Below are 144,179 nucleotides of genomic sequence, written 5' to 3'. Positions count from 1 at the left end.
AAATGAAGAAAAGTAACAAGGTTAAAAACCTACACAAATACACATACTTTTAATTCCCACATGTTAAATTACATAAAGTACAACAGCTCACACTGAAATCAAGAACTAGCATCTTTTTGAAGCATTGTCAATATCATTATTTTCCTTAAGAATTAACTATTTTCTTCATGAACATTTCAATCAGTTCTTTTTTTTTTTACTAACAAATATCTTGGATTAGACTTGCCAAATGCAGAGAAAAAAAAAAAAAAAAAACAACACCAAAAAGAGATGCTAATTTAAAATCTGGATACATAGAAAAATGATAAGGATGTTTGTTCACCTCTAAAAATCACGTTCTTGTTTTCTGATTCTAATCTGACTGGAAATTCTGAGAAGTACTGTGAGGAAAACCACAATTCTAAGGCAGCCTACATACGTACCTGGATGTGCACATGAATATATATTAATTCCTATGACTGTCTCAGAATTTAGTTTCACGTTTCTGTAACTTAAAACCACAAAAGATCACATGTGTAAAACATACTAAACAAAACTATTTTCTTACCTGCTACATATGAGTTCCCAATTTACTGTTGACTCTTGGCATGTATGTTACTGAAATTCCCATACAAATATTCCAGTCATACAGTTTTTAAAAGCCATGAATAATGAAGATGAATTCATCAGTCACAACCCAATGAGTATGCTGTTCTGACTATAAGCAGACACTGAATTGTTTTAAGAGAACTCTCTGGGAAAACTAACTTATTTTGCATTCATCCTACTGTGAAAAAAAAAAGAAAACATAGTATCTTAGCTACTACTGTGATAAACACTGGCATCTGTAGAGGAACTAACATTGCCACTGACAAATAACTGAAACTAATGATGATATTAGAATGTGAGTGCAAAAAAAAAAGGTTGCTCAGCAGTGGCTACAAGAGAACTCAGTTGTGTTTTGTGCTCCTTGGCACTGATTTGCCACATAAGTGTAAATAACTCAGTTTACACAGGAGGAACTAATTTGACAAAATGATCATCCTTGTTTACAGTCCAGTATTATTGTCTGGCATTATAACCTGAACTAATTGCACTTAGAGTGCTTTTCAGGTACAAGAGCTGCTCCCAAAGTAATGCCTCTTAATTTATTATGTTACCCTGTGATGTCAAAGGTTGATGTTGGTGTTATGGCAGTAGAGGCTGATCCTTCCCACCAAGACACATTTTGTTACTGTGAAACAGGTGGCATCAGAAGGGCAGTCTGGCAAAATGATGTTTGACATGGAAGAGCATAAGAAGTAAAGATTTGTCATTGAGTTCCTACATGAGGAAAAAATGGCACCTCCTGATATTCATCAACATTTGCTGAATGTTCATGGAGACCAAACAGCAGATGTGAGCACAGTGAGATGGTGGGTAGTGTGTTTCAGCAGTGGCAATAGCAAGACTGCACCTTACGATGCAGATATTTACAAGCAAGGCATGGAGGCTCTTGTTCATTGCTGATGAAAAATGCAGAGATGTGTTGAAAAATAATGTTTTGTAGCTGAGAATGTGCTCTTTGAAAGAGTGTTATTGTATTCTTTCTATCTGCTATAGTTTCCATGAAAATAAATAGGAGGCATTACTTTTGGAGCAACCTACAATGACTCCTCCAACCAATGAAGGTGGTATTAACACACAGGTTGCTACCAGGATTCTTTTTCTAGCTTGCTCAACTGCATTGATTTTGCACATAAAGAATAAAATAAAAAGGCTTGAAAAGGGCAAACGCAAAAAAAAAAAACAGACATCACTTTCGTAACATTCAACCCAATAAAAATCTTAACCCAGTGGAGTTAATCTATAGCACATCAAAGGACTTTGATTTGCTTATACTGCAGACTTTGTCTTTATGGAAGTGTTGGTGTGTAATTTATGTTAATCTACCTGCCATGTACCTCTCTTCAATTCATTAAAACATATTGGGATTATGCAATAATCATTCACTGTTGATACATTTAAATGTTACATTAAGGTATTAGCCATGAAATTTTCTTGAGTTACGAGGTAACTTTGCACAGTACAGAGGATACTAGAGACAAGTGAGGTGCTGCTCAAAAAATTTAATATTCTTCTTTATATTTGTACAGTTATGATTGCCTAGTGACAAAAATGTCTACATTCTAAAAATACCTAGACACAAACATAGTAATTTTTTTTGCATGTTAAAAAATCAGTGCATATTCTTAAATTTCTTTTTCTATAACTCTCCACATAATTAATTTTCAAAGTAATTTTATCTATTTTGACCGCTGTGTAACTGAAAATGTGTTTCCTTCGTGCAAGGGGAAATATATCCTTGTATCCACATTAATTAAAAAACAAAAAAACAAAAACTAGAAAAAGAAAAAAGAAAAAAGAAAAAAGAAAAAGGGGTTTTTTTCCACCTATAATCAATAAATACTTGCAGTTATTTTTCATGCCAAACACAAGAAAGTCATGTTTTCAAAGTGTACATGAGATTTTTCAAAAACTCTCAATGTTAGCACAATTCATTATTATTGATAATTAATTATGATTAATTATTAATTATTTTAAGTCATATCACTAAAAAAAAAATAAGAGCTCACGAATCAAATCACACACACACACAAATATTAATAATGCCTTTAAAAATAACTAGATTTAAAATTATAAATATGTGGAGTATTTTGTTATCATTAAGAAATTTCTTTCTAAGTGATTTCCCCAGAAGTCCATATTTCTACAAACTATGAAGGTGAGCTATAATGAAAACTCACAGTGTTGTTTCCCATCCCCAAAATGTATAGATTTGCCAAACTTGCCTTCTTTTACACAGGTCAATTAAGAGCAAACCTTCTTTAAAAGTCCATCTTGACGAAACATTCTAAAAAAAAGATGTTTTGAAAACAGACAAAGAAAGGCATCTTCCATTCTCCGCTGTACAGAATAAAAGGTCTAGAAGAGTCTGAGAATGGAAATTCATTAATAATCATCGAACTGTGCAGGACACCATCCTTGGGAAATCTTTTGATTAATATTTTCTGTAAATTTCAGATAATTTATGTAAGTTCTTCATTAACGCAGGAGGGGGTGGCTAATATCACTTATTTTTAGTAAATGCATTAACATTTTAAAATAACATTTCCAACAGGTTAATATGGGTTAGGAAAAATAAATAAATAAATAAATAAATAAATAAATAAATAAAGGCACTATAGGATGGCTGAAAAACTTGCAAGGCAGTTGAAGCACAAATACAGCCTTCTCATAAACTCCTGTGTTTTGCAAACTTAAATGGAAATTTGGATCAGAAGAGTCTGTGAAAATATCTGCGGAAATGAAGTTCATGGTAAGCTTTCTTAACGCATACAGTCCAGTTCAAAATTTCCCAGGTTTGAATGGGAATTCTGCCATCTCGTGGTAATACTTTTTTATGCAATACTGTCCTACAGGAAGTTAATATAAAACAATATAAATACCTACTGTGTTTACAAGAACATTAAAAAAAATAAATTTATGCTTTAGTAACTGTACAACAACTTGATAAATATGAAGTGTAATCTAACAAATCTGATTCTTTTCATCTCAATTTAGTTTTGCAATGAATTTTACTGGTAAATTAAAGGGAACTTCATTCTTCTTACCATTTTATTCTACACATTCGGAGAAGACAGAAAGGCTTTCTTTATTTAATGCCTACTAATTGAAAGGATCTCACTGCATTTTTCCCCATCCTCAGTTTTATGTGTATTTGGACACCATACATTGCTATTTGGACATCATAACTTGCAAGCATGCAATACAAAAACAGCTAAAGCCTTCTTCTCCATGACTGTTTTGAGATATAATAAGAGATGATGACTATAGCCTTTAAGTTAAAATTGTAGGGAGAATTCGGAATTAACATTCACTGCTATGGTGTAGTATGGTCAGTTTCAGTAGAGCTCCAAGACTTTTTATGCTCATAAATATGATCTTCATGAACACAAACAACTGATGACTCTGTTGCTGCTCACAAGTTTTTCATCCTATGCAGCTGCTTTTCTAAAACTCTATAATCTGCTCCTGCTCACCCCAATGGTAGCTACACTTTCCTGTCACACCAAGAATTTCTCACTCCAGCAGGTTTCCTCTTCTGTCTCTCTTGACCACCTTTTTCTCAGAAATTTACTGCTACCCTTTTCACAGCCCTTGTATTTCTTTTTGCTCTTTATGCCTCCTTTTTACATATCCTCTTTTTACATTTCCTCCAGATTCCTAAATCGGACTGAATGAAAAACTACAAGTAAGAGGCAAAATAAAGCCAGAATTGGGTGACTGAGTCAAACAGGAAAGAGACAGAATGGCAAATGAAAAAAAAAACCCACATACGTGGGTGATTGTTCACATGAGGAGAAAATTAAAGCAAGTAAGTGGGTGGACGAGGAATGAACAATCATAGCTAAGCCAAGGAGAGAAGCTAAGTACAATTGATCACTTTGAAGAAAAATGACAAAGAGACAAACCTACTCAGGAAGGTTTTAATGGAAAACTTGGGAAGAGAGAGAATTCAGAGTAATAGGAATAAAAGCCTTTACAACATGAAAGACGCAAGACCCAATAAAACTAATAGGAAAGAGCTTCAACTAGGAAATAATACCATAATACAAACAATGTAAGTAGGAGGTTAAAAGGAATCCTGAAGATGGACAGCATGTTTTCTCCTTTCATTAACATAATTTAATTTCCATAGAAAAAAGCAAGAAGTGAAAAGATGGTTCAGATGAGAAGATAAGAAGATGGTTCAGGAAGGTTATAAAACAAATCCCTTCATTCCTCATCTCAACCAAGCTTCTTAACCCCCTCCACAAAAACATTACTACTTACTCCCATATAAGCTCTCACCACAGACCAAATCTATTCTTGCTATTCTTGTATTCCTGTTATTCATCTGAAAATCTGATTGCTCCATGTTCAGCACTGTCCTTTTAAATCTTGAAGTCCCACTTATTTCAGCCCTTCTCATTGTGTTCCTTCTTCCTCAGATATCAAGCAATATAATTCATTTTCTGTTAGTTAAAAGCTTTTCTTGAATCTTTATATTCTCACTGTTTTCCCATTGCCTTTAATACAGTATTTAAAGAAAGTTTGTTTTATACTTTAAGCTCACATGAGACAAAACTGAAAAATTCAAAATTAGATAGACTTCATTTTTATATTTTTGATCTGTGAATAAAAGCAGAAAACAATAAAATTTAACACTTTTTTTTTTTCCTAACTAAATATAAATAATTTTAAAAGATTGTGTCTATGCCCATGTTCATTTATACATACAGAAAATATGCTTTGGTTATGAATGCTTAACTCTGAAAACAGCATCATGATAACAAAGCAGCATAGGATTCAATACAGCCTGCACAATCCTGCCCGCAACCCCTGGGTAATTATCAAGTATCTATTCTGCCATCATCAGTCATGCTAGCTGCAAATAAGCAAATTCAGTTCTTCTGCACATGGTGTAATTAGTATTTGTCTAGGACAAGGACAACATCCAGACTCTTTTATTAAAAAAAAAAAAAAAAAAAAAAGTCCTGTTTAGGAAAGGCAAGAAATTTAGCCAAATGATTATTTCAACTGGATGTTGAGGCAAATATTGAAGTTTTGATTGCAGAACACTATAGCCTTCTAGAGATTGCAATGGATTTCTCATCAATTCAATCTGTGGATAGCCAAAACATTTAACATAAAAGCCTATATCTGCAGTGAATGAAGTGGCAGAAATTTTTATCTGTAACCTTAACTCAAAATAAAGAATAATGTGGGAAAAGTAAAATTTCACTTGCTTATGTGTTAGCAAAAACTGATTGATAATCAAACAGAACCAGAAAAGACTAGCTCTGTGGGAAATCAATTTACTAAAACTAATATTTATAAAAGAGTTTCCAGAAGTATTATTAAAAATTCCAAACAACCTAACCTCAGGGTTAGCTAGAACATATACACAGAACTGTTCAGAGCCTAAATATTCTTACCATGTCAGAAAAGTAAAAACTAGCATTAATGTACCAAAAGCAAGCTAAATTACGAATGTATGAACAACTGGGATAAAAGTTACTTTCCAAATGTGTCTTATGAGGTCATGTTGTTGAATAATCAACTCTGAAAATCTACTTATCTGCTAAATGTATTCACTTTCATGCTTTAGATGCCACAGAATGGTGAAGAACAGATTTCACAATAATATTATAGGTACAACAGCCAAACCATTTCAGAAAACTTGGAACATGTTTTGAAAGAAAACAGAGTGCAAATGGAGTCTATGAGATGAAACACAGAATCTATATTTTGTCTTGCATTATACTGAATTAAAAATATAATTTGGAACAGAAATGACTAAGAGAATCAGGAAAAAGAATGTTCTCTTTTCTATGTTAATTTTTTTTTTTTTTTTTTTTTTTTTTTGTCCCTTTTCTCCATTATGAAAAGTTCATGAGCACTTAATACAATTTGAATCATCTTTGTGGGTAAGAGTACAGCTATTTATGCAACAGTATCTAATGATAGGACACATTAAGGAATCAGATCTAATTTAGACTGTATAATCCTGTTCCGTGTTGTCTGCTTGGTATAAAAAAAAACTGAAGTTAAGCTCGAGGTCAATTTACATAGTTCAGTGAAGGGAGAAGTGGTGTTAAAATTAAGTGTCATTTGTTCCTGGTTTTGCTACTGAGTAATTCATTGGGCTTTAACAAATTTATATGTATGTGTATGTATGTGATATATGTATGTAGATGTATGTTTGTGTATACAATGTGTGAATACAAAGTGTGCAAAACATGAAACCTTCCCTTACAGTGCTGAATGTACTTTTCAAACTTTTTCAAAACTAATCCCACAATATAAAATATTTCAAGGTGTATAGTACAGTACAAAACAGGCTACCATTTTTTCTTCTTCACGTACTACCTTAGGAAGTACATTACTACTTAAAAATCAGTATAAAATTTTTGTGTTATACTGAAAGGGGCTCAAAAGAATTAAATTATCCAATTCCTGAATATTGCATGAGTGCACAATACTCTTAAGCAGTAGCTAAAGATTTTACCAGATATGAACTGAAAGCAATGCAAGTATATTTCCTTAGATGCCCCTCACCAATCACAGAATCACAGGGGCTGGAAAGGACCTCAAGAGATCATCAAGTCCAATCCACCTTAAAGCAGGTACCCTACAATAAGTCACACAGGTAAACATATCCAGATAGGTCTTGAATATCTCCCTAGAAGGAGAATCCACAACTTCTCTGGGCAATCTGTTCCAGTGCTCTGTCACCCTTACTGTAAAGAAGTTCTTCCACATGTTACTATAGAACTTACTATATTCAAGTTTTAAGCAATTACTCCTTGTCTTATTGCTATGCATCATTGGTAAGAGCCTAGCCTCCTTCATTTGCCTCCCACCTCCCTTTAGATATTTATAAACATTAATCAGATCCCCTCTCAGTTTTCTCTTCCCCATACAAAAAATGCTCTGGGCCCTTTAGTTTGTGGCTCTCCACTGGACTGTTTCTAGGAGACTCCTGTCTTTTTTGAACTGGAGAGCCCAGAACTGGACATAATATTCTAAATGTGGTCTCACTAGGGAAGAGTACAAGAGTAGGATCACTTCCCTCAATCTGCTAGCCATTCTCTGTTTAATGCACCCGTGGATATCACTGGCTTTCTTGGCCACAAAGCCACACTGCTGGCTTGTGGCCAACCTGTTGTCGACTACAATCTGCAGGTCCTTCTCTGCAGAGCTCATCCCCAGCAGATGAGCCCCTAAATTGTACTGATGCATGTGGTCATTCCTCCCCAGGAATATGCAATCAAGAACATTTTTGTTTCCTCACACCAGGGTTATAGATTTGAACAGTTTTAAGTTCAGGTCATTTGTGGCTGCTCTTATCTACACACAGTCTGAAAATCTGGTTTCATAGTTTGCATTTTAAGAAATATCAGATATATATATAAATGTTTTTACATAGGACACCCAGAAATCTTTGAAATCTTTGAAATAAGAGTTCAAAGCACAGAAATCTGTTGCTTATATTTTCAATAAGCAAATATTGACACTGATTTTTTTTTTTTTTTTTTTGTCTTTTCTTTTTTATACCTGTTTATATTCTTGTGACCTTCCCTAGAGCCTATCAATAAAGAACAACAGTGACTCGGCCCTGGCAAGAGAAAAAGCAGACTTTGAGAGAAAACTTGAGATCAATAGCTTGCTATTTTGCAAAGAAAGCCTGGAATATTAGTCCCAGAAGGCCAATATACGTCTTCACAAGGAACTCCTAAGTTTTATTTTCCTTATATTTAAAACATTTATGTATACATATGGTACTGACAGCTTTAAAAGCTACATGTATAATGTCTATCTCTGTGGATTATAAGCATGTTAGTGGTGTTCTTCAGTTATACAGAAGAGTTCACATCCCTAGATATCAAAATTCCCACAGCATCAAAACACAAAGTGTAGTATCCATTAAACAAATGACACGTTGAGGAGCAAAGGAAATAATTTTGCCAATATTGTTAATGAGAATAAAACAAAATCTAGCCAGAATGAACATACGTAAATTCCAAGTGAAAGGTGTACGTTCTACACATCACACAGCACTTCCACAAGAAGAACAAGGAAAAGCATTCTGTACAGAAAACCCCATGCTAATAAGCCATTAAGTCACTGAGGCAACAGAATCCCTCTGACACTGTGAGAGGGCAAGTACTTCCCTAAGATTTGGACTTATGCAAAGGTTTCAGCCATGAACTTTTCAAAGTGCAGTAACTGAAGAAGAAAAATCACCTAACAATTTTGCATCAGTGTCATAGCTGATTTTGCCTCTATATATCTTAGCATTAGTGCAAAGCTGTGGTCAATGATTTCCTCAGTTAAAGTGATAAATCAGAGACTATTTATCTTTCATAGAGCTGTATATAATAACTAGAAAATAAACAATTTATCTCATCAAAGATTTTTATTAACAGGTGTTTTATAACATTCTTAGCATCTCAAAAATTCAAATTGCTGATAACTATGGCAATGCCTGTGTTTTAGCTACTGTCTAAAATTGAATGACTGTAAGGCTAAATGGGTTGGAAGGATCAGTAATAAGCTAAGAAAAAGTTTCTGATCTCCAGAAAATACATGCTCAATTCTTATCCAGATTTATACTTACTTGAAACTTGCTATTACCATATGAAGGGAAAGCAGCTAGAATGAACTCAGTGATCAACCAGAAATCTAAAAATGACTATATTATGCCATTTAGGCATAATAAAGACTTCATCCAGGGACCCTCTCTTCCAGCACTGGTATATTAGACACTGTATCTGTTGCACTGATACACGTGGTGTGCTATTTATGAGTTGTAATACACAAAGAATAACTAGAATTCTAATATGCATCTTTCTGGCTTTTTTAATTTAAGTATGTTAATAATGAATGGAAGTAGTTCTTTAAAATTTCTGTTATTACAGTCATTGTGATGATGCAATTCTGTAAGCCTTTTTAGAATGTACAGATGGGTCACTTAAGTCTTTTTAAGACTTTAAGTCTTCTGAAAAGAGAAAGCAATAAGCAAAGAAAAGAAGATATAACAGAATGTGTGGTTTCTTGCCATTATGGACAATCTGTAGATTTCTTGTACCATTAATACACATGAGAAACCCAGTCATTATGAGCTGAGTCTAAACTAAATGACTGCAGTAATAACCTTATAACACACACAGATCAAACAGAAAGCACATGCTAAAGTTCAATTCATAGCCAGTACTACCAAGCAAAAAAGCAAGGGCTATGCTTTGTTTTCATGCATGAAGTGTTAGAAGCAGGGCTAGAAAGAGAAGTATCTCAGACATTCTGTATAACCTTGTCAAAATCTAAGGAAAGACACTGAAAATACAAGTTTCTTTCACTCATTTTCATGCCAGATGTACTTTTAATTCTTTGTAGTATAATCCTTGTCCTTATATTTCTAGATATTGAAAAAGTTGAGTAGAGCCTTGTCCATTTCATTCAGTTATGGATCCAGCCTTTTGTCATGAGTTCTACTTGCATTATTTATTATAATTAATTGTTACACTTCATTAACTATTGAGAAATCTGATCCAAGGACATGCATAATCCTTGAAATTCATATATCTTGATATTGCAAGGATCATAAACCTTAAATTAGGAAAGGATGGACTGATGCACACAAATTGCTCTCACGTACTTTAGGAAAAGCATTAATTGTCTATAGCAGAGTAATAGTGTATTTCTGATACACTTTTTACCTGCCACTGATGTCCTTGCTCTTAGCATAGATTGAATAGAACTGTTTATTCTCATAGTTGCTGTAATTACAAATCAGCCCATGCAAGAAATCATTTTAGCATATTTATTACTTGAAAATTGGAGAACTTGCTCAAGAAAGATAGGTGCAGCAGTGAGTCTAATTAAGTTCCTGCTCTTAGGAAATTCCTTACTAAATAGTTTTCCCTTACTAGGGTCATTTAAGAAGTATAACATGATCATTTTTGCTTTACTGTCCTATTGCTCCTTATAAAGCCTTCTTAATTTCAGCATAAAATACGGAAATGCAGTATTCTTAAATTTTCATTTTTTCCATGTAGTATTTGCAGAATTAGCCAAGCAATGCTGCTTACAGCACACAATAAACGTAACAGGAGAGAAAATGCTGCTGAGACTATTTAAATCTGTACTTATTTATGATTGGGCTTTGGCTGCACATCCAGCTGCCTGTTATCTTCCTTGAAGATTTGCAGCTGTACCTGCAAAATACACAGATCCTAGGGATATAATAGTAAAAGATCATAGTTTGACAGAAATACACTGTGTGTAAACTCATTTTTTATTTCCCTATGCAAGACACTGTTAATTCAGCTTTACAGTTGGAATCTTATTTGCCCCAAACAGAGAAAGGCATGAGTACAGAATGTTACTCCATACATAATGTTTTTTTCTTTGGAAAAAAAAAAATTCCTCCTGGTCTATGACTCTATTTCAACAGATGTGAAGCAAAAACCTTGTGTATATTTAAGGAATATCTTGATTTTAATGTTGTACCAGAAGATAAAGTAGCCAAGAGATCCTAAATACATTTCAAACAGCATTGCATTTTAGCAGAGTCCTTACTGGAATACTAAACAGACATAATGACTTTTTAGAAATATGTTTACTTTGCATGGAAAACAAAATATTTTGGGGGAAAAAAATCATTACAACTGCCCATTGATTTTGTTACATTCACTAGGATCAATTTCCTTCTGAAAAGTTAACCGATTATACTGAGTGCTCCTCAAATTAGAATCTAAGATAATCATGACACTTCCTTCAAACAGCCACCTATGCCGGTAAAGCTGACTTTGTTCCTTGTACATTAAAAAAATTTGGTCTCCAGAGAGGACAAGGTAGGGGATTCACTATTAACAGGTTACCTATTACCTAGAAATGTCTACTGTAGACCTCACATCATTTTTTAATCTAATCATGGAACGATTTGGGATGGGTGGGACCTTAAAGATCACTTGGTTCCAATCTCTCTGCTTTGGGCCCCCAGTACAGGAAGGACATGGAGCTCTTGGAGCTGGTCCAGAGGAGGGCTACTAAGATGAGCAGAGGGCTGGAGCACCTCTCCTATGAGGAAAGGCTGAGGGAACTGGGATTGCTTAGCTTGGAGAAGAGAAAACTCTGGAGACACCTCATCGTGGCCTTCCAATACTTAAAAGGAGTGTATAAACAGAAAGGATGACAACTGTTTACGAGTGTGGATAGTGATAGAACGAGGGGGAATGGTTCAAAATTGAAACAAGGGAGGTTTAGATTAGATATTAGGAGGAAGTTTTTCACACAGAGGGTGGTCACGCATTGGAACAGGTTGCCCAAGGAGGTTGCGGATGCCCCATCCCTGGAGGCATTCAAGGCCAGGCTGGATGTGGCTCTGGGTAGCCTGGTCTGGTGGTTGGTGACCCTGCGCATAGCAAGCAGGTTGAAACTGGATGATAATTATGGTGCTTTCCAACCATTCCATAATTCTACAATACAAATCTGCCCAAAGATCTGAGGACTATCTGTATTGAAAAGACCTTAATTTTCCTTAACTGCCAAGGCTCAGAAAGTTCACCACTACATGCATCAAATCCATCTCCTAAACAGACAGATGTAAGCAGTGTCCCTTACATGGGGCCACAAGTGGGATAACATAGATTCAAGGATCCAGCAGACAGAGCAGCTCCTATAGCTTTCTATCAGACCTCACATGACTGGAGTATTTCTTTCTTTGCTATGTTAATCCATGAAGTATTTGGTTTGTTGTTCTTGTCAGTGCGGACAGGTGAAAAGAATAATTCCAGCCAAAATAAGTTTTTCCTTATGTTTTGATATTTATGGGCTCCTTTAAAACCTTCTTCTAGATAGAGTGGAAAGGTATCATTGCAAAACAGATTGTTCATTTACTAGTCCACCTCCCTCACATACTACCCTGAGACACTCTTCTCTAACAGCAGAAATCAATAGACTCCCCGTATCTTAAAAAACATCAGGTAACACTTCAGTGATTAGGGGATTGATTCTGCTCTCTGTTAAGCTTTTGTCAATCTGGAATAATTGAAATGAAACCAATGAATTTCTGTTGTTCTAAAAGAGATGACAATCAGATCTCCTACCTAAGAAGTAAGTTTCCCTTTGCTTTCCAATCCAGAAATTGAAAAAAAGAAAAAAAAACCTCTCTCTAAACTTACTGTTTCCTTTTGTTGTACATTCTAAATTTCGATTTAAAAGAAAAATGCATTTCATCAATGCTGTATATGTTTTATTTACAGCTTGTACACTAGAACATTTCTTTCTGCAAAACAGTGAATAGCTTCAGCTGGATAATCCCACATCTTTCACAGAAGTGTGTACGTATATACATCTATGAACATATGATGTATGTACATATATACAGAAGTATACATACACTGTATATTAATAAGATACACTATATACACATATTTGCATCTATTTATGTAGAGATGCTTATATTTTTCCTTCCACCTTACTGATTTTTTTCTCCTCCTCTTTACCTCCTTTTACCAGAAAGACTGGTAAGTACTGGAACACCATACAAAAAAGCTTCTTTTTTTTTTTCCATAGTATTTTGCACTTTATTTACTAGTATGTTTGTATTTAAGTCCAGATACATTTTCATAAACAATTTTCTAAAAGAAGATTGCCAGGAGATATCCAACCATTTGATATTAAATAGGAAAGCTGTAAGTGCAGATTTCTTGTTTCAGACATTCCAGAAGAAGACAGGGTCATGAGTCAGGAGGGAGGAGACATGCTGTCTGATTAGCTAAGCACAGAAAAAAATAGAAACTAGACTTCATATTATCAGGCATGTCAGCCCCTTAGACTCTGGAGCGCCTTGTTTGTATCCAAAAGTCTTGTCATTTTTACTTATAATTTTGTTTATAAATCTTATTCATCACTACTAATTCTGAATAAACATTCTAATTCTCAAGTATTTTCAGGCTTGCTCAAGTTCCACCATGTTACAAGCAAATTTCTTACTTTTTCCTGGAGCTCTGCGGAAAGGGCCTTGGGTGTCCTGGTGGACGACAGGTTGGCCATGAGCCAGCAGTGCGCCCTTGTGGCCAAGAGGGCCAATGGCATTCTGGGGTGCATTAAAAAGAGTGTGGCCGGCAGGTTGTGGGAGGTGATCCTCCCCCTCTACTCTGCCCTGGTAAGGCCTCATCTGGAGTACTGTGTCCAGTTTTGGGCTCCCCAGTACTAAAAAGACAGGGATTTCTTGGAAAGAGTCCAGTGGAGGGCCACAAAGATGGTGAAGATGGTCCCTTTCAGGAAAAGTTGTCCATCATTTTACTTCAAAAGAGCATGTGTTTTGCTGCTCAAATTTAGAATCTCTGCCCTCTCAATTCCAACCTCCAATATGGATGCCAAAGTAAAACGCAGTGTGGAAGAGACGCATGCATTTATTTATTTTTATCCCTACTCAGTTTCAGCTTTTTCTGTCCAAAAGTCAATGAGAAGAACACGTGAAATTTAAGGATGTTTCTACGAGGCAACAATCTGTTTAATGTTTTATTCTTTTCAGAATACAATATTAGATTTCTGCTTTATGTGCATTGGTTCAGATTTATAACATTTTATGCAACTGTGACCCATTATGATGAATATCACAGATGATGATAGGCTCGTTAAGCACATCTCATTTCAGTCAAACTGCAAGTGGCATTTTGTTTATATGGTTCATTTCGCCAACAAATTAGATTTCAAATTGATTGCTTTCTGAAATGACTTTGTTCATCAATTTCTAGACTAGGCAATTACAAAGACTATACTAGTAATTAATAAGCCTCTGAATCAACAATGTTCTCAAACTGCTTGGCAGTAGTATTGAAGTTTAAGGGAGGTTAATTTTCAGGATCTATGAGAGTTATCCAGAATCTGATAAAGGAATGCCTCACAGAGACTCTTTTTCGTACTGGAAAATTAAAGTCCCAAAACCTTCCATCAAAGCCCTTTTTTCCTCTTAGCTTTAGGTACAGTACAGAAAGCAAACACTACACCTGACTTGTGCAATATTCAAATAACAAGCACTGTGATTTTTTGTTTGTTTGTTTGTTTCAGTTATAAGCAGGAAGACTGGAAGACTGGTTAACGGGACCAAATTTGACCAGTGAATGACACAAAAAACCCAGTGTTTGCTTCCATGTCAAAAAAAAAAAAACTTACTCAAGAAGAGTTAGTTCAAGTTAAATGAGCTTGGGCGGAAAGCTGAAGTAAAATCCTTCCTCTGCTTCTGTTATCAAACCCAGCAAAAGAACCTTTGAAAGCACCCTGCAAAACACACTGCAAGTGAGTTGACCAAGGTCAGCTACAAAACACAAGTTGGCACGATCTTTAATCAGCATTTCTGTTCTTACTATGCTAATTAAGTAATATGGCATCTCTTACCTTGAAAGAATACATGAGGTAGTGAATGTATCAAGGAGTAATATACTCCAAGTAATGTAAAATTCATGTTAAATCGTCTAATGACAGATTATATTGACCAGGATAGCCTCCTTGTTTCTTCCTCTACACTGACCAATATCATTTTCTGGAACCAAGCAGACAGTCTAACAAGGTTTCTAGGTCAGGTATTCCACTGAATGAGATATGCAGTTCAGAAATTATTATACTAGGTTTCTGTCCAAATGCACAGACAATTTCTAAATTAAAACTTTGAAGGATGTGTACTCAGAACACAAAGCTGAGCCTTTGGGGTTTGGGTTAAAATTAAGAAAAGCAATGGAAAGCATTGATTTTTCTCATCATTTAACAGAAGAGCAGATCAGTGTTTGCTAAAAATGAATGTAAACAGTGCATGTCCTCACACACTCTGAACATCAAACTGTAGCAGAGAGCTATTGAGCTTGCTCGCAGAGAGCTATTGAGCTTGCTCGCAGAGAGCTATTGAGCTTGCTCGCAGAGTGCATCCCTGAATAACTGAAGTGCCAGAGTATGGGGAAGAGCCAGATGAAGATACACAATTTTAAAAGATTATGAGGATTGCAAAAGCCTGTAGTGAGGGAACAAACCAGCAGTAACTCCATAAAACACAGTAGCAAAAATGAAGCCAGCAGAAAATTGAAGCCTCACAGATTCACAAAATGCAAAGAGAAAAGTAACTGAAATACGTACCTTTGTATCTCTTACACTATCAAAAGGGCTTAACATTTGTCCAATGAACATTTGTCCATTCTCAGCAATAATGTCAAAATCTGACCAAAACTGATGATTCAAAAATGAACAAAGATTACTAATCTAAGCCTATTGTATTTCACCATCACTGGATTGGAATATTCAGGTTGTTTTTTGTTGTTGTTGTTTGGTTTTGTTTGTTTTCACAAAAATGAAGCAGCACGCATACTGGAAGTGTCTGCTGATTTTTCCAGATCCTTCAGGCAGCTCCAGCCCATTTTGCAATGTTGGTTCCAGAAAAAAGAAATACAATTCTGCTGTCCTTTACAGTTTTCACTTCTTAAGTCAGTCACAATATCCATCAATATAACTGCTTTAGATATTCTCTTCTCGTTCAGTTTTTGCTTTTTCCCAGGAAGTATGTTTGAATCCCTCAGTTAATCAGAATTTAATCATGGATGCCTCACCTACAAACTACCTTAAATTTTGTTTCAGGCTTGATGTTCAAGTACATTTGCATAATATCTTGTACAAGATATTAACTTCATATTAATGAGCTATAATAAAGTATATAATTGTCACCCCCTAGATATGATCCTTTTTTTTTTTTTTTTTGTATGAAATACTTTAGACCAACAACAGAAATCAAGATAAGTAATTAATATCATACTAAAACCGTTACGCAGTTTCTTCAACTTTATAAGGAATATCTGCTTAAAAACAAAATCTTTTTCCTCCTTTGTAGTGACTTTGAAGTTTTATAAAAGCTGAAGCCATGGCTATTACAGATAGTATTACAAAAAAATATATTCCACTTGGCCTAAAGCATCTGGGTCATGTGGAAGACATAAACCAGATTATTAAAGAAAATGAGTTTAGTTTTTGCTTAGAAAGTATTTCCTACATCAGTAAAGTAGGTTTTACATGCTGTATTAGCTGTTTAAATAGACTCAGTGCATATACCATAATGAATCTACATATAATACTCTGAGGAATTAAAGGCTCAGAGTACTGGAATTAAAGGTTCCATTATTTTTCTGGTAATTTATTTTGCATCGCTGTATTATAAGATTGAGGACAGATGCTTTGGCCCCTTGCCTCAACTCTGTAGACAGTTCACCTTATTTATATGAGTACTTCCTATAAATCCCAGAAGTCTCAAAGGTGTAGTGAATACACATAATATTGCCAGACCAGGGCCCTCGTCTTGACTCACTGTGCTCACTGCATGCATTTTTATTATTATTATTATTTTTTATTTTATTTTAATTTTTTACCTTTGGCTGCCAGATGCCTTGTTTGTTAATCGTCTTTCCAGATGATTACTCCAGCTTTCCAAGTTCATCTCTGTGTGGGGTCACAGATACACCCAGCAGGTAAATCTCATCTACTTCTGCCTCATTCCATAAGCTTGTTTCAATGTACACCATACAGTTGCCTATGTAGAATTCACTTCTCCTGAAACCCCAGAGTACTTCTTCCAGACCTCAACTTACTCAATTGTTCCAATTTCCCATTAAAAATTACATAATTGACTAAATATGTCTATATTTTCTTTGAAAAGTGAGGTTTCTACAACTAAAATAACAAGAAATTTAGAGTGATGGAGAGATGTCCCTAGTTATCTTATCATTTTAGCAAGAAATTTCAGTGAAAGATGTTTACGTTGACTTGTTCGAGGATCTGCAGAGTCAAGGAGGATAGAGAAAGAAAAAGAAGTAAAAAAAGAAGTAAAAAAGTTGTGTGCTATTTTTAATCTGATTTCATCATACGTGCCTCATACTTCCTTTTTTGTAGTTGATATTTCTGTGCTTGATAGGGGTTCTAGCTACATTTGAGAATATAACTGCAAACAAAGATGCATTGTGTATATTCTCTGTGCACTATAAGCCTTTTGTACACCATTTATTCCTTCAAAGACAATGTATTTTTCTTAAAATTAATAAATATGGGTTAGTTATAAATATTTGCTTTTAAAATATAGAAATTCAATTCACTCTCTACATTTTGAAGTATATGACATAATTTTGATATGTCATAAAGTGATTTCAGCATGGCATACATATGGTTACTGCAGAAGACTTCATCTAGATGACACTGGATTTCAAAGGAAAGTCTTGAACAAGAATGAAAAACAGTTTTCTGTAACTGTTAACATTAAAAGAGGAATATGCCTCATCTAGTAAGAATATAAGCAATAGCAAACAAAAAATGCTGTCATTGACTCTGCAGCATCAAATGAATTGGCTAGTATAACGGAGCTTTATCCCTCCTCTTAAGATGGATAATGAATGGCATAAAAGTCAACTGCATTAGAAGATATCTGATTTCACAGCACTGACTTCTGTAATAACAGAGTTTTACCACTTTCAAATATGCTTCTGAGCTTTTCAAGTATATTTTCTTCCATAAGTTAAAACTATATTAGAATCTGTTTCCACACTACCCTGAAGTTACAAAAAGTGCTTTTCCAACAAATGCATACTTTCTCATGGCTGAAACATAGCAACATAAGTAAATAATCTTTGAGAGTGAAAATCCACATGAAGAAAGAAAATACAACTGTCTTGTTAAAAACTCTCCACAGTGCTGTACTATTTCTTCTCTACCTGACAGCAAAGGGCCACAAGCCCTGCAGAGGACAAAGGGTTCAGTGCTCATGCAAGAGTGCATTTTAATAAATCACAATTATAAAGCCTTTGTCTGAACTTTTTCTTGGTCCAATCTATTGTAATATATTTAACTTGTTGTCTGTGAGAAGTAGAAAATATTAATCATTGCTCCTTCTATTTTTACCTACAACTACATGAAGATTGCTTTCGCTGTCTCACACACCATTGTAATCCAGAAGTTTACTGGAGTAAAGGGAAGCCACCGCAACAAACAGATATAAATAATCAGGTTCTCTACACTTTAATTCATTGTTCCACTTTCCATCCTTTCATACCCAGCACCATTATTTTCGCACAGAGGTAACTAAGTTCAGTGTATTTTGCTTTCAGTCTTGATCACAGTGACATTTTTCGCTATATTTATATTTAAATATATATAGATCAAAGAACTCTAAATCAGCTGCAGAAATAGCTAAAGCTTGCTTAAACAACAGCTGAGAAACACTTTGCATGCATTATTTGACCTAACCTCAACTCTGCCCTTATGGTGGATGAAGAAATGCAGCTTTCTGGCTGAACAACAAAAGTAGTGGGAAAGACTTACCAGCAAAAATTATGATAGAACAAGTACCGCGTCCATTTATGAAGCCTCAGATTTTCTAAAAAATTCTTTTTTGACCAGAGAGCAAATAAAGAAATTGTCAGTTTGAAAGGAAACATTCCAAAGCAAATGGAGATAGCGGAAAAATCATTGTTTGTTTTAACTAGAATCACTACAACTACAGAAACCTAAATTATTTCTCAATAATAACATTCTTATCTAATCTCATTCCATATCTCAAGAGATGCTCTTAACTACACACACAAAACACATTCAGGGGAAATATTTCCCTGATGTTTTGTACACAGAAAAATCAGCAAAGAGGGCAAATTACAGAAACATTCCCGATCTAACCCCACGCATCTCAATAGAGGTAATTACTTGATGCAGTCTAAGCTATTGTTTCATTCTTTAATACTGTTTAAATTGGTTACTGAAAGAAAGGGAGAAAAAAAAAAAAAAATCACCCTTTGTCTAGGGTACATTTCAGATATATGGGCTAGTAATCTAAACATCTGATTATTTAGATTAATCTAACATTCAAGTACATCAGAATCTACCCTCTCAAGCACTGCCATAAATCAGTACATGGAATCTTCAAAGCAAGAGTGTGTAAGCAAATGCTCAGTAAAATTTCTTGTGGAGTATTCTTAGCTCTGAGGAACATTTCTGAGTGATATATCTCCCAAGATGTACTCAGCATCACAGATATACATTCTTCTGAAATCCTACTAATATTTCTACTAAGTGTGATGATACAAGAAGAGATGACAACTTTAAGCGGGCATTTCCCTTACTTTCCAGATTATCATTATTTAAGATTGACAAGAAATTTCTGTTCTAGAACAGAACATTCATTGTTTGCAAATAGTTTCTAAATTTGTAAGAATCGTTTCAGAAGTGCAAAAGTCAAACAAATATTCCTTCCCAAAGAGATGTTCCAGGTGATCGGATGCCTTTTTTTTTTTTTTTTTTTTTTTTTTTTTTTTTTTTTTTAAAATGCTGGGAGCTGACATTACCAAAGCTAAACTATTCTTTATCTAAAGCTTTTCTCCTATGGTGATAGCAGTTGGTTTTCCAGATTTCAGCTGCAATTCAGTGATGAAAAAGGGATTTTTATTTTCCTTTATTTTATTTTACACATTCTGCCCACGGAAGAACTGGAAGCATCTCCAGTGATCCGGAATTCACTGTGTGCAAGAGCTTCATGATTAGTAAAACCCCTGGCTCTTGTTAGCATCTAGTATGATTTTCTTGGCAGCATAAGCACCTAGAATACCTGCCATATGTCTTTGACTTGGGATCTGGGAAGTTTTAGGGAATTTCTGAACACAATTCAAAGGGACTTAAAGTTTGCTTGTTTAGCATCTGAATATAATCAAACAGTTACACTTCTTATTCAGTTTGCAACCTCACCTAAGACATCGAGAAGGGAAATTTTCCTATCTAGTTTACTTGTCTTCTGGGCATTGTTTTGTATTCAGAGATAGCAGCTGTCTCATGATAAGAACATTAATTGATTTCCACACTATTGAAATAATCTTTACAGTATACCTAGATACAATAGAATGTATAAAAAATAAAAAGAGCCTCAACATGAAAACTAGCTTTCTGCATAATTTATTAATCAAAATCTGGAAAGTGAGCTTTCAAATTTTATCTTCAGACCTGGCATCTTATCTTGTTGTGACAGAGTTATCTCATACATTTAACTTGTTTTTAGCTATTGGGGAAGAAATGCCGTCAAGGAATTACCGTACAATGAAGAAGACGTAAAATGCCTTTCTCCACTAGAGCTCTCACATCATAAACTTATCTAAACAGATAATTATGAAACATCACTTTCTTTCCTGCAAACAATGTTCTCACTCCTTGCTAGATTTCGATTGTCAATTTTGATCCCATTTCTGCCTATGTAAAAAATGTTTATTTTGTGTAAATTTTTTTTCATGGAAATTGTGATTCTTGATAGGCCTGCATATTCACCCCTGACTTTCTCTGAAAGAAAAATTACAAATCGTCACACTGTTGTCAGAAACATAAAGAGGAACAAAGCTACATTTTATGATAGCAAATTCTTTTAAAATCTGGTCCTTACTTATAAGCAGAGATTAGAATCTTACTTATTCTTCAATAATTTCCAGATTTGGAATGAGAGAAAGAAATAAGTAACAAAATTCAGGATTTTTTCCTCTTTATATTCTTCTAACATTTTTAAATTTTTCCTGAATCCACATTAGCATTAGTCTACTTCAACAGAGGATGCCTTTAATGAAAGAGTCCCCACCAGAGCAGACTCTGCATTCTGACAACCATGTTAATACCTGAAGACTCTAATCTGCTAAACACTAAAAACATTTTGATAGCAAGTAGTTGAAGCCAATTGATCTCAAAATGGAATTGAGATAGCCAGGTGTTGGAAGACCTTGTTAACTGACCATAATAAATAGGCTGTAAGAACTTTCAACCAAAGTTGGACTATTTTCTAAATGTAGTCAGAAACAAGAAAAAAAATATATTATTCACTGCAAGTTTTAGGGCTGATTGGAATGCATGGAACTTTATCCTGGTATATGATAAGACAGTCCAATTAAATAAAATGGTCTTAAATCATTCAGAAACTAAACAGTTCTGCACTGCCTCCCATTTTTATTCACTCCCTCACACACTCATTCATGAGCTATTAACAGCACTGAATATACAGAAATGCTAGAAAATAAAGAGATCATATTAAAATTTAAAAAACCAGATGGGGTTTAACAAAAGCAAGTGTAAAGTCTTGCATCTCGGGAGGAATAATTGCATGCACCAGTACAGGATGGGGGATGACCTGCTGGAGAGGAGATCTGCAGAGAGGGACCTGGGTGTCCTGGTGGATGACAGGTTGGCCATGAGCCAGCAGTGTGCCCTTGTGGCCAAGAGGGCTAATGGCATCCTGAGATGCATTAAAAAGAGCGTGGCCAGCAGGTCGAGGGAGGTGATCCTCCCCCTCTACTCTGCCCTGGTAAGGCCTCATCTGGAATACTGCATCCAGTTCTGGGCTCCCCAGTACAAAAAAAACAGGGATCTCTTGGAAAGAATCCAGCGGAGGGCCACAAAGATGGTGAAGGGCCTGGAGCATCTCTCTTATGAAGAGAGGCTGAATGAGCTGGGTCTGTTCAGCCTTGAGAAAAGAAGACTGAGAAGGGACCTGATCCAGGTCTATAAATATGTAAGGTGTGGGGTGCAGAATGGCAAGGCCGGACTCTTTTCAGTGGTGAGTGGAGACAGGACAAGGGGAAACGGCCGGAAACTGCAGCACAGGAAGTTCCGCACAAATGTGCGCAAGAACTTCTTTACAGTGAGGTGACGGAGCACTGGAACAGGCTGCCCAGGGAGGTGGTGGAGTCTCCTTCTCTGGAGATGTTCAAGACCTGCCTGGATGCCTACCTGTGCGACCTGGTGTAGGGAACCTGCTTTGGCAGGGGGGTTGGACTTGATGATCTCTGGAGGTCCTTTCCAACCCCTACAATTCTGTGTGATTCTGTGTGTGAAAATACACAATTCCAATTACAAAATCATAATTTGTCAATACAGTCTTAATTTTAAACTCCTGAGCACTATTGAAGACAAAATATTTCTACAAAAAGATAAGCTTCAATAAAAGCAAACTTTCAATAGAGCATAATTTAATGAGTGCATGTCTGCACCATTACAAAATGTTTTTTTAAATCGCCATGAACCAAAAGCTATAGAGATATCTTTTGTTTTGTGTCGCTCAAGAGTACAATTTCTTTCCCTTTAGTAAATATTTTCTTATTCTTTCTTTTGCTTAAAAAGAGTCCATTTACATGTGAGAATTCTTTCCTTTTTACCTCCCACGAGAGGATTTAGATCTATCATGTCTCTCTTGCGACACTGCAGTTGAAACTGCTATATCTACTGATGAAGTATTCTTCATGACAGGCAAAGCTCCCACAGCAGTATATCAGAACATCATATTGAAGGGTAAAGACCTATTTGATTTGAAAAACTTAGAATTTAACTTCGCTTTCATGGGAAATAGGAAATAAGATTTAACGTGTGGGAGAGTCTGTAACTTTCACTAGTAGTTTGTTGATTGGTTGTTTTTCAGATGCATAGTTCATCTGAAACATATACAGATGTATACTGTTTGCATGCCAACAGAAATTACTAAATAACTTCTACTGTTTTAGTCATTACGTTTGTTCTAAAAGAAGCTATACACTTTCCCCAGAAGACACATCAACGGCATGGTATTTGCCAGCAAGTAAAACAGATTATGCGTAAATCCAGAGATGGGCTACACTAGCTAAAATCCTCCTTTTTAGTGAGATACAGCTGCAGTTTTAGGCAGTATGATGAAGCAAATGGGCCACACCACATTTGGTAATATCAACAAAGTATTTGTTAAAAACTTATGGTAAATTATTCAAGTATTCTTCTCCCAAAAAACATTCAGAATATTAACATCTTTCAAATGCTAAGAAGTTGCAAGTGCTTGGATCGTGAAATCATTCATTAAAAGAAATGAGTGAGGTCATCTGAATGTCATTAATTATGGGGCAACAGCAATGGATTTAACAATGCGCAACTTCAGATGACTATTTTCCAGTTACTGGCCATAACCTTATGCAGAGCTGAACAACATCATCTCATTCAATTTATTGAGAGCAAGTAATCATGAGTCCAGGATTTTGCAGGGAAAAGCATGATCCAATTAGAAAACGTTTTCTATAGACTTGTTTGCACAAATAACTGCTCGAAATTGTGTGCTGGAATATCAGAAATACTGAAATAAACTCAACTGCAACATTTTCCAACTGCAACAAAACAGTATTTGAGATACCCTTTATTGTCAGCATAAAGCAGTGTTTACATACGGTGTAAGAAAGACTGTTTAACAACAAATATCACATACATATTAAAAAAAAAAATCTCATTTCTCTGGTCTTGATCCTGTAACAGATGTATGACCAAGTCATGAGCTGCAGTTCAGACAAGGTTCACTCTACTGTACATACTGAGGTTTACAACCTCCATTTGTCCAACAGCATTTGTATTTTTAGACTAAGAATGGACTTGAACTAATAGGACTAACTAAAGCAATTGGGAAAGAGTTACAAAAAAAAAAAAAAAAAAAAAATCTGCTAAACTTTTCAGTCCATCTGATGGTCACACTAGCACTCATTCCACAAGCTTAACTGTGCAAAGAGAAAACAGCAGTCATCCACCTGCATAGGCAAAGAGCTGACCCAAGATGACAGATGCCATGACCTGTTAGCATTTTGAATATGTTCATTCTGCTTCCTGATGTTTAACCACAGGGACAAAAGAATGAGCCTTCCAGCTCAGTAAAACGATCTCCTGGGATGGAGGTTAAAGTGCAAGATGATCTCCAGTTGAAGGAAGCTGGCCAGTTCAAATGCCACATAAGCCTTCTATCTGTCTGAAGGAGCAACTCTGTGTTTCTTTTTATTCCCTTTCTCCATTTATCTGTTCCTTTTATTGAAGTTATTACTCAGTTTGTAAGTTTCTACTATTTCCTCCTACAGAAACCTTAGCTTTACACTACAGCAAAACAGGAGAACAGCCCTGCCAAAAAACCCTACCCTCAGAAGTATTATTTTTCAAATTTAAATATTTTCAAGCAGTTTGATAATTTCACATTCAGTGATACGATAGAGAAGAACTACTGAACCCTTTCTTCCTATTTCAGGTGCACAGGCTAACTCAGAGAAGTAATTTCCTCAGTTCTTCTGGTTATTGTTAGAACAATCTGTGAAAATTGTATTAACACAAGAGGATTCACAAACCAGACTGCTTATCCCCCCTCCCCCCCCCCCCCCGCTCTGGTAACCCACTCTTTTCACATATTGTTAACATTAGGGTGTAGTAAGACCCATGGCACGTGCAACTCAAAGGCATGCCAATATAGATATAACTACAGAAACTAGTATTTGTCATAGAATTGGCAAGTAAATGTAGAAACTAAATGTGAAATTCCTCTCACAGATGAAAAAAATGAAAAGTAAAAGTACAACTATATTAGCATCTTTCGTGACAGTCAGGGGAAAGGCAAGGAGTTAGCAGAAATCCTACTTATGTTGATTATACTTGTAACTGATTTTCAGACATGAGAATTGCGAGACCCGATCTTGTGGAGCTAAGACATTCAGTATGAATATAATGATGTGTTTCATAACATTAGCAATGTAGTAGAAGAAATGTCCTAAAGTTTAAATGACAAAAAAAACCCACACGTCAGAAAACATGCAGTACAGCAAAACACATTTAAGAAATTGTTTCTACTTCATTAGAAAAAAAAATTATGCAAAATGGCTACAGAGAACTGTTTCTGATGCGCAACCGGGGTACATAAATACATCCTTGAAACAATAGCATTTTTCCTCCTTACTTCCTAGGGACTTACTGTAGCAATTCTGAATTTTTTATTAAACAATTTTTTATATTATGCCATTGTTTGTACTGGTAGCCACCATTTTTGCTCCCATTTTTAACAAAAGGAGGAAGGAAGACCCATGGAACTACAGTTCGGCAAGACTCACTATTGTGCCTGGGAGGATCATGGAACAGATACTCTTAGAAGTTACGTTCACCTTGTGACCACTGTCCTTCAGCATCTTTATCAATAACCTCAACAGTGGGATTGAGTGCACCCTCAGCAATTTGGTGAGTGGTGCTGCTGGTACAACAGAAGGACGGGATGCAATCCAAAGGGAAGTGGACATGCTTGAGATGCAAGCCCTAATGAGAATCAACAAGGCCTTAAGCTTTTACTAAAAGGTTGAGTAAAAACTCTTGGATAAATCTGGAAGGAAAAAAAAATCCAGTTTCATTTCAGCAGAATTTTTTTATTTTTTTATTTTTTCCAAAGGAAGTGACATATAATGGTCAGAATGAATAGCAGGAGCCAAGCTATTTAAAATGTTGGAAATCACCTAACAAGCCAACATGCCTTAATTTTAGAAATGGTCCTAACACATGATACAACTCCAGAGAAATCCAGGGCTGCTTTCTTAAATTTACACTCTTTGAGAAACACATGGCCTTCTCCTTGCTATGCATCTATTGTGGGACACTGCTGACTTTTACCATGAACTTTGATTGATCCATTCAGTGGTATGGATAGTGAGATATGTGTATATGTATAACTGTTATGTACATACATAAAGAAACCTTTTTTTCCCTGATACTATTAAAATAGTATTCCCAAGTGCTTTATGTCAGATAAAAAGTCTCTCTGATATAAGTTAAATAACATTATCATGGAGAAAAGTTCAGCAATAACACGTAAGCAACTGATGATAATATCTTTAATCTGGGTTAGAGTACTCAGTGGAAAACTTCCAGAAATTCCTGTATCAAGTCATGTTATCTTACAAAGTATGTATTTACACTTCAGGAAAAGAACATTATCTTATAACCAAGCAGCAAGTCATCTGCAAATGAACAAAGGAGTTTTGGAAAGCAAACCTGATAAAAATATATTAGTAACCGAACTGCAGCATTATAGCTGAGCATACAAAGATGGAATTGTAAAAAAAAAAAAAAAAAAAAACACAAACTTTAAGTTTCCAAATATTAAGTAAAGATTGTTTTGATGATGGATTGGATGATGATAGATTTTGGATGAATTTAGTTTTATTTCATATAATAGGTGAAGTCCTCCTAAAAAGAGATTCCTAATCCATTAGCCCACATCCTAGGACCAGAAACAAAATGAAGCCCCTGATCTCACAGGCGTAGGGTGTTAATAAAGGCAGCAGGTGAAGGTGGTAGGGCCATCAGATCTAGTTGTGCCCACAGCGCCCTCACAGTAACACAGTCTTCTTCAAACTCACAGCATTCAATATTAATAAAAATTAATTTAAAAAAAATAAAGAAATCACAATAATTCACTCACAGTGCACTATCACCCAAGGTCTCTGAAATCCAGGTTAATATAGATTCTGATGGCCTCCACAACAAAGCAGTTGCTTGCTTGTTTTCTACGTCAAACTGTTTGTACAAACCTTTAATGAACCTTGCTTTTTCTGCCCCTGAACATCCATTAACATTTTTCAGGCACTGTTTATAGAATTCTTTAAAGGTCAATTGCAGTTCTGCTGAAATGCATTGTGTCATCATGTGGTACTAACCACAGAATATTAACCCTTTAATCTTCATTAGCTTCTTCTATATCAATTGCAAGCGTTATGGATGTATAGAAGAATTTTTATTCAAGGATTCCATTGGTAGGTATATTGGATAGAAAAGCCCCGTACAAAAGCCCTGTGCAAGGCCCCACCTTTATTAAATTCTAGCAGATACAAATCTCAGTCTATTACTCACAGTAATTTCCCTTCCTTCTTAGAAATGCCTCTTTCTTTTACATTCTGAAAGACAAATACAGATTATAACACTGTTTTGAGATAACTCTTGCACCAGAACTGAACGTCAGCCCCTGCGTTTCTGACAAAAGTCTAAAAACTCCAGTAGTTCTCTGAAGTACTGAAGCATCCATTAATGTTTAAGAGTATTTCTATGCATGCTAGGAGCTTGTACAACTTCAGTGTGTATTGCAGGCCATAGAACTGTCCCTTAAATAAAGTCACTGAAGAATGGAGTGGTGGAGAATCAAAGTCAAGAAGCAAAAGGCAGCTCGTAGCTGCAGGAGTAGAAGGGAGTTCATAACATTTTCCACCAGTAAGTTTCCTTAATTCGTCTGAGGCAAATGATCTTCATTCTTGTAAAAGGAAAATCAGCTACTGTACTGGAATACCATCAGTCAGAGATGGTGAGTAGTTTCAGTAAAAAGCTGCAAGAAAGAGAATTGCCTCATGCACTAAGCTACTCACAGCATAAACTGAATATCTAGCATTTCAATTAGCTATTCAATGTTGTAATCAGGGGGTAAAAAGACAAGGCACATCAGCAGAATAAAGAGAATTGTCATGAGCTGTAGATAACCAACTGCTTGAAAAATGTTCTCCAAGGCAAGGGATTCAGGTCCTTCATTACTATAATGAGAATAACAACGGAGCTAGTGCATGTTAAAAGTAAATCAAGTCAGCACAACTGTTGTAAGACCATATACAGATTGTTATCCTGAATCTTTAGGTGACTCTTGTGGCATCCTTTATACACTACCACATTCTTCCATTGGGAAGAGATCTCTTCAGCTGCTGCTTTAATGGGGTTAGGGTTAAGCTTTCTTTCATCACTGATCTATAATTAGGATGGTTGTTATTCTATGGTTTCTGTATAGCCATATGGTTATCTAATGCTAAAAAGACCTGCTGTACTTCATATTCTATATATTGCTTTCTGTCTGGTTTCTGTTTTCCACATTTTCTGCTGGGCTTCTTGGATTGTCTGTATAAAGAAGGAAAGGGAAATCAAAGTCCGAGTTTATTATGCTTCCTAGAGATTAATATTCTCCCATGAATTAGTCTGAGAAGACTTCAGCTATGCTTGCCTTGTATATTCTGCAAAAGAATATACCCAACGAGTTACAAGGAAAAGTGTTCAAACTTGCTTGTATTTGCCAGAAAACTATTTGCTTTATTTTAGTGAATGACACCAAGGGAATATGCCACTACAAAAAAAAAAAAAAAAAAACAACAAGAAAACAAAAAAAACAGATCTGTGTATTTATGTTCCAATACTACCTAGAAGTTAATTTTCCCAAAAATAAATGTACTTCCCAACCTCCTTCAAATGTCATTTTAGACATTATATAAAACATTGTTTCTTAGAAATGAGATTTTCTCATTTTGCTCTAATACTGTTTTACTTCCTATATCTTTTGAGTCTTTTTTTTTTTTTTTTAATACATCAGTGGAGCAGACTCAGCGCTAATGTCAACATAAAGACAGGAGCATTTCCAATTCGTGAGTGATCTGCCAGCCCTTCTTCCAGTGCTCATAGCTGGAAGCTGAAGCAAGGGGCCAATATTTTTGCAATGAATGCCTTGTTGGAAAAAAGAAAACAGACATCTTGGCCATTAATAGGAGCCTGGAAAGCAAACACTTCACAAGAGGTTTCAATAGGAAAGTGATACCACTACAGGACACAGACTGTTTCGTGGAATCTGAGAGAACAAAAAGTTTGCACTAGCTATGAACTGGGTTAAATCATTCTGAATTTGTTAACTATCTAAAATTGTGAAGACTGGGTAGAATATTAAAACAGAAAGGGAACCAGGATAATTCTTTGCAGAATTTGTTTCAGCTAGAAATTATTTTGTGACTCGTTACTTTAGAAGTCTGTAAAATCATGACATCAGTATTACCAAGGTCACGACCTATTGTAGGGTACCTGCTTTAGCAGAGAGGTTGGACTCTATCTTCTCAGGTTGCTTCCAACTCCTGAAGTCCCTTAATATCATCAAAATATGTAAGTTTTTTTTTCATCATGAAAAAAGAAGTTCATAGGAAGGCATAACAAAAAGTTCTTCCCAGTTCTTAACTGATCCTTGTTATGTTCAGAGACTACTCAAAGAAAACTAAAAGAATTTAGGTCTCCCTCAATTTCACTCAATTATGACATTTCAAAGTTTATTTCAAAATAAATCCCTGCACCAACATAGTATAAATCAGCTTTTTGTTTGTCTATATAAACTTTTTTTTTTAGAAAAACTGATTTAAATAAACATGCAGATGTCTGATTATTGTGCTTTATGGTATAGAACTTCACGTCCTCAACACTCTTCCAAGTGGACTAATTTAGATACCTATTTTAGGTAATTCTTTGCTCCATGTACTAACCAACAGTATAGTATCATATATTGTCATTTCAATATATATTTATCCTTCCAAGTAGAGCAGCACTACTATTTCCATTTTACAGATGGAGAACTTGGGAACAGAGGAATTAAGGCACAGATCATCAGCTGAGGCTGAAATGCCTGGCTGTTGGCATTACATTCTTTCAGGATTTAGGAGTAATCCATAGCCACACAGGAAGTATTTCAGGGCAGCAAGAAACACAACTTGATCTTCTGCATGCCAGACTAGAATCTCAACCCTTCGCCCATCTTCCCTTCTAATTCTCAGCTTTATGCTGTGACAGATTAGCAGTTTTAAGGGTTTTGTCATGTGCTACAGAGCTAGTATCTAGCTCACCATGGCACAAAGCGGATTCTCTCTGCAAGACCAAAATAGACCGTATAGAAGAATTGGTTTTCCTCTGGAAAATATAGTTAGGGTTGGATTTCTAGTCTCCACCACCTATGTACAGAGAGCCCAAATAACGAGGCTGCAGGCTGTCCAGCAAAAAATATTTCCAACATGAAAAATAGAGAGGATGTTAAAAATGAGTGCTTTGTAAATCAAAATCCAGTAAGTCAAAATTAGATGCCATTCTGCATCAAAACTGAAGTGTTTTACCTCTTCCTAAGAATTCAATAAATGAGAATGGTTGTTGATAACCAGGCCAGTGAGCAAAAAACAACCAAGTTGTTGATCAGATTATCAAATAGGAATATAATGGAGGTTATTTAGCAGTACTTGACAAGTATGTCATCCTACGATATTTTCACTTAGAAAAAAGATGAATTTCACAGTTCAAGTGGTTCTCTAATCCTTGATCAGCCTGCTGCTTGTGTAGCAGACACAGTAGAGGTCCGGATTATGAAAATTAAAAATATTGCTACCACCAAATCTATCTTTTCTTTAATATAGACTATATGTTCCTAAAAAGCTAACAAAAATCTTGCAAATTATTGAGCGCCACCTACTGTTTCATCAACTCTTAATACACGAGGAGTGATCTGGAGCTGCACAGCTAAGAGACTTTGTTCATAAACTAAAACAAATTCTACCTTAGTTATTAACTAATAGCTTTGCTGATTTGCTAAATAAAATCAATTAGAACTGAAAATTAGCATCAGATACAGTCTTTTCCTTTATATATTTTAATAACGAGATGATATAGACTCTGATTCCTTTTAATATCATTCAATCAACTGAAATAAGAGTACAGGTTATACTGGAGGGTGAGGGGGTAGGGGAATTTAGGGTAGCACGGCTATGAAGCTAACAATATCTGTAAATTAATGATCTCCAGTAAATTTATAAAAAAAATACTTAGCTTACTTATGCCTATAAAGTAGACACAGCATAAAGCCAGATATGCCAAAACCAATGAACTGTATGGACCAATTCTCCAGTCTTTCTCACACTTATGCTTTCATTTTCTTGCATCTCAGATTTCGGATGGCTTTTGGAATTGCTGCATCTACACTTGATGTGAGGAGAAGCACAGGAGTAACGAAAACCAAACAAACAAAATAACATCACCAGCTATTAGAGCAGTTACCAGAGCTGCTCTGAAAGTAACACCTCCTATATTATTACACTGGCCCACAACAGCAGAAACAGATGTTGATAGAATGACAGAAGAGGCTGAACATCCCACCAGTATTCTATTACATTTTTCTGTTGTGTGACAAATGGCAATAGAGGGGCAGTCCGACAAAAAACTGTTTTCTGTGTGGATATCTTCAGATTCTTGGCAATTGCCAGGTGACAAAAGAACAGTGGGATCTGGAGGACCATTTCAAATTCCAAAATCACTGTGCAGGTCATCTAAAAAAATCTGTTTATTTCCAGAGTGGACCTATCCAAATTAATAGCATTGTGCTCACTACTGTTACTGCCTGAAAGTGTTCAAAAGTTAGATTGCAGAAGATGTTTCTCTAGTACTCCACAGAAAACACAACGTTTTTGTGTGAGAGATACTAAAGACATCAGAGAATCCTTCTCTGAATTTTGTTGTTTTGACTGAAGAAACAAATGACAGCAGGCATTCTGATAGCGCTAGGAGTTTGTCGGACTGAAAGGAACATCTCAAAAAATGAAGAGCATGAAAAAAAAGATGTGTATCCTACTTATAGATGGATGGATAACTGAAGTCATTCCAATAGTTCTCACTCCTTAAGTTTCTGCCATTAATGATGCAATCAGAGTCAAATAAATAACTATAAATATGTAATCTCCATGTACATACTCAATTCAGAACAAGACTTACTGTGCTAAAGTATAGGTATAGCTAGAGCATTCCCATTAAGACTGTCCTTTGCCAGAACAATTTGGAGCAGATAAGAAGAATTTTTGTTTTAAGAAAATAGTTTATCGAAAGTGTTAAAATAACTGCAGGATTTTTTGCTTTACCATCAGCCAACTTTGTTAACAAAAGAAATTTAAACAGAATTATCTGACTTTGAGATACTCAAAAATTGAAAAGTCTACTCTGAAATTACCTGAATTTATGATTGTGGTTGACGATAAAGCTAAATGTACAGTAATACATTTCATCCTGATTTTTCTCACTATAATCATTCTCCCATTCCCTTCTCTCAGCTTTCCCTGAAAACTTATGGAAATAAAATAGTTAATGATTAGGGATCATCTTCTACACATTCTACATGAAGTGCTCACACTCACAATTTCAGAAGTAGGATTGCTTTTTAAACAAAACATTCTTTAGAAGGTAAATGGATACCAAAGTAAATGCTTACTGGTAGAAACATGAACAGTAGACTAAGGAAGTAACCTTGAAAGCATAAACAACCATAGAGAGAATGGCTACAGGGAGCATTTGATCCCAGTGTCAAGTTTTCATAGCAATTAGGTAACTCACATTTTCTGTCATTTCTGTTACGACTTCCTTCCCTAGTTCATACTTTGTTTCAAGTCATTCAATTTCCACTGTTAAAATAGCACTTCAATATTAGAGTATTGTTTTACAGCTAAAATATTAATCCATGCCACCATATTCATTTGCATAAGTAAAATCCAATCCATTAATGTCAATAAAGAAGAAAAGAAGCTTAAGATACTTCTTTAAATCTAATTAGCACATGGAGGATCCCCTTTGCATGAAACAGGCTTCCTTGCTAAGACAAATGCAACTGATAGATTTTTTTCTATCATTATTCTTTTTCCCATACAGATCTTAATTATTTCATATTTCTGGTGGAGTTACTCAACTTCTACATGACAACAACTGATAAAGTATTAAGAAAGCATTTGCAAAATGGTACAGTTATAGTGACTTCCATCAACATAAAGAATTATCTTAAACATTGCTTAGCTTCAGCTGTGGCAGGATATTGATGATCCTAGGCATCCCAGGCCACAGAAAAGGAGTGCGATCTCCAGGCAGGTGGCAGGGACAGTCAGGACTGACAGAGAAATTCCAAAATCAGGCACACAAATATTTTTACAAAGATATGCCAGTTTGTGAAATCTGATACAATAGGTATACGTGTAGATCTTCTCTACGCGTTTTCTCTTAGTGAAAACACTAAACTAAAGCTTTCTCTATGAGCAACATATTGCTTTCCTTGTCCAGTCACAGTCCACCTCTGGAGAGGCACAGTTCTCCCTCAGAATAACAAAACAGCTTTAACTGATGCCAAGTAATAAGTGGCTGAGGGATTTAAATCCAGGAATTGCTTTTGAGCAAAGCTTCTCCCCAAAAAGCTGTTTATTCAGAGGTTCCAATTGTTCCAGGTTTACAGATTTATAATTAACAATACACTGCAGAAAACAAATATGCTGATATTTGATTGCTATACCAAGCTAAATGTGCTAAGGTGAAAAAGTGGAAAGATTCCGCTCCTTATTGCCAGGCAAAAGAGCGGAAGAAAGAAAAAATATGCTTTACTGAAAGCAAGCAGAGTAGACCAGGGAAGGGATTTGTTTTCCAAAGTTTCATTGTATACTTTTCTATCAACAGATGCATCATTACCTTAAGAAGATATTTTATTTATGAAGTCCATATCCCTGTGATCACTATCTTCTAGCATACTTCAAGCTAGACTGTGACAGTCTTCAACCTACAGCTGAAGTCCGACATCAGGATGCTAGACAACTACATAATCAATAAAAAAGTAACACATGTATTTTTTCAGATGAGCTTTTCCAGATGCGTACAAAAATAAGGAAGAGTAAGCAGCAGTAGATTGACTTGCCAATAGAATCCTATCAGTACATGTCATATTATGTCCTATGTCATACATAGGAGAGGATACAACCAGGGCAGCTGACCCTAGCAGGCAAAGGAATGCCCCACATCATATAGCATCATGCTTGTCAATACAGCTGGGAGGGCTGGCTGAAAAAGTGGCCACTGCTAGAGGTCTAGGTAGGCACTGATCAGCAGGCGCTAAGAAATTGTATTATGCATTGTTTGTTCTGTATATTCTTTTCTATTTTTTATTATTTTCTTCCTTTTCTATTCTAACCCTCACTAACTCAACCCATAAGGTTCACCTTTTCCTGATTCTGTTACCTGTCCCAGTGTGGAGGAGTGAGTGAATAACTGTGTTGCTTAGATACCTGCCATGTTTAACCAGAGCTTTTTTTTTTTTCCAGATCTGACACCACCTCTACTGACATCATTTGTCGTGCTTTGGCAGCAGATTCCCTTTTATGTGCTTGCATCTCTCAACTAAGATATGACCTTTTTTATTTTCCTTTAAAATTTTGCCCTACAATGTATAAAAATGTGTTTAAATTAAAAAAGATTAAAGAGATCAAAAAAGAAATCACTGAATAAAAATGGTAGATCAAATCATATCTGTGAAGTGTTTGGGGTCTGCTTTTTTAAAAAATAAAATAAAATAACTAATTTCACTCATGCTGCTCATATGCGCAGCCATTCTCAATTCTGCTAGGAGGTACAGCTGATTACTTCAAACTGCACTTCAGTATCTTGGCTCCACAAAAGTCAACAGTCAGTTGCAAAACATTCAAGAACACCAGAATTATGCACCTGCATAGAGAATAGAAAAATCAACCTAGTAAATATTTCTTTGAATTTACTGAAGCATAAACTGAGAAGCAATCACAAGATGACAATTTTGGTAAGTGGTGCTGAAATTCAAAAGAAATGAGATTTTGAACACCTGGTTTCCCTGGAACCTTAACACTTCCGCAAGTCACAGAATGATGTAGCACAAAATTTGTAAGTAATGGAACAGTTTGTATTCAGAACAAGTTTAATATACTGTATCAATTCATCAAAAATAGAAGTCCTCTGAAAGCTTAAACCTTGTCTGTGAAACTGTGTGAATCATAACTTATGAAGAAATTCATTCCACATAAAGGAATAAGGCTAAGTAAAAGAGCAGTTTTCAGACACTTATTAATACAGCTTACTGATTTTCTATTACTTTTGTCTAGGTAGCATCTGTAGGATGAGAATGTATTCAGAACAATTAAGACAAAATGGAATGCAATACAGTATCTGTCTGGTAATTTGAAATTCTTGATTTCTGCAGCAAACATTGCCTGACAAAGTTGCACAAAATACCAAACAATCCTGCTGACAAAAGAATTTTTCTGCCAAGAAGCTTCAGTCAGGTTTTACGTATTTTTCCAGCCATTTTTTCTCAATTTTTTCTCATTTCAAAGCTGAATATATACCCAGGGATGAAGCTGTAGTCACAGCAGTAAATACTTTTGAATAGAGTACTCATTCTGTTCACCTGTAAATTGCTCGTTACATTGTAGAAGGTTCATGATTTCATTCTCTTTTGATCTCAACATTTAATAATCCTCAAACTGAAGAAATGTAGTCACAGGCACAAGCTTATTTTACCTAATAAAAAAAGTGCACATCTTTGGATTTGCATCTCTGCTATTTCCCATCAAAATACCTATCTCTGCTCCCACTCAGAGATTCACATCTGTTAGCTAAAGACTATGGCAGGATGAGATGCTTATGTGCTCTAGTCATGTTTTTCAAGGCTACCTACAAGTGCAGATTCTCTACAAGAAGTACTTAAAAGAATCTGGTGTTATCAACACATCAACAGCTGGATTGCAAAAAAAAAAAAAAAAAACAACCAAATTTAGCAATTCCATGTCACACTGTCACTTCTCCAAAGCCCTGCTTCCATGCAGCAGCTACAGAGCCAATGAAAATCTGAAGCATATCATTATGAAGCCTGAGAAGAGAAGATGAGAGATGAGAATAGCATTAAATGGCTCCTTTTATCCAACATGAAAACTACATTGTAGACGTATTACAATGCTTTGACAAAACACTAGCAGCACAGACTAATTCTATCTGCCAAACCACATGCATTTCATCTATGTTCTAGCCACAGAAAAACATAAAAATACCCTGCAAAGTCAGCACACATGGATACAGCCAGAGAAGAACTTGCCAGCTTTGCAGTTATCACACAGCACAACAAAAATCAGAATATACACATCCTATAGCAGACTGCGTTCATGGAAAGTTGCAGTCTCTTTAACTACTTTGCTATGTTTGAACAAATAAAAGGTCTGATTTTCACACAACGCTGTAGCAAAGAGCTCTTTGCTCTTGCCCTAGGCATGTCAGAGAGGCACTACCATCCTTCTGTAGCTTTATTAGCAGAGATTCATAGAGAGCCGCAGGTTGATTAGGCAAAAGTCTTAGATTAATACAAAACTCTTTCAATAAATATCATACTCTGTTTGGGCTCTCATTTGAGCTGAAATGCATCTCATATTGTTCCTGGTGCTCCCTCCTCCCCTGCGAATTTCTTCAGAGATTGAAATTCCTGGATTGCATCGTATGATTTATGAAAATTGGTGCTTCTACCAACTTCAAAAGCCCAAGATATTGTCATACTCTGAACATTCAAATATTTTGTAGTTGAGCCAGTATCCCAACAGCCTGTCTAACAACTGTTTTCAAGTCAAAGAGACATCCCTCCTTAGGAAAAACAACAGCACTACACAAGTTAGAGCGATGCTTTCTCACGTAAATATTTTTCAAGAGAAGATAACACTTTCTCCTATCAGATTTTAACAGGCATTTGCAGGGAATCCTCCCCACTGAAAGCTCAACAAATTCAGCCAACCAAATGGGATATACTTCCCAAATAATTATTAGCACACTTCAACGCAAAGACATCAATTACCTCCAGCACAATTTAAACTGAAACATCAGCCCACTTGCCATCTGGTTTATACATATCTAATCTAGAAAGCAGCAACAGAACAGCTGAAAGACTGCTACCATGGAAACAGTACACATACAGTAAACGTTCCACGCAGATCTTTTAAATTCTTACAAAGTACTAGTAGGTCCTTAGAAACAGAAAAATTTCTTCAGACAAATTCTTTGTGATAGCAGGCAAAGCATCATTACAATGACAATAATATAAAAGGAAGAAGTTGACTCACCAAACTGGTGACAGGAACTCAGGCTACATAACACTCTCAGGAAGCAGCCTTCATCCTCAAGACATTCTTACTTTGGAGGCTAGCCCTTAAATGATCCCAGGGAGGGGTGAAACCAGCCTTCATGTCATGTGGGAAGCACAGGAGAATTGATTGCACCTGGGCTTCCTGGGCCAGCCACCCACCAGCTGCTCAATCATAAGTTTAGGCTGTAACATAACTGTTCCTTTACAGCACTATACTCATAAACTCCTACTTTAAGTTTGCTTCTTTGGACAGAGACAAGTTTGGGGCAGATTTAATCATAAGTTCAGTACATTCAGGCATTTATGTTCCAGAAGAAAGATGATGATTTTTTTTCAGGGACAACCAAAACATTGCAACTAATGTTAAAAATAAATAAATAGATAGATAGATAAATAAATAAATAAATAAATAAAGGTAGGGGGGGAGATGTTTCTATTAAGAAAGGGCTTTTGTATCTATTATAGTACATGCTGTAGATCAAAAAGCACAAACATGGGCCAAATCTTGTCATTGAGTCATTTTGCAGAGCAGAACTGGCTAAGCCCCACATTTGACCTAATCACAAAGCAACATCTAGCACCCAGAATGACTGATGTGTGCCAGAGTGGTTAACAATCTACAAATACCAAAGAAATTGAGAGGACTTAGATTTGAGATATTTTAGATATTGGAGAACTAAACAAAAAAGGAATGCAGCAGATGTCTTTTGGATAAAATCAGTGTGCTAATCTAAACAGTACTCTGCAGAGCAGTGCTGAATCACAGAATTTGTTCACAGCTGCTCCTGGGGTGTGCTTCAGCACACCTGAAGAACTCCATTGGCTTAAAAAAAAAAAAATTTTTTTTTAAAGGAAACTTTTCTTGAGAGAGTTCAGTCAGCTGCTATCCTAGATCTCAAATTTTGAAGTGTATCACCTTTTGATGATAAAGTGCAGAGCTGAAGGGGGTGGGAAATAAAAGCAAATAAATATACATGCATAGAATGGATTCTCCAACCCAGAATCAGAGCCTTTGAAACTACTGCCAAGCCATCAACAAGCAAAATTTGGTTGCTAAAAATCCTCTCCAGACCATCACATTGTATGCAGCCACACATTTTCCTGTTTCTTCCTATTTGTTCTTCCTACCCTCTTCATTTATTTATCACAGCCATCTTTCATTCATGCAGTACAAAGAATTAGATGCTGACACCAATTTTGTCAACTCACCACTTTTCAAATGAGCTCTGTTCTGAAAGGATGAATGTGAAGCAGGGGGTCCTTATGCTCTGTCATGCTGCTTCCTTTCTAACAGCACAGCTCTTGTTTATTTTGTGAATAATGTTAATAGCAGGGTGAGAACAATATTTTAATCTTACAGTTAGTCAGAAACTTTGTAAGTTTTAGTCCCCAATGACTCAAATTCATTGCACATTAATGTTACTTTCTGTGGATAAGAATGAACAATGTAAGGACTGTATCAGTTGTCATCTTTCTTTCAGGAATTTTATCAGCTTATCAAAAACAAAAACAAAATACCAAAAAAAAAAAAAAAATGCCAGAAAGGTGCATGTCTGTGGCAACTAACTAGCTAACTAAATAAATATTAGTAACTCCAAAATATGATAATATTCTCAGACAAGTAACACTACATTTTGTACTGCATTTAAGTTAATAGTAGTAGATCTAGCATGTAAGTGAAAAATCCTTGTCTTTTCCAGATGTTATTCTCTCTTTTACCGCAAGAGAGCAGTGTTTTCCAATGCTTCCCGTTCGGAAATACAATATCCATCTGAGAATTCTTGGATCCTTGAGTGGGATTGAATGCGTAAAGTGATGTTAGTCATACATCCACTGCCTCCCTGCTCGCCCCAAAATATGTTTTGGTATCTCTCATAGCAGGAGATATTCAACTGTTTATTGTAGTTCAATAAAGGAGAGAAGCAGTTAAAAAGGAAGCCTTCCAGCAAGTATTACAGCAGAAATTCCAGACACACGTAAATCGTGAAAAATATTGCGTTCCTTCTGGCTCTATCCAGTCTTAAGTTCATGATCTGAAAAGTTTCATCACAGATGATGATTCAAAAGTATTGGGGAAAAAAAAAAAAAAAAAAAAAAAAAGAACGCTACCATAATAGAAATAAATAATAAATAAAGGAGTAAATATCCCATGTCCACTTCTCCACTTCTAGTACAAGATAGCAAAGTAGAGGTGGGTGATCACCCTCTTTTGTTCTGTATTTTCTTATTTATTTATTTGCTAAGCATAAATAGAAGATTTTTTCAGGGCTGGAAGAAAGCAGTTTAATCTGAACAACCTTTCAAATGCCTTGAAGTATCATCCACCACATCACTGGGCAATCTGTTCCAGTGCCTGACCACCCCCCTACTGCAAAAGATTTTTTCCCTATATCTAGCCCAAATTTAATCTCTGTGCTTGAAACCATTTCCCCTTGTTCTATCACTGCAGATTCTGCTAAAGAGTCTGTCCTCTTCTTTCCTATAGCTCCCCTTTAAATATTGAAAGGCCGCAATCAGGTTCCCCTGGAGCCTTCTCTTCTCCAGGCTGAACAGCCCCAGCTCTCTCAGCATGCCCTCATGGAAGAGGTGTTCCAATGGATCATTTCTGCAGCCTTTCTCTGGATCTAAATAATGACTCCTTTCTACATTAAAGTTTTTCTTTAAAGAAGCTGGTTACTACCATAGCAAGAGCAGAGGTATTCATATTGCCTAGCTTGTGGCACAGATCCTCAAGAAACAATCTGATTTTGAATCAGGACATCCAAGCCCAGAGGGAAAAAAATCACAGCATCTACTTCAGATTCACATTCTAGATCAGTATCTCTTAGTCTACTTCCATTCACTATAAGAAACAGCGTACAGGTGTAACTGAGACTGAGTAAGCACAACCAGCAGAAGTTTTTTCCTTCTCTTAGATTAAGACTGAAAAACTTCAGTGATTGTGAATCAATTTCTGGATATCTGCAGTTCTAGAAGCTTGGTTTTCTAGAGAAAAGAACACATATAGTTGCCGTACAGAAATGTAAACACATAGATGCATGGGTAACTCCATAATTACAAGCTACAAAGCTACTTTAAGAGGCATCCTTGGTATTTCTTCTTGAGGATGTTCCCTTTGCTTAAATAATTTAACATTTTCCAGACCAGAAACCAGAGCCAAAGTGCCTTGAAACGCAGGCTAAAATGTTATCCAGATCTCACACTATGTGCTTTAATAAACTTTATAGTATTCAGTGCAAAATAGACAGGAAAGACTCAAGGAGATCTGCAGTTCAAGTCACTGTAATACAGTGACTTGAATATTTAGATGAGAAAACACATTCAAATTCACTTCCTGCTTCAGATTTAAGCAAGGTTTGGGGGAAGGATTCCTTTTCTCAGTTTATAACAGAGCAAAAATTACAGAAGAGATACTAGAGCTAATACTGTCCTAAACATGTGAATCTATGTCACAACACAGCAGCATGAAGATTAGAAACTTAGAAACACTACAAAAAGCAGAGAAAGAAGTTTACAGCCAGTTTCTCAAACTCAAAGATGTGGTATGACAGTAACCAATAATATGTGTAGTAAGTAGCATTTAATTGTATTACTTTTTCTTACAAATTTCTCAGAAGGTATATATATTCTGGGAAATACAGCAGCATTTGACACAAAAAGAGATTCCAGTCTATTTGTATCAACAGGAAGAAACATGTACAATGTGGTATAGGTGTGCTTTGGTTAGCCACAGCCACTCAAACAAAATGGTCTGATTTAAATAAAATTGAGAGAAAAGTCACTATTTTTAACGGTTTATGGAAAAAATAAAATAAAATGTCTTTTTAAAATATACTACATGAGTTGCATGTAAATTAGGACATGGTAAGGAAAGATATATTAGAACTACACAATAGACAAAACCTTACTAAATACAGTAAAATGCACAGAGTAAAACAATGATTTTGAATTATTCCAAAGCTGAGGTCAGGCTGAAAAGAAAGAAAAGTGAGCACAGATTTTAATTTGTAATGTTTATGCATTGCTAAGGAAACCATATACAACAATCTAAAAGGACATTTCCAAGAATATGTTTATAATTATACAAATATATATAAATATTTTTACATTTACAAAGCATAAATATTTTTACATTTACAAAGCACTCTAAAATGCTACTCTTTTTATTTACCCTAATCTAACCCAGAGGACAGTTTCAATTTCAACAAAGAAATCCATTCACTGTGTATCCATGCTTAAAAAAATAACAATAATAATAAATAATACCATTTTATAGTCCTATTCTTTGACATCTCAGTTGAAGCAATTTTACTATTTCATCCCTATCTGGAGACTCCAAATGTTAATTGATCCTATGCTGCAGCTGAGGGGAAAAGAGGCAGCACACAGGGAGTTAATCCTATTTCCATTTGAGACACAAGTGACTGCATAATTAATTACGCCAATGCTTTCACTTGTGCATGTGATTGGAAACAACTGGCTTTCCCATTTCACCAGTGAAAGGCTTCCACATTAATTTATAATGCAAACAAGCATGTGGGAGTGAAAGACTTTGTGTGTGAGAGTGTGATCATTCATTCTTCTGTACTAGATTTGTTGCACATATAGTCACTATCAGAACTTTGCTATTTATTCTGTTTGTTGAAATGCTTACTCTCTACATTAAAACAGGTTCTAGGGTTTGATTGGTCTAAATTCACATTGCAGAGCATAATTGTTAATTTCAGTTGAACAAAAGAAAAAGAAAATCATTTAGGCTGTCATTTTTCACCAAATGTTTCCTATTGTGATTCCAAGCATATTGTAGTCCCTAACAGTAAGCTAAAGACAGAACCAAGTAGAAGTCAGCCACTGTAAATAACATCTTACTAACACTTTGAAGACATAATTTCTTAAGTTGAAAGCACAATGCCTTTGAAGTATTTTCTATTTGGAAGTAGAGTCTATGAATCAAGATCAAAATTGCAGTTCCTGGGAAATGTACCAGCACAAATCAATGAGCAACTCTAGAGAAGAAGAAAAAATAAAAGTTCCTTAGGTTCCTGCCATGCAATTTTTGTTCATTGTTTGCGGTTATTCAGTATTGCATGGATATCAGCTTTTCAGGAAGGGTTTCACCTACCACAACAGATCTCTATTTGTCACAAAGTACCATTACACATTCTTAATAAACAACTGCTAAGCTAACTAAGCATGAATTCCCTCTGTGCAGTTATATCAATCTAACTGACAGCAGATAGGTATGAGAAATTCTGCCCCTCTCTCTGCAGGGAGAGTGAACAGGTACTAATTTCCAGCTATCACCTTACCTGATTTTATCAGCAGCTGCAGAACATTTAAAGGTTTTCTTTGTTCCTCAAAAGTCACCAGTTGTGACTGAACCCTGCAACAGACTTTCACGGACTGATGACAATGCTTTACAGAGAAAAACGATACTTTATATTTCTATCACTGGTTTGCTGCTTCTGCTTTAATTTGCTTGTTAAAGGACAATTTCAGAATAAGCAAGACCTTTATCTCTTCTATCAGTCTAATTTCTTCTAGCATACTTTTAGTGTGTTTCCATAAAACACTTTAAAACACATTCATTTTTAGTCTTCTCTTCTGGGTTCAGATAGTAGGCAGTTCATCCTATAAAAACTACTACAGTGATACGTTAATATATGCAGATATATATGCATACACACAATTATGTGGAGAGAAAGGTAGCTAGCTTCCAAAGCCCAAAAGTCTCATATCCCACATGATGAAACTATAGCCTGATCTTAAACCTACCTTTAGGATCTGGATCTAATACACAGAACATCAGGTCTGGAAAGCCTTTGGAGCACAATGTGGCACATCTCCATCCCAAATTTAGACTGAAGATTAGAGTCTCAGAACTCACTGTTTTGAAATGCACTTTTCTGTATCACCCTGGCAGTGAAATACTTCTTAGACAAATTAGACCTAATCCCATCTGTATTCACATCAATATATTTTTGAAATAATTCCAGAGGGAAAAGAGCTAATCTTGCATGTTTCCCTTGTATTTAATTTATGAGAGCAGTCCTACTGGAATCAAAGGGAGTGTTCATAGCAAAGTTAAATGCCTGCAAAAAATACTTTACTCTGGAAAAATGACATTCCAAAGCAGTTTTAAAATCATTTTGCTTAATTCATGTTTAATCAGAACACTGTGGTTAAACATTTCCTGCAAACTCTCTTATAACTGCATACATGTACATGTTTTGTACCTTTTGATGTATTATATTCTTCCACTTCACAATGAAGAAGTTTTATGCAAGCATGTGGTCTAGCTGCTCATAATACTTTTCCTGGAGTAGTTGTGCTATTTTATTGTATCCCATTATACAGCCCAATTTGTCTCTGTCAATACAAGAAGTCCAAACATCTGGAGAATTTGATCACACATAACACATCACCTCATGGGAGCCACTTCTTAGAGGAAAAGCTAGGGTTATCAAGAAAATCTATATTAATTGATGCCACTAAAAATATTCCTACCTTATTTCTAAGAAAACATTGCAAACAAAAAATAATGGCCTTTATATATGCTTATCAAGAAATATTTTACAACTCTCTCCATTATCAACAAATTCAGAACTGTTTTGTCAGCCTGAGTTTAGTGATGTTTGAAGACTCATATCAATAACACTATGAGTCATGAAGTTAAAATAATATTCTTTTTCCTTCTTATCCTTAAAACAAATGTGTTTCCAGGAAGCTTTCTTTTAAGTTATGTTGCTCTCTACAACAACCTGAAAGAAGGTTGTGGTGATATGAGGGTTGGCCTCCTCTCCTGTCTAACTAGCGATAGGATGAGAGGGAATGACCTGAAGTTGTACCAGAGAGGTTCTCGTTGAATAGTAGAAGAAACTTCTCTGAAAGAGGAGTGAGGCACTGGAGCAGGCTGCCGAGGGAGGTGGTGAAGTTAACATCTCTGGAGGTGTTCAAGAAACTCACAGATGTGAAAACTGACAGACATGTTTTGGTGGGTATACTGATGGAAGGTGAACAGTTGGACCAGGTGATCTTAGAGGTTTTTTTCAACCTTAGTTATTGTATGCTTCTCTTGCTACAGCCTGCAGCACACCTGACAGCAGCATCCAGGAAATGCAGTTGGTTGAGTTGTGTGTGGATTGATCTGTTCATTCACAAACCATCTGTAAATCAAAAGCCACAGGGATGAATTATAACAACACAGTAGGAGGTACACCACTTTGCATGAAAGGTTATGTGGAGGGTTACCCAGTCTGAAGCCTAGCACTGGAAGCAGAAATTCCCAAGGACATTTTCTCGACTCTAGGTCAAGTACCAAAATAATACAAATATGAGATGCCCAAAGATTGTTGGTAGTGATAGCCCAATAAATATTTTTCAGTAAAAAGGAATGAGTTAAAGTCATTGGATATCTTTCAAATGAATAGACTTAGTTCTCATAGTCTCAAAAATGCAAAGTACCACTTTCACAGAATCCTAGAATCGTTAAGGTAGGAAAAGACCACTAAGATCATCTAGCCCTAATTTGAAACAATTGTCTCAGTTTTGCAGAGCTTTTGTCCTCGTATGCTGTTCCTCTCATGTATCTCCATAATATTTCAATGATACAAGGTGGTATAGAATATGTACTTAAGGTACAATAACGTTAAGTACATATTTTCCTCCTCTCTGTGTTAGGAAAGCTTTTTTTAAAAAAAAAAAAAATCAAGTTCTCAGTTGGTTGTTCTGTTTCTCTTGCAGTTTATACTGAAAGGAGATAGAAAAAAGAAGAACAAAAATACTCAAGATTATAAAAATCTTAGTTTCATTAATATTCTGAATTTCTCCTTCCACAGCTGCAACCAGAACTTTTAATCCCAGGGAGCTATTTTAGTACAAAGTGCAGTAATTAGCTCATAAATGATCAGAAACAGATCTTTGCCCAGTGTTTTGGGCTTTAAAACAGAAGAGAAGTAGTTAGGTTTTAAATACTATTTTTGCAAGCCTGCTGAGGAAAGATTTCATACTTATTTTTAAGGGCAAATTTCCCTTACTGTGTAGATTGTCTGTTTATGTTATTTTTAAAGTTTGGGGGAATAGTAATGCATTAAATAGTTCCTACCAGAAATGCAGATCCACAAAATCTTATATTAAAATCAGAGCTGTTTACTATATTTACTCCCCATCAATTGAAATCAGGCACTTAGCTCTGCCAAAATTCAGAATAAAATTAGTTTAAAACACCCTATTCATCTATTGATGAATAGCTTGAATGAGACATGTTCATAAAGTACATTACAAGAAAAACAAGAAAAAGAAAAAATAAAGCTGCAGCTCTGAACAAACAATTATATATTCCAGAATTACATTCCTCTGAAAAACTCATCTCCCTTTTGCATAGGCATTAAAATAGATTTTTAATTATCTGATCATATGTTGTTCCTCCTTATTCTCACACCTAACCCAGTACACCATGCTCAGGGGATCAGAAGAGTGCATCGCTATGCATCTTTTCCCCAAACTGTTTCAACTTCTGACCTCAGGCTGGCAGCTAAATGATGACTTACTTTCATTGCAGACTCTAATACTCACTAACTACTTCCCCTCATCTATTTCTCTTGTTAAATCTTCTGTCTCAAGTGGATAAATATCAAGCAGCTACTTCATGACAGCCGAATTAGAAAGTTCCTCATTCTGAGATGTTGCCTCAGCTGTCTATGCAAGATCACAACTCTGTTGAGTTTTACAGGTTGACCAGATTGCCCAGAGCAGTGTCCAAACAAATTTTTGTTGTATACAAAGATAGAAATTTCCCAGCTGCTCTGGACATCTCCCTCAAGCGTTTGAACCAGCTCAATATGGCAGGATTTTTTCTCTTATCCTGAAAGCCAAATCAAGAATACTTCAGACCAAATGCTTCCAGTTGCAAAGTGAGTTGTTTCACAATAGAAGGCCATCCAGGAGCCACAAGTTCTTGAAAGGCAGACAAGGGCAGAGAGAAGACATACAGTCCCACAGCACCCAAACAACAAAACCAGAGAATGTCTAAAGATGGCAACCAGATTCAAGCTACAGTCCAGTGGGTTTTGCAGTGACAAGACAAATCCAAAGTCAATCCAGAAAATCACAGCAGTCAGAAACTCCAAACAATGCATATCAGGGGAGAATTAAAGGCAAAGGCCTGAGGTTAATAGCATCCACTGGATCAATGGGCAGAGTACAAGTATGAAAACTATAGATGAAGTTTTGAGGACAATTTTAGCTTGGTGCTGTACCCAGACTTGATCCCAGAGTGTTTTTTCTGTAGTAAACATCCCAAATATTATATGAATTTCATGCCAAATGAAAGTTTTTGTAAGATAGTCCTGTAGATAAAACTCCTCACAAGCAAGAAAGCCCAAAGTACAGCAATTCCAACTGCCAGAAGTGTCAAAGTTCTGGTCATGACTGGCAGGTCTGATTTGTTTTGCCTTTCTTCCTCCTGAAAATGTGAATTTATATTGCAGCTTTTCCCCCTGTCTCCTCAGAGTGCTGACTGGAGCCCATTTTCTAATCTTCACACAAATTAATTTTATATAGACTATCACACAATCTTAAATATTGCAATCTTTGAAAAATAAGAGGCTCATACTGTCAACTGTTATTTGTGAGTCAGATATGGTTATATAGATTAAAAATATTACAGAGTCTATTTTCTTTATCTTTCTTTTTACAGAGAGGAACCCACCAAATCACAATGCAGTGGTACCTGCAAACAGAGATGGATAGAATAATCCAGAAATCACATTTAAGGCAAAGTTAATAGACACAATCTGCTAGGAACGTCATTGTTTGCAATTAAAAAGAAAAAGGAGGAAAACAGGTTTGTTTCTTAATGTGTCTGCAGGAATCTGATGGAAATAAATGTTCAAGCAAAATTATTTTAATACACTTTGTATTATAATCACAAATTCAAGAAATACCATAGACAACAGAAAGATCATGTGCTACTTTAAAAAATGCTTAGAAGTCATTAGAGATGATTGTAAGGTGACATATTTTTTGTTACCAAAAGAATGAGCAAATTACTTTCAGATAATCATCCCACAGATATAAAGATATAAATGTCCTCTATTACTCATTTTTTCTCAAGTCTCAAAGTGTAGATAAAGTTTCAAGGAGCAAACATGTCACATAGGTCTTGAGTATCAACCAAAGACTCAAATCAGCACAAAGTTTATTATTCAAATTATAGATCTATCAAGGCTACTGTTGATCTGTTAGGATTACTTCAGTTGACAGAATGCTACTAAGAGTGTCCTGTTACAGATAATGCTTTACTCCTCAGTCAAATAAGCTGAAGATGAAATAAAGACATTTTTTCAATTCTGTCTCAGGTGGAAAACAATAATTTCCCATAAAGGATTCATAGGGTTGTTAATTCTTCAATCAGTTAAGAGATATCCAGTCATCTTTTGAGAGAAAATTCAGAGACTGAAAGCTACAGTCTTACAATAGCCAATTTAATTAAATGAAGTCGGCTAGAACCTTTCCTAATCCCACTACTTGGATGCTTCTAACCTCAAAAATAGCTAATAATCCAACTGAGTCCCTACATTCAGGACAAGACAAGAAAATCAAAACTTAGTTCAGCTTTTATTCCACTGATATAAAAAGGTTGAACTAAAAGGTTGATCTAAAACTGAAATGGTCAAAAGCATTTGGTCTAGCCATGATCTGCTTTTTCTCTGGTATAATGAGAAGTTGCAACTCCTTATACACTGCCAATCTTGATGGTATTCCCCTAAAAGATATCACAGAAACACAAATATGCATATCTGCCCATTTTTACCATAATTACACGGACAGACTTGAATTCCATTGATTTTACAAGAGTGTTCACATTTTATGCCACATGTATGGCTGCCATGATCTTAAACCCAGCCAAAATTAAGGGATTGTCAGAGTAAATTAATAAACAGAATAAATGACAATCCAAAATTGGATTTACAAACAAAAGAGCCATTATAGAGGAATGTAAATGGATGGTACCTCTTGAGGTATGAAGACAGTAAACAGTTGCTGTTGATGCAGACATGTTGCAAAAACAGTGTCTTCTCTCAGGTAGTCAGTATATTAATTTTTTGCCATATCACAGTAGAGTATAATAGTTTCAGCAGTTCTTATTACAAGGACTATGGATACACAAGAGCTAGTACTGTTAAGACATAAAGGAACTTTACTGAGCTAACATTGGTACTGAAAAACTAATGTTTTAGATTCCTGTATAGCAAAAAAAAACCCAACAACCACACATGACAGAAATAACCTAAAGAATTCCAGCATGCTCTTTAGCAGTTGATTAATCCATAACAACACCTGAAATGGATCCATCAAGATGGGTGATGTTCATCAAGACTGGAACTAACCTTGTTGAATAGGATCAGCATTAAACTAGAAATATTTTGTAAATGTTTAATGGTATTGAGGTCTATGAGACCTTGTGTTGACTCATATTATAAACAGAAAATTCTTTCCTTATTTTTCAGAACAAGTAAGCCCCCAGATTCAAAAGTAGAACCTGATTTTCCTGATTTTTTTCCAAATACTTCTTCATTGGTCACCAAAAGTGTAAATTATGCCAATAATTTGCAACCACTTGCAGAACACAATGGGAAAAAAAATTGTCATTAGCTATTAAGTTCTGGAGTTTCAAGTCACTAATGGACTCATTCAGATCTGATTTCACTTTTTAAATTAATAGTACCAGTGTCATCTGTCAGAGCTACCTGACACCTAGAACATTTCCCTTTTAATAACAGTACCCTGTATATGATTCATTTGATTAAAGAAACAACTCTCTTGTCAATTATTAACTTCCCTGTTCTATGGCATGTGTTATCATCTGGCACAGATCTATTTTTTCTGTTAATATTATATTTCCTTAGAGATCCATTCATTTTGGTTCGTTCTACAAGTAACTAAGTTGAAGTAAAAGAGTTTGAACTGTTCTTTGAACATACAAATGGATGAATCACACCTTCTGCAAATAGCTGCCAGCATGATTTAAAGGCATTTCATTTGCCTTCAAACCTCAAAAGAAAAATAGGAAAAATAATTCCTATCACATTAGTAGCTATACAAAATATTTATATTTTTCCACATCTCAACTCTGATTTTGAGGTATAAAATCAGAGAATTCCATTTGTTCACACATCTATTTCAGCAGCAACAAATTGGATGCTATAATATTTTGAGAATTATTTTTCTGGTACTACTTAACAAATCATTTTAAGGACAGGCTGAGAGAGCTGGGACTGTTCAGCCTAGAGAAGAGAAAGCTCCAGGGAAACCTGATAGCGGCCTTTCTGTATCTGAAGGGGAGCTATAGGAAAGAAGGGGACAGATTCTTTAGTAGGGTCTGCAGTGATAGGACAAAGGAAATGGATTCAAACTAAAAGAGAGGAGATATAGATTGGATACAAGGAAAAGGTTTTAGCTAATGAAGGTAGTGAAATGCTGGAACAGGTTGCCCAGAGAGATGGTGGATGGTGGCTGCCCGATCCCACGAGACACACAAGGGCAGGCTACACAGGGATCTGATCCAGCTGTAGGTGTCCCTGTTCAGTGCAGGGCAGTTGGACAGGAAGACCTTCAAAGGTATCTTCCAAAACAAAATATTATGTGATTGTGTCATTGCTCATGTACTTTGTGACAGATTCTCAGCAGAATAAATTTAAAATAAAGCAGTCTGCATGGTGATGGAATGGAAAACTAAGTGAAATGTTCTCCAAAGAACCAAATGTAACATGAAGCATTAAATAAACACAGCATTAGAAACTTAGCTGAAGCATGTTTTGCCACCCAGTGGTCTGCAGTTTTGGTTTATGCCTTTTTGAAATGCTGGAACAGTTTGAATCACTGTGTTTTCAAGGTCAAGCTCAGATAAATTGTGAATCCTCCCTAATAGCATGTTGTAAAATATTCTTAGTCATTTCTTACAGCTGTCAACTTACGAGGAACCTTCTTCAATTTACATATTGCTAAATGGCCTTAATTTGGGGGGATGACATTACAACTATTCCTGTTCACACATTCACAGACTTCTCATAAAATCTTTTGAAATTTACCTGCTAAATAGCTTTTCTGAAATACAATCTGCTCAGTAGAAATTACACTGAAAGATCTGTCGAGATATATAAAGCAATTTTTGCCTTGTCCAACTGTTCTTATTTACTAAATAGTACATAGTAATTGGCTGTAGATTATCACTCTGATAGGAAAAATATTAAGGGCTATATGACACAGCAGCAGAGCAAGGTAAAGGAGGAAGAGAATATGCTATTTATTTTTCCAGGTTGCACTACAGTATTCTTCACAATCACAGAATCCCTGCAGATTCTGCAGACATTTGAGAAGGGAACATAAGCAAAGGGAATGCAGAAGTCATGCATTGAATTGTCCTATTATTTACTAGTTCAAATGAGATTTTTTTTATGTTTGCAGCTACACAGTACATAGAGTTAGTACTATGTCATAACGTCTTCCAGTCTAAAGTAATTAGAAATTGGCCAAATCTTACTGTCTTCAGAGTTATCACAGGAAGAAATAGAATAATCATCAGGAAGAACACCAAGAAATTATTTTAATTACTTCACTTTGATATGGCATTCTATATACCCCTACCTAAGTACAAAAATCAAAACGAAATTTCTTTGCCTCAGGCAAGTTACTATTGAATTCCTTTTGCCAAGGAATGAGTGAAAAAAAAATACACTACTTTCTCTGACCCTCTTTCTCCTAAAAACACTTTCTCCTGATGTGAGTCTGAAAACACTGTACCTGCCAACATGGCAGAAGGGCCCAGGGCCTATGTGTTAATATGAAACAGCACTGGTTGAAATCTCATTCCTTCTGAGATAATACATATTGAACAATATTTTCAGTATTTTCAATTTTTTATCCTAAATGCTTCTAAATATCCAATCTTACTACCACTTTAGAACAAAGAAGACTTGCAGTATACACTACCCTCAGTTGTTATCAGAAGCATTAAAATTAACTAATATGGTAATATAAGTTTGTGATCCAAGTTCCAATAAAGCTCAACAGCTTTAGCTCTACTACCCTGCATGTGTTTGCAGCCAACTGGACATTTAACAAGATTCCAATATTAAAAAAAAATAACTAAATTTAAAGGGAAAACAAATTCAAATAGATTCGAATAGATAATGCAAAACAAAAACAAATAGAATTTTGCCATTTCTATGTGCATCCATAACATTCAAATTTAATACATAAATTTAATGCAGTTCAAGTGCTATTCCAGGCAGATTTTGTTTTTTTAATGTTCACTCAGATAATCTGTTATAAATGTATGTTATTACTTTTTGTTGTTTTGGGAGAAGTAGGGTGTTAAAATTTGTTAGCAATCACTGCTAATTGACTACAGCAGCAGGTTACCTTGTAAATCTATGCAGGTGTTGTGTCAACTGAACTTGGAAGGGATGGGGTTCTTATTCAGATCAAAATGCTAACTGTATCATAACATCCCTTTCCTGAAAATACTGTCTAATCCAAAAGGCTTTAATTTATTCAACACTAATTTTACAAGATATTTACTATCTGCAGTTTCCTCTGAAATCATTGTAGAAGGAGATGTTTGGAACCTTGCAAAACAATCGAATCTCTAGAGCTGTTACATCTACTTTTGAGATGGGAAGTTCCAATTATCTCCCTAAATGCTGTGTGGGAACTGCAAAGTGATATTTTGCAAAATGTATCATTATTTAATGCATTATTTGGACTGATCCCATAGTAAAATATTACATAGGCAATGAACTGCAACTATTTTTACCACTCACTTATCTTACACTACCTACTTAATGGCAACAGATACCGGTATGCCGAGTGACAACATTTTCAGTGTTTTAAATTTGAATGCAGAACATGAATGAGATTATATATCTAATAAATAAGTTGCTTCTAGCTTAAGATTTGCAATTCTCTAGGTCACACTGTTCACTAGAATAATATTTTCATAGGGTAACAGTAGTTTCTTTCAGAATAGCAGTTAAATGCAAACCAGCCTAATGCCTGTTAATCAGCTGAAAAACTGGTGCAGTCACTGAAAAGATCAGCTAAGTGCACTGTTCTTGTCACCTTTGTTTTAGCATTTACATTTATGTGGAGAACAGATTTTTCCATACTCAAATGACTAAGGACCTAGTCCAGCAGTTGCTGTGACATGATATTAGTTATATCTCAGCAAGAAGCAACAGTGTTACTTTTATTTTCTAAGGTGATATATATTCTAGATGTACTTACAAACTGCTGAGAGTCTTATAGTTGCTTCAATACAGGGGTACATCAGCATTCCAGTAAGGCACAAGCACTGAGAAACAGAAGCACATGCATAGCTTTTAGTGCCTGGAAATTCCCACTGAAGTCCTAAGAAAAAATCCTACTGAAATCAAAGGGATTACTCATATTGTTAAAATGAAGCTCATTACAGTTGGGCACCCTGTGGAAACATGTCCTTGAGCAAGGTGCAGCCATTCAATCCATTCCCACTCAACCCATTCATCTCACTGCGTTCATTTCATGCAGTGTAAATGAAATGGAGCCAGTGTTCCACTGACAGATAGACCTCACATCTTTTCCCTGTCTTCATGGTGAAGATCACAGGTCTCAGAACATATGTATGCACAATAGTGACTTCCTGACCCTAATACAGTAATACAGAGAACACAATGACTATGACCATAAAAACCATTAAAGAAAAGATTATCATATTCCAAGCATAAATTAGACAGTTAACTTTCTCTCCTGTGTTAAATGTGGAAAACTACTACCAGTTTTGATTTTTCCCATCTGTTCTATTCCAAGCTTGCCGAAAGGCTGATATTCTGACAGTAATCTGAGGCATGGTTTTGCCAACTGTTTCTTTTTGAAAGTCCGTATTCCATATGTTCTTGTTTTGCTTCTTTTTATTGCCCTGAAATTACACAACTAATAAGGAGAGAACTGCCAGTGTTTTCTACAATTAAACTAAAAGAATATATATATATATGAGGAGAGATAATTGGAATATATTGCCAATATATATTATTATTATATATTGCTATTATATTGCTAATGACTTACATCCATGTCTTGTCATAGCATGTATTTCTGTAATTCATGATTGTCTGTTAAACCTCACATACACTGTGTTTGATATACATCAAATACAGTCTCCACAGAAAGCTCATGATTTAGAACAAAGTATGCAGATGGAGTAAGAGTAGGGAGGGGGTTTATTTCCTCTATTTCAGACAAGAATAAAAAATTACTGGCAGGAGTGTAGAAGAGAGAATATAGGTTACAAAAGAAATTATTTCCAGCCTTTCCCTTCTTTCTTCCCTACCTCTTAGCCCAATCCATACAGAGTAATTCTGTTCACAAGACAAAACCTTCCACTTTTCCACATGGAAGTTTACAAGATTTCTGTACATTCAGCTCTGGGATTTATTCAATTCTCTCTGGTCTGCCATTCTTAAGAGGTAGATTTGCTGTGGGTATACTCTGTGTCATCATTCATAGCACTGTTGAATGTGGTCAGTATAAGTCCCATGGTATTTTGATGATTACTGACCAGCAGACACTTTTCGAACCATTGATTATTCTCCTTACAACTTATTGTTTCAGACTGTTTTCCTCTAACACTTCCATCATCCAGACAACAACTGCATTAAACTAAAGTCAATTATTCTCAGCCTTAAGATTTTTCTTCAATTTCAGACTTGAGAAAAAGATGTAAATGTAACTGTAGAAAGTAGATCTAATGGATATATGTTTTCTTATAAAGTGCATCTCATTTATTTATTTAGATTATCACTGTTTTAACAACATTAATATTACTGATTGATAAATAGCTGAAAACACTAATATACTCTGAAACTGAGACCTATTTTCTAGATTTTTATTTACTCATTCATTATTCATTACAGACAAGCAGCCAAAATTTGTCATCATGATAACTACTATATCAGTAATGTTTTATATTATATATTTCCCCTCCCTGGAAGAGTTCAAGGCCAGGCTGGATGGGGATTTGAGCAACCCGGTCTAGTGGGAGGTGCCCCTGCTAGAGGGAGGTGTTGGAGCTAGGTGATTTTAAGGTTCCCTTTCAATCCAAACCATTTTATGAGTCGATTCTATGATGCGTTTATAATATAGTAGCATTTGGAACAGTGAGCCTTATTTTCCTCTGCTATGAACATAAATGAAATCTCTCAGAGAAACTACCTGGTGTTTACTTCTATTGAAAGCCTATTGCACCTATCAAACCTCCTTAGGAGATTTCTGAGGCATTGGTACAAGTAAGAAATCATAATAATGACCACCCTCAAATGACTTTCAAGATTTGCTGAACCTGCTCTAAAACCCTTTCTCCCTTTTCCTTTCATGCCATACTACTTTGTTTTAGCTGCAGTTATTTCTGAGGTGAAAACCTGTTGCTGGGAAGCTTTCAGCGAGATCAAGGAACTGATATGAATCGTCACATAACTGCTCAAGATAATGCCAAGGAAAAAGTAAGGCAAATATGTCTACATTACTTTCAGGAATTGTAGTCTGAAAAATCAGTTGGGATGCTGATGTCTATTAAGCTATTTGTAAAAGTATTCTATTAATCACAGAAGGGGTTGAAAGTGACATTAAAGCCCATCCAGTTCCAAACTCCTGCCATGGGCAGAGTTGCAATCCAGCATATCAGGCTGCCCAGGGCCTCATCCAATCTGTCCTTGAATGCCTCCAGGGTTGGGACATCAGCAGCTTTTCCAGGCAGCTTGTGCCAGTACCTCACCACCTTCTGAGTAAAGAATTTTCACAGAATCACAGATGCTGGAAGGGACCTCTAGAGATCATCAAGTCCAACCCTGCTAAAGTAGTTACCCTACAATAAGTAACACAGGTAGGCATCCTTCTGGCTCTTGAATATCTCCCTAGAAGGAAACTTCATAACCTTTCTGGGCAACCTGTTCCAGTACTGTATCACCCTTACCATAAAGAAGTTCTTCCACTTGTTTGTATGGAACTTCCTATGTTCAAGTCTTAGGCCATTACTTTTTGACCTACTGCTACACACCTCTGAGAAGAGCCTGGCCTCATCTGTTTCCTCTCCCACCTCTCTTTAAATATTTACAAACATTTATCAGATCCCATCTAAGCCTTCTTTACCCCAGGCTGACAGACCCAGGTTATTCAATCTTCCCCCACAAGGGTCATGCTCCAGGCCCTTTATTTCCTTCCAGCATCTCATCTAAAACTCCTTTATATTAGTTTAAAGCCATTCCCCCTTGTCCTATCACTATCTGCCCACACAAAATATATCTTGCTTATTGGCTCCCCTCAATAATTAGCTTGAAATTGATGTCACCAATAATTCTGTTTAACAGAAATCTACATGCTTAAATAATACTTTTCTAAAGAGAAATAAATTGGCAATATCAGTAGCCTTGATTTGTACTTATATATATATAATTATTATTTGAATGAATCTAAAGTAAATGTATGTCTTGTTTCTCACTTCTATTTACCCAATTTTGACATGTATTACCTCCACTGAACACAAAACTCACAGAATCATAGACAGAGGAACACAGAAGCTCAGGAAAATAAAAGGGCTCCGGGATCAAATATGCATGTATGCATACAACCTCTTCCATAGATTAACTAGAGAACAATGTTTTGTTCTTAAGTCAGATAGCTCACTTTTCTTTGTGATCGACTATAACACTGATTGTGTTCTGATTAACAGCCAATTTCATGATGAGCACATAATTCAAATTTATAGTCATTTGTTTGTAATGTGGACTATCAGAAAGCTTTGCTCTTAATTACACTGATGTTTTAATTGCAGTGTTCTACAATGCTGATTGGAATTGTCAGTTTGTGAAAATGATTATTGCATATTAATGCTAATTGTATAGTTATGTTCTTCTAGTATGATATGAACATGAGTTGTGTTCTCCCTCTTAATTCTACTGTATTCAATTATCATTAATATATTCTTTATTAGAAGCAGATGGGCTGGCTTTTCAATAGGAAGTGTTCTACTATGTTCCTGAACCAGTGACAGATATACAGAAAATGACAACGTGTAAGGATTGCATTGTTGAGGTTCTGCACATAGTTATTGATTTAAACGCACATAAATTAACAGGCTGCTGTAAAACTCTGGATTTACAGGAAAGTTCTAAGAGCTGATCAGCTAACAAGTAATTATCTTATTGATGCACTTGTTGATAGTTCAGCAGATTAAATGTTAAACAGTAACTACAGTAGTATCCTCTGCACCAATCTAACCTAACGATATCAGTATTTGTCTGTAGACAATTTTATCTGACCTTACTTTCAAAGTGTTTATTTAACCTTTACTTCTAAGTTCATTGCCTTCTTATCTGCATTATGCTAAAATGAAAGACAGTTCAGATAGCTACCACAATTAGATGACAACGCTGATACCAACCATGCCAAAAAGATAAAAAAAAAAAAACTTGCTACGCTATCCATTGCCACTGCTACAATGTAGGCTTCAATATCCATTTTAAAAGCTCAACACATCAGTAAGCCACACAAAGTGAAGAATAGTTCATCTGTTACCAGGTACCTAGGATGCATTTCCCACTAAAAGGAAAGATCAGCCGTCATGGCTGATGAAGCCTAACTTTGAGGGCTGAGTTCTGGCTTGCTCCATCCCGTATTTGTATCTGCAATACCTTAACATCCACTCTACTTGGGAAACCAATAGAAGTGGACTCTGAAATGCCACAAGTAACCTGCCCATTACAGATGTGGAATCATCTTTGTTTAAGATCCTGGTCCAAGACTTGGTCTACAAAGGATATGACATAATATCATTAATAATTTCAAGACAGAAAAATCTTGTGAGAGAGAACAGCTCCCAACTACTCTCTTTCCAATGGCTTTTATTACAGAAAGTAATGGAGACAACATTGGTAACTTGCTCGTTTCTTGTGAGCTACAGAGAGTGTACTTCCTTCTTGGGAAGTAGTGTTTAATCTCTGGGAGCAGTTCTTACTGGCTTTCATCAGCCCGAGATGGCAGGCATCCACCATCCCAATGCTAACACAAATATTTCTGCAGAAAGTAATCTTTCCCAAGCACATTATGTTTCTTTTTATAAATAACCAAACAGCTTTGTGTGTACTTATATTGTTGGATGTAGAAAGCCATAGCCCCACCCACACTCTAAATTGGCTGGATGCAATCCACCTCATGTCCAAAAGCCATTTAGCTACATTAATGCACAGCTAAGCCTGAGCTAATAGGACCTGCTGTGAATCCCAGTGTTAGTACAATTATGTTTTCACTGTGCCTTCACTGTGTTTTCTTTTTAGTCTCAAAAAATTAGATCACACAAGCTGATCATTTCATTATTTACTTCAGAATCCAAGTAGAAGTTATTATGTACGTAGAGAGTTTATCACAGATAGAAGCTTAAATACTAATATAAATATTCTCCAAAGTAAAAACAATAGATTTAACAGGTATGTGGTAAACAATAAATTATTTCATTCCACTAGTCCTTTATTTTCTTTAAGATGACAGGCAACACAATTTCAGAGTTCACAATAACACATCTCAATTGATGGACTACTTCCATGTATTTTACTCCAAAGAATTAATGTTTGCATTTAATATCATACTGTCATTATCTTGTTTCCTCCACAGTGAGAAGATTTTTCTGCTTTCTGCAGGTGCAGAGGACCAGCTGAACATACCACAGCCTCCCTGTACCCCTGCTATCAGCATACACAATGATCACTAGTCATTATGCATAATTACATGGTTGCATGTATTAAATGTTGTTATATTGCATGACAGCACGTTTTAACAGTTAGGAATTTACATCTCAAAACTTATATAGGTATTTTACCAACATTTCAAAAGCAACGTCATGTTTCAGGAATGTGTTTTTCTCACAAGTTATACATAACTTATCTGATGAGCAGAAGGAAAACGTAATTAAATAAGTGCAAGGAAGGCATGTTTTTCCTCTTCATTTTCTGTGTGTTACCATCTGGTTCACTGGTAACCTAGAAATTAAATTTATCTACTACTAGCTACCTGAAGAATTGGAATTGGAGAGAGGAAATAAAGGTTAGTGCTCAGTATTTGTTTTAAGATAACATTGGTTCCAGGTGCACTAGAGCTAATACTGCTAAGTTATGCTGCTGTGTAGAGAAATATACATTCAGATGAGCATTAAAAAAATTATTTTTAATTAAGGTGAACAAGTCAAAGTTGATTTAAAGAAGGACTGCTAGTCTGAGGCCCGAACAATACAAAACTTGAAATAAAACTTCTCCTTTTTCATGAATACAAAGTTGTTTCTCATAATTATTTGACAATATCTGGAAATTCTGCTAAAACTACCTTTAAAGAAAATTTGAGGGACAGAAAATTCTCTGTGGAATTAGAATCAGCTTTAAACAGATTTCTTTAAATCTGTCCTAATCTAACGGCAGCACGGCATCTCTCTGGGAAGTTAAGTGACAACATCATAGCAACATAATGGCACAGAATAATTAAAAGCGTGGGAGTGGGAACATGCAGGCCTTGCAACAACGAATATTGTCATCTTTCTGTACTTTATCAGCACTGGGGGTGATTAAGGGATCGAGCCTGCAGGAAAGGTCAGAAGATTAACAGGTGTTTAAGGGAGTATAACAGAAATGAAGTGGCAGCTTCCATAGCAACAGTCAGGAGGTGGAGAGACAAAAAGGAAAAATAAATTAAAAAAATGGAGTACATCATAAAGTAAAGGCTCTTACTCACTCTCATAAGTAGTTTTGGGATGTGGTGACATACAAGTTGCCTAAGCAAACAAGTAATGACATAATTTTTCTAATAAAGAAGGGGAACTTAGGTAATGATTCTGCTCACATGCTGTCCCTTTTCAGTTTTCAGTGGTGACTGCTCTTTCAGAAGACTCTTCCTGGCTTCCTGTCCCATGCCGTGTACCTGTACCAAGGGTGAGCACAGTAAAAATTAGTGGCAAATGATAGTGTAGCAACATTTCTACATCCATCTTCTAATCTCATTGCTTTCTATTCATTCTGCTTGCTCACTCTGCAAACTGCTATGAGCCAGGTGTTTCTCAGCTCAGTATCAGAAAATCTGGCAGAAGAGGAAGCACAGCAGGATATTGCAAACAGGTCTTCCATTACACATTTTCTGGATGCTTAGTTACACCACAGACATTCTGAAAGTCAGAAAGAACCATTGACTCCGTTTTGAGAGAGAACACATTTACTGCCAGCATCAGGGCAGAGAAGTATGAAGTCAGTCAAAGGAAGAGTTGAAAGTTTTAAATGAGGCTCAACAAGTTTGCATTCTCTCTTGAATCTCATGTTTTCATGATCTCCAATTTAAATTTAAATCCTTTTGAACTTCTTCGCCCTTCGTTCCTCTTTCTTTGGAGATCAGAACCTAAAACTTTAACTCCTATATGATTTTGACTTTCTACCTTGTTGTCTTTATATATCACAGTCATCTGTGCACTTGCCACTAAGCACCAGCTTTGGGAAGAAACATACAAATGGTTTTCTACATCTTACCAAGCCTACAAAAGTAACAGCATGAAAAGTAATCTCTCTGGATCCGGAAGAAGATTAATGTCTAATCACAGACTGTGTATGAGATCACCACATTATTGAAATCTCTCTTAAATGAGTACATAATGACACACTGTGACTGGAACAGTTCAGTTCAAGGCTGTAACACAGTATTGTGCACAGAATAACCTGTATTTTATTGAATGGTATCCCAAGTACTATGATTTTCATGAGTTTCTCCTTCGTTCTACTGTATCTTCAGACTTGTTTAGTTTTCCCCATTCAGTATTGTCTAGCAACTTCTTCCAAAGCAAACATCTCTACTTTTACGGTCTCTTAGCCTCATCAAGTGCATTTGAGTTTTGTTTTCTTATCACACTACAGAGCAGTAAGTTTTTCTCCCTACTAGAGGATTTTGCTTGCACACATACACCGCATATATGATAACAGTAGGTATAACTGTGGTATGATCCATTTATTCTACGTGTATGATATTTTAAAATTAGTTTGAACACTATTAGTAGTTTGGCACAGCCACAGAGGATTCAAAGTAATCTGAACAGGGTCCTCAGACCCTGAAGAATCCTTCAGTCACACTTACCATGGTTCTTTCCTCAAATGCTTATGCAGCCAATGCAGAGCAACTTAGCTGCTTCCATTAAGCAAGAAATAATTTATATGTTATGAAGCATGTGTCCTAAGTGGGAACTGGCTGAAAAGAATTAGCTATAAAGAAAAAATGCAACATGAGACTGGACAGAATACATATTCTTACCTGACGATCCCGAGCTGGTTGTAGTTCTCAGTCTCCAAGTCCATGACTGAATGTATTAAACACTACAGACTCACTTTTCCTACACATATGAAAAAATACAAAATCACTGCTTTTTCCCATTGTAAATGTTTTGGTTTGTTTTAGACTCTTCAATTATAGTACTACTTCTTTTCTGACCATTTTTGGTTCCTAAGAAATTTTGTACCTGTCAGTATCTATTCCAATACTCAGCTTTTGTTGTCAGTATCCTTTCAATGGTTACACAGCATCTGGGGATACTAGGGTAAAACAGCCCAGCTAGAATTCCCAGAACACATCTTCATAAAATCTAACTTTTTACCATGAGCACCATGAGAAGATGTGTGAGAACAAGTGGGTGAAACCACAGGAAGGGCAATAATTGAAAGGAAGGCCTTGGACTAGATTTCTGTTTAATGTAACAGAATCTTAATATACGTTTATATTTTAAAATTTTGTTTTTAAATATTTTCAAATACAACAGCATGCATTTAAAACTAAAAATATCCTCCCTTACATATTTGTATTAGTTGTTTATTGCATGCACATTTTTTCCTTTTTTTTTTTTCTTTTATCTCCATGGCCTTGGAACAGATTGTACAGCGTTTGGTAAAGATTATATTACAATGGAACTGCAAACTGACACCTTAAAAAATGGGAACACTGCAAGCTATTCATAATTAATATAACCAAGGTTTCACCAAATGTTTTTCTTTAAATTAAGAAAAGTATCAAATTTCATGCCAGTTTCATTATCCTTAAATATTTATGCAAGATTAACTGTTCAGTTCTACGTCTCAGTTTTCATAGATAAGCAAAAATAGCAAAAGGCCAACTGTTGAAAATGTAAAAAGTTTCAGAATGCAGAGCAGAATGAGTTATAGAAGTTTTTGGAGGACTCAACAATTTTAAAGAGTTGATTACAACATGTTAAAATAGAATCAAAACCTGAAAGCTAATCTACATTAAAACTGTCAGTATATATTTGTCTTGTATGTATACACATACACAAGAGTGCTTATGCTTTACATCTTTACAAAACTTTCAGAATGAGAGAGTAAAAACTTACATGTGATATTGTTGTTGGTCAACTTAGAAATCTAAAATAATGTGTAAAAATCTATAGAATTTTTATTAAACTATGTTCTCTGAACAGAAGGACATCCACAAATATCTAAATTGAAGCTTAAGTGTTGTCCAGTTGTACCTTCAAAGATTTTGTAAATTCCAAAATACATTAATTTGGAGTTCATTTCTTAGTAGTTTAATTACAAAAATGCTTAAGGCAATCTCAGAGAGGGAAGAGAACCACCTTTCATTTGCATTTGGGCCTCAAATGCCAGCAAAGACATTGTTCAGTCATTATCAAGAGTTTATATTACAGCTGTTGCTCAAAAAACTGATATGCAATGTTTCAGTTACATAATCTAATCAATGAAATACTAGTAAAGAACCCTATTATTCATAGGAAATGGGGGAAAAAAAAGGGAGAAACTCTCCTAAATATATCAATTTGTGTTGTAAGCATAACTGTTCAGAATTCAAAATAACAAAGCGAGTGAACAACACACAAGGTGAAAGTACTCACAAGCATTTCTGAAACACTCATCAACTAAAACCACAAATTTCCTTTGCAACAAGAGTTTTGCTAGCTGAAGTAAAAGACATTAAATTCCTTTTCAGACAGAAAGCCACACAAAAACTTTTAATAAAAGATACATCTGCCATTATTTCTAAGAGTCCTATATATACCTAGCCACAAACCCAGGCCTTCTACATTTTCTATAATTTCTGTTTTACCCTCTTCTTTCATATATTTCACTGTCTATTTCTTCTCTATTTCTTTCACTGTTAAAGTGGGGAATGATATATTGTAAATAACTGACTCCAGTTCTTCATGCTTTTGGTGGGTAGTAATGGTGATAGAAGGATGGGTGGACTAGATGATCTTGTAGATCCTTTCCAACCTTGTGGTTCTATGATTCTGTGGTGCATTGTTACCCACCAGAAGACTGTAATGTATTTGTCCTTTTAAACTAGGTGGGTTTTTTTGTTGGGTTGTTGTTTTTGGAAGGTTTTGGAATTGTATTTTATGTTTTGCATTTACAAATAGATCATAAATGTGTGGTTATTAAACACTTACATTTTCTTAAATCAAGCAGTGCTGCTTAGTTGCTATGCCACAGACACACAAATAAATAAATAAGAAAGCATAAGACTGTTTCTATATTTGGATCTTAAGTGTACGATTGAATACTCACTTGTAGATGCCAGTTTTTCAGGGAAAGAAAATGCTTGCAGAAATTTGCAAAATAGGATTTACGGAGCGTTAGAAAAAAAAATAACCATTATTATCCTGGGCCCCCTGACATCTCCCAGGTAACTCATAAAAAAAACACCCACAAGAAATATGAGAGTTTGCAGACTGTAAGCTAATTGCATTTTCTCAGTCTTTTGATTGCAAAATGTTTGGTGACCTATGGATATCCTTTAATAGGGATAATGATAACCAAAATAACAAAAGCAATTCAGCTGTTGTTATGTTTAGGATTTCTATGCAGGGAAAACGTGAAAAAGTACAAATCTTTTACAGACAAATTCAGAACCATCTACACAGTCTTGCACAGAATAGATAAATGTAAAAATACGGAGTTATATAGCGTATATGTTTGTGAGTTAATGCCAACATTTACAAAAAGAGCAATTTTAGCATATATAAAAATACATATTAAAAAAAACTGTATCTTTTAACATAAATCCAAAGGATCTGGTAGCTCAGTTTAAACCTATTATTAGTCTCCTGCCCATAGTGGCTGACCCAAAAGGAGAAAGCATGAAGATGAGCTGCAAACCTTGCCTTTCCACAGAGCTGCTCCAAGAGTGCCAGTTCCATTTAGCAGCTGCAGGGTCAGGGGGAAATTTGTGGTTTTGGAAACACAGTATGTCACTGTTTCCAAAACATTTTCCTGGAATTTTTTTTTTTTTTCTGAAGAAATTTTTATTTAAGAAAAAAGAAAGAAAGAAAGAAACATGGATTTGTTCCAATTTGAAAGTAAGCCAAATTAAAAAGAAAAATAAATCTGTGAACTATAAAGCCTGCTATTCAGCCTGCCCCACTGCTGTGGCATTCTGATTTTTTCACATGCTCCAATAGCACCTTAGCCCGTTTCCTCTTCTTTCTTCCCCGAGTCCTCCTAATTCATTCAACATGGCTTTTGCCCAGCTTTATTTTCTCTTTACCACTGTCATCTGCCCTTGTTGTTTGCTGGTGCTCTGTATTTCATCAACCAGCCTGAACCTCACTGGGGGCAAAAGCAGAAGATCAGAGCATCGTTGCGAAGATTGCTCTATTCTTATCTGTGTCACCCTTCATCTGTCCGAAGAAGAGCAGCTCTTATCCCCCTTTGTTAAATGTCACATAAACCCTGCCTCACCACAGAGTTTATTGTTATTGTTACACGGGAATTTGTGCTCTTGATTTTTCACTTGAGGTTCTTTGAATCTGTGTTCTCCATGGGAAAAGATTAAATCCCAATGACAGTAAAAAGAAGTGGTGGATATTTTGACTATGACATCATATCTGACTTGATAAACCTTCCTAAACTTTGTAAATTCTACAATAAAATCATGATAATTGCTAACAGTATTATTTTCCCATCTGCTGAAAGTCACTTTTCCTGAAACAATTACACAGATAACATATTCAATTAAATCCAAGCTTTTATCCTGAAATGAAATCACCAGAACAATGCTACAGTCTGAAACGGGTGCACGCAGTACAACTATGAGAAACTTAAATCGAGTCGGGCGGAGAGATATTTCTAGGTAGACAGTCAGGAAGACAGATCATGAATTATTGCACTTCGTTGTCATTTGAATACACATGAAACAGAAAATGATTTTTTTTTAATCTATTTTAAGGATATTACAGGAACGGTTCTTAGTGACAGGCAGGCATATAAGCTCCTTCTGTTGCTTTCAAAATTCTAGCCCACTTTCTTCTCTTTATCTCAGGCATAAAACCATAGAATGCAAAGCAGAGAGCATCCAAAAATAAACATCTCAATAGCAGAAAACAATGGGTACTGTTTTGCACAATACATACCTTCAGACTGATGAATTTTAGCCCACAGAGCTAAGGATATTCCAATATAAATTTACAAATTCAGAAGGATGATACATGTGATTCAAGACACTTCATACCACAGACAATTAAAAACCATCCATCAGCTTCTGACTAGCAATCACTTTCCCCAAAGAACTAGAAATCTGCAACAAATGTTAACTTTCTGCCCATAGAAGTGGCCTGTTTTGCTGGCTGCAATTTCTGTAGTCAGATGGCTCCCTTTCAACTACATTCATTCCAGCAGGTCATGTTTTGTAAAGCCTCTAACAACTAATTAAAGTTTTATTTCAGATCTCTAATAGCTCAATCAATAATTTAGGGAGAAAAGAAAACATTTTCTGGGAAAGCATTAGCATAAGATTCACTGAAGCTGTATCACTCCTTCTGGCCATATCTAATTTCAGCAAGACGAACGAAAACACAGTATAGCTCAATGTCATTTTGTGCTGTAGTGTTCGCTTTGTATCTTGGAACAACTCTAAATAGCTTTTCTGCTAAAGCAATAATCAATTAGCACTAAATCTCATCTGCGGCAAAGCAAGATGTTCTCCTTGAAATTGGATAAAAATTACATTTTGCAAAGGTTCTCTCATTCCTGCACCACTTTCATTTAAATGCTGATATTAAAGAAATTGAAAACTTCAATTCCAAATTCCACTGGATCAGTGATAGTCAGAAAAATTTTGAAATAAGGATCTCCAGAGGGAATCTCGTACTTCCAAACTTGCTTACTTTAACTCATATATCAATTTCTGAGTTAAAGAAAAAATCTCTGTGACAGGAAATTGTTTGGATTTTCTTTTTTACTCAATGCAAAAACTACTTAAGTACTCAGAATTACATCTGATTGTGAAAAATAGGAAAAAAAAAATCAGTTAAATGAGCTGTAAAACAGACAAGAGAAAAGAAATATGATAAGAAATGTAGCCAGGTACTGTAAGTAAATGGGAAAAACATCACACAAAAGCTGTCTGAAATGTCTTATACCTATTTTATATACTTTGATGTAATTGTATAATTATATTGTAGAAAACTAAAATTCATATAGCAGGCATTTATAAGCAGTTGGTTAAAAAAAATAAATAAGTTAAAATAACTTAGCTAAAAAGAAATGGATGAGATTATAAAGACCTGGCAAATGTTAAAAAAAAAAAAAAAAAAGAAACAAATATTTAGCGAGTCTCTCTTCCTAGCTCCAGTTTTAGATACAGACACTGCATCCATAGCAAACATGCTGGAGTCCAAAATATTTCACTCTGGTTTGCATTTTGTTAGCTCAGCCAAGGGGAAAGGCACTTAAACACCATCTTTCAGTCTTCAAAAGGTAGGAGACATCCCCTTGCCCCACTGCACTCTTCTACAGCTGTGGGAGAAATCCTTCAGTCTTCTCTCCCACTGTAGCAGTAAAAACAAAGAGGAAATTACCTTGGTTAGAAAAAGAAAAGCCATATTTGACACAGTCTAGAGAGGCAGCCTGTCTCCCACTCCTGCCTGTGAAGCAGTGTTACTTCAGACCAGCTTATGGTTGTCAGCAGCCTGACATGTGATTTGGACAGAGCATTGGAAGTGAACACGGTGAGCTCATCTGCTTGTGGCATCCTGAACAAGCTGGCCTTGCAGAATATGCAATAGACAAAAAGCAAGAATCTCTAGAGAAACCTTGCTGTAAAACTAAACTTGCTGGTCTTAGGGGCCTCATATGTTCAAAGATTCTAGCTACTCAGGAAAGTTATCTATCATACGATTTGATAAGTAAAAGGAATAAGTACATAATGTACTCAAACTCGCACAAACAACTAAAGTTCTGGCTTTTTTTTTTTTTTTTTTTCCTCCTCAACATACTCTATAATGTCTTTCCTCTCCAGCTTGTCTTGGAAATTTCTTGTTTTTTGAAACCATTTTTCCTCTGGGCAAAGGAACCAGATTATTGGCCTTAACGACTCCTTAGATCACCACGTAATCTGGAATGCACAACACCCTACTGAGAATTATACAACAGATTTTAACTAAATAGTTCTTACACTGATTTCTGATACTTTTTCTTTTTTTCTTGCAACCAAATTGTTCTGCCATCATTTATGATTACTTGGCATTGTTGTTGGAAAGAAATGGGATGTTGGCAGATCCTATATGTAAAATAGACTTTGCCAGAACAATGACACTTGGAATCCTAATTTACTCAAGGGAATAATCAATTCACTGTCAAAGCAGCTTCGATGTGAATAAAAGATTTACATGTGTTTATATGCCCCTTTCAAAATTTTTGCTTATTTAAAAAAAATCTGTAGAAAGCTTCTGCATACTGCTTCTCATAGGAAAAAAAATATTTCTGTTTCCTTATAGTTCCCAAAACACTGTCTCACTTTGCACCTCTGAAGCATCTTTGATGCAAAGATTATGATCAGAAAGCTGCCAGGATCAAGGTATTTAACCTGTCTTACCACAGATATCAAGCCGAGGTAACACAGAACACTGCTCTGAAGCACACATAACAGATTTGCTTTTTGTTTCTTTCTTTAAATAAGAAAAAAAAAAAAAAAAAGCTTTGGTGTTTTAAACAGTCTCTATCAAATTCCCCCATTTTATCTGAAAAAGAACTAAGTCACAAATACCTCACAATTTCTGGTTCAGTAGAAATTGACTGTTGCTTTGTGTGTTGACCAGAAAGTAGTGCCTCCTATTTCATCATGTTGGCCCACATCAGAGGTGGATGGTGGTGGCATGGTAATAGAGGTTGAACCTTTCCACCAACATTCCATTACATTTTGCTGCTGCATGACAGATGGCAGTAGAAGGGCACTCTGACAAAATGACATCGGACTTGAAAGTGCATATGAAGCAAAGGGGTGAAATTGGATTCCAGCATGTTGAAAAAAATTGCACCTATTGACATTCATTGACACTTACTGAATGTTTATGGAGACCAAACAGTGGAGGTGAGCCTAAAGAGTGGTGCATTTTCAGCCGTAGTGACAATAGGTCACCCACCTCTGCTGGTACAGATTTTTATGAGCACAGCATGCAGGCTCTTGTTCACTGCTGGAAAAAATAGACAGCGAATGGTGGTGACTATGCTGAAAAGCAGAGTTTTGTAGCTGAGAATTTGCTCTATTGAATAGCTATATTTTTTTCTTTGTATTTTGTAGTTTCCATGGAAACAAATAAAAGGCATTACTTTTGGAGAGACCCATGTACATCTCTACTGAGGCATACCAAGTGTGGAGCAATATTCTATGGATATTTTCATCTCTTGAACTGCCTGATTTAGTGAGCACACTGACCTTGCTGAAAAATTTTTAATTAGGGATTGTAGCTTGATTGTTGCTATAAACAACCCAGGTATTTCTTCCATACAAGCAGTGTACACCATTCATTCAGCCCTTAAACAATACAGACAGCATTATTTCTTCTATCCAGTATAAATGATAACAAAAATAAGATTGTTCAGAATGAAAGTAAAAGGCAACTTTTTACTCACAATTATTATTTTTTCCTTTTTTTCAAAGCCTGTGTCCTACTCTGTTTCTATTTGATCTAAGGACAAATTTCCTTTTCTGAGCTGACTGGTTCTTGACTTTCAGGTACATCTTGTTTCAACAGAAGACAGAGGTCTTTAAAACCTTACATAGCTATTATCCATATAAATATCTTCAGATTTACCGTTTTCTTCTAGATCAGCTCTTAGTAAACAGAACAACAAGAAAAAAAAAATCATCTACTTGAGGGAGCTGAGCACACACAGCAAGTACTCAAAGGCTTCTGACTGAAGGCACTACAGAATTCTACTATTCAACAGAACTACCTTACCTTATAAACTTTAAGCTCTTCTCTATGCTGGAAAACTTAAAAGATAAATTAAGTATCGAGTGTATGCTTAAAGCTCAGTAAGCACTCTTAGCAATCCCATGTGTGAACACTTCTATTCTGGAACCAGCCTCCTCATTCCAATTAGCTTAATTCACTTTAAGATACTTTATTATGTCCATTTTCACATTTCCATGAAACACAGTTAGAAAATTTCACTTGTGACAGTCCCGTGAGGTGGCTAGATACAGAAATGGGTACAAATTGGAGATTTTTTTTTCTAATTACTACAGTCAAGTTCCAAGGACATAATGCACAATAGGTACAGCGGTCCTCTCTCAAGAAAACACTTTAATTATAGGTTGCTGGCAGAGATACAAAGGAAAGCTGGCTATCGTTACTGGCTGAAGGCTTTGATCTAGTTAAATTCAGAAAAAGCAATGCAAAGCGGACAAAGCAAAGTAATTACGATTATCTGGAGGAAATACAACAATACTAGAGCTGGTCTTCGCTCTTCACAAGAGATGTGTTCTTTTGTTAAGGCAGCAGGCTTGACCTCTATGTATTCATACAGCTAGGTCAGAGCATGCACAAATATTTAGCAACCTTTCTTTCCTTACAATGCTTAGCAGGGCAAACATGTTTGATGACTGTCATTAACCATATATTTGAAGGAAAAGCATCTGCTCTACAGCACGTACACAGTTCTTTTGTGTATATTCCTATGTGCTACTATGTACCTCATCTGTGTGATATCAATGATTCGCAAGGTAACTGAGTCCCAACTGTTATTATGAAATAATCATAATGCAAGGACAAATGCACGTGAACAAGATTGTGAGAAAAAAAAATATATAAGGGGAAAAAAATCCCTAGGAAATTGTAATTTCATGCAGGTAAAATGTTCCCCCTGCCCCACCCTTTCACCCTACGAACCCATTGCATTTACTCCCCTGTACCATTAAATCCCTTGAGAAAAGAACAACCTACCTGCAAACCTCGTGGCCATCTACTAAGTGTATATCTAGAGCAGCGGGTAGACAATTTGCTGCCCATGGAAGGTCAGCATCCCCATGCAGTTATTTCAGCACCTTTATTAATTATCTCAGTCACCTTTAGAGGTACCTATCAGAACCTCACCCTAGATCTAGTGGTGACTGCTGCACTCCCAGAACAGTCCCACTTGAAATGACCAGGCTGAGAACAGCTGTATCATGCACCAGCTCTGCTGACTATATGCAAAATACTACACTATTCCCACAGGTAGGCATGGTGTAAGAGGAACTCAGCGAAGACTCTTGAAGCATTGGGTAGCTCAAGCTCATTTCTGATTCTCTCTTGCTTGTCTCTTGCAGAGAGCAGGGTGCCACCATTTACATGTTTCACTTTCTGAAACATTAAAATTTGGGATGGAAACATTTTAGCTCATGAGAAAAATATTGCATTTTACCCTTAGTACTTCCAAATTGCATACTTCATTCTGCACATAAACTGAGACTTTTCTGAGATTAATTTGTTTCAGCACAGAAAAAAAAAGAAAATATTTTGGGCAAGTGCATTGCAAAATGCCTCCAACACATCTCAAGTTCAGCTTTTCTCATTACTGGACTATTGACCCCAACCATTGTTAATTACAACTGCAACTTTTACAGCATTATTTCATAATTTCCTAAGGAAACGTATTTCCTGTCCTTTGGGGAAGAGAAGAAAATTCTTTACAAGGAACACAGAATCAGCCAACCATTCCTGTCAAGAGACTGGACCTCTTCAATTTCTTTTGAAAAATAATATCTAAAAGTATTTATTCCTGAGGGGAAAAAATGTCAGTTTTGTGGAATATTGGAAGACTTTCTTTTGTAGCTTATGTCATTTAAGATTTTGTGGGAACTCATTTTCTGATCACATTTTCCGACAGTTGTTCAAAATATTGTGTTTAGTATCCCTTCTTGTAAGAATTTTGGAATGCTTTAGTAAAATGCAGATACAGAGATGTTTCCCTTCACTTTCAAAATGATGGACTTCAGTGAATTCTTAGCATCACTAGGCATCTTTTACTATTTTTCAAGGAGAGGTGAATCATTCTTTTTTGCAAGTTCATGAATAATGCATTGTATTGGATACAATGCTCAGTCATGTGATTATTAATACATCTCTCTCATACAAGCAGTTCTTAATCACCCAAGGCTGCCGTTTTTCTGAGGCAGCTGAATAATTTCTTCTATTTCATCTGAGGGTTTTGAGCTTCCCTGCTGAATGGCTCAGCACTCTTTTAAGTCTGAAGGCACCCATCCTACCAGTTGCTCAGCATCCGAGTCCCGGATGGGACTTTGGGACCCTAAGATACCACCTGAGCAGAGTGGATATGTTGAGCAGCAGGATAAAACTCCCACTGCCCAAAGCTGTCAGGAGACCCAGGGTGAAGCTGCAACTACCACCAGCACTGCAGCAACAGTTCTTTTCTTCTGACCCTCCTCACTCCCCACCTTGCCCACACACCACCCAGGCATTTTTTTCCACCTAGCTTCATGCCAAGTTACTAGCAGGGGCTTTGTTTATCCTCACATCTTACTATAATCTTCGTACACCCACTAATTCAGCAGGCTTTGGGATATGACTCAAAGGAACAAGTAAGAATCTTTTTTGTTTTAAAAAGATATGCTTAAAACAGTAATATATAAATGAGTTTGAGGTTATGAGCTGTACAAATATCGCAGACCAGATACTATTTTGTGTTTGATACAGTGCTTGTCCCTTATTTCTTTGTGTTTTCCCTGTTGCAACAGCAGTAAAGCGTCTTTTTCCCCCTGTGGCTTTTTTTTTCCAACAAGATCTTCTCTAACAATTACTACATCTCAGTATTTTCAGGCCCAATATAAAATGTATGTTGACCTGGCATATTCTGCTTACTGGTTATATATTTCTGCAGATATAAATCAGGTTTATGTAAGGAACATAAAAGCGAATTTCAGGGAATTTTCAGGGAATCGCAGAGAAGCATGATATAACTAGGAAAATAAGAATCAGTATAGCTGATCAACAGACCTGAATGAAGGCAACACTCCTGCTTTTTCCCCTCACTTTTAAAAATCCTGAAGTTCTAGGTTTTTTCCATAAGCAGACTACAGTCAAATAATTTTTTTGAAGACTACATTTCTCATTCATTGAATAATTATCCATAGATGCAATATGCTTATTGAATACCCAAATTTGACACCCTAGATCATTCACCATCTCTGGATTTGAATGCAGTTGTCTCACATTACTAATTTCTAATCTTCTTGCATGGCAGTGAGTCTCAGACTCCCATTCTTGTTTTGCTTCAGCAAAATGTCATATCCTGACAAATTGGTGTAATGCAGGACTATCTCAAAGGAACATTTGGATGTGTTTATACATTTTACTGGCCTTAAAATGAACCACAGACAAATACAGAAAATAAAAATTAAAATGAACTCCTTGTACGCTGAGTAAAGAGGGACAAGCTGAGGCACATCACTCCCAGGGAAGGCTTTTACAAAGAATGATTCCAAATCATCATTCTACATCCTTATCCCAGAACTCTCTTGTGCAAAATTTAACTTTAATAAATTGACTACCCAAACTAAAGCATATAAATGGAGTGTTTACTGCATTATGAATAAAGTCCTCTTAAAGCACCAAAATCTGTTCAAATTCAATATACATATTCTTCTTAATGATACTGAGACACTTCCCCAAACTCTTGAACCTAAAAATCTGTGCCAGGAAAAAAAAAAAGCGCCATGTGGATTTTATTTATTTATTTATTGTCTGTAGCAGGAATGACCGCTATGAGGTTCTGTAAGCAACAGTGCCATAGCATGTTTACAGTGCATCTTGAGCCAGTGAACTCCCCAGTGCTCTCAGGGCCTTCACCCATCACCTGCCATGGACCGCGGGCTCTGTGCCTGATGGCTGTTCTGCAGAAAGCCTCATGCTAAATTTTGGCAAAAAATCTGATAACCCCCTAAGCTATTTAGGCTGTATTTGAAACAGCACTTTCTGGACTGAGGAAGGCTGTACTTTTAAACATTCCAGCCCAGCTGGACTGCAGGAATGAAATATTAACTTAGCCAGCAAATATGCCATTTCAGTGAATGCCCCAGGCCCTTGTCTGGCTAGAACAGATTTCAATAGCTGCAGCTCTCTTATTTTATTCCTTCCTATTGTCTGATCAAGAGTCTTTCTAAGTTCCTGTCTACATTATCAGTTTATGAAGCAGGTTAGATAGGAAATTCATTACAGATGCTGCTATTAAGTGGCTTACCTCTACTGAATTTCTGCTTTTCTGTTCAATTTGCTCCTTTTTACTCCATTAAATCTCTGCTACAGAACTGTGCAGTGGTCACATGGTAAAAATACAGCGTGCCATTTATAAAAATAAGATCTCATTAAACAGTGATCAATATAAGTCTTTTGTGTAGGGAAGGAAACTCATCTCCTTGTGGTGTAGTGTACACCTGGTATTCAAAGCATCCCTGCAAAAGAGGACATACACAAAGCAGAAGAAAGCACCATGATACCTATTACTGTGGAACATAAGAGTTATTAAGTGTTAGCTGAGTGCTCACAGAAAGAATTAGTTTGAATAAGGCCATTTGGAAAACAAGTTCAAAACACCCCAGGAACAGAGCAAAGTTCCCCTGGAAGAGAATTGGTTTACCAGATTTCCTTCATTCCATCCTCTGTGCAAACTCACATTTCCATAGCACAGATTGTGATGTCTGGCTAAGTTTTGATACAATAAGCATGTTTCAATCTATGTGAACACATTATTTTCACGAATTGATATCACGCAGGTCACTGATTATTCAAATAACTTCAAGGAGCTTTGCATATCTCTGCTGAAGTGCTGTAATTTTAGAGATATTCTCTTCTTAATGGAAGCAAACTACTTGTTAATATCATGCATAACATCATCTGCAAATAGCACATTGCTGAACTAAAAGGCTTTAATGTATTAGACCAGTGGACAAAGAATCAGTCTCCATGGCAACTCTATATTAAATTTTCTTGCTACAACAATCGTGAAGACAATTCAATCAACTCATTTGAACTGAATTCTTCTATCTTCCTAAATGACTCTCAAATATTTCTTTTCCTGAGTTTTTGTCTTAATTTTAGGAGAAAAAGAAAAACATAGCAAAATGGAAGGCTGAATGAAAGATCAACTTTGGGAAGGTCAGTGAGTCATTCTACAACTCTGATTAAAAAAAAAAAAAAAAAAAGAGAAAACACATTATAGCTTAAATATGTTAAGTGTTAGACACACCACCTACCCATGAAGCCCAGGCAAGATCCACCAGCTAGGTCTATGAAGATTTTATAATATCAGTTGTTCACTTCTGAGCTTTCATTACATATATGAGGGACAAAGTAGAAATCACTTGCTACCAACTGCCTTCTGCAAAATGCTCCCTTACATTAGAGGCTTTCCCTAAAGCCTTTAAGTCAGTTCATAACTGGATATCCAAATACAGCACGCTTTCCAGCTTTGAGCTGACCAGAGCTCTTTGCCAGGTTAGTCTTAGAAGTGGGTTGGCTGGTGTGAATATCCATACACTTTATCCCTGTGCTGGATTACTGCAATGTAACCAAACAAGTGTATCTTAGAAAACTCCATCTGACACAAACACAACTACTCACCAGCTGAAGCTACCATGAGATATGATAGCATAGCTCCAAACTCTGCACTGATTGCCCACTGAAAATGGGCAAATGAGCAGTGTCATCCCAGGTAAATGGACTATCTTGATACTGACCTTTGCTGTCTATGAGATCACCTCTCTGCCTGTGATCACTGATTTCTATAGCAGCTCTTTTCCACTGAAACCAATGATTGATAGACATAAACATGCCACAGTGAGGAGAAGACTTCACAGAATAGTAGGTAAAATTTTGGACGCAATTTCTGATGAAAGTAAAAGCACAGAAATTCAGGAGGATTATATATTCCTTCCCACTTTCCCCAACTCATGAACTGAAACAAAAAATAGCTGACTGCTGCCTTCAGAAAAGCAATAGATAATGAAAGAAAGACTCCTGAATATTATTGCCTGAGTGGTTCAAGTATACAGAAACATGACTTATGAGAGAGCCTACATAGTCTGTGATATGAGTAGATATTGCAATCTCCTGCTAAACCCCTATAGTATTTGTATTTTGATCATCCTTTTTCTGAGCATAAGGTTCAGATGAGCTCAGAGCAAGAGCTGAAGTGGACCTTACAATTATTATCCATACTGCTAGGAACATTAGCATAATATATCTCTATTTATTATGAAATAGCATCTGCATCCCTTCTTATACTGCCTGAAACAATGATACATTAATTACTTAGCAGGGTCTGTGCTTGCTACACTAATAATTAACACAAGTATCAGTGAAACTGAGACTTATTGCAGCAGACTTAGTCCTGAGGTTAAAACTGTTCATTCACCTAAATTCACTTAAAAGAGGAATCCGATTAGACTGAAAGATCTGAGAGTTTTAAGTATATTTAAAGCTTTAATGCTTTATTTATAAAACATACAAGCAGGAACACGGTGTGCGGTTTCAGGTTTCCGTTAAAATACTTCACATGTATCCATTTGTGCTTATTAAAAAACCCACACAATTTAATCTGACCATCTCAAAGAGATATAGGTGGAATGTCTTCAGTTTCCAGGTCACATCTAATTATTTTAATGAATTGATACTACAAAGCTACAACAACATCCCAAAACCACACCATCCTTCATGACCAATTAAAATTTGATCTTAACTCACTCTGATCTTACCAGTCATTACATGTATTACTCCTTAATCCCTCTTTCCTGTAACATCTTTAGGTTTGACTTTAGGTTTGCAGAATGTGGGCAAAGACACTTAAAAACATGAGACACCAAACGAATGCCTACAGGTAAAATGTCTTAGAGCAATGAAGTGTCCATTTATTTTAAAAGCAATGAGGTTTAATGGAACATTACTGAAGCTTTTAATCTTCACTCGAAATATTTCATGCAGGCTTTTTCTCCTGGGAGCCCTGTCTGCAGAGATCCTAGAGCTGAACTGCAGTCAAGCTGCTGTGTGAGCAAAGATTGAAGTAGTTGGTGCTTAAATTAAATTGCAGAAACCTCACAGCAGAAAACTACCATTACAAAAAAAACTTAACATAAAAGCCTTTGTCTTTAATTCCCTTTACAAGATTACAGGCTTAATTACAATTTGCAGCAGGGCCACACCCTACCTCCACTGGAGTTAAAATGGCTTCACAGGGACCAAAGTTTTGCCATCAGCATCAGCCCATACACTGCAATAACGTTCTTAACCTCAATCTCTGTTCTTAACCTCAATCTCAATCAAAACACTTTTTTCCTCATAAGCAGAATTTATTAGCTCTCATCCACTGATTCACTAAGTATATTTTCATTGCTTTAGAATCAGAAGTGAATCACATTCACAGAAAGCAACCCCATGAAAGACAGTTTGCAAGAGCTTAAATAAACACACTCAAGACCTACCATGTTTTCGAGCTACAGGTACATAAACCCGAGCAAAATTACTTTCTTTTCTGTACTTATCATCTCTTAAGAGCACAGTTCCATTGCTGTGAAGTTAAGCTGTGCCTATGTTAACGGGGTCAGCTAAGCATCATATTCTTCCCTTTGAAAGGTTTATGTCACCCATCCTTCCTTCTAATGCAAGAAATTTTCTAGTTCCAGAGTTCCAGTTAATTCAGTATGTCTGTGAGATAGTAAACGACACTTGGTTTTCTATGAAAAAGAACATACTCTGAAAGGGATATGAAGGACAAGAGATCACATTCAGAATATTCTATATTTAGATAAGATTTTTCTTACAGTTAGATTATATTTTTCAAAATAGTATTTAAAAAAAAAAAAAATACTACAGCAGGTGCCCCTTCAGGAAATGCTTTGTGGCAAGGAGTTTGTATGTATGCCGTAAGTGGTTTCAAATAAGAATTATTTCTCCTGTGATACAGGTGACTAATTAATCATCTGCACATACCTAGAATATTTACTAAGCATAATGAAAAGTACTTTTTAGGAGCTGTATTTTAATCATTAGCTCACTCCAAATGCAATTTACTACAAAGCCAGCAAATATGATTACATACGTAATTCTGATGTGAATACATTATAGTATTAACAAACGTAATATTGATCTGAAAACTACAGTGTAATTCAAACACAACAGGAGGTTACCTACACTAAGTAAAAAATAACATTTTTGAATCTTCATTTTTGCTTCAATCTGTACTCCCACACAGAAGACTCTATCATTTCAAAATGCACTTTACAATTAGAATACAGCATATCACAGCCCTTCTGTGGTAGAAACACTTCCAACTGCCCTTGTAATTATTTAAATCAGATGTTTAACAATCTCATGCTTTGTTGTGTGTGAGATAAGCACAAAATTGTTACTCAAAATTCCAAAGCATTTAAGAAATCAGTGAAGAGTTTGTTATGCTCATGAGAGTTTAAGTGTATGCGTGTATGTACACACTCACCCACATAAGACATTCTTTTAAATTAGCAAGATACTAGGTTTCATGTAAAAATGAATAAGCATAAATTATATTCATAAGGTCTCAGGGTTTTGAAGATAGAGCTTGCTCAGCTCCAAGGGTGACAGGATGCCTCACTCAGATGTAACCCACCACCTACTTAAAGCATCTGCTCTCAACAGATCTGGAGGACATCAGCAGCCCTGGAGCCACATCAGAGCCACTTTGGTCCTCCTGCCTCTCCCAAGGTTACTAACTTGAGTGTATTCAAGTGATACAAAAGTTATGCATCTTCCAAAGCTAAAGCGGTCTCAGTGGTGGCTCAGTTAAAGAGCAGGACGAGTAAACACATTAGAGTAATACAGACTAATCTAAACTATGGAGACCACTCTAGACTCTGCATGAGTACATGCACTTAAAGTCACACCTCAGGTGCTATCTATATAGCAGACATAGATGAACTTCTTTTTAAAGTTTGAATTCATCCAGAGACCAATTTAATTTAACCTTTATGTATTACTCCCATAAGCATTCATTCTTTGAATTCATTACTCCTTTTTTCAATTCTGCTTATCCAGTAAATAAAGTCACTAAAAATAATTAAAGAAATAGAGTATTCTTTATCCAAAAGAATTTTTAACTTTCATACAGACAATTTAATTAAATCAGATTCTAATCCAGTTAATTAGAGTTCAAACTTGACTCAGACAGCCCTAAAATGTATTTGTTCCATCATCCACATATCCATTTAAAATTCTAAAATAAATCTTTTCATTTTCCACATCTTCTAACAGTAATAATTATAAAACCAGAGTGCACTTTTTTTTAACAGCTATTAATATTTTTTAGAAAAAGTGAGAATGATTATCCCCATTTTACAGGTGGGAAATCTATTTTCCATTTCATTAATGATACCCTCTTTCTCCACATTTCATTAAGTCACTAATAACAGCATAAGGGATTATGAAATACTGCCTTGATAGTATTTGTTGCGTGCACATTTCTTCATTATTTTTGCCCCAGAATAACTTGCTTTAGTGCAGTCTTGAAGAAGCTTTGGGAAGAAATGGAGACTTATTAATGATATTCAAATCTACATGTAAAGCCAAACTGAGAAATCCTGAATTAATGAAACTTCATGAATGGCAAGGAATGGCATATAAGCTATTTAATTAACAAGAACTCAGAAAGTGAATGAAAGACAAAACCAACCTATTTTATTCTTCAAAATACTTGACATTTTAAAATTCACCCCTTGAGAAATTTCCAACTCTTAATTTGGTGTGAATTATAGCAGATCAAACACAAGTGTAATGCTTAACTGCTTGCCCTCTTACAAAAATACAAATTCTGTCTTGGATTCAGCCCATACATAGATATGCATCAATTCCAGAAAATGTGACACTGGCATCATCTGAAGATTACAAGATAAATAGGCTGTTGACCAATTGAACTTTCTGCTTATTTTCACTTTTAAACAACTGAAATTGCTACTGTGGCCACCATAACCACAGCATTTGTGTTATTTCTTTGAGTGCAGCTGTAAAATTGCCATAGTGACCTTGAAAACAGAACTGGTATGGGAGCAGTACAGTAGAAAAAAAGACATGGGAAAAGAGAGTGAAGCACAACAATAGTTTTGATATCTCCATGGAAATTCAGCTTCATTTCCATGCTGCCAATTACAGCTAGCTGAGATTACTGAATTTCACTTCAAGTCTCTCCCATTCTGTGGCCAACAAGATCTAAAAGAGTGTAACACTCTTATAGTGATAAGTGATTTAGTTTCAGGGGGATATGTTAAAGAACATGGCCCAGAGCACAGACAGCTCTGGAGCTCTGGAATATTACAGCTGCTGACAAACTGGCTTTTTAGATTTGTTCAATATGGAGTTTGCTTTTTCATACCTTTTCATACCTCTTCTGCAGTTATCCCAGTTATATTAAAAGCTATTTAAGAAATACAAAAGGAAAAAAATACTAATTGTCCTCTTCATAACTATATTCTGTGTCACTTTTTCACCTTTAAGCACACACTGTCATGTCTATAAAGTCAACTGTTTGGGGCAGAGATTGTTTATGGTATTTTTCATACAGGATTTGCACACCTTTATACACTTTATACAAAACTTACAAAATATTTGTTGTTGACATGAAATGCTGTTAGCATAGCTGCTTATTAAATGAACACCTACGTAGGGATCTTTTTACTCAACAGTGGCCTAGCTTTGAGACATCGCTTCATTCTTTTGACAAGGGTAGCGTGCTTACTCTTAACAGGGAAAAATTCGGCAGTGAAAGTATAAGACTTATTTTTACATGTTCTAATGTCACAATATGGAAACTTATATTTAATCATAACTTTTTTGGCATTTATTTCCTATCCTAAATAATTAGGAACTGTACACATGAAGACATTTCTGGTTTCTAAAACACTTTCATTTCTTAAAGATTCCTCAGTTCCTACCAGAAAGGATCACCCATTAGTCAACATTACAAAAGCTTTGTAGTTGAAGTAGTAAGACTACTCAATTTGAATCAAGGGCATAGAATGCCAGGAAACTCCTTTTGGAAAAAGGAGTGGCTTCTATAACATCACAATATAATGCAAAGTATTGGCAACACACTGAAAACACCTACCTGTGCAAACAAACAGAAGTTTCTGTTTATGAGAAGCTGATTTAAGTACAATTTCAAATATATAGATTGATGGGCAACATTTTCCAGCATAGTTAGTAAAAAAAAAATCTCGTATGAGCACTGACAGTTTAAATTTAGCTGTTATAGTGAATATTAACTTTCTAGAGCACTTCTCTGAATGCATTTATAATCCATTATAATCTTAATTATAACATTAATATTTGTTCCCTCATTCTATCTCTTAGAACTGTAATTTTGTCATCTCTTAGAAGCTGGTATGATTAATGTTTTCCAGAAGTGAAATACTGCATGTATTCGACAGCATGTTACTCCTCTTCTGCATCGCTGGTGAAAACTTTATTACTTCTCTAAATAACATGAAGAAAGACTCCTCCCCTTCTCCCCCTCTCCCCACCAAAAATTCTCAGGGATTTCTCACTCAGGAACTCGTAAATGGAATTAAGAAATCTCACATACACCTGCCATGTGCTCCACAAGTAGAAATCTCAGAAGAGTTGAGATTCTGCCTTTTCCTTAAGGATTAAGTGTCTCATTGTACCATTAGTCTGCCTGGAAACCTCAGTCTAAGATTCAGTTGATCAGTACACATTGATACTACCTTGCTAAGGAAGAAAAACTGGTTGTCAAACAAATATTTTGGTAATAATTTGGAAGGAAAAAAACATTTATCAGGGGAGTACGATGAGTATGAGATGTCTGAGGATCTGGGAGAATAAAAATAGATCACAACAGGCAAAAATAAGAGGAGGCAATACACTGAGAAGGAGAAAAAAAGACATAAGATTTACATAAGATTTGTAAGAAAAGACAATTCACAATAAGATTGGAAAAATTACATGAAAAGCAAAATAAATAGGAGGGGAAGATTTTATGACATGTCCCATCTTTCCATATTCTTTCTTATCTTCTATTAGTCAAGCCTAATAGCCACAATTCAAATTGTTGGAAAGAAAAACATCACATTCTAATTTGTTAAAAGAGATTTTTAAATTTTTTAAAACACTTGGTTAAATTTTCAACTTTAAATTGGAAGACAGTTTAAAAAATAAAGTAGATATATCCTGCTTAGAAAATTTCCTCAAGATCATAATCATTTTTATTCAATACACTTGGAAAGTGTTCAGCAAAAATATTTAAGTTCGTAAAGAAAGCAACTTTATATTCAAGTTAACTCTTAATTTTAGAATATAGTGCTTCCTAGTAAACAGAACTTAATGATGCACTGAATGCTCAGATTAAGTTATTTTCAAAGGAACTGAAATCTAAGAGGATTTGTGACATGGGTCATAAAAAAGTATTTCTAATCTCTTTCTGGATTTTCTTCTGGAGATCACCCTCTGCTCACTTCATTCTTCACCTCTCACCCCCATTTGTATTTGGAAGCCAAACTAAATGAAGTATTTTCTCACCTTCCACAGATTTTCTCACCAGATATTACACAATTGCCTCTTTATCCCTCTGATACATTTGAATTATGAGTCAAAAGACAATCTTTGACCTTCACCATAGGAGTTCATATCTCTCTTCAAGTCACTTTATTTCTTCTGAACTGCAAACCTTCTGGAGCATAAGGTGTAAGAAGCCTTTAAGGATTGTTTATAGAGATGTTTATTAACTATAAGGCCTGCAGAATATCCACTTTTTATCCTACTTCCTATTTATTCCTACCCTAATCTTGTTGAAACATATTGAGCAAAATGTCTTAATAAAGACTTGTGATAATGGCGTCCACCAGCTATTTTATATCATAGAACTTTAAATAGACCTGTTTTTATAATCTTCATTTCCACTACGAAACACTGTTTATCTTAATGTACAACAATGTTAGGTTCTGCATGAATGCAGTTATTTATGGTCTCTAATTTGGATATTTAAATAACAATGGACATTTTCATACATAAATGTTTCACCATATTAATAGATTTTCTGTTACATTCCTGGGAGTGTTACATGCCCATTATCTTCATTTGCAAAGGAGAACCAAGGCACTGAGATAACAGCTCAAGCATGTCAGTCTGTTAGGAAACTGAACACATGTTCCACCAGCACTGCAGCTGTATAGACTGAAAGAGTTTGTGTCCTTACTATTAAACAGGATTCCCATAGAAACTTTTAGAAATGGTCCTGACAGTGCTCACTCCTAAAGTAACCCCAAGAGTAGTTTATAAAGATGCTAATTAGCACAGAGCAAAAGCATGACAAAAGATTCAAACGTGGTTATGGGTTAAGAGATCCAACTCCAGTGCCCAGACTCGGTCTGCAGCTACATTCAAAATTTGCAAGTACAGCTTTAGCTGAAAAACAAACAGCTGAAATGAATGTCTGGTCTTTACCATGGGCAAAAGGACAGAATTTTATCCAGGACTGCCAACATACATAAGCTAACTTGAGAGAAGATATGAAGAACAACAGTCTGTCACTGTTCTTAAGCAAAACTCTGGTTTTCCCTTGAGATGATGAGAATGAGCCCTGTGAGAACTCTCAAGGGCAGCTACGTCTGATTACTAATATGAATGCAAGCAAGAGAATTGGCTGAGAAATGAGGAGAAAAGGAAGGTGTTATTCCATTCCTCCTTGTTTAAAAGCCTCCCTGTATAGCAAGGGTGCAGCTGTTGAAATCAAAACCGCTGCTTCCTTCAGAAGGAGCTACAGTGCTTTAGCTGGAGCCAAATCAAGTTCCTTACTTTTACTGAGTTTAACATAGCAGAACTGAGTTACTGTGTTCCTCTTATTTGCTTTAAGAAGCTTTGGAATTATAAATCACAAAGTCTTCATTACTAGGCAAACTGTTAATCAGGAAAAAAAAAAGACCAGCCTACAGATATTCTGACTTCTATAATAATTAAAAACTATCTTGTTTTTATTCAGATCTTGACTTAGATCAGATTCAAGTTACAAAAGTTCATTTTCCTTGTGTGGTAAGACAAAAGTCAACTCAGGTAAACTTGTAGCTGAACTAAAAATTGGACCTAGGACTCTAGCCTGTAGACTACTGATCCTTTGTCAATAGCTATATTTTATAATCATTTATTTGAGGGATATAATCAATTTCTATCTGATGAGAAAGAACTCCTTTCTTTCCTCTCAGTGCATTTTGATATATTACATGGGACAAACAGGGTACATTTTAACATACTAAATCAACAGTCATTATTCCTCTGTCATAAAGATTACATCACTCCTGCAAACTAAATACTTAACTTACACTTAATAAGAATAATAGGGAGAATCTGAAAAACATAGTCAATACAAAATACTGTCAGTAAGACCTGGAGCAGGCCCAACGAAACTAGACTAAAGTTAATCTAAAGAGAATGTTGACAGGCTCAATACAGTGCAGCTCCTCAGCTGTCAAAGAACAGCCATGTCATGATCACATGACTACTCGAATTAGAAAGGTAATATCAAAGCTACTCTGTCAATGGAAACACACCTATAAACTTCAGTCATTTTCAGACCACAGCTGTAAGAAGATGGACCAGGAAGTCAAGAAGTTGATTACAGTACTAAGTTTCATACCTCACTATAAAGTGTCACAACTCCCATTAAATGTAATGCATTGAAAACATGGAACCTAGACCAATCTTCTACACAGAGACAAATTAACCACAGCACCAGGAAACAATAAAAATAGATATTTCACTTTTGTAGAGAATCAAGGAGCCATAGGATAGCTACGGACTTATCTAAAAAAAAGCCAGTGTGTTTTCAAAGGATTCATTTAGATGTATTCATTCCCAGTCAGCTACTGGATTTCACCCCGAAACTAACAATTAAAAGAAATAAGCTCAAATGACCTGTCTCATACACCCTGATAGTTCCAATAAACTAATCTGTGACCAGAAAAAAAGATGCTTCTACTCTAGGGTGTATGAGTACTACATAGTCATGCAAAGTCACAAACAAAATATGGTCCTATTACTTTTTCTTATGGTCAGTTCATTCAAAGTATTTCATTTGGACTCTTAGCTCTAATAATACCGTATGCCCAGTGCTGCACAACCAGGACTTGGCAATATGCTATATTGCCATCTGGTTTTGTTTACCATAGATTTTAAACTATTAAACATTTATTAAAGACCTTATTGGTTAAACCATCTTCAATAATCATTGTTATTATTTATTAATCATAATACATCCACATAATTACTTACAGCCTCCTTCTAGTACCCTTACTCACACTGAGTAATAGTTTAGACTATGATATATCCCTACAAAACAAACCACAGAGTTGGCTGGCACTCAGCAGAGATTTGGGAAACCAACATGGTTTCTCTGTAGCATTTGCACAAGGTGTAGTCAGTTAAATGATTACATGCACATACACGTGTGTTTCAGTTTTCCAAAAAGTTCTCTAAGGTTCCAATTATATAAATCTCTAACCGAAATTAATATTTCTAACTTTTCTGAGCTAATGGATTGGCAGGAAGGGCCAAATTACTGCTGCTGTCATTTAATCAATGTCACTAACCCAAATTGTAAAAAGCAGGTATGTTTTGTTTCTTAAGATAGTTTCTTCCTGGTGCATTATTCAATGCCTACTGCTGTCTTTGGCCAATTTATAACACAGACTAGATATATTATAACACAGCATTTCTGCAAACAGAAGTACCCGATTTTTTGTAACTTGGAGAACTGAGCATCAAATGACTCACTTTTTAAATTAACCCAAAATGAAGATGCAACCTGCCATAAAATACAACTGAACTGTTTTAAGGAAATCGTGGGTGGGCCATTCAGTAAGGAAATCCTTCAAAAAAATGTATATATACTAGAAAATTTGACTTAATATAATCAGAAGATAAATAGCCCTCGAAAGTATCTTTCTCCACAATACACATAAGCCAGGGAAAGTAAAGATGTATGTATTTAAGAGGAAGGAATTCTGACATTGTACAGATAATCAAGGAAGAGATTATTTTGAGAAAACAGCATGTAACACAATTAAGAACCCTTGAGAAACAAGACATCAAGTCTCTGCTAGCCATTTGTGAATGAAGAAGATATACTACAGTCCTAATGAGTTTGATCCAGACAAGAGATTAAATAACTCTCTTACCTTGGGCTGGTAAAACTGTAAAGGCCAGAAGGTTTCAACATGTTTATGACATATTGGATTTTTGTTATCACAAACAGATGATAACTTGAGGCGCTAGAAAAAAAAGTTGAAAATAAGTTAGCTTTCCTATTTTCATTCAGTTGTCAAGAATAAATACTAAAGATCTTCTTTTTTTTTTCTTAAATAAATTATTTTGCGATCCTCAGCACCGGCTTAGGAATTCCCTTACCAACAAAATCCACCAAGAAAACATTTTAGAAAGGTAAACATGTTATCAAGGTAGACTCAATTGATGTTCACATTTAATTAACATGCATATGAACAGACACTTCGGAAAGGAGGCAAGCATGTAATTTCACTTAGAGAGAAGCTTTTGGCATTTTCCAGGAAGTAAAACAGATGGAATTTTGCCTACATATAGAAGAACTGTGACCTTTGAGTAGGGGATTTTCTTAGGTAGAAATGATCTTAGCAGAAACATTCTGTAATTAGAACAAGTAGATGCTTTTTTTTTTCCATACTTCACCTAGTTTTTATTCATAACTAAATGCTGCATTAAGATTAGAACTAAGCTTCCCGGTTGTAATTAATGCAAATGATAAGTAAAAATAAACAGAAACATCAGGGACTGCACGCATTGTTACAACGCATTTTAATTCACTGTCACTAAATGAAGTAATCTTAATTTCAATCACACACAAAAAAAAAAAAAAAAAAAAAAACTTGCCTGAATATTCACATTCAGAACTTAAAAGTAATCAGTTTATAACAGCAGGTTAAAACCAAACAAAAATACTACAGCATAACAGAACCTTAACAAACTCTCTCTGATTCAGTCAATTCTGATGCTTTTATTTTATGATATTTTAAACAATCAAAAAGATTAACAATATAAAAAAGTGATACAGGAGGCATAATGACATAGCAACTAATAGGAAGGCACTATAAAGGAAAGAAAAAAGGCCAGTCACCTGTCTCCAAAGATCTAGACTCACAGGGGAACATAACGCTAAAGAGGGATATGCAGAAAGAAATCCTTCCCCGGTAGGGGTCAACTCTTAACTGAGGTCTAAGAGAGGTGCAGCCAGACTCCACCCCTTCTGGTCACAAAGCTGAATTGCCTTCACCTGTGCTTCCAGGGCTTACCAGGTCCTTTTCCCAGGTGCTCAATCAGTGGTTCAGGCCATGACTCAACAATTCTGACATAGACATGTGTTACTTGAACAAGTTTTTTCTGCTCATTAAAACATTTAACCATCTAAACATCTGATGTTTGTGAAAAAGAGGTATTCTGTAAGGTAAAATTCTTCAGTTACCTTATTCACAGCTCCATACAGCTTTTTCAAGCTTTACCTAAACATCCTTTACTTTGAATCTCTTATTTTAGTTTTTACTAAGCATAACAAAGAAGCATTTATTTACAGGACAGTTCACAAGAAATTCAGCTTTGAAATTCCATTGTAGCCCATGAAATAGATCTCATCTTTTAAGAACTAAGTGAAAGTTTAGTATGTGCTGAGCATCTCTTTGGCCAAGATTTACGTACTCCCATCTTCTCAAAAATCTCTCAGGCTTGGACAATGCAGTATAACTTGCAGTCAAGCATGCTGTCTAGCATTACTACTAATGTACTTGCGATTCAATAAATCATATTTTATTTAGCTGAAAAGACTATAATAACTGAACAGATTCCAGTTCATGGAACTTCTAGGAAGCCACAGGAGATGAAGATATTTCTTTAGCTTTTAGTGCTTCCTGAGTTTCAGTTTTATAGCCCATGCTGGAAGGGTTTCCCTCTTCTAAAAGTAACAGTCTGGATTAAACAGTTCTTGATTTGTGACTTGATTGGCTGTAGATTTGCAGTGTGACTTTGGGCAAGACTCTATGAACTAGGTTGATCTCAATTAATTTCAGGATTCTTTGTCTGCTGGCAGCATCTGCCCTAATTTTCAGCTTCAGCATATATATGTTGTCCTGACCCCAGGTTGTGCCAGTGACAGCAGTCCAGAGGGCAATATGAAAACTAAAACAACTAAGGAATCCACCTCTTTATGCTTTAATCCTCCACCTGACAAAAGCAGAGAACAGAAATCCCATCTTTTCTAAATACATATTCTGAAAACAAAAATGTAACTTAGAGATTAGGAAATGCAGTAATTATAGAAGTAACACAGCAGTGATAATAGAAAATCCACCTTTTATTACATTATTATAAAGAGACATTTCTTGACTGTTGAATCAAATTAGAAATAAAGATTTTTGTCCTGTTCCTAAATGTATTTGGCAAAGATTAGGTAGAATTCATCAAAAATATGAACGACACAAAGAGCATTTACTCTGAAAAATTATCTTTTCTCGTGTGTTATTTGCTATGAATATTTAGTTTCTTTATGGCTGTTTTTCACTGAGGTGTTTCTAACATAATATTTACAGATCATGCTCAAAAATATCCTGGCCATTTAATTTGTAGAGTAATAGAACAACAACAACAACAACAAAAACTATTAGTTAGTTTCATATTGGCAGCTGGAACTCTATATAGTAGCTATAGTATGTTTCTGCACTCAATTAAATGGAAAATGCAGAAATCAAGTAATTAAAAAATGTATTGTAATACACATACACCAGAGGGCAGAATGAAGGCCGTTTTTGAGATTTCCTGGCTTTGAGCATACAGTGCAGCAGCACAGCTGAACAGTGAGCAAAAGGCTTTTTTGCATTTATAAGAGTATTTATAATTCCAGTCAGAAGTAGAATCTTCCTAATTGTCTTATTGGCAGATGTAACCAGGTGTTAAGATAAATACAGAAATGCTGCTGTAGTAAGAAGAAACATAAAACATCCTTTGCAATGAGTTAATAAGTCAACAGCCAACCTTAGAGAACTTGCTTGTAGACTGCTCTATCCAGGCCTGTCTCATCAGAGTAAGGATTGTAGGAGTCACAAAAACAACAATACTTATTTTAAAGGAGAGTTAGAGAGACAAGTTTTTCTGAATCACTTCAGAGTGGTTCATAATACTTGGAGTGCTGGACAAAGCATCCCACTTGATAGGGATCAATAAGCTGGTGTGATTGCAGCTGTCAAGAATAAAAATTTAAAATGTGCATTTCTATAAAGACATAATATCCTCGTGTTCTAATGCACTTTTTGGTAATAATTTTTGAAATTTTGATACGTAAGTATAAATCCGAATTAAAAAAAATAGCTGAAGCCAAAGGAAAAGACTGTTAAGATTTGATGTAAAAGTTTTTGTAAATTTTTAGCACGTGAATTTTAAAATAACATTTAGAAATTACTAATTCTACTGATGCAAATCACTTTGTCAAAAGCCACTGGTTTAAGAACTCAAGGAATAGAAGACGATCTGCTTTTCAGAAGATACAACTGGAAGTTCCTAATCACAGCTCAGTTTATCTTCTTTACTTGGTTTTTTTAAAGCTAAATATTAAACCTGAATGCACTTTATTTTGGGACTAGCAGCATAGTACTCATAGCTTTGTCCAAGATGTTAGTATATGCTCTTCTAGTCTTCTCCTGGAGAATTTAAAATTAAACCTGAAAAATTAAAGGTGTTTCCTAGAGATGAAGTGTTAACTTTATCCTCATCACATTTTTTCAATACCCCATAACATGACATTTTCCTTAATATGCACCTGCTTGCTAGAGACACCTGGTCAATTATATAATTGACATAAATTTTATTATATCTAACATGAAAGAATATCTCTGCTGAGTACTGCCATGTTAGATCCATCACCATGGGTGAGAACTGGGAGGTTCTACAAATATTTCCATTCTCCAGTGAGAAGTCTCCTCAGACCTACAGCTGTTTTGTCATTCTTCAGTCTGCCATGAAGCATGTTATAAATCCTATTGGCAGCAGTAAGAAATATTTTGTGATGTTGTGTATGATTGCACAATTATATACACATACAGGAACTTAGTCCAAATTTGAAACACTAAGTTTGATGTGAAGCCCAGTAAAATTAATGCTAGTTTATGTATTTTTTTTCAGTTTCTTTATAACCAGTCCTAGCTAACTTATTCCATTACAAAATGGATCAATTCACAGAAAGAGTGAGCTTTGGTTTCTCTCTTGACATGCTACATAAGAGTGATAACTTCTATCACAAAGTATATCTGAATCTCCCAATAAAAGTTTATCCTGCTGTTCAAATCTCATAATAAATACTGCAGGCTGTCCACTGAGAGCATAAGCTTAGCTGAATAAGGTCTCCATGAGACACAATTTAGAACAGTAAGAACGTCTGACAATAAATGTTGATTGTTTTAACAAAAGAGCACATAAGATTACAACGACAAATGAATTTGTCCTAGGTAAAATACTATGCTTTTTCTTCTAACCATTTCTTTAAAATGTACATATACCTATATCCAGACAATTTTGCCTGTCAAAATTTTAGAAAATTTCACAGATTTCATAAAAAATACATCAACAGAAGACCTGTATTTCCAGGGAGTATACTATCATGAAAATTAAGTTTTGTGTATGTGCAAATCTTTATGCGTGTATGGGAGCTACTAAATCACGACCTGAACCTCTGATTGATCACCTGAGGCGAGCAATGAGTCAGCCATGGGAGCACAGCTGAAGGCAATTCACCTGTGCAGCCGGAAGGAGTGGAGCCTGGCTGCACCTCTCCTAGACCCCATTTAAGGGCTGACTGCCACTAAGGAAGGTTTTCTCTCTGGAGATTGCTCCTATTTGAACCTTTTTCTGTAAGCCCAGGGCACGAGTAAGGTTTTTTTCATGCACTTCTATTCCATTATATTTTCCTGGAGCAGCCAAGGGACACCTAGAAAAATGAGATAGCACCACCTCCTTAGGTATGCCTTAGCACCTCCTGCTGTAGTGTATGTAAGAGAGTCCTCTCTGGCTGCAATCAATTCTCCGGTCATTTAAGGTACACAGTTAAAATTGAAATGGTGACAAGGGAAAATATATTTCGAATTCTGAGCTACACTCCTAAATGTATCTTAGGGATGCTATAATCTATCCTTTCCCCTCCTGTCAAAAACTTCAGGGTCAGAAGGACTCAGGGAAGGAATGTTAGAAACAGTGGAGGCTCAAATAGCAGCTTCAGTATTGATCTCTCCCTAATAGGCCACCACTAGAGAGAGGAAATCTGTGGAATGCTGCATGGTTCTGTTACAACGCACATTACCTTCTCTGAAATGGTAATTTACAGCCAGCCACTATGAGAGGGAAGAGAGGGCAGAGAGGGCACAAAGAAAATGCTTAGTGCTTCACCCTTTTCATTAACTTCTCTGGGATCCAGGTAAACCATAAAGGGCCAGAAGACTCAAATGTGTGCCACTTAGAGACAGGAGAACTAAGTCTCCCAGTGAAAAAAAAAAATCAATCTGTAAACACTCATGGAGCAAAGAATTGCCTTTTTTTTTTCCTCAACAAGTCTTATGGAATAACATTCATATCTTTCTGAGCCATTAGGACCCCCTGCTTTACTCACTTAGAAGCATTAGTGAGATAAGAAAAACAATGGTTTTTTTTGTGGAAAAAAAAAACAGATATTCTTGGCAATTACAGTAGAAGTAGATACATTTATTTCAAGTGCACAATGTAATTACATGATTTAATTGATGATGTATTATTTCAGACTTACCATATTTTTGTCTTTAATGTATAATCAGTTTATACTTAGGCAACTGGTGGGGAGAAAATACAAGTTTTTTTCAATGTCACTTAGTTATATTTGTTGAAATGCAAATTCTGACAATATCCAACCCAGATTTGGCAGCCCTCTTAGGTCAATAAAATTATTTTTAAAAGAATTAGAGTATTTATTATTTGTGCCACCAAACTGTCCTTCTCACCGCTTAGTACCTACAGTAATGGAGGAGAAAAGAGTTGGGCTTTGCTTATTCCTGAAAGATGAGTGAGTAGGGTTAAATCTGATAACTTGTCCTCCAGTCCAAGAGGCTTCCAGATAAAACCACATCCCTCTGCTGAATCAGCTGGACAATCCATCTGGATGTACTAAGAGCCCACAGACTATTTCTTTGGACAAAATGTTTCAAATGCAGATTTCAAAGCTCTTTACAAATGATTACAATTATCTTCACTTTACACACAGGAAACAAAAACAACTGGGAAAGATGTCTTCTAAGAACGAGAACAGAAGAAGAAATATTTCCTTCTTAGTTATTGTCTAATACAGCTTCTGCTGTGCTAGAAACTTGAAAGTTGAGAGGTGCAGCCAGGCTCCACTCCTTCCGGCTGCACAGGTGAATTGCCTTCAGCTGTGCTCCCATGGCTGACTCATTGCTCGCCTCAGGTGATCAATCAGAGGTTCAGGTCGTGATTTAGTAGCTCCCATACACGCATAAAGATTTGCGCATACACAAAACTTAATTTTCATGATAGTATACTCCCTGGAAATACAGGTCTTCTGTTGATGTATTTTTTATGAAATCTGTGAAATTTTCTAAAATTTTGACAGGCAAAATTGTCTGGATATAGGTATATGTACATTTTAAAGAAATGGTTAGAAGAAAAAGCATAGTATTTTACCTAGGACAAAGTTGTTGGAAGCCATCTCTCTTCACAAAAAAGAAAAAAAAAAAGAAAGGAGAAAAAAACACCCCACACAAATGAATGCATCTTTTTAGCGAACAAGCAGTTTCCAGCACATACCAGTGCTGCATGTGGATGGAAGTGTACAGCTTCTTATACTCAGAGCAAAGATGAAGGAGCTAATCTCCATTGGGGGCAGTAGATACACTGGCTTTAGTATATTTTACTCATTTATGCCAGGGGATTCAACTGTTGTATATCTACCACAGACAATATACCATTTTCTGAGGGCTGTAAGTCTCTTTATATAAAATTTCTATATGAAGAGGAAAAAATCTCCCCCAAAATCTACCTGTTCCAAAGTGAAGGTAGAAAATCATCTTTACATGTATCCATAGTCAACCTTAATTTTGCAGAGACTGTGTAAAATTTGTAAAAAAGAAATCTGTACCAATCTGTGAAAACTTTGTGGAAATAAAAGCTAAATTGAGGGAGAAAGCTAACAGTGAATATGACTTTCTCTTGAAAAAAATCTTGACAACAGAAGACTTTTTGTGCTGGAAAGGTAATGCTTTAGGTGACCTCATAAGTCTTTTCCACACCCAGCATCTGTGCTTTAGTAAACTTCCAAGATAATCTGTACTTCAAATAGGCCATGGGATCCAAAAGGAAGTGGAGTATTACCTTAGCTGATTTTTTGTGGCTTTCTTTTTGGGGGGGAGGGGAGGGTATAGAGTAAGCAAGATGTCTCATTCCTCAGTAATGTTTCTATTTTTTCATCAGCTTAATTTTTTATACATAGAGAACAGTTTTTTAAAGTCTATTGACAATGTTAAGCCAAACTTAATGTGCACATTTCACTGCACATCTCTTAACACTAAAGTATGTGAACAACAGTTCTTTTGGTTTAACTCCCTTCATTGTCTCTGTTCTGCCTGCAAAATGGAAGCAGGTTTGTGACATTCGAGCCACCATAATGAAATATGACAGCATAGGGGCAGGAATCATTTTAGTACTATGGCAATGGACAAACAGTGCTTATTACTAGTAGTTTTAGGCTTTCACTCAAGCATTGGAAGCACATTTTAGTTCTTCCTTCTTATGCAAACATTTTAGTGATTTTTGGCTGGCTCCATCCTGGCTGGCTCAATGAGGTGCAAATTAAACAGCAGTTCCGTGGGCCAGGAAGATCTCCTGCTTCACTGAGAAATAAATCACTTGATGATGACAGATTGCATTTCCACTGCCACCACTTCCCTCAGCCATGGCAGGGCAAAGTATGTTTGTATTCAGTCCAGGGATCTCAATCATACACTCATGGTCTCCCAGTACTTAGTAAGTCAGGTTTATGAAAGCTTAAGGCAGATGTCAGTTTAGTCCCTCTACTTAGAATTGTCTGACAGAAGCTGCAAAACCAACACTAGCTTTTACTAATACTCATGCAAGACTTTAATTGATATACTGTTCAAATCAAGATAGATGTTTATTTAACATACTGGTATGTTAAGTAATTACTTGAATCTCCCAATTGCTATACTTACGTTGATACCACTTAAACGATTTTCTTAAGTGAAATGTAAATTATCCCATAATTACAATTGTCAGGATTTATAACAAGCACCAGCATAGATGGGAGAGTCTTGGGAAAAAGTGATTCTACTGTAAGGCAGTCAAATTAACTAGCAGACCAAACAGGACTTGTGACTCAACTTCAGTTCTACAGCTAATATTCTATTAATGTTAATTTCTCTTTCAGAAATGTTCCTGTTTTATTTTCACCCAAGCCAGTAAGGTTAATTATTGAGCATTTAACTCCTATAAAGCAAGTTCTTGTTTTAAATGTTAACTGGAATAAATTGATACTTTCAGGATAATCTTTGACCTAAAAATAATATTTAAACTAGAGTAGATACTGAATAGGAAAGCAACATTCTTTCATTGTCTTTGTTCTTCTGGATCTTAAGGAAAAAGTTGTCTGTATACAAGCAGCCCCAAAGAAAGGAATGTTAAAACAGGAAAATGTAGTCACAGAATTTAAGAAGAATTCATATATTTAGAAAGGGCCTGTTATCCCAGCCAGAATCACTTCTATAGTACACCTGACCAGTTTGTCCAGCGTGCCCTAAAAATCTACTGGACATGAAGATTCACACAATTTTCCGGGCAAAGTATGAGAGTATTTCACAGCCCTTAGCAAGACCTTTCTATCATCTCATCTGATTGCTTGAGATTCATCTTGGTTCACTCAACAAGGATATAGAGCACAGAAAAATGCTTCATCTGTAGCAGCCCATACATACAGAAGATGGTTATCACATCAATCTATGTTCTCTTTTTTCAATGGGATAAACATCCGCACGTCACGATACCCCTACAGTATCTTGGAAAGTTTGAACTCTTTGCTGGCTTTTGGGCTCTTTCAGATGTTTTGTCTCTTGGAATAAAAGAGTAGGCACAGCACAAAGGTAACATCTGAAAATTCGCCATAGTTTCAGTATGTGTAAGCTGTGAACTAATGTGAACAAGTGCTCAGACTGAAAATTGTATGCTATGCCTAAAGCAGCTTAATCTCTCTGAACATAGACGGGAAATTATGGGATAAAAAATGAATTATATTAAGGAACAAGAGTAGTAAAATCAGTTGATTAAGCTCAAGCAGCAAAAATGAAAACAAATTTTGTGCAAAATAGGAACTGTGGATGTATTCACAGCATGACTGGTAACACCCTAGAAACATATTTTCATACAGATGAAGCTAGAAAGCTTGAAAAAGAACCCATTAAAAATAAAGGTCCTAAAATTAAGTGAGGAAGTAATCAAAATGAGGAATTAGTATGAAAGTCTCTATAACAAAAAGAGAACTATAATTTAAGAAAGCAGTAGTTTTATGGAATTGGATATCAATATTCCCCACCAGTGGTTGCAATTTACCAAGACTGGTTCATTTTTCCAGTGAAGTCCTTAAATGACACACACCTGTTGGTCATTTCCTATTTCTTCTGTTTTGCTGAAATAAATATTTGCTGACTTGGCTACATTTTGGAAAAAAATAACTCCTGTAGAGAAAATAAGTTACGAAAAAGTTATTTCTATCAATGCAAGTCAGATTCCTTCATTCCAAAGCCACAACCACAGCAAGAAGTCTGAAAGCTAAACCGTGCAAACAAGAATATGTTCAGTTCCATCCAACCACTTAATAAATCTAAATTACAAATAAAGCATTAATTGCCTTCTGACATAACACATTCTGAGATGTTCAGAAGAGTCTGCATTGAAGAATGACAGCTTCAAACACTTTACATCCTCTCAAGAATGCAATACTTTGTTATACGCTCAAAAGTAGCAGCAGCTATACTTTTGCTGAGAGTTCGGAGATTTTTCACTGGTCTTTTATTCGTAATTATAGTTGTCTTTCTCATGCCTGTGATACAGTCACATTCACTGCCTACTAATTCAAGAGGTATCCCTACATTTAATTTCAAATCCTACCTGGTGTATGTTACAGCTTTGATAGTGTTTTCCCCTCCAGAAGTATTTTCAGGCAGGTACTAAAATAAGTTGTTTTTCATCAGCTACTTGCAGGCTTCCACTCTACCCTCTGCAACCTATTTACCACTATAGTGCTAAGCTTTTATCTAGACTCCAAAAACAGAGAAAGCTGTGCAACAATACAAAATGGTAAGGATCTTTGAGAGTCCTCTTTCCAAAGACTGCAGCCAAACTGACTTCAAAACCAGACACAGATCTGAGTGACCTGATCCAGCTTGTAGATGTCTCTGTTTATTCTATAATTCTATAAATTAATTAGAGTCCTTCCCCTTTTTTCTGGAAATTTGCATCTCCAGGTTTGAGAAGTTTCATGCCAGTTTCATCTATAAGAGTGAAAGATATTTATTTAGCCAGAGAAAGCTCACCAAATTCATAGACACCTAATGCTTACCACAAAGTTTTTAAAACCATATTTATTAGTTCTTTACAGCTGACTTTCTTGTTGGGCAGGGAGAGTGAAAAGCTTCTGTAACTGCCAGCTACAGATGTTTACATTATCCAGGGAATTGCAAATTCCCTTTAATTGCTAATGGCAGTTCAGCTGCTTGAGGAGTAAAACAGAGAGAGTAAGATCAGTGGTTACTGCTTGTTCGCGCTCCTCCATCCTAAGGGAAAACAAGCTGCTGTGAACACAGGCAGGGCAGTACAAGGATAGTTAGTAAAAAACTGAAAAATCACAAAAAGTTTGAAACGTGCTACTATGCTGCGGTACCAAGTTCACTAGAAGAATTGTACTATAGAACCACAGATATCAATAGAGCAGATTGTAGTTTCCTTATATATAACCACGTTTTGACTCATAGAATAAGCATATAGGCTGAGGCAAATTTTCATGTTTGCAGTGAATTTGCCTTCCTTGCATGCCTGTTTCACACACCCATATGGGACAAATTGCTGTCATTTGCTTTCTTCCTGTAAACTTCTTAGCAGGCAAAGTCTTTGCAATTGAGAAGTCTGAGAGGGGATGTTACACCTGTTTATAAACAAAAGAGTGGGAAACCAAATATATGGAGCCAGGCCCTCTTCGGTGTTGTGCAGTGACAGGACAAGAGGCAATGGGCACAAACTGGAGCACAAGAAATTCCATTAAGCAGACTGAGAGTGTTGGAGCATTGGAACAGGCTGCCCAGATAGCTCGTGGAATGTCTTTCTCTGGAGATATTCAAGACCTACCTGGAAGCTTTCCTGTGCAACTAGCTGTAGAGAACCTGCTTTATAGCTGGAGGATTGTACAGGATGATCTCTAGACATCCCTTCCAACCCTTTGCTATTCTGAGATTCTGTGAACTAATAGCAAGTCTTGAAAGCCTTTACAAACCAAATAATTTGTAATTACTGAAAAAAAAACATTCTTCCACTGGAAGGTATCTCCATGAAAAGTTACACAGGTTACATAGGTTACACACCAAAACAACACTGTAGCTCAATTTCTGAGTTGTTTTGTAGGGAATCTAGGAGTTGATTATCAGTCACTTAGTTCAAGATGTAGATGTAGTTATGCCTGCTGCCAATACTGGGAGTTTTATCATAATATTCATTAACTATTGCGTTTATTGGATAATTTACACCCACTTAACTCATGGCACCCTGGGTAAGATTTTACAGAGGCTAATTAAAACCTGAAATCCCAGAGGGATTATCATCAGCAAATCCCATCCCCCCTGATCTAAGGAATGAATAGGTTTGGATTCATAGATGTCCTTAACACAGTCATTAGTGATTCAAGCTGGCAGTTTCAAGTACTCATGAGAATGGCTAGTACCACCTTCTGTCGAATTAAACAAAAGCAAAGTCCATAAGGAAAGTGGTCAGTCCAGAGTGTGAAGTGCTTGACTTTACGGCTTTGTTTTCCTTCTCAAATGGCTTAGCTTTCCCCTGGTATCCAGTCACTGCCCAGGTCATTAAGGTAAGTTTTAGAGTGTCTCCCTTGTTCTTCAATGGCTCTTTTACCCTTTCACTCACACGCATCCAGATACAGATACAGAGTCAGGAACGTGAGAGAATTCCAGGTAGCATTAAAAAATGAGATTTTAAGAGAAAGCAGAAATAAAGGAAGATTCCACTGTAGAAATGTAGTAAAATTCAAAAGCGTTAGGGAGACCTCCTGAGCTACCAAAACAGGAAATCATATCTAGGACATAAATTCCTTTTTTTTTTTTTTTTTTTTTTTTTTTCAGTTAAAAGAATTATCTAACAACTGTAATTTTTCAGTGGTGTCAACTATTGGTGTGGGCTGGACATCTTGCAATGTAGTAGGAGAATGTTTCTACTGGCAGATAAATTCATAAAATGTCATTTTTAATTTCTAGTGCCACAAAATTACCAGTCAAGCAGGACTCCCTTGTATGAATGTAGTCTTCATTTCAACATAAACTTTGCCTAAATTAAATTCATGGCTTTCAGAAGATACCAACATAGTATTCTGGAGAGAAAAATTTCACAGACTGAAAAATATCAGTTCTTTCAGTTGTTTTTTTATTATTTTATTTAAGGCAGATGTGTCAGAGCCCTAAATATCTTCTGGCTTGTAAGTAATATTGCTTAAGCAGGATTGTGGGAATACAAAACACCATCATACATTCTCAGTCATCAGTGATTATTACAATCATACAAAGGAATAAAATAAAAATATATATAAATCTAAAGAATCTTCCATGAAATAAATAGGATGTTCTCCCAACAGAGCATGAATCTTAATGTGTTTTCTTTTATATATATCTAATTTTATTAAAGCTTTCACAGGTGCTACAGTTGTCAGACTAGAATGTAAATATTAATATATTAACAACTTGTTCAGAATTGTAAGATCTGTCTGAAAAGCAAACAAACAACTTGTTACAATTTGCACATTTCGTATGTGCCAAGATGCTCAGGTTATAGGTCAGAATGCAAAACACAACCCAAGTCAGGAAGGAGCTCAGTCAGATGTTACTTTAGGAGAAGTTGTAGGTGGGTGACTATAGAGAGAACAGAACCAAACTCTCCTCAAAGGGACACAGTATGAAGATGTGGGGCAACAAACAGAAGTCACAGGAAGGAAAGTTTTAACTAAATATAAGGGAAAAAAATTGTCAGAATGAGTAAAGTCCAACTTTGAAGTAGATTGTCCAGAGAGACGGTCATTGTCCTTAGAGACCCCCAAAACTCTCTTTAATATGATCACAGGACTGCTTTGAGCATGGACTCACTCATGGACTAACTGCAAGTACAGACCTGCTTTGAGCATGGCATTTGGGCCAGATGACCAAATGCCTCCCAGGCTGCATTATTTCACCATACAATCTAGAGATGTGCAGAGCCATTTGCATAAACACAGTGATATATCAGAGCTAAATGGCTGAATTTAAAAGACAATAATAAATACCATGTTCATACCCCTTACAGGATTTAAAATAAAAAAAAAGAGGGGGCGAGGGGTGGGGAGAGATTCAGAAATTTTGATTTATAAAAAAAAAAAATCAGATTTCTGAAGTACAAAAGGTAAGAAAATAGTTCACAGATTATCTCTGATTTCTGTGGGACATACAGTACAAGCAGAATTCCCAGCTGGCTAAAGTAGCAAACATGAGGATGTAGAGAAACTGTAATTACACATTAGCTCAGTTAAACTAATTCATATGGGACTACATCACAAGAATTGATGAAATAAATTGAAGTGTATTAAATGATGGAGGAACTAGTAAACATGTAACCTCTGTAAGCCCACCTTTGTGATCCTCAGCCTGGATATGTAAATGTAAGTAATGTACAGATATGTAAATGCACAGTAAAAATGAAGAGACTTCAAAACATATTAGATATGTCCAATCTGTATACAGCCCATAATTGTTTTTCAATAGTGATTAAATTGACAGTAAAATCAGCAGAAAGTGAATACAAACATCAACCAGCTTAACTGCCTCCACCCCCGTCTTGCAAGACAACACCAGTATCACCAGTATTTTCATTTTTCTCTTTTTGTGGCACTGTTCCATGCTTGTAATTACATTTCTTCTTAGAGCTTACTGTAATTGAAATTCCTAGTCTGTGTATTTTCTGCCAAAGTCTAACATGTTTACTTAAAGAAAAACATTTAAATTGCTTCCTTGGGTAGGCATCCTCCCACTCTTAGCACAATAATTTCAATGATTTACTGTTCTAGCTAGGACTTTCTCCCTTTATTACGCAGGTAAATGTCAAGCAGCAGTCCTGGCCTTCACACAGCAAATGCATGTGGGCTCTGCTTGTAACAAATTAATGATGTATGTTTGGTTAGAAACCATTTTCTGAATATTCATTTTTCTCAGAAGGATTGGATTCTTTCTGCTGATTTCAGCAGTCTTTGTTTTCATCCACCAACTATTGTTATAATCTACTAAGTTTGACATCCTGAATCAAGGGTTTGACTGACTCTGACAGAGTTCTGTCAACACTCAACTCACTGAAAAAACTCAGGGAGATAGCATGGTATGAAATAACATTTGAGATGTTAGTAAGTTAGGACCTTAATGTGGCTGTTCCCAATTGGTGAAAAATGGCACATATATGTAACTATAGAAAGGAATGTAGGAAGTAATTTTTTAATTTTTTAATTTTTTATTTTATTCTATTTTTCTGTAATTTTTTAACAGATCTGAAGTAGAGAGAAAGGTAACTTGTAAAATCTTATTATTGAGCTTTTTAACATATAGAGTCCAATGGAAGAACAGCTTCAACAAGGACAAGTCTCACTGAGTAAAATCTTATTGACCCCTTATTATCTCCTAAGTTGTGGTGACAAGCTGGATGTTCCAGGGAGAATGGCAAGCCATGAACTGAAAAAACTGTGGAAATGTACTGAGATGTGAGTAAGCTCTCTTCTTCTAATCTCTACCACTGAATGTCTCTGCCATACAACCCTTGGACTTACACAGCCTGCACTAATTCACCGCCTGCTCAGATGCCATGCTTGATGCTGTTTATTCCTGTGGTTTTCAGGATTTTATCGTGTCTCAAATGTTTTTTAGGAGGGTTGCTCTGAAAGTAACATCTCCTATTTAATTTTGTTGGTCCACAATATCAAAGACATGGTACTCCAACCTTCTATGATCTTTGTGTCTCTCATCTGGACCCACTCCAACATGTGCAATTCTGGAGTCCCCAGAGCTGGATGCAGTAGTAGGGTACTTCTCTGGAGAGGAGTACAGGGGGAGAACCACTTTGACAAGCTGCTGGCTACTCCTCACTGTTGGCTTTCAAGACTGAAAGTGCACAACAACAGCTCACATCAAGCTTTTCATCCACCAGTACACCCAAAGTCCTTCTTTGGAGGGCTGCTCTTAATATACTTCTCACCCAGCCTGTATTCAAAATTTGGGATTGTCCCAATCCAGATGCAGCACTTGACTCTTTTCTGAATTTCATGATGTTCACATGGGCCAGCCTCTCAAACCTGTCAAGGTCCCTTCCCTCTGATACATTCATAGCCATTTTAATCCTGCAAATTTTCTTGTAGTGTATCAAACCTGCTGTGCTCCATGGCAATTGCAATTGGAAATTCCATCTGGGCACAGACAAAGCTGAATCTTCTTCACAGAACGAGCATAAAACTCAGAAATTTGTGCCCATTCTCCCAGGATTTCTACTGCAAATTCCTCTCTCTTAACATAAGGAAAATCTTGGTAAAGCAAATTAAATTGAAACAGTTTAGGGAATAAGACCTATTAGTTACGAGAACTGACTCTAACAGCAACAAAGATTTAGTAATACCATGAAAGAATGAATCTTTATCTTAAAACATTACCTTCGTGGTTGGTTGTAACCATAGTTATTTACAAAAACAAACCTTCAAAGGCAAATATCTGAGCACTTCATTTTTCTAAACCCTTTTCAGAAAAAAAATTATAATTTTGATTTTTACTTCAAATCCTTAGAACGCTCATTATGAAAAGAAACATAGCACAGCAGGGTCCTCACACAGTATGTTGATTACAATTCTGTAGTATTTATTTAAGACTGAGAAATATCTCTGGCATAATTCCAGCCTATTTCACCACTGCCTGCATTCAGCACAATCTACAGTACTGCAGAGATTAAAAAGACTGAATTTGGGGTACATTTAACTTGCTTCTTTAATTATTGAGGAGAAAACAGTTGGTCACTAGAGGCTGATAACATTCCTACTGTTAAAGGCCTTTTTATCTCCCGTGGTAATGAGATATTTTATGTTTTATATAAATAATTATCCCTATATAATACTAGGGTTTTTATATATGCCAAACTTTGTATTAATTTTAATTAAAAAAACAATTACAATACCAATACAGTGTGACTTTGCAAAGATGATAAATCAAAAAATGCTGATAATTAAATATTACATGTGATGCATTTGACAGTATTCATATTTATAATTAAAAATAATCAGAAATAAAAAGCAGCAAATGAAAATCCAGACATACTAATGTATTATGTTTGTCTTCTTATAAGGTCTTGATTTCTCTTATGAAATTATTCATATAAAAGCTTGTAATTAAATATTACAATATTTAATTTTTAAGCACATGATCAGAAAATTACAGGCTTTATTCCTAGTATCTTACATCCTTTTTTGCTCTGGCTGATCCCACATGTCTTGCAGAAAGAAACTGAATTTTTTCAGCAGTGTGATTTACAGCTCTCTGGTAATCTGATAATTGAATAGTTTGTGCATGGCTAAGCTGTTATGGCAGTTCATCACTTCTATTTTTTTTGGGGGGGGAGCTGTGTTTTTCTTTTAGTATTTTCTAATATGTAAAGATTTGTAGAGTTCTACTGCAAAATTTAATTTAGATATTTTCATATCTGTTTTTGTATGGGAAGTATATTTTGATAACATTTTTGCTTTTAATATACATCATATAATCTCTTAGATTACTTGAGTGAAGTTTAAGGAGAGATCCCAGCTTTCAGAATATCATGCTATAAAGTTAAAGCATAATGAATTTCGCTACATTCCTGCCAAACTGGCTTTCAGAAATGCTAAATCTCTAATTATACTAGTTCCAGTGAAAAGCAAGTAAGTTTTTTCTTCCCCCCCAAAAAATCAGTAAGTTATGCATACATGTGCTTTCAAACAAACATTCATAAATATCCCATAAAAGCTCAAGAATAAAAACAAATATGACAAATTGAACTAAATCTGTTAGCCAGTGTGCAACATGTACTTGCAATGGTTCTAACATCATAAGAAAAAATTTAGCAAAGACCACCAGCTCTTTTTCTTGTTTTGGATTTTCAGATAACACATTGTTAATAGCTGTAATGTCATTAGTGAAATGAGTGAATGCATGCATGTGCATCCATGTAAAAATGTGTAGTAATAAGGATGTAATAACTCTGTACATGCTCATACACACAAAGCATATCTTACTATCTTTTCTTAAAAGGCTTCATGGCTCTGAATATTTTTGTTTTTTTGAAGCCTCACAGACCTTTTCCCTTTCTTCATTTCTCTCTCTCCCAAGGGTGAAGGGCACGAGGGCACGTATATTGCTGACACAAAAAATCTTGGTTAATGAAAATAAGCTGAGCTAAAGATTCTAGAAGTATACCTCAATGCTGAAATGATATGTATTTGCTTTCTGTACATTTTAGCACCAAATGGATGAAACACTGGTGCCAGTAACTGGAGTGTAGATAAGGAACAGATCAAGAGCTTTTCGTGTGGAAAGATTGCATTAGCCTAGGGAACAATAGTCTCCAGATACTGCTGAGGCACAGCGTAAAGAGGAAATATAATTTAAACAAGTGAGAGCGGGTGTATATTACCCACTGACCTACTGCCACAGTTCTCATTTCTTAACCTTTAAAGAGAAACATCTATTTACTGGAGAACAAAGGAATGGTCCTAATATAGAAAAGAATGCTACTTTCTCAACCTACAATAACATATGACTTGTGCTCACAGAGCATTTTTGACATAAATTAATACATACACATATGAAGTCTGTCATTATTAATTTTGTTTCCTTCTGTGAAAAATTAAAACAAAGCCCCACTGCTAAGGTATTAAATGAATTCCTCACACAAGAGAAGCAGTTTTTCCAGTGTTGCAGTCATATTACACAGGCACACTTTATTCAGCGTCATGTTTTATCATCACTATGTGAATTTTGTTTTTCCACTGTAGTGCTCTGGTCTCCTGTTTCCAAGCTGACCCAAAGGGTGCATTTATATTCAAGGTCCAGTCCTATGCTGCTATACATATCCTCCATTATAGGCTAGAAACTAGCAGGGACAGTCTTTACTTAGGGGAATCCCTAAGAATTTTTCACATTGCAGTTCAGATGACTTTAAATACATCTTAGGATTATTTTTATATATTTACATATACATGAGGCAGGGTTGAGGAGGTGGCAAAATTTCCAACAGAAACCCCATAAGCAGATTCACCTGATGGAGGAGGTTTTCCCCAAAGGCCTCCAGACTTCCTACAGACTGGGCAGAAATGACTACCTTCAAGTCAAGTGGATCTGCTAAGCTTGAGTTCAATACAGACCAAAGCTTTTCTACAGCTACCTGAAAGGAGGTTGTAGCAAGATAGCAGAGATAGGACTAGATGTAATGGCCTTAGTCTGCAAAAGGGGTGGTTCAGGATGGATATCAGGAAAAATTTTTCTCAGGAAGAGTGGAACAGGCTGCCAGGCTCCAGTGTTGGAGTCAGCATCAGTGAAGGTGTTCAAGAAATGAGAAAATGTGGCACTGAGGGACATAATGATGGTAACAGGATGACAGTTGGACCAGATGATTTTGGTTTTTTCCCCCCATCTCTATGTTTCTATGAAAAAGAATACAAGACAAAGCTTGTTTCTATGAAAAAGAATACAAGACAAAGCTTATGTCTGTGACTTCATTATATTGAGGTTTTATAGATGCATGTCATGTATATTTCTGTAGAAAATGGATGACTTTGCCTTCTCTTTTTTCAATTATATTCAGTATTAATAACAATAGTACATCTTGTGATTACTTTTAATGAAATTATTATAAAAGTAACAGAGAACATTAACCTGGAAACATTGACATCAACAGGCTTACTTACATGACTAAGTATTGGGTACCACAGAAGTAATTTTTCTGTTCATTTTTAACCTATCAGCAATGTATCACCTTAAAACAAGAGTCTGTTATTGAATATCACTCATCTTGAGGCAAATTTTTTGTGTCTGTTCTGCACATTATCCTCTAAAGACCCCTTTGAGATGACCTTCTTCCAGCACCACCTGCTACCAGAAAAATGTTAATACATACATATTACTTTCTTAAATCTTCATATGAAGCTATCATTTTCAGTTGTTAAAGTAATATAGTCCACAAATATGACTGGCCATGCTTTAAGAGGAGAAAACCTGTAAACCCCATGAATTTAATATTTCACATTCAAATATTGGTTTCTAGTAAATTAAAAACAGCTTCATGTTCTATGCAGTAGTTTAAAAAAATTAAACTATTCTCTACTCCAAAATCCAGGAAACTATACACATCCTCCTAAAGATATAAAACCCTTCTTGCCCTCCTGCAACTGGAAATATCATGTAAAAAAATGTTTTCCTGCACCATTCTTTCCTCTACTTATTTTACCACCTCTAAAATTACTAGTTTTGATGTATGAAAATGACAGTCTGCCCAATGGGAGGCATTATTTTGCACAAGATAGGAGAATGTGACCTGAGGAACATTACATACCTAAAAGTTGATCTAATTCCTACTGAACAACTTAATAAAGTCCCAATGAAGTAGGATGATCTAGTTGCCATTATTTTCTCTTTTCCAAGGTGAGACAAAACCCAGATTTTTTTTTGCAGATATATCCATTTTTATAAACCAGCTTTCTGTTTCAGTATGTATCACAGCAATTTCATATGCCACAGAAATTACAGAGATTCTCTACCAGAATTAAATATATTTAAGAACAAGAGCTGTTTTCAAACTGACATATTTAAAAATACTTCAAGTGCAATTAATAGAGCATTGACTTAATTCTTTTCTTCTGATCAAATTATAGCTTTAGATAACTATGTGCTCTTTGCGCCTCACAAAATTTACAAATGGACACAAGCTATTTACAGATTTAGTAGGGCAGCTATATCTTGTACCCCTCATTATGTCAGCTTGATCTTACACTCAGAGAGACAGCTTCTGTCAAATTATTCTTCCTAAGGCATTCAATAGAAGAATAAGCCACCGCCTCAGTTTTTCCTCTCAGTTCTGTTAACCCAGGCATTACAAAATCACAGAGGGAAAAATATAAAAATACTAAATCTTGAAACCTTAAAAAATATGGTGTATGAGGAGTAAGACTGGCTCTTTCAGGATCAGCCACTGTTAGCCATATGTGAAACCAAAACAGAAATATAAGAGCTACCATGGTGTGATGCGGCAGCAGAAGCCAAAGCTGGGAGCAGTTTCAGGTCTCCATTCCCATGACCAAAGTTTTTGGAGATGAAACTACAACATGTATTGCCCTGAGATGGCCAGGACCAAGTCAAGTGCATTTCAGGAAGCGAGTTGTTTGCTGAAATAGATGCTAAGATGGGAAAGGACACTGAGGCAGGAAGATGCAAGAAAAGATGATGTAATGAGAACCCAAAAAGCTTTGTTAACCCTGATCTTCCTCTGTAGTAAAGAAGTAAATAATCCAAATTTTCCTGCTTCTTACCAGTCACTGATCTTGACTGTAACATTTATCACACCCTTTGATCTTCTACAAACTCTTTTTCTGATCCTACGGCACAAGCATGTCAGACAGCAGAAAAGAGTCTTTCTGCCTACATTTTCCAGAACATGGGAAGAGCCATGCCATTATCTGTTTTTCCTTCTGCCTCTGATCATTATCTTTCCCAGCAGATCAAATATACTGTTTTGTACTATTTGAAATTGCTGGAACACAAAATACTATCATACATTTCACAAAATTATACATTTACAGTATATGTCCCAGCTTCTTAGCACTAGTGACAATGATGTACTTCAGCTGAAATCAAGATCAACAGATTGTATTACAATCTGTCACACTTTCTCAGGAGGGAGCAATTGGCAACTTGCTATACTAAGAACAGTAATCAAGCATCTGGAATATTACAGTACAAGTAGATTTTACATGATCTGATCAGTTGAAACAGTTTATAATAATGACTTTAAAAATTAGCTTGCCAACAAGAGGTCTCTGTAATAAGCATGTGTTTGTATTAACACTAGAATACCTGATGCATGTGTTTCTATGATCAATATTATCTCTTATCTACTTCACTAATGGCAGTAGCTTAAATTATTTGCACCCAAAATTAATGCACATAAAAGTCATTTAGAAAGTCTCTTGTTGCTAATCAAAGTAATGTCCTATTTTTATAGGTGTCTAATAGGAAGAACTTTAGTACTGCTCAGCAAGCAAAACATTTTCTGAACCATTGGCAAGAAAGACATAATAGCTGCTTTCTCTCATGTGAAGAAAATGATATATTGAACAATCTGACAAAAATAGAAAGACTGTCAACAATTAATCCAAAGCAGAATAAAAAGTCCTCTGGTCTCTATCACTCTGAACTGGACCATCACAACAGTTCCTTTTGTTCAAAGAAAACCAGTAAGAATTAAATTGTGCTTTTAGGAATTAAATGTTGTTTTCACAAGTTATTAATGTTCTAACTGTAATGAAATGCTCAGTACAGGATTCTATGCTGACAGGGATCTGTTGTAGTAGGCGTGAAGGCGTTATCAGGATGTGACGCATCAGGACCTCCCCTGCTCTGTGATGGATTTATGACACATGCTTTAGGGGCGTAGACAAAGCACGTAGGGCATATAAACCTCTGTGTAGTTGCAATAAATGCCATTTGCTACTCCTCATATTGGTATCTGTGTGGCTAATGGCCCTAGCCATTTGCTTGTCCTAGGCAGCCTGAACCCTCAAAACCAGAACAACAGGGATCCCAAGAAAAAAATTGCTACACTGTTTCTGAGATTTTATCAGTCAATCAACAACACACAGAAATGAAAGCTAAAGAAAATGCTATGATATTCCTTCAAAATAGAGAAGGGAGGTGAGAATAAATTCGAAACGCCCAACAGGATTATTTGAAAATGAATTTATGCCTGATCACAGTTATTCATGAAAGCTTTAAACAATTCCTCTCTATCAATTCTAAAAAGATGTATGTAACATAGAGACCAGAATCAAGTTTTAGATCAATCTTAACACATATCATTTATAATTAAGGTTTGTGTTTAAGAATTAAGGTCTAAGACACTTTAAACCTAGGAAACATATGAAATATATATTAAGAGATATTGAATATATAGCATTAAATAGATCTAAAGCCAGCAGATCTAAACACAGACATGCAAAGCCTCAAAGCCATGGTCTGACCCAGTTCTCACAACTAGCACCACCTGTGCAGCCAGAGGACTAAGAGCAGCAGAGAACAGGAGCAGGTGAATTTCCTTTCTAAATGAAGGAGTCAGAACACAGGCCTCAGGAAGAGGAACAAGGCTTTGGAGTCCTGGCAGGGGCAGCTTTTAACATCAAAACGCTGAATGTTACAGTAGCTCACTGCTTTTTTGTTGGTTTTTTTTTTTTTTAAAAAAAAAAAAAAGTCTGGAAGGCATAGGGACAATTCTGGCTATGTTCCCTTGCCAAGGAGGAAGCCCAGCACAGATGACCCTCTCTGATGGATGGTTCTCCCACACAGTTAGGAAAATGCAGAAGAATGCCTGTCAAGTTGGGACATTCACAGAGGCAAATCCTGTGCAAATGTAAAAGAGATCAACAATGCCTCAAAATAATTAACTTTCAGGCAGAAGCCTGAATAGCTGCATGAAGAGATGGAAAGTCAAGTATATTTTAAGATGTGGCTTCTCCGTTGAACAGCTTAAGCATGACCAATAGGGCTGTGTCAAGAAGAGTACATACCGGAAGAAGTGCTGTTAATCTACCACTGTTCTGCTTTTGAATATAAGAAACCATAATTAGCTATGTACATTTATCCCAAGAGACAAAGAGCAAGTACAAAAATGAGAGGAAAACTTGAGCTAAGAGGCAACAGAGCAATGTTTTGAGCTCTTTCAGTGCTGAGAGCAGTGGCTGAGGGGTTTCATCTGAACTCGTCTTGAGCCTGAGAGCAGAAAGAAAATGGAAAGGCTGCTGGAATGTGGTGAGCAATGGAGAAATATGCAAGTCTTCACATTTCAGAAGGGAAGAAAAGGCAGTTCTCATTGGGTGGGAAAGGAGAAGAGGAAAAATAAAGATAGATGGAGCTTAAAGTATATAATAAATATGAAGGAAGAAGATTTCTGATCCAGCTTTCAGATTAGGATGTTAATGTATTATTTCTCATTGACTTGAACAGACTTCAGTGAACTGAAATGTTGATACTGATTTTGTAAAGCAATAACTTCCTAACGGATGTTTCAGAAGCCAGTAGAAGAATCACTAAAATCTACCAGTTTTAAAAATCAAGTCTTCACAAACCTTTATATGAGCTTCATGGCATTTTCTCTTACCTGAAAGTGAACATTAGGGCTATTGGTTGGAGACCTCACAGCTCTTAAAGGCATTCTGTTACTCAGTGTACTGGAACAAGTTCAAAATTTCCTGTCTCAAAATTTACATAACTATCCTAAACCATTTCATTAGAGTTTGGAGTAAGAAACATAATACATAAACGTAAATCCATTTAATTTTTATAGATAATTCTCTAAAACTCTTTCTTTAAATATCCTCTAAAATATTTTATGTATACAATGAATTCTTCTGAAATAAGAACTGACAGCAGCATAGCATTTCTGTTATTGAAAACAAAAACAAAAAACAAGAACTGCAAACATGTGGAAAGCTGCTGTTTAATGCAGAGGTTGGTAAAATGTGAATACAGAAGATTCAGCTCTATGAATGTGTGTGCTGTATGAGCTTTCATAGGAGGAATGGAAAAACTTTGACAGAATATCGTTTCAGTATTCAGCTAAGGCCTTCTGTCTTTCCTCATTTTATGATATTATTTGATGCAGCAGCAAACCAAAAGGAGATTTGTTACCATCTGAAATGTTTTCAAAAATACTTTAGAAATATGAGCCAAATATTGGATATCATAGCAATTTTTCCATTATGTTTGAGGGTACAGTAAAGCCGTAATAAAAGCTGCTTATTTACACAGTATCTCAACAGTCCTACTTGCACAGGACATTTTCATTCTATTCCATTTTTAACAGTTGCAAGCACAATGCTGATTTTGTAGCTGATAGCAAAGGCAAGCCATGTTCATCATTGTGTCAGCTAGCTTTAACTTAAAATCATTGATAATGTGGCTGCAATTTGAATATATGCTGTGATTGTTACTAGTACTTGTGCTTTCCTACACTGGCTAGCAGATGACACCCAGGTCTGTCAGCTAACTTGATTATTAAAGCCCACTCTCAAGCTACATTTCCTTTACCCAGATAGGACTTCTCCTATAAGGATGACTTGCTAGTTTTCAAAAATTAAGCATATTCTCATTTTCCATAAAGAAATTTCACGTGTAGCAAGAAACCATCACAAATCCTACAGATGTGATCTTGTGATATTTTCATTGAATGAATTCTTTCACTTCGCAACATTAATTTCATGTATTAAGAATCCATTACTGCTTTACTGCTATATTTTGTTGCTGGTTCTTCCCTCTCATCTGCCCCTGTATTTCTACTGACGTAGCTGAATGTGGACGGGGAGTCCTGGATAGTGCTCTCAGTGCTACACAAGTCCTCAAGGCCTTTAACATTCAGAATAAAACCATCCAGGTTGGAAAAGACCTCCAAAAATCATCTAGTCCAACCATCAACCCATCACCACCATACCACTAACCATGGCCCCCAGTGCCATATCTCCATGTTCCTTGAACAGCTGCAGGGTCAGTAACCCCTTCACCTCCATGGGCAGCCTGTGCCAATGTTTCACCACTATTTCTGAGAAGAGGTTGTTCACAGTTACCAACCCAAACTCCTCCAACCAGAGGCTGATCTCTACTCCACCACAACCTTCTCTCAGGGTCAGGAGATAGAGCCTAAATCTGTTCTTGGAGGCAGCGTGTAAACCTGAAGCAGTGGAGCTGTGAATACACACAGTTGCTGTTCCCATTCATCCTGACCCAGTTGGGCACCACCCTCACAGCTGCCAGGATGAGGGCCTGCAGACAAGGACTGGTGGTGACCTTCAAGATGGCTGCTCATTAGCAGCACACCCAGATAACTTCATCAGCACCTCTGTGAGTCACAGCAGAACAGCTTCAGGATGTCAGAATGGCAGTGGGATCCATTTAGCTGATGTAATGCATAAACATTTAAATAACTGAATGATTTGCTCTTAGTTTCAGAAAGGCCAAACTATGGCTCCTTGTTGCAAATTAGAGAATATAGCAAGTATTTGGAGCAAAAGCTTCCAAACACTGTAGAAACAGATCCCCAACTAAAAAATTAAGGACTTCCATATACACTTCTCCTATTCTATGCTGCAAGTGGAGATAGTAAGAATGCAACAGACAGGGATTGCATCTGTCTGCAGAGAACCCTGACAGTTCTAAATTTCAGTGGAAATGTGGTAACAAAAGAAAGCTTATCAAAACACAAAGCATGTTCATTGCAAGGTCCCCAGATTAAGCTGCTAATGAAAACATTCTGCATTAATTACAGGTCCTAGAATAAATGTAATATAAATACCAAATAGTAATAGCTTCTGACCTTGTTGTAAAAGAAGCCTTTAGAAGCAGTATTGGAAATCTTTCAGTTATACATATTTAATCAGAAAATATCTATTCATTTGAATAAGGAAAGAAGTGACCTTCATAAATCTGATGGGAGAACAACATGGGAAAAAAAGTTCAGAAACCATCAAAACATTTGATCCTGTTGCTTTGAAATTTTAAAGCAACTTCTCCTGACCTAAAAAATAAGTTTAGAATATTAAAACACTAGGGCAAAAATAAAAGAAACAAAAACCAGTCAAATGGAGGAGAAACGTTTAAAGTTTAAGTAAAGCATTTCAATCGACTGGAGCTACTTTTACTGTTTTTGGCTGTGGAGATTTTTTTGAGGACTTTAATGTTGTATTCCTTTCTTAGACAGGACACTTTCCAGGCTGCAAAAACTGCACAGGAAACAAGCAAATAAACAAAATATCCTTCCTACCCAGCACTAATAAAAATTCATACCTGAGGAAGAAATCTTATAGCTAAGTCTCCTTAGGTTGGTGAAGGACTACTGAAATGCAGTGTGGAGCTCCATTGTACAGCTGTGCTCAGCAGAGTCCTTCTCTACCCAACACACATTGTTCTGCCTTCACTGTACAAAGCTCTCCAGTTTCTTTAAGATTTTTTTATAAAAGCAATTATAAATAAAGCTATTCTTGTTCTCTGAGTATTCTTCAGTCAATGAAGGTTATAATAATATTTCCTTTTTAACAAGCAAGCTGAGCAGAAGATCTAACCTTGCTGCTTCACAGCTCTGGAAACAACTGTATCTACTAGCTCCTTCTGAGAGCATGAAATTGGCCGAAGGGAGCAGAGAGGCCACTTGGTACAATACTACCACATACACTGACTATGTGAGCATCTTCATGACCCCCAACCTTGTGATGCTTAACATAGCCAGTTAACATCCAACTAAAGATGACAAAGATTAAGAAGCAGAAGGACAAGGTGTTAAAGGACAGGCTGATAAAGACAGGAATGGAGATAGGCATTTAAGAATGCTTCAAGAAAAGGGGTTTCTTAATCTGGTTTTCTTCAAAGGAGAGTAGGTGCCAAATATTCTTGCCTGTGAGTAGCTAGATATGGTGTAAATACCTAGCTCTAATGTCTTTCAACAGGAGTTAAAGATCACAAAGACCATATCAAGCCACAAATTCTCAGTGGCTGCTTAAACAGGCCTGAACAATTTGCTCAAGATCCATGGCCAAGATCCTTGATCCCATAATGTACATGGGGTTCCCAAAATCTGATAACCCCATACCAACTCCTTAATTACAAAAAGGTCTGGGGGCCATTGAGCTAAGACAAATTATTTGAAAATGTATATATTATATATATATATATTCTCTCTCTCTCTCTCTCTCTATATATATATATATAGCAGCTAGGCAGTCTTGTACCAAATAAAGTGATGCACTAAGACAATGTTGTTGTGAACATTTTATATATATATATATATATATATATATAGAAAAAAAGTTGCAGACCAAGGAAACATTTGCAACAGAAATTAGTCTAATATGACATAAAAACTTGGATAACATACCTACAGTACACACTGTCTGCTGCAATTAGCACAATAAGATTGCATGGCTGATATTATACAGAGAATTCATCTTTTTATGTGGTTTGATTTTCATTGACTCATTGCAAGATCAATCTTCCTTATTAAAGAAAGTGTTCATTCTGGATTTAATTCTAGATTTAACAAATTCAAGCTGAGTCTCATTTAAAGCAGACACTATGTCAGTAACATAGTCATGAATTTCCATGTTCATCAATACATGATAAATCTGGAAGTTATTATTTTGGATGAAAGTCACAAATTGAATACGTGATAATACTGTATATACCATAATTATCTCCCTTAAAAAAAAAGGCCACTAGAATTGGAAGTGAAAACAAACTTTCCTGTATCATAGAGTCAGTAGATATTTGGACACTAAGTGCTTTTTTGGCCTTTTTTCATCTAGAAACGTTATTTAATAAACATTCAAGTATTGCAGGAACTGTACAGGCTGATAATGTCCACAACCTCTCCAGATCTCTTCCTATAGAGCATCTTAGCTAAATTTGGTCTGTATAATCAAAGAACATACAGGTGCTATAATTAGGAAATATATGAGAGAGTTTGGCTAAGCAGGTTATTACACCAAAAGCAAACAAACAAAATAAAAGGCTTACTCTTGTCCTAGGCTTGCTGAAAAACTCCAAGAGGAAATCCAGAACAGATCCTTCCCTACTGATAGTCAGCTCTTAAATGGGTCTAGGAGAGGTGCAGCCAGGCTCCACCCCTTCCAGCAGCACAGGAGAATTGCCTTCACCTGTGCTCCCATGGCTGACTCAGTGCTCGCCTCAGGTGATCAATCAGAGGTTCAGTCTGTGATTCAGCAGTTCCCACACACCATCTTTGATTTCAAAGCTTGTGTTTGTAATTGGTTAAAGAGCTGCTTCGTGGTATATGAGATGTAAAGAGAAGGTAGTATGCAGCACTGATGATACAGCGAACACTTAAAAATTATGTTTTGTCTGAGGATTACAGTAGATTATATATGATTATTTAGGCTATGGTTTCCATTCCTATGTTCCAATGTGTTAATTTTGTGTTTGATCTGTACCTTCTCTCATCTCATACTTTTGTGGAAGAGATGGTTCCTCAAACAGCACTTCGCACAATTTTGCTTGCTTTGCACTCGTCCATGAAGAAGATCTTTATTACAGCTGGTAGAGCTTCTCTTTGCAAATGTTTGTTATTTTGTTTTTTTTTTTTTCCTCTCCACAGGGACAGATCTCACAGCCACAGAAATCGAATCAGTAGCAATTGATTCAGACATTTGAATTTGATTCTCCAAAACACTGAACAGACCAGTCTTATTCCAGCAAATAGTTTACCTCCAAACACATTTATAATCACAGTCTTTAAGAAAGTGTTACTTTGTGAATATACACTAAGATTTTAATTTATTTTAGTGAGAGCTGAATATTCTTGTGAGTGCACCTTTAGCGTGATGAGACTGCCATTCTCCTAAGAACATATCTACACATTTTTAATGATCGTTCCAAGCTAATCACTAATCTGGCAGTTCAAAAAAATGTATATTAAAAATCACTTACTTAAACCAGCGAATACTAATTTTGGAGTTCAAGACCAAATTGGTTTCCTATATGCTGAATTTCATTAAAATATTTAGTTTGTATTTTTCAATTTTACTGCCTTTTGGGAATGAAAAAATCACATTCAATTTTAAATAGCATGTATATAAAATACATTTAACCTCTGAGTGCGTAAGCCATATTAACCTGCTGTCCATGCAGCTGTTCTACCTTATTCTTGTCAAAACAGAAAATTAATAGTCAAAATATAGATTTAAAAATCATTTACTGATTTTATCCTGAAAAGCATTTGATTCTGTAATGTATCTTCCTTAAGTACAGATGTAAAGTAATAGTATGCTGACTAGCAGTGTATAACTTAGTAAGGTCTTTGTGTATAGTACATAAGCATAAGGAAAATATGCTGACATTCCAGAGAAGCCTTTGGTGATATATTATTTCTCCCAGGGCACACATAATCTCTTCCATCCATCAGCTTTAAAAATATGTGCTATACAAAAGACAGCTCCCTCTGCATCCTAGAGAGAAAGCTCTGTCAGAGAGGCTTTTTGGGTTTTGACCATTTAACAATAAAATTTGTGTGAAATTTGTGCTTCACAGGATGTATGAAAGTGTATGAAATATGTTAGTGGTGATCAGAGAATAATAAAAGATACATATGTATACTTAGAGAAAATCCAACCAGCGTAGTGCACGATTTGTTTTGTTTGGTATGTTCCCTAAGATTTGTATCATCATATTAATTTTCTGCTCTAAACTGTACTATTAGCCTTTACCTATGAAATGTCTTTGCAAATAATTCATATGTCATCCTCAAAGGAACTACTTTAGATAGAAGTATGTGAAATGTGTAACTGCAAATTTCATGTTTGGCTCAATTATAAGATAAAATATCTAAGGGAAAAATAAGTGTAAGTGTGTGTCATAAAAATTAAAAATGCTTTTAAAGAGAAAAGTTCACCACATAAGTATATGTAACCCTTGAGAATAAAGCTATTCACTCCTTCTAGGTGGAATGACAGAAATAACTGTGTAGTTCCAGAAGCCTAAATTTGTGAATGATTTTTGGTATGGAAGAGAAGATATCTTATAATACAGATACTTGGTAAGTTGATATTAAATGTTCAATAAAATATAAATTCCAAACAATCAAACATAATAAATTTATTCATGCATTTTTCAAATCATAAGGCAAATCCTTCACAAGCATTGAAATCAGGATCTTAAAAGTCCCACACAGAAACACTTTAGAAGTTTATGGATTCTATTTCTACATATTCAAAGGTACTTCTTTGGACACAACAGCACAGTAACAAATAAAAATAACCATCCTGTGTCAGATGAGAAATTACTTTCTGCAATTATATTTAAACAAGAATTAAAGCAAGGAGCAAACTGACTAACTTCAAAAAACAGCAGTCTTTGATGATATTCTCTCAGTTTCTCTGTTAAGGCTGATAGAAGAATCTTTCTCATTCTCCTCCTAATTGTCTTTTACAGAAATGACACAACTCTTCACAACTTTGCCTTAAAAAAGCATTCTCTCATCCCCTAAAAAAAACCACAATTTTTTTAATAAAACTTGCCGTTAGTTTCATATTACAGACCCAGAGAAATCATCAGCATTATCATTCATCAACTGTCAGTATGTGCTGGTCTTAGAATCATAGAATTATCAAGGTTGGAAAAGACCATCAGGACCATCTTGTCTAATAGCCTACCCGTTGTCACCATGGCCACTAAAGCATAAAACCCTCAGTGCCACATTTACCCTTTTCCTGATCACTTCCAGGGGCAGTGATTCCACCACCTCCCTGAGCAGCCTGTGCCATTACCTGGCCACTATTCCTGACTGAAAGAGTGAAAGCAGTATAGAGGATTTTTCATAGTGAGCCCAGGATATGGGTAAGCATTCTATCTATTCTCTTTTGGGTGTAATAACTGCTTAGCCAAACTCTCTGGTCTATTTCATAATTATAAAATCTGTACATTCATTGATTGTGCATCAACATAATTAAAAAATTAAATCACTCTCATTTCAATGTTTTACCTCTTTTTTTTTTTAATTCTGCTGCACTTGAACATACAAGATCCTTGTAAACACAAAAGCTGTAGTTATCTTGCTGTAGCTTATATTTTCTTCTACAAAATTCTAGAGCATTACCCTCAATTACTTTTTGAGTGTATCTTAAATTAGCATTGTGGTTTTTCTCCTAAATCTTCTCATAACACTAGACAGTGGCCAGCTCAGAGGAAGAATCAGCTGTAATCTGGGAAACAATGATTCTAATGAGCCTGAGTTTCTGCTAAAGTAGCAAATCCTAATTGAGATTGGAGATATAAAATCTGGGGAGTGAGAATTAATTCTTAAATAATAATTAGAATTTCTCAAGTAAAGTTACTCAAATAAAAATGAGGTTTATATGCAGGCTAGATGATATTCTGGTGCTGTGAATATCATGGGGAAAACAGAATACTGCTAGAAATGAACCTGGAAGAAGACAAGCAGGTGTACTTCAACTGAGACTTTAAGATCAGCTCTAAAACTGCTTGGTTAAAAAATACAAACCAATCATTATCCAATATTTGAAAGAAGATATGTACTGTATATGTGCTGGCAGCTACATTTCCAAAAATGCTGTGTACATCTGCGTCTGATTTACTTTTAAGTGACTTCCACTGCTATTTATATTGACTGCAAGTAGCATGCTGAATGTTCAGGAGAAGCACATGCATATATGTTTTATCATGCTGATGACACTAAGGTCCTAACAAGACACATTATTGTGCGAGACAATCATAGGTACAAGTTCTGAACTTCTGCAAAGAGGACTAGAATTGCTGGGCTAAACTTATAAATGCAAAAATATAGACTTCATGAAAAAGCTCACACAGAAAAAGACACAGGTAAGACAGAAACTATCATCTGTACATACAGGCTGAACTCCCCTGTTCTTCTCTGATGTCTCAGTTCTCTGATAAATGCTTCTACAAAAATTACTGTTAAAACACCCTTATTTTCTTGAATAGGTCCAACTAATTTTTTCAAATAATTACCAAATCTCGCGTGTTATTTACGTTTCTGTCAATCTCCATGTCATCTGCATATTTTATCATCACTGATTTTATATTTGCTTCCTCAGATCATTGCTGAAATGTTGAAATAACATTGAGCCTAGCACCGATATGAGTAATACTTCACTTGGGAATCTATTTGACAATGATTCACCATTGGCGAGCTCCTGAAATCTGTCATATATCTAATCTTTAGTTCATTTATCATGTGGTTTTTGGCAATGCTGCAAAGCTAATTTTTCACAAGAATATTATTCACTGTATTTATTGGGGGGAAAAAAACTAGCCTATATCTCTACAGAAAACTTCACGCATCAAACTTCGCATTCAATCCTTGAAAAAATTATTTGCTTAAAGTAATATTAACTACCGATTGCACTCTTATTCTTTAATCAAATTCACACATCTCACACTTCTCTTGGATTAATTTCAGGATAGCCAGAATATATTTACATATATTACTCTTTTCTGATGTGAAGTCGTGACATTGATGATTTCCTGATAATTTTCTAGATATCAGAATGTTTACTGTCTAAAACTAACTTCTGAAGGAGCCAAGCCTTTATTCAACTTCCGGTTCAATCAAACATTTCCTCTATAATGAGGTTCAAAATATTGCTGCTTCATGATGCATTCGTCTATTACAAAATTAGTGCATTTAGTTTCAAAAGCACAAACAGTGGTTAGACATCCTTGCTCCATAAACTTTATGCTTGCTTTTAAAATTAATTATACTTTCCACACTTCACAGTCAGATGTTTTCTATTTCTTTTAAATGGACCTTAACAGATATCCTTTGGTTGACCATAACTGTTAGCCATTCCATGGAGTTCTCAATACTGCATTAGAGGACACACCAAAGTGTTCCTGTTTGAATTCTAATAGTAATTCAGGAGGAAAGTGGAGGGAGAGGGGTTGCATGCAAACTCAACAGTAACAAAAATCTCTGAGAGTAACTTTGTTACTCAGTCTTCAGACTCAGATATTCAAAGTCAGAATAAAGTAGGAAAAATATGAGGAGATAGCCCAAGAGATGTGACTTTCTTGGAGATGTGAATGAGTAACAAAGGGTTCTTATTTTTTCAGATGCCTAAATATGGCTTTCGATGCTATTTTTTTTAAATATGAAGCTAAAAGTTGTAAGCAATTGTTTACATACTGTTCATCCCTTTGAGACTCTGAAATTTGACAAGAGCTTGTAAATATGCCATGTTTTTTCCCATGGGGAAATGAAAACTCATATCAATGAACTGGAAATCCCATCTCATCCTGAGTGTTGGGCTGTTCTTTCTCAAAAGTTTTTGTCAGATTTTTACCTCTGCTCTGGCATTAGATAACTGAGGCACCCCCTAGACTATGTCAAAACCTTTGTGTTCAGCCCTGGTCTTTTCTGTACTCACCCTGAGAGCTGGGTGAAGCATTAGGTTTTTCAAAATAACAGTTAGGATTTGTGCCTCTTCAAACAGATTTTCAAATTCTAATGGCACTGCAGGGCATCGTGAAACTTGTTGGCTTTTAAAGGCAGGTATATTAATCAGACATAATTTTATTTAGCAGAATTGGCACCTAGGTTTCTTCTAGTTCTTTTTATTTCTTAATGAAGGGAAATCTTACTCGTCATGTATTGAAGGAAATTGGAAAAAAAAACCCTTTAGGAATGGGGGAAATATGTTTTTGGGCAATGCACCTCCCTCACATCTGGAGAGTGGAGAGAGGAGTCGTATTTTTAGAAGACATTTTCACTACTCTTGAGGAAACTTTATCATAGCTTGTATCTGTCCAAAGGTTGTTTGTCAGTCACTTTAAATATAACTTAATTATACCTCTTTTGCAGAATAGCACAGAATGAAAATTCAAAAGAATCATGTTCTTTGTTAGGCGTCAAGAAATCAAGAAGAAAGAAAGAAATGTTGTGTGACACCGACTGTAAAACTGGTAGTAAGATAGGGGTAAGGAGAATTAGATAGCTTCTAGCAGATCACATGCAACAGAACATGCTAATGTTCATAACATTATTTTATATTTTGAGAAGCATTTCTGATAGCTCATTCTAAGGTAAGAGATTGTTCAGCATTTGCAGAGCACAGACTTCCTATTGTTTCTTTACCTCTCAGCCTCTGCCAAGAATAATGATGTCATGGAGGACCACAACCTCAATTTGTTTCTAAATAAAAGTGGATATTGTGCCCAGTTCTCTTCTTACTTGTTTATTAAAAACTCAGTGCCCTGATAAAGAATACCACTAAGTCTCCACACATACTCTTTTTCACTTACCTGATTTCAGCTCTAAATTTGATCTCAGTGAAACAGCATGACTTTGGCAAGTAAAACATGTAATTAATCCATCTTATTTGGATCTAGCAGTGTTCTTGCATACTCACATTTTATTTCAATTAGTTATTTAGATTTACAAATGAAAGGCATGGCATGGCTTCTCCTCTCACCCCAGGCAATCAGATACACAAAATTTAAGTCTAATTATGCTGTGCTTTCCTCCCTCTGCAAAGTGTTTTAATTGTTCCTATTCCAAACCCAAGTATTATGAGAAACCCAAGTATTATGAGTCATAAGAAAAAATATTTTTGTTGTCACATCTTCTGCTGTTTTTTTACTTGGACACTTCATCAGTTTCTCTGAGTGGAGAAGGGTTTTTGCTAAGGATTTAAAACTTGCTGAGTTTGATAGCATTTGCTGGCTCTATCTCAGAAATAGTAAAACAGACGCATTAATCCTAGGAAAGCTCCTACCCCAGAAACAGTTCAGCTTCTTTCATACTATATTAAGGCTGAGGATATGAATACATCTACTTAGTTTTGCTCCTGAAGAAGCATCTTGGTTTCTCAGGATTGAACTTCTCAGAAGTCCATCTCCAGAAGAGCTTCCTGAATGAGCGCAGCAGCATGGGCATGGCAAGAACCTGGAGCCCAAATTGTCCAGAGAGATGATCAAAAGATACTCAGTGCATAAATCCACCATGTTCCTAGGAAACAGTGTAGATCTGGAGTTAAATAAGCTCCACTGAACCCAAAGTAACTACAAAAACATATTACTTTTCAGCCAGATCCATGCAAAACATCCAGGTTTTTTGCTAGCATAGATCCCCCTAGTCAGTTTTTCCAGTACAGTACTGAGTTTTCTATGGCCAAAACCCAAAAAATAAATAAAACAGAGTTCATTGCTATGTCTGTTGTTAGATGTAGATGTTAAAATTACTAGTAATTACACAAGTTTTGCATAACTATTATTTCAGTATTTGTTTCTACTCCATGTCTGCAATGAAGCAGAAGGACAAGTTACATCCCATATGATGTTAAGGATGCAATAGGTTTACCATCTGTTGACAAAGATGTGAAAGACATTTGCTAAAATTAATTATTTCAGTAGAAATCGAGTGTCTTGCATTCCAAGAACCCCATGGTAACTAGCTGGAAAGCTCCCTGGAACAGTCTGGGGCTATTCTCAAGGACCAGGAGACTCTCAGTGTGGTTTCAGGACCACATATGGTCAAGCTGAAGGTGAATCAGGAGCAGTAAGCAAACCCCCTATGGCATAGAAGTGCTCCCATGCCAGACCACACAAAATGAAGTTTAAGCAGGGTTTTGAGGCTCCTGAGAGCAGTGCAGATTCCTGTGTTAGGGCTGTGGTCCAGCATCTCACCTGCTTCAGGAGCTCCTGCCTGTGAGGGAGCAGCAGTAGGCACAGCCCTACACAGAGCTGGTGTCCCAGGAGCAGGGAGAAAACTGAAGCAGTATGCATTGATATGCGATGGGGAACAAATGGGAAGGAAAATGATCCAAATGAGAGCCCAGTGACATTTTAATCCCTGGAAGATTCACATCTGCCATGTACAAAATGGACTGGAGAACAGTAATGCTGGTCTGGCTTTCACATAGTATTTTATTTATGAAAACTCACACCTCCGGGATTCAGTCAGTCCCTTAATGACATTAGGAAGATTTCCCTTCATTTCCCCTGCAGCACAGAACAGATACATATAGTCAGAAGGAAAGGAAGCATTTTAGGAAGTTTTCCTCCATAGATTGTTGCCGCTGTTTTTTTTCCTTCCTTGAGCCCAGCTCTCATCTCCTATCCCTTTTCCCTTTTCCTTCCCATTTTGTGGGGCTAGGGGGGGGAGCAACCTCTGTCATGAGCATTGATTGATCTAGTTAACTCCATGACACACCTGAATTCAGCTGGAGATAAAGGTTCCCACTTTCAATTTTTCTTCTCTTTTGTGCCTTCTGCTCCCACTGAGCTAGCAGGGGAACAGAAGTCTGCTGTGTTTGTACAGTGCTTCCAGCATAGACACTGAACAGCATCACCTCTGTAGGCCATGCCTCACAGTTGCATAACCATGAGTTTTTACGTGTAAAATGCATACAGGGAGGGACACTGTTGATTTAAATGCTCCGTATTAATGTTACATTAGTAAAAACGAATCTAGCATAAAATCATTTGTCCTGCCCAATATACGCACTAGTTTCCTTTTTTCTTTTCTCTTTTGTCAAAGCAAGAAAAACATTCAGCTGAATTGTGACTATGGGAAATTGCTCTCCATTAGATATGGTAAATCCTCCCGCTAAAATATTAATTAGTAAATTATAGCAGTAAAATTTCAGGTAAGTTTTAGTACCCAATTCACATCCTCCAAGCCAGAGTTTACTTTGTAAATATTTTCTAATTCAACAAAACATGTACTGCCAGCCTTAGATCACAATTCATGCAGATAGCAAAAGGACTTTGTGCCTTTTTATAATGTGACTTACCCATTTAATTAACTCCTTTAATACATTAACATCAGACAGTTCTCTTCCCTAGCACATCTGTCTTTGCCTGTGTGACTAAAAAGCTCTGTGCACCATTCAAAACAGGCCAGCTTCCTTCCTCTCTCATAGCAACAAAATCCTGGCTACCTCTGAAGTGGATATGCTAAATGGGAGGGATTTCACATCATCTCTCATCTCTTCAGTTTACATGCACAAAATGCTACAGTTCTGCCTAGAATATTTTTTTTCAGCATCAACCATTTTGTGTGTGATGCCAATCAGTTTACTATTACTGATCACGTCCATTCATTAAAAGATATATATAGGGAACATAGTCTATTTCGTGTTCTTTCTAATTCAGTCATGTATGGTATATACAGACATTTTATTTTCCTTTTTTTCTCATATTTTCCAGATGATACACAAAAGAGTGCAAACTTTTAAAAAACTTTTCTATTCTCTTTTAAATATGACAGCACATTCTTCACTTGGCAAGAACGCCTTGATGCAAACAACTTCTTGCACAGATACATCAAATATCATGTTGACGACTATCACCATTTTTTTTCTGATAGAGCTTACACTTTCACTTACACTAGGTCCGTGATTCAAGCAGTGACCTTGTTGGAATACTCTCACATATTTCAGCAGTCTATTTACATTGATGCTGTTCAATATTCTACCCTGGGTCACTGAATCAGACCATTAGCAAAGACATAAAAATGTATGCCGTTCAGCCATAGGCAACTTGAACCTCCTTGTTTCTAAATTAATGAGCTTATCCTGCAGCATAAACAACTCTTATTTTCCACAAAGCTATAAAGAAATGAACAGAGGAAGATTAAGATCTTCCTCATTATGATATGTTATTTCTTCATTAACGTTACTAAATTTTGTTGGTATCCTGCAATCAGAAAATGTTTTATTGCTGAGTTCAGTGGTAGAATGATTATTTCTATAAGGCAATGTTTCCTGACCAGTTTACTGAGCTTCTGAACTCCCCTCAGTTCTGACAAAGCGGCATACTTAGCAATGTTGGTGCATTTCACCAGCTCTTCATAGTCTTTTTATAGCAGCAGAACTGAAAGTGATTATAAATATGTGCAGAGTGAGGGTTTCAGAAAGAGGTTCTGAGAAGAGTACTTTGAGCAAAGAAAGGCACTGTAGTGCATAGGTGACCAAGCTGCAAAGATAATATTCAAAGAATAATATAATTTAGCATTACTTTCACCTGATGATAAAAGGAAAATGTAAAATCATTTACAAATTTAGTGTAGTAATATTTCCCAAATCCATTTACCTGCAATTATATTCATCTATATGAATAATAATGTTTCTGCAAGGCATGATGTTTGATGCAAAACAGAAGATCTGCTGCATCTGAAATGAAAGATCAGAACCTTCAGTGTGACTGCAGAATGCATTGCCTGAATTTTCCTTTCCCTCTCCTTGGATAAATAAGAGTGCTTCTAGTCTAGGTTACCATAGTTTCTGGTTTCCTTAGTAACCCCTTTGAGAGCATTCATGTGTTTGTGTCAGTAGGAAAGGGGGTGGGGGGGCTATAAAGTAAAATAAAAACCTCTCAAACTTGGAGTGAAAAAAAATCCAGTTTTTCTCTTTAATGAACAACCAAACCAAACCTGAAACAAATGAAGTCTCACTGGAGATGCACTGAAATAATTATGACTGCGTAAGGATTGTATCATGATGTGACCAAAGGACAGGTTTTTCTCAAGTCAGAACCATTGAGGGTCTCCAGGTTTAACCTGGAATTTGAACAGAAGAAAATCATATTTCTTGTTCTCAGGATGGGAATTTGAAGTTATGAACTTAGACTTGCAGTGATGCTTCCTTTCTAGAGTACTGTTGTATGGTATTTACAGACAGTGGTTACTCACATGAGATGTAGTACTAGTAAGTGAAAAAAAGAACATTAAGTATTATGTGTTACCTATTAGCTCTGTGTAAGGATAATGGAATGTCATAATAACAGACCTAGCAACGTTTTATCTCCTTCCCTCGCCCAGTTGACACTAAGTACCAAAACAATATCTTGTATGAGTTAATGGGTTGATCTTGCTTTTGTAATCAGAGATAATGGATGTGCTCTTTAAATACTTGAGAATTAAAATGTGTGTTTAATCTTAGAAATTGATTTATGTTTTAAGACTTTTATTATTAGCCTTTGCTAACCTTATTGCTGTGCAAGTCATCTATCCTGCCCTGGAAATAAACTTTCCATTGGAGTTGTTCTTTTGCTTATGTTGCACAACAGCCCTTTTGTGTTCGGTGGCTGTGTGAACACTTACTGAGGCAGGTCTTAGCTAACAGGATAAAATCTGAATCTAGAAGAAAATATCTTTCCTGTGAGGGTGTATGAGAACTGGAACAAGGTGCTCAGATAGGCTGCAGACTTTTCATCCTTGTCAATACTCAATAACCAGAGGTTAACATGTTGTCTTAGGCAACATGCTCCAAGCACAAGGATGAGACAAGACATCTCTAGATCTCTTGTCCAAACTCAGCTCTTCTGTGACTAGTATTGCGAAGTGTGAAATAGGCAGGAAAATGGCTAATTGCATATTAGTGACACAACTTGAGTAAGTCTAATATTCATAAAAGGAGGCATCAGCAGCTATAAAAATCATGTTTCACAATTCTAATATTTTCATAAGTTAATTTAGAACATTTGGGAATTTAAACTACAAATGAACTTGAGAATTATATTTCTACATAAAAAATAGAGTAGAGTAATTGATAGTAGATGGCACTGATATTAAATGGGCCTATTCTCCTAATAACAGCTGGTAATTATGGTATTTTGAATTATAGATACTTATCAAAGTTAAAAGAATTAGAAGTGACAGTTAGAAGTGATTGTCCAATTGCTCTCTACCATATCACAAAGGATGTGGAGGATGGGAGAGGTGCCTGAGAACTGGAGGAAAGCCAATGTCACTTTTGTAACTTTATTGTATGTAAGATTAGGAAGTGTGGGTTAGACAAGCAAGATGGACTGAGAACTGGCTGACTGACAGAGCTCAGAGGGTTGTGATCAGTGGTGCAGTTGTTGGAGTAGTTGGAGGCCTGTAGCTAGCAGTGCTCCACAGGGGTAACTGCTAGATCCAAGCTTGTTCAACATCTTTGTCAATGACTCGAACAAAGGGATAGAATGTACCCTCATATTGTTTGCTGATGATACAGAGCTGATGATACAGGAGGAGTGACTGACACACCAGAAGCTATTCAGCAAAACCAGGACAGGCAGGAAAGTTGGGAAGAGAAGAATCTGATGACTTGCAATAAGGGCATGTGCAGCAGAGTGCAACACCTGGGAAGGAATAATTGCATGCATCATTAGAGGTTAGGAGTTGACCTGCTAGAAGGGAGCTCTGCATGGAAGGATCTGGGTTTCCTGGTGGACAATAGTTCACTATGAGCCACCATTGTGCCCTTGTGGCCAAGACCAATGGTATCCTGGGATGCATTACAGAGAGCACAGCCAGCAGGTCAGGGAGGTGATCCTCCTCCTCTACTCTGCTCTAGAGAGGCCACATCTGGAGTACTGTGTCCAGTACTGGGCTCTCCAATTCAAGAAAGACAAGGAATTACTGGATAGAGTCCAGCAGAGGCTAACAAAGATGATGAGGGGCCCAGACCGTCTTCAGTGTGAGGAAAGGCTGAGTAACATGGGACTGTTCAGTCAAGAGGATACTGAGAGGGGATCTTATCAATGTTTACAAACATCTAATGGGCAGGAGCTAAGTGGATGGGACCAGGCTCTTTTCAGTGATGTCCAGTGACATAACAATGGGTAATGAGCACAAACTGGAACACAGGATGTCACATATGATCATGAAAAAACTTCCTCACTTTGAGGATGGCAGACCAATGGAACAGGATGCCCAGAGAGGGTGTGGAGTCTTCTTAGGAGATATTCAAAACCTTCCTGAACATTTTCCCGTGTACCTACTGTAGGGAATTTGCTATAGCATGGGCTGGACTGGGTGATTTCTAGGTGTTCCATCTAACCTTTACAATTCTGTGATTCTGTGATTTTTATACGGTAAAAGGTACAGATCCTGAGAGAAATGTGAAAGATAAGTGGATAGACAAGTTGAGAGTAATATGAAGGATTAAATGCTGTTAGAAAGAATGTAACATAAACATTTATAGGTTTTGTTGTTCATATCATATTTTTGTCCTTAAGCTGTCATTCTCCTGAGCTGCCGATGGCTTCCTGTGTTTTTGAAGGGAGAAATGACAATGCTGTTGATAAAATCTTTCAAATTTTTCCTACTGTGCCAATGTTTTTCAACTTACAGTAACAGATGGTAAAATATATTTTTTGGTCTTTATGTATCTGATTTTCCAAGACAAAAATAAAAAGGGATAGCATAAGTCAGCAATGACTGGTTTAGTTTCCTTCTATGATCCTCTCCTCAGAAGTGATTTGAGAAGAAATTGAAGTTTTCATACACTGTGCTTGAATAGAGCATTAGCATGGCCTTATTCCATACACATATGTCTCTAATCAGGTAAGCAGCTTCAGTAGGTGTCTCCTAATTAGTTTTTTGCTGTATTTCAAAGGTGATTTATTGATGGGTTTTCTGTTAGTTATCAGCAGGTGCTCTGCCTGTCAGTACAGAGAAATCCATTGACCACTTTACTGTCCTTAAAATATTTTCTGATCTAACTTGTTCTGATGTTTCACTGCCTTGAATCTTGCAGAATATTTTCTTGAGCACAAAGAGAAGCAGAACACTAATATTTTGCATCTGTTTTGCTGAGATAGAAGTAGCTACATATTGTCCATGTAAAAAAAAAAAATAATCATCAGGTCTTTTTTTTTCATATAAATTCTGCCAAAAACACATAAGAACACAGTGCACTGCTGAACCTCTGACTCAGACCTCAATAAAATCATTGTAAATCTTTTTTTTTAATTGAACAAACTTCAGATGGGATACTGAATAGTCATGGCATGCATTATAGCCAAAGAAATCTATTTACTCTAAGAAGCAGAAGTGACTCCAGAGGGACTTCTAATGCTGTTTTTGAAGAGTAGCAAATTTTAAAGATGAGATTGCAAAATAACACAGAAATAATTGAAAATACTTTTACCACAGTTCATTTCTGTTCACAATTCATAGCCACTAAATTCAAGATTCAGCTGAAATGAGTTAACAAGTAAGAAAGAAAGAAAGAAGTAATGAAGGAAATAAGGAAAGAAAGAAGGAAAAAGAAAGAAAGGAAAGAAGAAAGGAAGAAGGAAAAAAAGAAAGAAGGAAAGAAGGAAGAGAGAGAAAGAGAGGGAGAAAGAGAGAAGGGAGGGAAGGAAGGAAGGAAGGAAGGAAGGAAGGAAGGAAGGAAGGAAGGAAGGAAGGAATCCTGTATGGAGTATGGTTTGTATACATCTAGACAATCGGGAGAATTTCTCTCCTCTCACATAAACATTCTGGTCTGTAGTGGCTATTTATAATTTGAACGTTGTTCTTGGGTTTCAAACTGAAAATACTCATGCATTAAGTAGGTTGTTTTCTCAAATTAAAATATTAGTATAGCACATTCATGTTATAGCTAAAACTAGTTTTAGAAAGATATATATTACTGCATAACAAATTTTCTTCTTACTAAAAGTGGTTTTTGGGGATCTTGACCTTGATATTTGCTGTTCAGTAAGGTGAATCAAACAAGTGTTACTATTTTGTTTCACCTTCTCATTTTTTTATTACTCTTTTTCAGGTTGCGTATTAAAAAAATCAAAAGTATTCTTTAACAGAAAGAAAAATTTCTGCAGTTCAATTGATTATCAGCTAGCCCTCATAGTAAAAATAAATATTTTCTAACCCAGAAATGTGCATTAAAATGATAGTAAAGACTCATGCATTAGATATTATACATATTACGATGCCACGTATCACACACAAACCCAAAGCCATAGAATCATATATCAGTACAGTATGTTATTACAATGCTTTTCTCATAAACATAATATTTCAACATTTGCCTTAAAATACATTTCCATAAAATCTGAGATCTCAGATGGTGATGCCTCTACTTTCAGTTTCAGGTACATCATTCAAGTGTCAAAAGGCTGTGGTTATCGGAACCTGTTACCATCTGACAGTATTTAATAGACCATACAATACAGATCACATTTCATCATCTTCCAGCAAGGGATGACACTCCCACACCAGAGATACACTAACTGACTCATTTGGTGACATGCTTATGTAAAGAACCTCATATAATGGAGGCTTCAATGATCTCTCAATGTTCAGGATGCTACCAAGCCAGGGCTTAGGCAAAATGAAGTGGGGAAAATTTCAACGTTGTCCAGACCTGAAAATTCATCACAAAAAGATTGTTTAACCACAAAAAGGAGCCCAAAGGATGGTCTTCTTTTGTACATCATGGCTGTGTTTAACAGTTTCTACTCCTGAGTGCTGGGAACCAGCCCAGGGAATCTCTACAGATCTTCTGCTATGAAATCAAACCAGCATTTCTTTATGATAGTAACTTCAGCAGAAGCTGAAACAACTGTAAAGTTAAAGACGTCTCATTCTGTTCAGACTAATTGTTTCCAGTAATCTTGTGGTTTGTTCAGGTTCAAAAGCAAAGAAAGAAATTAATGTTCCTTATTTTGACCCCCAGCAACCCACTAGCTTTGTGTATTTTTCTTTCTGAACAAGAAACACTGAATTTCTGAGGTAATATCAAAACGATGCATTGTCAGTAACACTTCGAAAAATCCCTGCTCTTATACAGTTAATTAGTCTTGTTACATTAATTGAAAACCATTCAGAATTCAGATGCAAATGGAAGGCAATCTGGGCAAGCTGCCAAGTGGGGTATTAGGGAGTAATGCACAATGCGCCCAGCCGCAGCATGCTGGAGTGCTGGAGGCAGCCCCCTGCGCTTCCCCCACAGCAGCTCAGGCTGCACTCCTATTCAGAAGTGCTGCTGAGAAGCCATGTATTTGTTTTAAGTAATCACATTTAGTAGTGGTTATAATAATGAAAAAGGTGGAAAGCTTTTTAAAAGGCTTTCTGCAATAAAGAAACAAGGAAGGTATCCTCTTCCAGCGACTGTAAGGGTGTACAGAGAGCAGATTGTAATGGCTAAATGCTCTTAGGAAATAGGCGTGCCTTCTTGTATGTGATTGCAATGCTCAGAACATATTTTTCCCCTTTTTTTGTTCCCAGTTCGGTTCATGGAATAACAGAATGTCCAAAAATAATTATTCATCACAAATTAAAAAGTAGAACTAATTTTAAAAATGGAAGACAAATATGATCAGATATTCTGTTTACACACAGAAAATAATCTCTATGGCATTCAAAATAATGTAAGAAGGACTAGAGTGAAAATATTTTTAAGAACTGTATCACTGAATGCAAAGATACATTTGCTCAGCTCTTTCTGAGTTCCCACTCTAGAAGATTAAAAAAAAAGTACCGTTTGATGTCTTTCTCTTACTAAAAGTCAGAACTATGCAAACACAGAAAATCAGGAATTGGATGTGTATTTGAATTCCAATTTATGGAAAATTGCATTACAAGCTCTTGCCTTAAGGAAAATAAACAATACGTAAGTGTAAGGACAATATTCCCAATCAGCTGCTATCTTACTCCCCTGTTTCTACAGAACAGGGACGGCAAATATGATGGAAAAATGCACAGTTTGGGATAAAGGCGGGAAGACCAGTCACCAAAAAAGGCAAAATAGGCTCTACCTGGGGAAAATTATTACAAATTATTTCCAATGAAAATAGATTTAAGAAGTGAGAGACGTGGATTGAAAGGCCTTCCCCCACCTTCTTAGGCTCAACTTCATTCCTTCTTTCCCAGTTCAATGGTTGGACTGGTAAATGTGTCTTTTCACAAAGGCACTGACTTTTTAGAGCACAAGATACTACAGAGTTCATTCCAATGTTCCCAGTACCATCAGATTTGAAATATGATTTAGTAATTAATAAAACGTCATTAAATGCTGTTGTTCATTGCTGTAGTGTACTATTCTATTTTCTTCTTTTTTTTTTCCCACCAATATCTATTTTATAAACTAATTCCAGACATCTTATTATAGATATGATTGTTCATTCATGTCCATCATCTTTGACTTTTTGCTACTCTGAGTTTTCTTCTTTTTTCACTACAGCTCGTTTTGTGACCTGAGCTCTTTTTGTAATAATGGAAAAGACTGGGTTCAGAGCACGTGTTTTGCAAAAATTGATGTTTGAATTATTAAATACAACTCTATTCCCATGTGTAATGAGAGACAAGTAGAAAATGGAAGCTGTCTATTATTTAATTATAGTACATACAATAATAATCAGTTGTCATTAGGACTCTGATTTTCACTTTTATGTGCAAATAGAGAAATACGCACTTCACTATACTGAGGTATTATGTGGCTTACAGAGCAGAACTAGATCCTTCTTGTTTGTGCAAAACCAGACTTTTCATTTATTTATGGTACTTAGCGCTGGTGATTGTATGTCACTCATAATTAAAAACTTTTAATTACACAGGGTGACTACATGGCATTAATAGGTATTCCAAGCTAAAGAACTAATTTACGAATCATTTATTTTGAATACAAATCACAATAGATGGGCATATTCTAGAAAAGGAATCAGAAACAGCACTCTCATTGCTAAGTGATGGCTGTGTAGACTGTGAGATAGTGCTGCAGTTTTGAAATTAAATGCCATAGTCTCAGCTCTCTAATGGTAAAAATTTGTTGATTATTACAGATCTTTAAACAGTACTCAGGCAAATGCTGAAACAGATTGATCATGCCAAGCTCACACATAAACTAGAAGTGTTAAATTCTGCTGCCAGTTTCAGATGCTTTGAAATAATACAAGAGCAGAGTTTCAGTGGCTCCAGATTGAGGACTGTGCTAAGCATTGTACATCCATGCAATGAAATGTCCCAATCTCAGCATACTTACATCCCAAGTGTGAAAGCTTCCTGCTGACCAAGTGAGTGCTCAAAAGAAACCGTGCAAAGGCCATTAGCACTAGAAAGATGCAAAAATTGTAAAGTCTAATTACTGTGGCTGTGCATCTGAGGTAGGGGCTGGAAAGAAAGATATTTCTAGTCCACTGAAAGACAAATGACATTCTGCTTGTGGTGGTGTGTGGAGAAAGACATGCAGCTTTCAAAATAGCTTTGACATAGCTTTCAAACATATATAGCTTATACTGAGCATGTGGTGCTAGTTCTCGTGTACATGCTTTGCATACAAATGGAGTAACTAACCAACTAAAAAGGCAGATGATGGAAATTTTAATCTATAGGATTATATAGAGGTACAAGTGCACTCCACCTGAGTGTGCACAGGAAGACTTTTGTCCCATTAAAGCACAGAAATTGCTCTATGTGCCTTGCTTTATACATCATGGATTTTTGACAGTGTTTGACTACATATTTAAGCCATCCTACCACAGGTTAAACAAAATAATTTGAAAAAATAAACATTTTTAAAATTGCTTCTACATTCTTCATTACAATTCTAAGGGCCATCTAATGCATTTGAGAGCATGGATGTTTTGAAACACCTTTACTAAGCTTTGCAGCAAAAACTGACCTCTGTATCACCACCAGCTTCTTACAGGAGTTATATCAACAGTCTTTTTTTCCTACATTGTGAACAGGAGCATGTACAGAAATTAGAATTTCTCTTCTTATGAGGCAGGAAATAGTAGCCAGAAGACAAATCCACAGGCATTTCATTTCTGGATAAATACTCATTTCAGAAAATGATATCAGCAAAAAAGCTAATTCCCTTTCATCTAAACATTTGTTTATACACCTGTCATACAGGACTAAACATATCCTCTTTCTGTGCTTCACCACCATGTGTTGCCAGTTTCAGAATGCAGCAAAAGAGGCTTCAAATTTAAAAGATTCTATGCAAATTCCAGCTGCTAATAGCACTAATTTTTATGTTCTAAAGGGACAGGTTTTTAATTTGTGCTTGTAGTTACTTAAGGTATATTCAGACATCTGATGACACTTGTCTAAATTTTATATGGTATATTCATCCTTCACACCTGTGGAAGGCTCTTGAGAATAATGAAGCCAGCTACAGATAGGAAATGTTAGTTCATATCAATCAGCACACTGTAAAAATACGTGAGCTGTTGCTTAAATGCATAGTCTCCATCTAGCCAATGCTTACAGATGACATCTTCTCAAACAGAATTATGTCCTTGTTATTACACTGTTCCACAAGTAAAATGAGGTATCCTGGAAGCAAATTTGTGCCTCCCAGCTCTTGGCACAAAACTCTTGCTTTTAACCTGTACAAACAAACCCTTTTTGTTCAGACATGAAGTATATTCATGAGCAGACACCGCTACATACACACAGCAATGAAGCTTTATCAGAACAAGACTCCATTGAGTCCCACAGAGCAACAGCCCCAGAAGAAAATATCTATGGACAACTAAACATGCCCATTCCCAGCAACAGTGCACACACATTTTGTTTCAGGCTTTCATCTCCCAGTTCTCTGTAGGAAAAGAATCAGGCCTTTCATGCCTTTACTCTTATCAGCAATGTTACAAAATTACAAAAGCATTGTATCTGTAGTGCAGTCACCTGAATTGCTTATCTTCATCCCAGATGTTTCCTGGTGAGGCATTTTCTCTGAAGTTCTCGCTTCAGTCCAGATATTACCTAATCACAGCCTTTCAGATCTGACCTGCATCAGCTTGCAGACCTTCCTCAGTATCAATTCTGTCCTCTCTCCAAGTTCAGCCCAGCTAGAAAATCCTGGCTGTTTTCTTTACAGGAAAAAAAAAAAAAATGGTAGAAGAAATGTTGTCACTACTACATTCTATAAGAAATACTTCAATTTTTGGTTTCCATTTGTCTCTTCACACATATTTCACACCTTAGTGATCTTAATGAAGATCTTCATGATACCATAATGTCTTAATGATCTCCCAGGGATTTTTTTTTAACTCTGTAGTTCCTTAACCAGGAAGTCTTTTATGTGCAACCCAAGTTCATGCTTATTTTAAAGAGTGTCTTTGCACCTTCCTGAAGCTCAGGGTTTTCTCCAAGAGTCATCACAGGAGGAAAAGGGACTTGGAAAATTAATACGATCTCACAGCTTATAAGTTGTACTCTATAAATTGATGAGCAACAGCTGAAATATACAGCAATTCAAAGTCAAAATTTTGCTTGATATTCAAGAATACCAATAGTCCTTGTCAGCAATGTGGAAGTCCCTTATATGCCTCCTGAAAGGATCATTGAAACTATGTCACATGTGGAACCCTCCTAAAAGAAAATGGGAAAAAAGATGAGGAGTGTCCTTCATGCTCAGGTGCACAACTTGAAAAATTCCAAGGAATTTTGAAGGAAATTATTTTCAGGAAGCCCTAAAAGAACTCCCCTTCTGAAGACCAGTTCCTGCAGGGCAGGGAACATTAAGCATTTATTGTCCATTTAAAGTCCTTTCAAAAGTACTGGCCAAAGCTGACTTGCGTTTTCTCAGCTCTTCTGCTGAACTGCCAGTTTAGCAGTTGCTCTTCTGAAGAGATAGGTTACAGAATGCTTCGAGATTGCTTTTCCTTGAAATTCAAATCAGGCACTAGAAATGAATTATATAAAATTGTTAATCCAAAGCTTGTATAACAAGTGTGTATCTACTAACTTGTGTAATTTGTGGAACAGTTACATCATCCAATTTTGCATCTGCCTTTTTCTATTTTATGTAACAAAAGTGACATGAAAAGACCATCAAATAGGTACAGGACACATAATGATAAAAGGTTTTATAGGCATGATTCTGGGAAGACTGTGTTCTTCACAAAGCAGTTACACAACTCATTCTTAGAAGTGCTAATAAAATCTTTATGCCTCTCTTTCCTCACCCTTTCCTATCCACACACTTACCATGAATTGTTTAGTAGTGTTTTGGATAGCTGTATCTTATTACACTTTCATAACCTGTGTTTGTTTGTCATTCACCTATTTTAATCACTATTCAGTATATGCATGGGGCTTTTAAATCTTCATATAGATACATATATATTTAATTGTATCTATACTTCTTCTTTAGGTATAGGATCCTTCATTAGGTACTGGACTTTAAAATATTTCAAGTCAGGTCTGGAAACATTCTCTGCTAGGTCATCCTGTTCTGATCATATGGTCTTATAAAAGAGCATATCTGGAAACCCGTAGATTATTACAGTGAACTACTGAGTTTCTAGTTTCTTCCAAAACTTTTAAATCATTTGGAATAAAACTGCAATTTAGACAGTCATAGGTTTTATGTACATTTTAAGAGGTAATCTCTTTAATCCAGTTTGAAGATTTGCATCTTACAGCAGAGCATAGGCTGATCTAGTAAGGCAGAACAAAAACAACCAAGCTGTACTGAAGATCTGTCTAGGAATTTCTTGGGATAGAAGACTGCCCAGCACACACTATTTCTTCCTCTGCAGTCAAGAATCATGGTTTTTTGCTTTTATTTCAAACGTACAGGTTAAGAGTTTTTATCTAACTTTTCTTCAAAGAAGAAATAACAGCCACAAAGTAGAAGAGTGTTTCTTGAACAGAACAGTGACAAAACTAAAACTGATGACAGACAATCAGACATTTCAGTGCAGCTTACTACAACAGAAAGAACAGCTTCACAAAATCCAAGAAAGGATTAGCTGTCTGCAGATGAAATTTCTAATATATAATAATCAAAGCAATATTAGGATTTTTAACAGAAAGATCTAGGAAAAAACTAAACTTGTTTAAGCCAGTCATTCTGTAGTTGTTAAGATAGCATTTAACACCTTGTAAGAATTTTCTGCAGATGATTTTCGGAGGTGTTTTCATACCATCTTTTTCAACCTGTGCTGCTGGTCACTGGGTACTAGAGAAGTCTGGCTACAGATGTGACCCACTGTGTCAACTCCAGTATAAACGTTTTGTTGTTTTTCACTTTGCTACGGTAGCATAGCTTCCCACACTGAAAGTCAAAAGTACTAAATAAACAAATTAGCAATGCTGGAAACAAAAAACACCTTAAAAAGTATTTCTTAGTTACACGATAAGATTATGTGCAGTACAGGTGAATTCCTCTGAACTGGCTCATAAGTTTGCCTCCAAAAGACTTTGCCTCCTATAAACTCTGAAACTTGTAGGTGCCGCCTTCTGTAAATATTAATAGTGGCACAGGAGCGATGCCACAAGGAAAGGGCACTCAGCCACCCCGGGCACTCCCAGCAAAACTCACTGTCATGCAGCCTCTTTATTGCTTCTTCTTGAAGCTTCTTATAATCTGGTAGACGTAAAGAATCTTCGATATATACCACAAGAGTAAGTGGAGGGTTGGCTGTAGTTACACGTTTTTTGCTACTTGCATTTTGAGCACAGCATTTCAACATTTTTTGCAGCAATCAGGAAAGCCTCAGTGTACTTTCAAGCACTCATGGAGACCGACCTAATGCAACCTTCATCCCCTCAGCCAGCCTTCTCCATCTGCACTACATAACGTACTCTTCAGTCACAAAACTACTTGAAAACAGATGACTTCAAGCTCTTGATTTAAATAAAATAAAATATTCCATTTCAGAACTTCCAAGCATTCTAATACACACAACCCCAAATTCTGCCAACTACCTGGTAGCCTGATCAGGTGCTGCTTGTGCCTCTGTTCCCTGGGTAACGAGGACACAAGCTTGGCAACAGAGCACAAACCTGCCAGGAATAAAGCACGAGCTTTTAAAATATCTCACTGACTTAAAAGATGGTTTAAAAGAGATGGAAATAGCTTTGTGTGTATTGTTCTTTTGAATCCAGGACGGAAAACCGATTGTGTATTAAACCTGAGCAAAGCCAGTGATCATAGTTGTCCACCTCCAAGCAGACAACTCTCATTTCACTGGAGCTAGTATGACACGTGTCAGTAATTCACAGGACTGGAGAAGGTTAGAAACTGGCTGCCTTGGTCACACAGAGAGCACGATTACTTAATGATAGCAATTTCCCAGTTTTACAGTTTGCAGCACCAAGGAAATATCACTCACGACATTGGAAACAAGTCAAGCCTGAGGTGATTACTCAGCACAGATAATCGAACTGGTTCTTCTAATACTGAAAATCATGGAATTTACTTCAGAGCTTAATTGATGCACTGGATACCCAATCCTAAATGGATTTGTAACAGAGTTTGGGAGGGACACCAATCCTTTCACATAACTAGAAGTTATGGATTAAATTGTATTTGCTTATCTTTGTCTGTTATCTTGACTCTTGATTCTTTTCTTTGAACGATTGCTCACCGTATGTCATTACTCTTCCAACTGTGAGAGTTATTTATTTGCATGTTTTTCCTGAGTTGCTCTGCTAATTCCCTAGTGAAAGACCACACATATGAAGAGGGCTGCTGAAGCCAGCTGAAGACTTTCAGATCACAAGGAAAAGGCATTAGGAAAGAAAAGAGATATTGAAACCTCTCAAGGTTAGATTAAAAACTTCACCTTTCTCATTAAGTGAGTGCTTTTCAAATTTGTATCAATTGTAATAGGAATTCATAGGCAGAAAAGTCATGACTATTTTTGCATTTAAGATTATGGACAGAAAAGATAGAAGGGCATTTGGTTTAGCAGGTAATGAACTATCAACACAGTATCTCAAGAATAACATCATTAGTGCACAGGAAGGGAAATTTTATCTGTATGTAGTTTACCCTGCTGCTTATATACAACTGTAGTGATGATTTCACAGATTTATAGGAAATGAAAGAGACCAAAAAAAAAAAAAAAAGAAAGAAAGAATCAGTAATCGAAAGTGGAAAATGATTTTTAACTAAAAAAAACCTTTAGCCTAAAATCTAACACACAAAGGTTTTTACAGCTGAATAGCTTTCAGGCCGAAAAACACCATAAATCTATCACTGCTTTCTGACCTACTTTTCCATGGTTGTGGCTAATTCGATCTTCTTGCCTTTCGTATCTCTCTGTCTCTGCCAACAGAGATGAGCAGTGGAAGAACAGAAGAGGCAGGTTGGGTTAAGAGGCCAGACCAAGGCAAATCATCACAAACAGGACAGAAAGATTTCAGAGACCTAGTCACTAAACAAGCAGAAAATTACTCTTTTTAGAGGAAGTCAAAAGACATTATTAATACAAACATACTACATCTCAAACTGTCAAAACGTTTCAAAGCAAATGAACTGTCTATGGGTAATGTAACGTCTGAAACATTTATTATACCACCTGTATAAAAACTAAAATCTACAGAATTTTAAGACAACTGAATACATAGTAAACATATGTTGTAAAATGAACCTTCAGAAATAGGGGGAAAAATGAGTACATCCAAAAGCTTTGACATTTTCTAAAAGAATTACTGTTCTAAGAACTATGTATTTGTTTTGGAACAGAAATAGTTAGTAATATGTGAAATAATCCAGAAAACATGCATTTAATTTCAAGTCATTTGAATTATTTTACCTGACCTGAAGAACAGAAAATAATTCCATAAAAAGCTGATCACATACCACTTTTTTTTTTTTTTTCCCAGGATAAACTTTTCTTATGTTCCAATCTCTATTGTATGCCCTCTTACAGCAATTTTATTCTGATTTGATAAATAAACGAGGTTTATTTAACAGCACTGACAGTTGTCATCTGACCTCTATGTCTTCCGATAACTTTTCATTCCACTGACCGCTTTAAAATAGATGAAAATATAAATTTATGTATATGCATTTGAGAACTAACAGCTGTTTGGAGGAGATAGGCTCTAGTTCATGCCCCTCTTAAAAGCAAGACATTGCAACTCCACCAATTTCCTGCTAGCCAGAAAGCATCCACATGCACAAAGCCATCCTCTGCATGAGCTGCTATATGCCCAGCCATAACGGAAGAAAGAAAGGAGAGGGTAAGGTATGGGAAGAGGAAGGGTAAGGGAGCCCAGAATCTAAACTTCCAAGAATTAAGAGAGTCCAGAAGAGAGGTACTTGACAAGTAATTGCACTGCCTTGATTCTGAGGACCTATATTCTCTGACCTTGGCCCAAATGCACAAGAAGCCACCATCTACACAAATCCACACTCCGTGTAAAAGACATACACCATAGCAGTGCCTGCTTACAGACCTAACTAACTCTTAAATGCCTTCCACGCAACCTACCAATTTGGCTGGACATGTAGCATCTCATGCAGAGGCTGGTACATAGTCCATATGTATGCTGCTTGGCTAACAGGAAACTGCTAGGGCTGCACTGTCTGACTTGTAGGAGGGACATGGGTTTGGGTCCAGCTACCTGCAGAGCTTCTGTCCAGCTCCATCTTTCTCCCCATTTATCCTACCAGGAATACACTTCCCAAAGGTAATTATCATGTTTTTCTTCATCTACTTATACTATACACAAAGTACAAAGTACTTGCTTATAGAGATTAATTACCTTTCTCAGATGAAGGCTTTATTCCTCACTGAAAACTGTAGCAGGGCTAAGGCAGATGTAAAACTGGCAGGACATGAGGCCTGTCAAAAAATGTGCAGATATCTTCACAGTACCACAGTGTGCACGCGCCCACGTAATCTTCCTTTAAGGCATGGATGGAGTTTTTTTTCTCAGTCCTAAATGAGCTGAGTGGATTTCGTGCATTTCAGTTACGACCACAAGAACCTACAGGACATGTTTCAGTCAGTGGTCCCAAGACATACACTCTTATGCTGTGATTTCTGGGGGAGCTGTATGCATTTTACACGTCACCAAGAAACATTAGCACCTCTACTGTTGTTTTTTATAGCTTTACAGAAAATAATTTTAGTTTGTTTGTTCTTGGCTGCATATTTACTTTTTAGAAAGCTGCCAATATTGGAAATAATAAGCAATCCCCAAGTGCTATTTTGCCATTTTTTTATATTACTTTAACAATAGCAACAACAACAACAAAAAACCTTTAATAACTACTAAGTTCTTACTTCCCCAGGAAGCTGTGGGGAAAAAAAAAAAAAAAAAAAGACTAATTTCCATGAAAGATCTTCTTTTATTAGAAAATGATGATGAATTTTCAGCCAGTTCCAGATGGCAAAAGAATAGAAATACAGAGGTATTTTGCAGCTCTATAGTTAATGTTGTATGGAAGGTTTCAAGCAGACCTTCAAGCAGATTAAACACACTGGGTTTCACAGTTTAGTATTCACATAAACATCATTCTTCTGAAGATGATAGAAGACAGACAGTTTTTTATTAAAACTATTATTGTAAATCATAGGTATTTTATATCTGACCACAAAGTGAAAAGAGAAAGGGAGAGTTAACTTCACTGCACCTTTCAGTTCAAGATTGCTAAGAAAATGTATTTCTTTGAATTAAAAACTGAAGCTGTTTTTTGCATGCATTTACTTTTTAGCATGTATTTTAGCAGAAAACAAAGTTTAAAACAACAACAACAAAAAAGGAATTTCAGGAACTTACATGTTGAAAAATTACAGGAAATGAACATTTTCCTGTAAAACCCTCAAGGACTTTTAATTTTTTAAAACATTTATGTATACCATGTAAAACTGATATATCTAGGAAGATCACTACCTCCTTTTTCTACCAATTTATCAAGCAGCTATCATTTAGGTACAGAATCTTGTAACTAATGGTTTTGGATGCATTTTTTTCCACTTTATATCTAACCCAGAGAGGCAAAAATATCTGGAACATTGATTATATATTATTATAATTGGGTGTCTATAAATTTAACTGTATAGTGTAGCCCAGGCGATAGTGAAAGGGCCTAGCTGATGTGAGTACAGTTGCTAACACGCAGTTCCAGGACACCAAATGTAGCATAGTGTCCGATTTTAAATCTGTATCTAAAAGAGCAGATTCTGCTCGGGAAAAGTACAGATACAATAGACAGGAAAGAAAGTTCACCTTTGAAAACTGTGATTTTCACTAAAATAAAATAAAATAAAATAAAATAAAATAAAATAAAATAAAATAAAATAAAACAGGTATTTACTGATGTTAAGGAAAAACAATTTTATCACAGTTTTGTGCTTGTGTATAATTTTTTTTGTAAGCCATGCAACCTTCAGTAAAACAGAAAAAATTTTTTCTTCTCTACAAAAACTTCAGAAATATGCAATAGACATTAATATTTTGCCTTCTACCCTATTTACTGAACTATCCTCAGAAACCATGCCATCTTTTCATGTTCATGTATTTTTATACTGCTTGAATGGTTTTCAAAAAAATATTTTATAACTTCTATTAAAAATAGTATGTGTCATTTTAGACTATACAGACGTAAAAAAACATTTTGTGTAAAATTCTATACTTCTCCACCAAAAGGAATTATGAATCTTCAAAGGTCAGCTATAAATACTTTTTCTAATGCCTTTGTGACTGAAAAGAGCTTTGTAATAATGAGTATAATCTTTGTCTAGATTTTCTTTCTCAAGGAAATCACAAATTGGTAATTTCTTCCTGTTAAATTGATTCCTTTAGCTCTTTTTTGCAGATACTCTGCAAGATTCACTCTTTCATAGCAAAGGAGAAAAAAATAAATGTGTAAAAAAATGAATAGCTGGTATCACTGCAAAGTAGACTGAAAGATTATCTCTAGGAAACAACAAAAAAAAAGACTTCAGGAAGACAGACTGCAGGAAAAAAAAAAAGAAAACATTTCTGCTTCAACGTTTGAAACAAAGTAAAACATTTCTGGCTCAATATAGAGAAAGGGGAGAAAAGCAGATAAACAGCTAAGATTGCTGTTTTCATTGTTTCTTTAGATGGACATCACTCATTGTTGTTCCCAGCCCCAGAAAAGACGCAAATCAAGTCCTGAAGAGGCAGCTGTTTTTACATGAAATCTGTAATAACATGAAATGGTAGTGAAGATGTTTCAGAGCTCTCTTGCAAGCTCGTCTTGCCTGCCATTTTAAGAGAAGCGATGGAGCTTTCTTTGTTTACTTAGTGTTCTCCTTAATGCAGAAAAAAAAAACATGCCACTAAACAAGGAGCTGAGTAAATAAGTGTAAGGTAAAAGAGTGTAACTGAATTTCTAGCATTTACAATTTGGGATTATTTGGATGAGAAGCTATTTTTGAAAAATCCCTCTCCATTTCAAGCATTTAAAAGTTATTTTTTTGTTATGTTTATTTTATGGCAACTACTGGAGAGAAAAACATGCTGAACTATGTTGAATGAAAAGCTGTGCTGGGATGGACCTAGCCAGTAGCTTTAGTGACTGTCTCACTGCACATTCGCTTCCTTGTGAGGGAAAAATTCCTTGAGATATAAACATATCCATCTCTAAGCTTTTTCTGTATGTCCTCATACATACACAAAATGTCCTTAAGATATCTACCTCCAGAAGACAAGCTACTGAGTTTTTTCTTGATGACTCAAAAAGAACACTCCTGAAAAGTGTTTATAGTAAAAAAAGGACCTACACAGATAATGGCAGAATTAAGAGTCTCATTTTTATCTGAGCGGACTTACTGAAAACCGTTCCTTTAGTCTATGTGAAGACATGAAAGAACATAGTTTCTTGTGTCTCAGCAACCTAGACTTCAGAATCCCAGGAATGGATTCTGTGTCTTCGAGGACATCAGGTTGGTTCTCAATGAGAAGAGGAATCATTTTTCAGGTTGATGTGGGGTATGCACTCGTCTAACAGCAACTTGGTGAGGAGAGAGAGGATTTAAATATCTTCCTTTCAGTATGAGTCAAAACCAGTCAGAAAAGTTAGAAGAGTAGGTGGGCTTTTTTTTTCCCCATAGAAATCATAGCAAATGCCATCAGTTGTCCCTTAAACTTGCTTTAATGATCTGCCAGCAACAAGTGGTGCTCAAAAGCTGAGTAATAAGCCAGATGCAAGCTTTCAACAGCCTGCCCAAGGAACTGCATTTTGCAGCCAGAAGCAAACAACTAACACAGAAGTGCTAGTGCTGAAAGAGCTGCACAATACCTGACCATCATATGATTACAAATAGAAAGAAGGAAATTCACTTTACAAATGGATGGTCCCCCAACCAGAGCTGGGCATGTGGAAGCAACAAAAGAATTGCAGAGTAGTGCTGAAGTGTCTCTGCACAAGCAGCAGGGGTTGAAATAAACAAACAAACAGATTAACTAACTGCTGTTACTGTTTTCTACTGAGACGGTTTTGAAGCATTGAGTGCATGCAGTTCTATTACAGAAATCTGAGCGTAATTTCATATCAAGCAGCCATACAAGGGTACTAATTTTTGAAAAGAGTACTAAATATTGATGTTTCCAGTGCTCAAGTTGATGCAGCAATAATTTATTTTGTCTGTACTGTTGCAGTCAGGAATGCACTATGAAGCTTTATTTCATGATCTTCCGGTCAGTGTAATTCAGCATGGAGCCACACCACTGCTGAGGAAGTTGAGCTTCTCTCTTTCCCCCCTTTCCAATCCCTGTCCCTGCTGCTGTCCCAGCATTAACATTCAGGGGAACATGCGGTGAACCAGAGACAAGAAGACGACACAAACATTAATCCCTGCACAAGGGAAGGGGCAAGAATAAGCATGCAACAATGTGCCTTTCAGTAACAAGGAGTTGTGCTCATTAAACTGATGTGGGATTTGAAATCCCCAGATAATGGTCGCCACAGAAAACTTCACAAGGGCATGAGCAGACTGATGCCTGCTGCCGCTTTTCATGGGGTTGGTGATGGTTTCCTCAGCCACCTCTGGCATCTTCCTTTTCCGCCTGATGCTTCATACATTTTTCTGTTATTTTAGCTATTCAGCTGCACTAATCATAGTTATTCCAGCCTCATTACCTAATTGTCCATTGTCATCCTCATTAAATCCCTCTCTTTCTCTTTTTTTTTTTTTTTTTTTTTTTTTAAATTGTCATGCTTCTTACTGTACTTTTTTCCTGAAAGTTAAATAGGATGAGTTGATTCCCATTGTGTCTGCCAGAATAGGATGTGGACTTAACAGTAATGGATGAAATCCCTGTCCAAATTAAATCAAAAGCATAACCCTCTCTGACTGTGTTGCTGTCCTGATTAACCCATTGTCATTCAAATCCAAGGGTTTTGCTAAGAGAGCTGCAAGCCACCGTTGTTTTCTGTGTATCAGTGCTGTTATTCGTGCCATGGTGTCCCCTCGTCAGTGTGAGTCCTGCAGTGCCACTGCCCCACCGTTATCCTCCCTGGCTGCCCTTAACACTAATTTGAAGAAATGGAGAATCAGGAGGAGGCCATTACAGCACAGTGAATGGAACCACTGTGGTTAGTAAGGGCTTCATGAGCAAGCCCATATTACATTGTCATAATACAAACATGTAACTAATTAACTAAATAATGAAGAGGAGACATAAAGCAGTTTCTTATGCCTGGGGAATTATAGAGCCTAAGGCTCAAATAGAAGCTTTAAATAAGTATTCCTTTGTTTTTATTAAGAAAGGTTGCTTTATTCTACTATACGTTTTATATTAAAATTAATTATAACTTATATTGGATTCTGCAATTATAATTCATATTTTCTGCTTTATATGTCACTCACTCATTAGTTTCCTAAATAACAGAGAACACACTTAGTCAGTTGGCATTTTCCAGTGTTTTAATTGCCTGCTGTGATATAATTATTGTGACATTTTGGGATGTTTTTAACATCCTGAATTAAATATTCTGACATCCCACAGAGCACTTCATGAAAACAGTCAAATAGTATTCAAGTCACCAGAAGTCTACAGTTGTCATTTAATATTAAAACTATTTTTGACATAAAAAACATAGGTAAAATTGAAGTATTTAGCAACTTATATCTTGTGTCAGTTTTCATTTTTTAAATTTCAAAATGTTTTTAGAATATAATAAATATCTGCAGATCTAAAAATACTGTATTAATTTGCGTTTTATTTTCATTTTATTTTCCTAGAAAGCCATGAAATAATGCTACATATGAAGTTCTACCTGTGAAGCTCAACTTTTAGAGAATTCTCACTGTAAAATATGCTACATTTATTTAAAAATAATTTTAGAACTCTGATTCAAAATGGTTTTGAACGACATCATATGTTTTAAAAGAATTGCACTTTCATACACACACAAAAAAAATTATGATGATTAAGATAAAATGTTTTGACTTCCAGATTAAAATTAATTTCTGGAAATAGTAATTGTTTAATGGATTACATGGAGAAAATGGCGTATGTAAAATAAAATGTTGTGAATCAGCTCCTAAATGAATAAGAATAAATAAGAATGAGGTGAATTAGATATTTTTGGATAATAAACAGGCATTTCCCTGTCCTGGTCCTTTCAGCCTCATTTTACAACTAGATTGGAAATTTCCCACTATATACTAGGAGAGTGTGGAAGAGGTTTTGGGAGCCACATGAGGCAATGAGGGCAGCTCCATTCAGCCTCCATCCCAACCTTCTGCCTCTGCCAGAAATGCTCCAGAAATGCACAGACATTGCCAGGGACAGAGAAGTCAGGAGAGCAATGGAGTGAGATACTGCAACCCTGCAGTCTCCAATTAATACCTGGTCTCTAAGGAGTTGTGCACTGACTTGTGCACAGCGCTGTATTAAATTGTGTTGTGGTCAAGGTAATAAAAACCACAGGTAGAACTTGACCCTTCCCTTCCCCATGTGAGTCCAGCACAAAGTAGTACCAATGTGAATATGGAGCTAAACCATAAGCCGTGCCTGGTTATTAAATATAATCTTAAAGTGAGGCTGATGCTTTAACATACACCG

The 144,179-nt window shown here is 36.0% G+C and overlaps 1 long non-coding RNA gene across 1 annotated transcript; it reads right to left on the bottom strand.

Annotated features, from left to right (window-relative positions):
* Positions 1 to 57,520: 57,520 nt before the first annotated feature.
* LOC128080506 (uncharacterized) lies at positions 57,521 to 115,105 on the bottom strand. Its single transcript, XR_008206707.1, has 4 exons — positions 115,025 to 115,105; positions 84,689 to 84,781; positions 60,491 to 60,569; positions 57,521 to 59,122 (listed from the first exon to the last, which is right to left on the bottom strand). It is a non-coding gene; the product is annotated as an uncharacterized LOC128080506 (long non-coding RNA).
* Between the last annotated feature and the right edge of the window lie 29,074 nt (positions 115,106 to 144,179).

Source organism: Tympanuchus pallidicinctus, unplaced genomic scaffold, assembly GCF_026119805.1.
Source record: "Tympanuchus pallidicinctus isolate F22 unplaced genomic scaffold, pur_lepc_1.0 scaffold2, whole genome shotgun sequence".
NCBI classification, from domain to species: Eukaryota; Metazoa; Chordata; class Aves; order Galliformes; family Phasianidae; genus Tympanuchus; species Tympanuchus pallidicinctus.
Note: the sequence above shows the minus strand (reverse complement) of the source record. Positions and strands in the feature narration are given on the sequence as shown.